We start from the raw sequence: 144,179 nt of genomic DNA, 5'->3' as shown, positions 1-144,179 counted from the left end.
GGTCCAGTTTGAAATTCAAAACACACCTTTTCTTTCCCATTTTCTGTGGCTTAGCAGAGTAGGTTCCCTTTACAGTATAGCTGCTGCTGTAAATAATTTCTGTTGCTCCCTGCTTCTGTAGAAGGTTATATCACTATTGTAGGGGACCTCCATTCTTTAGGGATATGAATCTCATTTTTGTAACCAAAGGTCTAACACTTAGATACAATCCTGAACACCCAAATCCTTCTGTAGCTCTCGACCTAGATTGGTATCTGCATCCTGGGTAAAAGGAGGTGCTTGTTTGAGACTTACTTAAGCCTCTGGGGAGGAGTCAAATTTAGGGCAACAGTTTTGCTCTGGGCAGCTCCCCACTTAACATGCTGTTCTCAAGTACCTACCCTTGGACATGAACTTAATTCCAGGTTCAGCCTTTTTTGAAGATATTATGATGTTGGCTTTAATCTCTCCAGCTTGGTACAGGCTGAAGGCCAGCAGTGGCTGGCTCAGGCTAATTCATCCTGCTTATTTAGGCAGCTGAGCACCCAATAGCTCACTGCATTGTAGCATCTACCTCCCCTTCGTGACGGTTGGCCCAAGTGTCTGGGACCCAGAAATTAAGATTCCTGAAGTATAAACATGATGGGGGTATTATGTCTGCTGAGTAATTTTAATAGCAGCAAACACAAAGAAATAATCAGATATGCAACTGAAGCAGAGAAATTAATTATTATCTTTTCGTTTACATCATTAGGCTTCATCCTTTGTAGCATCACAGGTCTCAACCTTCCCTATAATTCAAATGATTTGTAGATCTGTTATAGGTCACATGCTTATTTGCTCTTGTAATAGTTTATTTATTAACCATGTTTGCAACCTCTCACTCCTCTTGCCCATTAATTGTAGCTACAATTTGGGCAGCAGTATTGCTTCCATAATGGTGAATGACTCTTTCAGCGATGGCCGGTGGCACAGAGTCAAGGCTGCTCGGTAAGTGGCCACACTTCATCTCAGAGGTGTTTTGGAGACGCCCTGCCATTAAAGGTGCTGGCTGGGATGGGTTAGGAGTTGAACTGTTAGCAACTTGGCTGTTTCAGGACGATGTACGCAAAGATTATTGTATTAGAGGTTATCACAGAGGTACACTAAAACTACAAACAACTTTATTTCAAAAAACAGCCAAAACCACACGACAGAAACCAATGAGAATCAGGGGTAAACCAAAATCAGTCCACACTCCCATAACGTTTAACACATAACAGGTTCAAGGTGTCAGTCAGGGTATTGTTACTACACAGCAATACACACAAGAATGATGATCCAAAGTGTGCACACACACTCACAAAGAGGGAAACTCTCTCTCTCTCCCTCGTGGGTACCCAGAAGATATAATCGCTCACCCGGGGGGGCGGGGTGAGGGCTCACTCAAGGCTATATCCAGAAGAAATCACTCACCACAGGAGGTGACGGCACTCAATCCGGGAAGTTTCCTCAGGTGGCATCCCAACACGAGAGGAAAGGTCCCAAACACAGGCCCACTGCTCCAAGAAGACCACTCAAAGGGGGTCTCCGGCGGCGCCCCATTTATACCCTGGGTCGGATCTCAGCTGTGGTCGTAATTGCTCATGATCTGGAAGCTTCTCCGAGGCAAGGCGCCTCACTGGCTGTGGACCCTGTCTGGCGATCCAAGGGGTCCCGCCTCTCCTGCTCCCCCTGCCGAGGTGTGTACGTGCCTGGGGGCACGGCAGAGCACAAAAAGCGCGAAAATGAGGCGCGAAAATCCGGCGATCGCCATGCCAAAAGCCCCGATATTTAACGGGGGGGGGGGGGGTTGCGGAGCGTACCTGTGACAGAGGTGACAGTGCCAACTCTGAAACTTAGCACAGCTCAAGGCAGGCTGCCAAAGACACGCAGGGCTATTCTGAGGCTGTGACAGACATTCTATTAAACCCATACCATTTGGGTTGAGAGTCTTTTTCTTTAATGTGTGCATTTTGAAATTCCCTAGTGAAAATTTTGTGGGCTGGCACAAGCACTGGAGCACGGACAGTGTACGCCTACTTTTTCTATTTGGAGGAGGTGCAGATATCTTGCAGTGTATATATAACTCATATTTATAACTCATTACCTCATGGGAGGCAAGTGTGCCCAGCAGGGAAAGCATGCATCCCTGTCGTGGTTTAGCCCCAGTCGGCAACTAAGCCCCACCCAGCCGCTCGCTCACCCTTCCCCTCCCCAGTGGGATGGGGGAGAGAATCGGAAGAGCAAAAGTAAGAAAACTTGTGGGTTGAGATAAGGACAGTTTAATAATTGGAACAAAATAAAATAATAATAACAAATTGTAATGAAAAGGAAAACAACAAGAGAGAGGAACAAAACCCAGGAAAAACAAGTGATGTAACCGCTCACCACCCGCTGACCGACGCCCAGCCAGTCCCCGAGCAGCAATCGCTACCCCCTGGCCAACTCCCCCCAGTTTCTATACTGAGCACGACGCCATATGGTATGGAATAGCCCTTTGGGCAGTTTGGCTGTGCCCCCTCCCAGCTTCTTGTGCACCTGGCAGAGCAGGGGAAGCTGAAAAGTCCTTGACCAGTGTAAGCATTACTTAGCAGCAACTAAAACATCAGTGTGTTATCAACATTATTCTCATCCTAAATCCAAAGCACAGCACTATACCAGCTACTAGGAAGAAAATTAACTCTATCCCAGCCAAAACCAGGACAGTATCCACCCCTTATTCTCTACCATCTACGTCATGCACAGGTCCTACCCTTTCCAACACATTCCAATTAAGCACCACCGCTTTTCCTGTCTCTTGATATATTCACACAGATATCATTCCCTTGGTCTATGGGCCATCCCTCTAAAATGTCTGTTGGGTTCGTTTAGTCCATGACTTTGGGCTCCATCTGTCATAACAGTCCTTCAGGGCAGGAGAGATGGTGTGTGGTGTTGGATTGTTGCATGCTGAAGCCAGTTCTGGTTCCATCACTGCTGCACTTTGCTTGGTTTCATCAAAGCTCATTCTTCATTAATCTGGGCGATTCTCACTGAAATACCATTGATATGGCATATAGCAACCATACAAGTGATGACATACAGTATTATAAAGCAATTAACATCATACCATTCAGTTCATTGGCTATTCTCACCCAAAATCAAATCCCCTTGAGGTACACAGCGGACTTCCCCATCCTTTCGCATCACCCACCACGTGCACCCAGGTCCTTGAGCAAAAGCAATCCCACGAATGGGTTTGCCTTTGCCTGAGGCAGGAGTAACCCAGACTGTCTTCCCCAGCATGTTTTTTATGTCCACTACAGGGACCTTTTCCCCTTCTACAGTATGTAAAAGTTTGGATTGGGCAGGGCCAGCTCGATTGGCAGATCCCCTAGTGGTGACTAACCAGGTGGCCTTTGCTAAATGTGTATCCCAATGTTTGAATGTCCCAGCACCCATTGCTCGCAGTGTAGTCTTTAACAGTCCATTGTATCGTTCGATTTTCCCGGAGGCTGGTGCATGGTAGGGGATGTGATATACCCACTCAATGCCGTGCTCTTTGGCCCAGGTGTCTATGAGGTTGTTTCGGAAATGAGTCCCGTTGTCTGACTCAATTCTCTCTGGGGTGCCATGTCGCCATAGGACTTGCTTTTCAAGGCCCAGGACAGTGTTCCGGGCGGTGGCATGGGGCACAGGATACGTTTCCAGCAATCTGGTGGTTGCTTCCACTATTGTAAGCACATGGCACTTGCCTTGGTGGGGTTGTGGGAGTGTGATAGAATCGATCTGCCAGGCCTCCCCATATTGATATTTCAGCCATCGCCCTCCATACCACAGAGGCTTTAACCGCTTGGCTTGTTTAATTGCAGCGCATGTTTCACATTCCTGGATAACCTGTGCAATAGTGTCCATGCTCAAGCCCACCCCTCGATCGCGAGCCCATCTATATGTTGCATCTCTTCCTTGATGGCCTGAGGTGTCATGGGCCCACCAAGCTATAAATAATTCACCCTTCTGTTGCCAGTCCAGATCCACCTGAGCCACTTCAATCTGAGCAGCCTGACCCACCTGCTGGTTGTTTTTGATGTTCCTCAGTGGCCCAACTCTTGGGTACGTGAGCATCTACGTGACGTACTTTTACAACCAGGTTCTCTACCCGGGCAGCAATATCTTGCCACAATGCGGCAGCCCAGAGGGGTTTGCCTCTGCGCTGCCAGTTGCTCTGCTTCCATTGCTGCAACCACCCCCACAGGGCATTGGCCACCATCCATGAGTCAGTAGAGAGATAGAGCACTGGCCACTTTTCTCGTTCAGCAATGTCTAAAGCCAACAGGATGGCCTTTACTTCTGCAAACTGGCTCGATTCCCCTTCTCCTTCAGCAGTTTCTACCACTTGTCATATAGGACTCCATACAGCAGCTTTCCATCTCCCATGCTTTCCTACAATACGACAGGACCCATCAGTGAACAGGGCCTATTGCTTCTCATTTTCTGGTAGTTTATTGTACAGTGGGGCCTCCTCAGCACGCGTCACCTCCTCCTCTGGCGATATTCCGAAATCTTTGCCTTCTGGCCAGTCTATGATTATTTGCAAGATTCCTGGGGGACTGGGGTTTCCTATTCGAGCCCGTTGTGTGATCAGTGCGACCCACTTACTCCACGTAGCACCAGTTGCATGATGTGTAGAGGGGACCCTCCCTTTGAACATCCAGCCCAGCACCGGCAGCCGGGGTGCCAGCAGGAGCTGTGCTTCAGTACCAACCACTTCCAAAGCAGCTCGAACCCCTTCATATGCTGCCAATATCTCTTTCTCAGGTGGAGTATAGGGGGCCTTGGATCCTCTGTATCCCTGACTCCAAAACCCTAGGGGTCGACCTCGAGTCTCCCCTGGTGCTTTCTGCCAGAGGCTCCAGGTAGGGCCATTCTCCCCAGCTGCCGTGTAGAGCACATTCTTTACATCTTGCCCTGCCCGGACTGGCCCAAGGGCTACTGCATGGACTATCTCCCGTTTAATTTGTTCAAAGGCTTGTCATTGCTCAGGGCCCCATTTGAAATCATTCTTCTTCCGGGTCACTTGGTAGAGAGGGCTTACGATCAGACTGTAATTTGGGATATGCATTCTCCAAAAACCCACAGCACCCAAGAAAGCTTGTGTTTCCTTTTTGCTAGTTGGTGGAGACATGGCTGCTGTTTTGTTGATCACATGCATTGGGATCTGACGACGTCCATCTTGCCATTGTATTCGTAAAAACTGGATCTCCTGTGCAGGTCCCTTGACCTTACTTTGTTTTATGGCAAAACCGGCTTTCAGGAGGATCTGCACTATTTTCTTCCCTTTCTCAAAAACTTATTCTGCTGTATTGCCCCACACGATGATGTCATCAATGTATTGCAGATGTTCTGGAGCTTCACCCTGTTCCAGTGCAGTCTGGATCAGTCCATGGCAAATGGTAGGGCTGTGTTTCCACCCCTGGGGCAGACGATTCCAAGTGTACTGGATGCCCCTCCAAGTGAAAGCAAACTGTGGCCTGCACTCTGCTGCCAAAGGGATTGAGAAAAATGCATTAGCGATATCAATTGTGGCATAGCATTTGGCTGCCTTTGACTCCAGTTCGTATTGAAGTTCCAGCATGTCCGGCACGGCAGCACTCAGTGGTGGCATGACTTCATCCAGGCCACGATAGCCTACTGTTGGTCTCCACTCTGCATTAGATTTTTGCACTGGCCATATGGGACTGTTGAAGGGTGATCGAGTCTTACTGATCACTCCTTGGCTCTCCAGTCGACGAATCAGCTTATGGATGGGAATCAGGGAGTCTCGGTTGGTGCGATATTGCCTCCGGTGCACCGTTGTGGTAGCGATTGGCACCTGTTGTTCTTCAACCCTCAGCAACCCCACAACAGAAGGGTCCTCTGAGAGACTGGGCAGGGTGGACAGCTGTTTAATTTCCTCCGTCTCCAAGGCAGCTATACCAAAAGCCCACCGGTACCCTTTTGGGTCCTTGAAATACCCTCTCCTGAGGTAGTCTGTGCCAAGGATGCACGGAGCCTCTGGGCCAGGCACAATGGGGGGCTTTTGCCACTCATTCCCAGTTAGGCTCACTTTGGCCTCCAATACAGTCAGCTGTTGGGATCCCCCTGTCACTCCAGAAATACAGATGGGTTCTGCCCCTGTATAGCTTGATGGCATTAGGGTGCACTGTGCACCGGTGTCTGCTAGAGCCTTATACTCCTGTGGGTCTGATGTGCCAGGCCATCGAATCCACACAGTCCAGTAAACCCGCTTGTCCCTTTCCTCCACCTGGCTGGAGGCAGGGCCCCTCTAGTCCTGGTCACAGTATTCGTTACCCACTTCTTGTACATACGAGTCAGGAGCTCCTTCATTAAAATCAGGAGTAAGATCAGCCCTTTTACTCTGTCTGGGGAACTGTCCACCGGAAACTGGAGCAGCAATTTTCCTGGAAGAACCTCCTTGTGTGATTGTTTTTCCTTGCAACTCACATACCCGTGCCTCTAGGGTTGAGGTAGGTTTTCCATCCCACTTCCTCGTGTCCTCTCCATGGTCACGCAGGTAAAACCATAGGGTGCCCTGTGATGTGCACCCTCTATATCCTCTCTCTTGAACAGAGGAACGCTGACTCCTAATACCTGAGATACTGGTCCATACAGGTGGGGAGTAGGACCTATCCTCTTCGAGTTGCTGGACCTCCCGGGGCAGTTTCTCCACAGCCGAGACAAGGGAGGAAGAGACTTTCTTCGTATTCCCCGAGTTGGCTAGCCGCTTCATCCACTGTTGGTCCCTCTCCATCTTTCCAGGTCAGTACTGCCAATGAGTTGGCATATAACGCTGGTGCACTCCATACAAACTTCCGCCACATGGGTCGTGTGCACTGGACTTCATCTGGATCTTTGGGTAACTGCTTGTTTTCCACGTCACCATAAATCACCTCCAGCACAGCTAATTCCCTCAGGTACTGGATACCTCTCTCCATGGTGGTCCATTTCCCGGGGCGATATACAACATCTTCCTTGAAGGGATATCTTTCCTTCACACCTGACAGGAGTCGCCTCCAGAGGCTGAGGGCTGGTTCCCCTTTTCCAATAGCTTTGTCAATGCCCCCTTCCCTAGAAAGGGATCCCAGCTGTTTGGCTTCCTTACCCTCTAATTCCAGGCTACTGGCCCCACTATCCCAGCACTGGAGCAGCCAGGTGACAATGTGCTTGCCTGGACGATGGCTGAAATCTGTTTGCATATCTTGCAGCTCACTCAGGGATAGGGATCGGGTGGTTTCCGTCTCGTCCATGTGTTCTTCCTCTTCCTCTCCTTGTGATGGCCCTGCTTTTTCATCCTCCCTTTCTAAACGAGCTGACTTTCGCTTCCAAGATTTCTTCTTGTGTATAGGGGCGACTGATACTGACATGGGTTGGTTCCCTGGTTGAACCGCATTATCTGTTGCAGGGGGGGCTGGAGTGACCACAGTGCCTGTCACAGGGGGGGCTGGAGTGACTGCGGTGCTTGTTGCAGGCAGGGCTGGAGTAGCCATGGTGTCTGTCGTTTTGTCACCAGATCCAGAGACCTTCTCTTCCCCTTGAGGGTTCTGAATAGTGATGAACAGGGCTCGGTAGGCATGGGCCAGACCCCAGCACATTGCAGTGATTTGTGTCTCCCTAGAATTGGCAGGGTGACAGCATATGTTTTCCAAATATTCTACTAATTTTTTAGGATTCTGCCCTTGTTCAGGGATGAAGTTCCAAAACACTGGAGGTGCCCACCGTCCTAGGCATTTGCCCATGCTACCCCACACACCCTTCCACTCATAACTATCTGGCCTTGGGGCAGATCTCTGGATGATATTCTTAAATTGCTTACTAATCTTGGACAAAATCGAAACATCATTCCCAAGCAATACCAATAGATGTATCTTAACTACCCAAGGATGTTCAAGATACTGAAAAGTTATTGTAATGAAGGAGGAACATCATAGAAGAAGGTAGCGAAGGTGCCATTCTGTATTTCCTCCATAAAAAAAACCTCTCAGAGGAAGAAGTATAATTGCTAATTGTCTCCATGAGGTGGTACCCAATGTACAGTAATGGCTTCAGTACAAAACTTAGATACCAAATTAAGCTCAAGGCCAGTGTTTTAATAACAAATATCGCAGGCAAAACATCACTAATCCCTGCAGAGCACAGCCAACTGCAAAAACCAACACCGATCTTTAACATGTGCAGCAAATAATGAGCATGGTGCAGAGCAGATAAACCAATATCGAGAACAGGTGAATCAATATCATGGCCTGAAACTGTTAACAGATATAAATTCCTTAATATGCTCTGGTTAATCTGTTATTATCTCAAACCCTTCATGCCCCACATTGGGTGCCAAAAAGGACTGTCATGGTTTCACCCCGGCTGGCAATTAAGTACCACACAGCCGCTTGCTCACCCTCCCCACTCCCAGAGGGATGTAAGAAAAAAAGAAAGAAAAAAGTAAGAAAACTCATGGCTTGAGATAAGAACAGTTTAATAATTTGAAATAATAATAATAATAATAATAATAATAATAATAATAATAATAATAATAATAATATTGTAATGAGAAGGAAAACAACAAGAGAGAGAGAGGAGCAAAACCCAGGAAAGAACAAGTGATACAACCACTCACCACCCACCGACTGACGCCCAGCCAGTCCCCGAGCAGCAATCGCTACCCCCCGGCCAACTCCCCCCAGTTTCTATACTGGGCATGACGCCATATGGTATGGAATAGCCCTTTGGGCAGTTGGAGTCAGCTGTCCTGGCTGTGCCCCCTCCCCGCTTCTTGTGCACCTGGCAGGGCATGGGAAGCTGAAAAGTCCTTGACCAGTGTAAACACCGCTTAGCAACAGCCAAAACATCAGCGTGTTATCAACATTATTCTCATCCTAAATCCAAAGCACTGCACTATACCAGCTACTAGGAAGAAAATTAACTCTATCCCAGCTGAAACCAGGACACAGTCTCTCTACTTACAGCCTTCATGTCATGGGCCTAATGTATTGTTCCACCATAAATGTTAGTGCAGGAAAATAGGAAGTATTGGGAAAACATTGTAAATTTTATTTTTATCCCTGTTTCCACATTCTGTGAATCTCTGTGAGGTTCAAGCCACCCTCCTGCCAAAGCTTATGCCTTAATGACCTTTTGTTCTTAGTCTAAGAAACTCCTCCCTGGCTCCTAATAAAGCACCATGTGCAGAGCACGTGTTGGGACCTCTTGCACCTACGAAGTGAGGCAGGGAGGCCTCACAGGCAACCATTTTCTCCTTTCATGTATGTGTCTTTGCACAGAGTGGCTGCTGCTGCTCAGGGCTCACCTCTGGGGTGCAGAGTCGGGGCAGGCTATCTCTGCGGAGGACATACAGCATGCCCCTAATCACTTTAGGTCTATTGAAAGCAACTGAGACTACGCTAAAGGCTGTATGACAGAGGCTGCAAAGCCTCTTGGCATGTGCATTCGACATGCTGTAGTGCTGCCTTGGAGAGTGAGTTTTGCTCAGACCTCACCGGCATCCCACACACAGCATCTCCCATTTCTCTAGGGACAGCCCCTGGTACAGCTGTGGTGTACAGCTGCTGGGACGGCAGCACACATTGCAACCAGACCTGGAGCTGGCATACTGCTGCCCATGGAGAGAACTTTGGCAAAATAACTCAGATGTGTGATATAAATCACTGAACATCCCTGATACAGAGCTTCGGTAGGCTACGAGCACTGGCCTGAACAGATCTTCTTTTGAGTGAACGTCCTACACTTTGCTGCTGATCTCTCATAACTGAGACTGCTGCATTAATAAAAGCCAGTTTTATAAATTCCTTAAAATAGCTGACTTCATTCTATTTTTTTTTAACAACTAATCCCTTCAACCCACAGCTAATCCCATCTATATAAATTTCAAGCTTTTCAGGGCATGGATGCTTGCTTTCTTTGTGCAACGCAGAGGCTGGCTGGGCTTTAAGAGCTCACTGTAACACAAATATGCAATAATTGGTGTAGTCTGGTAGCCAACAGCAGCAATATGAAATTTAGCTTAAAGTGCCAAGACTGAGAATTTTAGATAGTGACAAATGCTTGTTTTCATCCGTAGTGAAATCAGGAAAGCTGCCTAATGTGTCTAAAACCACCACAGGCGGTCCACAGCCTGCAGCCTGCCAGCATCGTTGGAAGATTGCAAAAGATGTGTTACGCTCGGCCAGACATTCCTCGCCAGGTCTGACACTTTCTGCACCGTACAGTCTCTAACCGCGGCGGATGGCAGTAGAGCGTGAAAGCAGCCCTTCTTCCCCGTCACATCCTGCACTGGCACTACAGCCCTGCTGCTCTTGTCTTCAGCAGAAGAAGGTGCCCGTGCCATGCAGCAGCCCTTGCCCTTGCTCTAGCACTCTGATTTCCTCTATGGATCTTGATGGGCATTTATCTCTGCTTGCTCTTCTGTTTGCTCTTCACTTGCTGCACTAAATTTGACCCTAGAACACCAAGTAAATTTTAGCAGTACCCTTGATGCATGCAGGATCTTTGCAGCTGGAAGGGAATAGGGCCAGTAAGGAGATCTAAGACTAAACATCTTCACTCTCTGCTCATCACGATTTGCTTCACATTCTGCTCACGATTGGCACAAAAGCTCTCATGACAAGCGGGAGTGAGCTCTGAATTGCAGGGCAGCCTGAAATAGCACCTACCCCTACAAAGCACTCAGCTGGCTGCCTGGCCCTGCTGCTTTGTGAATACAGCTCTACAGCCACCTGTCTGCACTTGGCAGGTGCTCTGGATGCAGTTTAAAATATCAACAGGAAGAGGTTTAAGGAAGTACTGTATAACCCCAGAAAATATTCTGGCTTATTGACAGAAGCTTGCCAGGCTTAATGGAAATCCAGCATCCAGCTTGCTAGAGCAGACACAGACACAAAATGAAAGAGCAGTTTTCACATCATTTGCAGTACTTACTGTTTAGGCAGTAACTTCCACACTCTGCAGTGAGTCAGCACAAAACAAAACAAGAACATTCTGGTTTTATTTTTCTATAGCATAAGTCTCCCTTCCAATGACTGTCCAGTTTCATGCCCACCTTTCTGCAAATGCGCGATTCCCATTTCCCTTTTGCATAGGCAACTATAATCACCTATGAAGGTAGCACTCTTTTATTAGTGTTTTGCCCAAGTATTTATATTTGCCTGCTCAAAACACACAAAGATGCAGACAGGTAGGACCAGCACCAAACCCCTCTGCTAGTCCTAGTTTTCAAATCCCAGTGACTCACCATGGTTTCCTCAGGGATCAGCTCTAACCAGGGGAAAGCAACAGTTCGCTGTTCTACTCCATCTTACAATTAAGTACAAAAATACCTTTAACACTCCCCACAGCTTGGACAGCAGATATAAAACCCAGCAATGCCAGCAGAAACTCTATTGAATCCTCAGCCAATGATCCATTACAGTATCAATCAATATCTCACACATTTCATACCAGTATCATTTAAGTTGAGTGTTATAAGTGGCATGTATAATTTCGGAGAATAAGGCACAGTCCCTCACAAGCACTTTGTTTTTTCAGGGTGTGGGGTTACAGCAGCCCACCAGCAAGCAGGATGGAGACTGCACCTTCAGCCTCTCACATACCCTCCTGAGTGCACTAACCAAAACCCTGTTCTGAAGTAGGAGTGGATACACATGTGCATCCTGCCTTAGCTGTGTTTACATCCTACTGAAGAAACACAGGTAATGATTATTTTGAGAAATCTGCTCCAGGTTCATCAGGGCTGTCCTGGACTAAGGTTCAGGAGGCAGGACCTCCATGCTTTCTGCACATCCATCAGCAAAAACGTGGATTTTTGGTGGCAGCTGAGGCTGCACAAGCGCAGGGGAGTTGAGAGGAACCTGAACAGCAACCACAGGCAGCAGGAAGAGAAGACAGATGACTTGTGCTTTTGGACACTCTTAAAAATGAATTAAGGTTGGATTCACAAAGGAAGCAACGCCCAGGATCCAGTCTAAGTCAAAGGCGCAAGGCGCTTCAGACTGTTTGTGAAAGTTTGGATGCCCATTCAGGTTGCGACAGGGAGGAGAGCGGCAGCATGCCAGCCGAGCAGCAGCACTGCCGGTGCCCACGAGGCAGGTGCAGCAGCGGGCAGCTTGGCACACTGCTCTCAGGGCATAGCACAGGTCAGAAGTAGATGAGTGGTGAGGAGCTGTGGCCCGAGCAATGCACAAGAGCTCATTGAATGGGCATACAGTCACACTCCCAAGCTGCAAAGCATTCACTTGCCTTGACTCCCCTGGAGACCTCAGTATTGCTGCAAATACCATCTTGAAGTCAGGAGCTTAGCACTCTGCACATACCTAGAAAGCTAAAATTGCAATTCTCCCTCCTCCCCACACAGAAGTCGGGATAAATGATGTTGCTCCAGCTATTAGACCACAATAACATAAATGAAGGACTTTCTTGCATAGTTTTTTAATAAAATGTTTTTGTTCTAAGATATTGTCTTTTTTGGAAGAAAAGGCCAATCTATTCATCACGATTTAACCAAAACACTATTTTGAACTTTGAAGATTGTGCCTGTGAGAAATGAAGGAGTGGGTGAAGACAATAATGTCAGCCAGCTCTTTTGAACTGAGTTCGTTGTTACACTACAAAACCTCCTTGGGAATTTTTCAAGACCAAGCCTGACAGAAGGGAAACATCTCTATCTAGTGGAATAACACAAAGTGCATTTTTTTAAACATTTTTCATGCAAGCTGAACACTTTCCTGAATCTAAGGTTTGAACTATTACAGTGGCTTTGAGGAAAGAAGAATAATGCGCATCTGGGCAGGTTTTCCTCCTTGGTGGTCTCCATTGCCGTACCAAGGCAGGGTTTGTGCAGATGGCGAAATTACCATCAGAGTATTCAATGTCTAAAAAAGGACCAGACCTTTCTGCATATGAGAACAGCGTTTGTTGTTAGCACTAGAGAGGATAAAATTAAAAGGGTTATCAATCCTCATGCTTCAGGATGTAACATAATCACTGTCTGGAGGATGTTGGCAGGAATTTCCCCCTTGTATAGCACAGCAAAATTAGGGAGGTGTGTGAAGTGTTCAGTGTTGGCCACCACAAGCAACCAGATACCAGGCTGCTATCTATGGATCATAGCTCTGTGCTGGGATAACAGTTACGATGTTCCTAAATAACAAAACGAATTCTTCCCTGGGTATGTGGAATGTGCACAGATGCAAAGGGAGCTCTGGCCTCCAGGGTTTCTAGTTCAAGGGATGTGTACAACAGCAGTTGTAGGTGCTAAATCTCTCTTATTTTTGTGATCGACTCCGGATCTCTGGATTGAAATGCAGCCATTGTTACCTTTTTGGCAATGTTGTCCATCGAAGCCCAGGGGACAGTCACATTCGTAGCTGTCCTTCTTGGGAACACAGGTGCCTCCATTTGCACATGGTAAGCTCACACAGGGGTGGGCAGCATTCGCTAGGTTGACTCCAAAAGTGAACTCATGTTTCACATCGATTGTCCAGTCATTCAAGATAATCTATGTGTTAAAAGAAAAAAAAAATGAAAGAAAGAAAGGGAGGAAAATGTATACTAAAACCTTCCAAATTTTCAGTATTGCACTGTTAGGCAGAAGACTTCTCTAAAAGACTTTAGAGAAAGGTAAGCCTCAAAACTTGGCCAAAACCCTATTTCTTGTGATGAGTGTTTTCCAGTCACAGAGGTCCAACTCATTCTGTTGCTCACCCTGACTCGTTGGAGATTAATTTCTTTTGTGTTTTGTGACACAGCCTTAGGCAACCCCCATATGCAGAGAAGCTGTGTAGGATTTACCAGTCACGTCTGAACACAGGCACAATGCTTTGTAGCTGAGCCATGAGCTAGGACTGTAAAATTAGATGAGCACTGCTGAGGAAAAGTGTTTCTGAGATCAGGAAACCCCCCAGGAGACGAATGTTGACAACAGAAATACTAAGCAGAACAGCTTGTTTTTCTCATTTTCTATTGCTTTCTAGTATCTCATCTTGCCTGAAAGAAGCTAGAGTTAAGATGAATGAGAAACATAATTAAAGACTTCACAAAACTGTTTGTATATAAACTGAAGAGAATTGTTAAATGTTGGGATTTTTCCAATGTGTCAACAACATATGTTCTCCAATATAAACTGACATTTGTATAATCTCAGCTGATATCTTGGCAGAGAGATTACATGTGGGTACAGCTTCTGATCTCAGCTACATCAAAATAAGAAGTCCATTTTCACAAATAAATAGATTTTAAGGCCAGAAGTGAGAATGGTAATAGTTACTCTGGCTCCTGCATAACTCAGACGATGCACCTTAGGGAGTCCTACTGGGAGAAGGGGTTGCATCAAGCATATATACTCTGTTCCAAACAGCACTAAACAACTCCTACAGCAGAAAAACACCCAGTCCTGTCATAAAGATGGACCAGTGAAGACTCCACTACCTTTTCAGCTTCTTTTCAACTTCTAGCTACGTTGTTCCAGAGGTTAACAAGCCCCCAATCTTAAAAATGTCTATCTTATTTCTGGGCTTAAACTATCTTCAGCTTCCAGCCATTGTTTCTCATCATGCCTTTTTCTGCATCATTTCAGAGCCAGCTACTCAAAGAAATCTCATCCTCATGTAGAAATTAGCAGACCACAATAAAGTCACTTCTTAACCTTATCTGAGTAAACTAAATAGATTGAGATCTTAGGTCTTTCTACACATGGCAAGTTTTCCAGTATTGGTGATGTTTGTAGCTTTATTTCTATACAATTCTCCAAAATCCTGCTATGCGTGAATACGACAGTCAACTAATAGTCTCCCAGTGCCCAAAAGGCAGGCAATGCTATTCCTTGACATCCTATTCAGGCCTCTGAGAACGCAAATCCACCTTCTTAACTACATCACAGAAGTAAGAGCTCACACTCAGCATTTCCCAATCCTTATCAATGCCTTTGTACTCTAGGGTACAACCCCTCACTTTGTAAGTGTGACCTATGTTTATTGCTCCAAGGCTCCCTATCTTGCTCTCCAAAATGCACAGTATTTAGTCAAGCCCACCTTTCCAAAGATGTTTGTGTGACTGACCTGTTACCATCACTATTACACACTCCCCCAGTTTTCTTGTACTTCAGGTTTTCTGCTGACAAAGATACTGAAAAATGTTGGACCAAGTGATGAAACCATTTACACTGAATTGCAATTACCTTTCTGTCCTTGACCAATTATTAAGCAATGAACTACTAGTTTTTTTATTTGTTAATTAAATTTGATGCAATAATTTACTTATTTTAAACTCTGAGGATTCAGGGCTAACCTTTCAGCTTTATCCAAATTATTTTAAGTATGCCTAGGGAGTGCAAATGTTAGTTCAGTTTGAACTTTCTTTTGATTACTTATTAGGACTTACTATGAATTTACATATTTATTTTCCAGAAGAGAACTGCACCCATCCACAGCTGACCATACCAGAACATCATCCCTAAAGTCTGCCAACAATGAAAAAGATCTCCATTCATGTGTCCCATATAAAAGCATAAGAGGGGAAGGCAGTGAGGTGAGCAACTGATGTGTAGTATAAGAATATGCTAGCTGGACTGGGATCCACTTTAATTTGCACCTTCTTTTTCGCTCATTACTGTATTGGTTACATCACACATTTAGCTGCCTCGTGCATACATTGAAGTATTTGAGCATTTCTTCTGTTAATTTATTTATATATGATGCTAAAGGGCACACTGAGGACTCTAATCTTGACATAGCTTTATGCATCATTCTGAATTTGATCCCGTATGGCTTTTGCTTACTTATTAGTAGAGTATGGAAATTAATAGGGAGACTGGCAGTGGTAATACTTACTGGCTATTAAAGTTAGAATGACTTTTCACTGTGAAATATGTGTTTAAGCACTTTGTGGTGGGCTTCTGAGGTGAAATCTTGGATTATTTTGAATATTGCCAGTGCTATAAGGGCAGGTTTTCACCTAAAGTGTCCACTGGACAGGATATATGATGAGATGAAAATAAATGCCTCCAGCGTGTTACTCTGGGTGCATACCATCTGGATGCTCCCACTGAAGGGCCTGAGGATCCCAGAATTCTTCTTCACAGCATCATGACTAGGGATTCCACCAATAAATATTTCAGAGCTGCACTTAATCTGTGTGAAAGTCCCCTGCAAGAAACACAGGAATAACATTTTATTAGAGTAGCTGGAACCATGCTTGTATCTTCAGATTAGCCTACATTAGATGATATAGCTTACTTTAATGCCTCATTACTTCTGTTAATTGCATTTCTTTGTACAATTCTCTCAAGAAAGCCACCATAGGACACTCTCTACTGACTGTGCTTTATCATAATCAGAGCTAGCTGAGAAATTTCAAGTATTTCAAAATGGGAATACTGAAGGAAGAAAGAAAGGACACTGACTCATTGTGATTTCTGACTGTACACCTAGCTCTACTTGCAATGACTTGAGGTACATTGACGTAAATCTAGAACCAGAATGAGGTTCATAAAGTTAAAATCAGAGCAAAGTCCATGGAACAGAGACTCATTTAATGTTCCCAGCACCTAAAAAGATAATCCATAGCAAATAACAGGGCTAAATGAAAGAAACATTGAGTTTGCATTAGTTACCAGAAGCAGTTGCTCAGGATACCTGATAGGACTAGTCAGGGTCCTGGAGTGAACTGAAAGACGTTTAACAGCTAAGGACAGGATAACTGTGTAATTCCAGTCCTGCAGAAGCTCCTGTGATTTCTTTGTTGGCAGCTCCAAGACAACCTCCTTCTGCAGCACTTAGAGAAAAAAAAATGGGAGTCTTCATCTTGACCCATCTATCTAAAGAAGTCTCAACTGCTCTGTTTGAATGTTTCCTACTGAATCTGTTTCTTGACAGACAACTGGAATTTCAATTTATTTACATTTTTCAAGACAAGTCTAAGCTTTAAATAGTTTCCCAGTTTGCAGAAAAAAATGCAGATTCTTCTGCTAACAGAATCTGGAGTCTGGTTTTCTGGCCAGACTTTCCATTAGGAAAGAATAAAAGACATTTTCTAAGCAGTTCTAGCCTCAGGTTCTTGGAATAAAAAAGTACCTCCGTGTACGCATTTGAGTGCTTAGAGTGAATACCCTGCTTGGATTCTTGCAAGCAAAATTTCACCTTATTAAAAACTTGACTCACTATGACCTCTTGGTGAGGGAAGAATAAAATGCAAGTCATCAACTGTCTAAGTATTCCAGCCCTTACTCTGTCCTGAAAAATACTTTTGCAAGGAGAAGACAAAGAAACAATTCTCTTTTGGCCTACCTTTCCAGTACAATATTCAGACAGAGGTAAAAACAGGACTTTGTGCACATATTTTTCGATTTCATCCTCCAGATGATGTATTTCATAGTGCATATGTTGTTCAGTGGACTTAGCCACAACCACGAAGTACCAGGAAAAGAACCTCAAGAACATGTATGAACTGAACACAAAAATGTGAGTCCAGTTTGATGGCAAGAGCAGGTAAGGTTGTATTTCAGCTGCCTTTACAAGGATCCCTGTCCTCAGAGGGAAGACTTCATGTGCAAATTTCCAGTTTTGGCCTTAAGAAAATGTTGCCCTAACATGTATACTTTCTTGAGCTTATAAGAGCTTTGAGAGCAGCCTGTGTAGTTTACCATGCAATCATTTTGTAATCTAACAGCTGTATTCATGACAAGCTATGCCATATGCTCACCTCTGCCATCCCTTCCACTGGCTTTTGGTTGTCCACTTGTAGGATACCATTCTTCGCTGTGCGAGACACTCGCAGCTCATGCCATTGACCCAGAGTGACAGGTTCTTCACTCCTGTTTTAAGGGGAAGAAAATTTTCAAGTATTTTACGCTTTTGCCTTTCTGATATTTTCAAATATTGTTGTGATGTTAAAAAGTCAAGTCCTCTGGGATGGTTTTCTAAATAAAAATAAAAATAAGTCACTGTGTTTCTTTCCTTATAAGGAAGTAACATAATTTCTGAGCCCCATCAGCAAAGGAAAATGAGACCATGTTCCTACAGCAAATAACAAGCACTCTACTTTTATTTATAAATGAAACATTTCTATAATCAGCATGCATTTCATCTACCTCTGAACTAATTTTTCTGCTCAGTCATTTATAATGCATAAAGACAATTTTTTGTCTCAGCTATACATCCTGATTTCACAATGACATAAGCCTGGAGATAAAGCTTCCCACTTAATGGTCGGTTTAGTCCCACATTCTTCATCCTCTTTTAAAACAGAACTACTTTGTGTTGGTTTTATCATCTCTATTTATGCAGCCTGTTACAGTGACATCTATACACACGCGCGCGTGCGTGTGCAGCCCAACTGCTGTACATTAAGGGGAGGTAACTAAAATATGATCCTAATGATGTGATGAGATTCTGGCTAGGAACAATAATCCCCAGTTGTGCAAAGTATTCACCAGTCTCAAAGGAAGCATTTTAAAACAGTTCTTACAATCTTTACTAGTTCAGCATTAATATGAATAGCAGCCTGTATAAAGGGCAAAACCACATTCCCCTTTACAAGTTCTGCAGAACTTTGTATCTTGTTTTCAAATGTCATTTTACTACACTGGTTAAAGCATTTTATGTCTAAACGTTATCTTGCAGCCTTTCCTCCAGGAGCAATGAAAACTTGTGTTTGATTCACTGGTCAAGCTGGAAAAATCAGAAACCATGTTATGTAGGACACCTGAAGACTTTCTAGCTTTCAATCAAAAAATGCAAAATTCTTTTGGGTGAAATAATGTTTTGTATTTTCAGGCTACTTACTTACTTACATTTTAAAATGAACAAAGATACACTTCAAACTGAAATAATTGAAAAAATTGTGATTTGAAATAGTGATTCAATAGTGATTCAAATGTTTATTAAAAAGGTATATCATTTTGAAAGTGTGAAAATAACAATTTCATTTTTTTCTTTTTTGCTGAACAATCAACAAGGACTTTGAAATCTTTTTGTTGTATCTATTTTGCTCCTCCAAATTTTCTCAAAGCCCATTTTCATCTATTTGCACAATACTGGCAGTATTACTTTCACACTTGGTTCAGAAAACCTCCATAAAAAAATATCACTGAGCAATGGTGCGAGTTGCACAAATTATCTAGAAAAAGGAGCTGAACAGGACATGGGGCTGAGTGCTCACACGAGGAGGTGGATTCACTTGTGTGGTCCACAAGGAAGTGACTGAGGACAGCAGCTGAGCTTGGGTTAATTACACCGCAATATCATCAATGGGAAAGTTCAATACAACCTTCAGAGTTACACGGTTAGTGCCTGAGCTGAGCAGGTAACCACCCTGCCTGAAGCTTGAGTGTATGCCTGGGTCTGGATAAAGTCATTAAAAGAGTAATGCGGGGCAGGAGGGTGGTAATAGATGGCAGTCAGCTGGAGATGGTGAGACTACATAATGGCAATAATCAATTGGATGTAAGAGGAATCAGGATTCATGGGTTTTGGATTACATATATGGGCTCAAAAGGATTGCACTGTGTATCGGTATTGTGCCTCCTAGAACATTAACTTGCTAAAAAAGACTGAAGTGATGAAACCACTGTGAAAACTGATGCTGTGCAGGCAACCAGAAGCTTTGCATTTCCACATCTGAGAGCCTGGCCTTGCAATCTGCATAATATTCATTGAACACAAGTATTTGTAAGTAATTGTTTAACAACATCTTTGGGGTTTTGGGCTATTCTGGCAACTTTCAATGAAGCTTGCCGGTCTCATGAGTCTCCCCCATTACCCAGCTATCTCACCACACTCTTTTTCCCCAATGCACGTGACCCAGGTGCTAGCTGGCATCCTGCTCACTCTTCTGCTTTCCAATAGAAAGGGGCAGTTTCCACTCCCAGGCACATGTGTGTGGCTCTTGCCCCATTTTACAAGCCTACATCTTGGTTAAACTTTAGTCCAAGATGTTTTGAATTGCTACAGTATTCTTGGGGGGAAAAAAATTATGTCTACTTTAATGTCTTATGGTTGCCAGTAATAGGAATTAAGACAGCTGTAATCAGAAAAAGATTGAAGGCTGTTGTAAAAAGGGCCATTTTGGGTTGGAGCAAAGGTCTCTGACATTAGCTATTTCTGCTGCTTTTCAGCAAGAGAAAAGAACAGGGCAAGTATGGAGTGATTCTTCCCTTGATATATCCTCCCAGCTTCTGGCAACTTGTCATTTAGCAATTTCCTGAGCCAGAGGCTGCATCCATACAATCGTGTTTGCTCTCCCTCAATGAAGCTTTCTTCAAACTTGTCCAATGTGGTTTTTTGAACCTATTTATAGTTATGGCATCTGTAACATGCTGTGACAATTAGTTTCCACAACTTATTTATGTGCTGTCTGAAAAAAAAAAGTCTTATTTTCCTTGTTCGCTATTTTTTGGTTTGCAGTTTCACTGGGCTCCTTCTAATTCTTCTATATTGAAAAAATACAAAATAATAATTCCTTATTTATCTCCATGTCATTCACAATTTAAAAACTTTTATCATACTTCCACCAAACTCCCTTCTTTTCCAGGTTGAAGCGTCCTGCTGTATTTGTGGAAGCTGTTTCTTTCCCTCCCCTGGATATCAACACTACTCTTCTTTTTTAATTTTGCTAATTTCTTCTGAAATGAAGTGACCATAATGGTACCAACTTTTCAAGACAGGGTGCATTGTGGATTTTTGCAGAGGTATTGTTCTTCATTCTATTCCTAATAATTCTCTGCATTGTACTTGCATTTTTGTATTTGTCTCTAAGCAGTTAGCTGTTGCTTTCACAGAACTATCCATGATGACTCCAGGATCTTTCTCTATCTGATAACACTAACTGTATTGCCACAGCTGTGCATTGTTAGAGTTGTGCATTATTTTGCATTTGCTCCCTTGAAATTTCATCTCTCATTTTGTCATCTGAATGTGTTTGTTTGCTTGGGTCCTCATTCAGTGGAAAATCAGTATATTTCTCGTAATCACAGTATAGCCAAAATTCCTGATGTCCATCCACAGGAAACATATGGTATGCAAGAAAATATATGGTATGCAAGACTTGCAGGCAGTGTACATATTTTGCATAAGCTTTATATAGATTATTTCTAAATATTAGGTCAGCCTGGTCAAACTGGCAGCCTCCTGGACCGCATCCAAGGTACTGAGTGCCTCTGTTTGGCCCATTGCCTTTTCATAAGAACCCAGGGAACAGCTGCCCAGGGACTGGACACTCAGTTAGTTACTGTCGTGGTTTAGCCCCAGCCGGGAACTAAGCACCACCCAGCCGCTTGCTCACTCCCCCCTGGTGGGATGGGGGAGAGAATCAGAAGAGCAAAAGTAAGAAAATTTGAGGGTTGAGATAAAAACAGTTTAATAGGTAAAGCAAAAGCCGTGCACACAAGCAAAGCAAAGCAAGGAATTCCTTCACCCCTTCCCATGGGCAGGCAGGGGTTCAGCCATCTCCAGGAAAGCAGGGCTCCATCACGCGTAACGGTTACTTGGGAAGACAAATGCCATCACTCCAAATGTCCCCCCTTCCTTCTTCTTCCCCAGCTTTATATACTGAGCATGACGCCATATGGTATGGAATAGCCCTTTGGGCAGTTTGGATCAGCTGTCCTGGCTGTGTCCCCTCCCAGCTTCTTCTGCACCTGGCAGAGCAGGGGAAGCTGAAAAGTCCTTGACCAGTGCAGCAACAACTAAAACTTCTCTGTATTATCAACACTGTTTCCAGCACAAATCCAAAACATAGCCCCATACCAGCCACTATAAAGAAAATTAACTCTATCCCAGCTGAAACCAGGACAGTTACACACACAAAGAGAGATAAGCCCTTTTTGAGGCATCTCATTGCTCCTATCCTAGATATTTATTTTAGGATGAGATGAATCATTCTCAGAAGGTCAGTCTTTCTCTGTCTGGAAGCCTGGGTGACTTGTTTAACCCATACATTTATCTTTTAGACTGCTGAAGTTACGTAAATTGGATATTAGCCTCAGATCTCCAAAACCCCAGCACTATGAGAAAAGAGTGTATCTTCCTGTGGCACCTCCAGCCCAGTACTTGCTGCCTGGAACTGGAGACCAGGGAGGAGGATGCTCACAGAAGTGCCAATATTGTGCAGTCCTGTGGCTAGAAAGTATATGTATAAAATATTTATAGATCCTCTAGCTGTGGCACAATGTCATGGAGGCGAGAAGGGAATTTCTGCAATACCATACAGAAATAAAAGTAACATCTGCAATACGATGGTGGCATGACATGGTAATGCTGATAACAATGCTTTGAAACATAAACTTATGTAGGAAGAAAACCCTGTCCCCTTGAAAACAATTATAGTGTTTCTGTGCTTCCTTAGAAGAAGTAGGCACTAGAGACTGATGGGCTCCCATACCTCATTATAGGCTATTACTCTTTCATAGAATCATAGAAACAAAGAATCATAGAATCGTATAGGTTGGAAAAGACCTTTAAGATCATCAAGTCCAACTGTTAACCTAGCACTGCCAAGTCCACCACTACACCATGTCCCTAAGGACCACATCTACATATCTTTCAAATACCTTCAGGGATGGTGACTCAACCACTTCCCTGGGCAGCCTGTTCCAAGGCTTGACAACCCTTTCAGTGAAAAAATTTTTCCTAATATCCAGTCTAAACCTCCCCTGGTGCAACTTGAGGTCGTTTCCTCTCGTCCTATCACTTCTTACTTGGGAGAAGAGACCGACACCCACCTTGCTAAAACCTCCTTTCAGGTAGTTGTAGAGAGCAATAAGGTCTCCCCTCAGCCTCCTTTTCTCCAAACTAAACAACCCCAGTTCCCTCAGCCGCTCCTCATCAGACTTGTGCTCTAGACCCTTCCCCAGCTTTGTTGCTGCTCTTTGGACGCACTCCAGCACCTCAATGTCTCTCTTGTAGTGAGGAGCCCAACACTGAACACAGTAGTCGAGGTGCGGCCTCACCAGTGCCGAGTACAAAGGGACGATCACTTCCCTAGTCCTGCTGGCCACACTATTTCTGATACAAGCCAGGATGCCATTGGCCTTCTTGGCCACCTGGGCACACTGCTGGCTCATATTCAGGCAGCTGTCAACCAATACCCCCAGGTCCTTCTCTGCCTGGCAGCTTTCCAGCCACTCTTCCCCAAGCCTGTAGCGTTGCATAGGGTTGCTGTGGCCCAAGTGCAGGACCTTGCACTTAGCCTTGTTGAACCTCATACAATTGGCCCCAGCCCATGGATCCAGCCTGTCCAGGTCCCTCTGCAGAGCCTCCCTACCCTCAAGCAGATCAACACTCCCACACAGCTTGGTGTCATCTGCAAACTTACTGAGGGTGCACTCGATCCCCTCGTCCAGATCATTGATAAAAATATTAAACAGAACTATTAAACCCCAATACTGAGTGAGCCCTGGGGAACACCACTTGTGACTGGCCGCCAACTGGAGTAAACTCCATTCACCACAACTCTTTGGCCCGGCCAGCCAGCCAGTTCTTTACCCAGCAAAGAGTACAACCATCCAAGCCACGAGCAGCCAGTTTCTCCAGGAGAATGCTGTGGGAAACCGTGTCAAAGGCTTTACTGAAGTCTAGATAGACAACATCCACAGCCTTCCCCTCATCCACTAGGCGGGTCACCTTGTCATAGAAGGAGATCAGGTTGGTCAAGCAGGACCTGCCTTTCCTAAACGCAATGCTGACTGGGCCTGATCAACTGGTTGTCCTGTATGTGCCGTGTGATGGCACTCAAGATGATCTGCTCCATAACCTTCCCCGGCACTGAGGTCAGGCTGACAGGCCTGTCGTTCCCTGGGTCCTCCTTCCGGCCCTTCTTGTAGATAGGCGTCACATTTGCTAACCTCCAGTCAGCTGGGCCCTCCCCGGTTAGCCAGGACTGCTGATAAAGGATTGAAAGTGGCTTGGTGAGCACCTCCACCAGCTCCCTCAGTACCCTTGGGTGGATCCCATAGACTTGTGAGTGTCTAAGTGGTGTAGCAGGTCGCTAACCATTTCCCCTTGGATTATGGGGGCTTCATTCTGCTCCCTGTCTCTGTCTTCCAACTCGGGGGGCTGGGTACCCCGAGAACAATTGGTCTTACCGTTAAAGACTGAGGCAAAGGCGGCATTAAGTACCTCAGCCTTTTCCTCATCCTTTGTCACTATGTTTCCCCCCACATCCAATAAAGGCTGGAGATTCTCCTTAGCCCTCCTTTTGTTGTTAAGGTATTTATAGAAACATTTTTTATTATCTTTTATGGCAGTAGCCAGATGAAGTTGTAGTTGGGCTTTGGCCCTTCTAATTTTCTCCCTGCATAACCTCGCAAATCTCTCTGTTCAGCCATGCTGGTCTTCTTCCCCACTGGCTTGGCTTTCGGCACGTAGGGATGGCCTGCTCCTGCGCCTTTCAGATTTCCTTCTTGAAGAATGTCCACGTCTCTCGTGGATCAGCACTGTGGCATCGTTGGAAAGGAAACACAAGAAACACTGTATACCTGATAAGAACCATTCCTGAGCCACAGTCGAATCTGAACTCCACGTAACCAGCCACCATGTTAATGGAGAGGAAGTCCTTGCTGTCTGTGTCGTAGCTGTACAAAAGGACACCAGTCTCTAAATCTGGACGAAAGGTCATCTCAAACTCCATGAAGGAAAGGTAATTCTGTGGTTCCAAGGGCCAGGGTGTGGTAGCAAATGACCTTAAGGACTCGTTGAACTGAGGTATGGCCAAGGTGAGTGCTGGAAATTCAGAATACACAAGCAGGTCACTTGAGGCTCAAAGGTAAGAGAGTGACTCCTACCAAACAGTGTCAGTTCCCTTTGTTAGGTACTTAAAGCTAACATTAAGAAAAACAACCTAGAAATTTTGTCTTCCAAATTAAAAATATTGTTTATCCTAGCCAACACTGCTTCCCTCCTTAGTCCTTTCCTTTTCCAGGGATGTATTTGTATTACAAAGCTTTGTGCTCCTTTTCTTTAGTGATTCACCGCAATGATTTAAAAGTAGCAAGCATGCACACAATAAGTGGCGGCATGAAAAGCTATGTTCTGCAGCACAGAAAATAATGCGGTATGTATTTGACTATTTGTATCTCTGCGATTTCAGCAGGAAATTGATATTGGGTCCTTTACATTTTAGAATATACAACTGACACTGGTTTTAGGAGAAAAGTGGGGATTTTTTAGAGTTAATGTGCAGCTGTGGAGTGGTACAATATTTTAACTTCTGAAAAGTAAGTTTGAGATGCTTAATTATAGCTAGTTTAAATAAGCAAAGAGGTTTGAGAATAGCTGATTATGTAGGAGCTGGATGTAGCTCCAAAGTGAATGGTGGGGGAGGATTTCACTATGTGATTTTAAAAAGATGAAGTAACAAGTACTCTCTTCTGTTGGTTTAATAGTGCAAGACCTCCTTGGATATCACTATGTGGAAAACACACTGAACACTAAATAACATATACAAAGAAATATAAGCAGCCCAGCATCCTCTCACCTTCTTCGCAATGATGACCTTTAAATCCAAGGGGGCAAAGGCAAATGTATGAATCTGCTTTGCTCACAGTACAGGTACCACTGTTGATGCAGGACGCCTCATCACAGATGCCACTGCTACACTCACCTAAACACAGAGCCACAACGTTGATTTATCAGAGAAGTTTGTCAAAGATTTATTTGGCTGTTGATCATTGCTACTACCAAATACAATTTGCTCTCCTACCTAGATTCTTTCCCAATTTGTCAAACCGTGTGCAGTTCACACAAAGTAGCTTGATTTTCAGCACTGGCTTTGTACCAGACCAGGAAGGGACCTTAAAAATAGCAGAAATTAGCCCTCACTAACAAACCATGACAGTTGTAGCTTTCAATCATTCCCCAGATTACTTTTCTTCTGCTCTTGTTCCTATCTTTATTTTCTCATAAGTGTTAATTGAAATCTCTCCGTATTGTTTAGAAGCACTGTGACGTTTAATTTCAATTACCTTAAGTGCTTCTTTGTTCACTGTAAATTCATGCCATGGTAAGCACGGAAGGTGTTAATCATCATCAGCTAATCTTATTAACTAAAACAATGCTGTCAGCCCTCTTGTCTGCACTAAAAGTGATCCATATCATCAGCATATGGGCTTTTAAAGAAGCATTTCTACTATGCTGCCACATCAACTAAAATAACAAGGACATGATTTCTTCTTGCTGGAATTAAGCTGAAATTGTTGTAGACTAAATTATGTACTTATTTACTTCTTAAAACTGGTATCTATAAAGTCAGATTATTCAATGGGCAAATGTACATCTGATGAATTGCTTGTTGATGTTTACTTTCTCCTTTATTTTAGATAGTTTATGATTAAATAATTCCCCCCTCATTGATAGTAATGAACTGATCTTATACATTAAGAAAGCCCAAATAAGACATCTGTGGTGTACAAGTGTAAGCACGTCATTTGGAGGGGCAAAGTGTTTATGACAAACTAAGAATTGCACATGTATTTTGAGGCACACTGAAATATCACCTCCAAGATGACACAGGTGTAGTGAGGCAACTCTGACAAACAACATTGAAGAACAGTTTTGTTATCTGAGGTGACTGAGAGAAGTCTTGCAAAACTACTTCAAGAAGGGGATATGTCTTCTTTGTTTTGTTTAAATACAGCACTCTGATTGTAAAGAGTTTCCAGACCAAGACTCTACAAATCTTCAGTAAGGCACTGGAGTTAGTACAGCACCAGCTTTACAGTTTGATTTCCCATCCCATAGTCAGAAAGAAAAGCGCAAAGAAGTATCTTGTGTAGATGGCTGATGTGCTGGTTCATCCCAATCACTCTGCCGTCCAAAGTGGAAAATAACCTTTTCTCACCGAGTCAGGACAGAGGCAGTAATAATTCTTGGGTCATCTGGTACAACTCCCTGCCAGACCAGACTTGTCTCATATTGCACATCTACAAATTTCCTGCCAGGCCCATTTTTCATTGTAGAGAGAGAAGGCCCAGGTACAGTGTTCATAACGCAAGGCTCCAGGGCTAACCCAAGGAGCATAAGCAAAATATACAAGTCCTCCGGAAGGAAACAAATTCTCCTTCTACGTGGAAGGAGACAATTACCCCTTCAAATGGCTGCCCCACACCCAGCCGTGGGAGCATGGGTGCTTGCAATGCTTATTTAGCCATCTTTTCCCCTTCCGGGCTGCATTGTAATGGCCATGGTGAATTGGAGCAGGATGGGAATGGGGATCTTGTCACTGTGTTTTTCATGTAACTGTACTCCACTTCAGTGGAATTTAAATGACAGTTTTTACGGGGTTTAAACGAAACCCTTCATATACAAATCCTATTTTCAAGTTTATTTCAAAACAGAGAACATTTTAAAACAACAATTTGAACCTTTCTTCAAGGTCCTCTCCAGCCCTACTGCCTAAGTTCTCCATGATTACAAAGAGGTATCTAGTCTCTGAGATCCCTCACATACTCATCACTTATCATGACGGTGACAGAAATGAGTAGCACTAGCTCTGTTTTATAGACAAGGAAACTGATCCAAGACATGAGGGTAAACAAGGATCTAGATGTATTGAGTTTGAGACACAAACATAAAACTAAGACAACACTCATCTTTACTTCATCTGCTGCACTATTAGTCAATGCTGGCAGTATTTTCAAACAGATCAAAATTAAGCAAAGTCTTTGAGAAACAGAGAAGAAGAAGGAAGATAACAATAATGGGACAAGTCGCAGGCTCACTGTTTTGAGGGAACTGGAGCAGTCTTGGTATTTAAGGACAGGCTGCTCTCACAATGTCTCAGTGACTTACCACAGCCTTCAGGCCAGCACAGGTGGCTACACCAAAAAGGCAAACCACAGGTCTGATGGCTGCATCTGCTTCAGCGCAGTGGCAGATGAGGAAGGAGGGAAGCTGCAGTGGGAGTACAGGGTCCTGCTGTGCCTGCTCCGAACCACGAGTGCTGCCTCCCCTGTCAGTCCCTCAACTCATGGTCCAGTGGGACTTCTACTGCAGCCAGCAGAGAAGGAGCAGGGGCAGGATGGACCCCTCTCCTCCCCACCCGCAATTCTGCAGTCCATGTACCACAGCACCCTTGATTTATACACTGTGCCAATAGGAAACAAACAAAAGACTGGCTAGCAAAAGCCATCCCTAAACCCTAGTAGACTTCACTTGCAATTTATTTATTTTAAGCTTAACTTATTCTGTTTGCAGAATAAGTAAGAATAAGGCATTCTGTTTGCAAGTCTCTCCTGGTACAGTTTCATATAACTGTGTGCAGCCACATCAGGACAGTAAGGCTCTATCACTCAGTTTTGAGTCACACATGGCAGAACCCAGCATTTATTTTCACTGATGTTGATTGCTAATGCATTAGTATGTGGAGCATTCATGGATGGGAATGAAGCTAGCTGCAAACCAAAAGTCAACAGAGACTAGGGCTCGGAGAACTTCAGCAGGGCTTTCATCTATCTATATAAATTCCATAGATTCTCATTCTATCCTGAAATTACTCTCTGATTCCAAAGCCTTATTCTTTTCAGCAACTGTTTCTTGGGCCACTCTGTTACCCCCCCCATATTGCACAGAAGTTTGGTCATGGTATCTAGAGAATACAGAGTGGTTGTTAGGAAGTTTCTAATTAATCACTTCCTTCTTGGGATGCCAAATGCACAGCTATAGAAGAGAAGAAAGATGACTTTGTGGCTGAAGCATGGCATGGAGAGTTCAGTGATATGGGATCTATTTCCTGCCTTTACCACTTGCTTTCTGACTTGGGTGTACTCTTACTCTTAAACTGTTTAGACTGGGAGGTCATTAAAGCAAGGATTTTGTTGCCTTATCTTTTTTTTGAGTGCCCATTACATGGATGAAATAGAGATGAATAAATATGTATAGAAGACAGGACTAGTTAATTAACTTCCCTACTTCTCCATCTTTTAATCTGTGAAGGGGAGATAATGTTATAATATCACTTCATAAAGCTGTTGAAATAATTTATTCCATGGTATTTTCAAAGCATACTGGAAATGAAAACAATGGATGGTCGGCAGGAAAGCCTATTTGCCTCAGCATTAATGGGGTTTCATGGGGAAAAGCCCTTTGTAATGGCCACAGCACTGCTGTGGGTCTGAAAGATCCCTGCATTGCTTTGGACAAGTGGAATGATGCCTTTAGGCAAAACACATTTTGTTGTGTCCGTAGTGTTTTAAATACAAACACAGTGTGCATACTATTGATTTCTGATGATATGACTGTGTCAGTCAGGAGCATGAAGAGGCATCCTGAGAGATGTTGGCAAAAATACTGGTGCAGATGTAATTATATCAGCAACACTGAGTTTCCTGTTTGCTCATGAGAACTGGTTTTAATATTGTGCTGCATAACTGCATCCACAAGGTGTTTTGGTATACTACAGTGATGTTTACTTGCACAGTGTGATAAAACCCTCCTACTACAGACCCAACAAAAGCAATGTGCAAAGGCACAGATAAGTACCATGCCAAAAATAGAGACCACACCTTCCATCTCTCAAACCTGGACCATTGCTCAATTTTTTCAACAGGCAAAAAATGTAACCCCTGGTTTATCACTGATTAAAGACCCCATACCACTACACTTACCGACATCAGCACAACTGAGAGCTTTCCATAATGGCCAGGGTCTCATATCAATTATCTTTCCGTTGATGCCGAGTGACTGAACGCAGCCCTGAAACCCACGGTTGGTGCCTGTGGCTCTGACCAGCCAGTACATGCTGGGGGCACCGCCAACATAGAAGGGAGTTCAGAACATAATTTTACTATATTGGCCCTAAAGGGAAAACAGAGCACAACATGATGTAGAACAGACATAACACAGGATAACTAATTAAGCCACACTGTGTATAATCAATTTTTTTCTCCATGAAGAATTGTCTCAGGGGATATGTAGTTTGCTCATTGGTAATTCCTTTTCATTAGTCATTCCTCCGCTCAGTCTATAATTTTAAATGTTACTTTTTGCACCTGCATCCATCATGATAACATGGACTATTTAATGCAAAATAAAAAGATTAAAAATCACCATGTTCTGAGGAGGGATTGTGATCTGTCTTTTGCTGCAATTTCTTCCTTTACTTTTGCCAAAATTGTTTGTCTTCTATACTTCAAGCCCTGCTCGACACAGACCAATGGGATATTGCCTTTTGGAGAGAACCCAGCAAGTGCTTAGTGTTGAATAATAATAAAATGACAAAACACAACAGTAAAAAACAAGACAAGGCATAAACTGATACAACTACAACTTCAGTGGGGTTCTGCTCACTTTGCCAGCACTAAATTTACTCCCCATCTTTTTAAATTTTTACCTTAATCTGTATATAGAAATGTACACATACAAGTTTACTAACACTGCTATAGTGCACAGAAAGGAACAAAAAAAGCCCAAACAGAACTTTTTGGATCTCTGAATCAAACTCCATGCTATTGTGGGCAATGGAGTCATAATTCCTTTCATAAATTGATCAAAATATATGTCTTTTGCCTCTTATTCAAAAGCTGTTTCAAAACGTCACTGCCCTTTAGAAGAAAACATTCAAAATTCGCACATTCATTCATGGCCAGTTTTTACCAATATGTCCTTCTGCCAGCGATGACCTTTAGCCCAAAAGCTTTCTGGATTTTTCACCCCTGCCCTGCCTCCATGGTATTTATAACAATAAATCATATCCCCATAGCCTATATTTTGCCAGGCTAAATAAGCCAAGGTTATTTAGTCTACGGGTGTTCACTGCACAGTGCACTGCAGAAACACATCAAATGGATCTCAGTTTCAGCAGGGAAAAATAATTCAGGTGTAGCCTATGGCTAAATAGAGTTCAGATGTCCACAGGGCTTCAGGTTTAATTTTTAAGTCACCTCAGCCATTATCCCACAGGTGGGCATATGCCAGGGCTGTGGGCATACAGCTTTCCAGCCTGCCTCCAATTGCTTGCCATCTCCTGTCACCTTTGATGCTCCTACTCCCCTTGGTTTGTCAAGCTCCACTTCTCTTGTGGGCACTCTCTAAACTGTTCAAGTCAAAATGAACCACATAAGAAAAGACTACCACTCTGCTGACACTAATCCAGGTCATTCTAACTAGGAAGGGCTGAGGAAGACTGACTGGAGCAACAATACTATGGTAGCAGCAAGTTCTGGTGGAGAGCAGCACCTGGAGCAATTAACTTTTTTTCTGGTGTAGATGCAGCTAGAAAAATGTGTGTCCACTGTCAAACTCTTCTTGTAATAGACTCTGTGGACGATAACCCTCCTACTAGCCCTTTGTTGCACCTTTACTTCTTCGACTTCATCTTTCCTGGCTATGGGTGATCATAGCTATCTGTAGCCAGATGCAGTCTTACTGAAGTGCTGCACAATGGCATTAGTCTTCACTGGACATATCTCTCCTAATTCACATTTGCCCTTTGCGTGTCCTCATAGCATTAGTAACACATAGCGACACGTGACAGTCATTGAAATCCTTTCCTCTGTCATTTCTAGCTGATGAGAACTCAATGCTCAGCATTTTTTTCCCTTCAGTGCCTGCACGTGAAAGTGTGAAGTAATTATACAATCATAGAATCATAGAATGGTTTGGGTTGGAAGCGACCTTAAAGATCATCTAGTTCCAACTCCCCTGCCATGGGCAGGGACACCTTCCACTAGATCAGGTTGCTCAAAGCCCCATCCAACCTGGCCTTGAACACTTCCAGGGATGGGGCATCCACAACATCTCTGGGAAACCTGTTCCCATGTCTCACCACCCTCATAGTGAAGAATTTCTTCCTTATATCTAATGTAAATCTACCTTCTTCCAGTTTAAAGCCATTACCGCTTGTCCTATCACTACATGCCCTTGTAAAAAGTCCCTCTTCAGCTTTCTTATAAGCCCCCTTTAAATATTGAAAGGCCACTATAAGGTCTCCCTGGAGCCTTCTCTTCTCCAGGCTGAACAACCCCAATTCTCTCAGTCTTTCTTCATAGGAGAGGTGCTCCAGCCCTCTGATTGTCTTCGTGGCCCTCCTCTGGACTCAATCCAACAGCTCCATGTCCTTCTTATGTTGGGGACCCCAGACCTGAATGCAGTACCCAGCTGGGGTCTCACCAGAGCAGAGTAGAGGGGGAGAATCCCCTCCCTCGACCTGCTGGTCGCACTTCTTTTGATGCAGCCCAGGATACAGTTGGCCTTCTGGGCTGCAAGCACACAGCATTTATGCTGACAGGCTTCATCCCATTCCTATTACTCAGGTCCTCGAGATTTTTTTCCTTTCAGTGCCTATACATGAAAGTGTAAAGTAATAAGATGTCTGAAGCCACTTTTTTCAGGGCTAGGGATGGCATGCTAATAGTGGTTATCAAAGGGAAGAGGAAAGACATCTGAAACAATTTGCAACTGTCTTTTTTTTCAGTGCCTTAATTTCACTTCTGTTTTCTGGCCTGGTGACAGATGACAGCAAGTCAAGACATCTTCCTCTACTATATTTTATTGTGGCGGCCTCATATGAAATTGTTGATGTTAACATAAGTCAGGGTAGAATGTCTATCTCTGTTACTGTGCTTAAATCTATGTCCATGGTATACATGTAATTACACTTCTGTATACAAACCTTGTATGGCTATATGCATATTCTACATAAATATACACACATATACACATATGCATCTAATTTTTCTGTCTGAGGAAGAAAAGCAGCTCTCTAAGACTTGAAAAAGCAAGCAGTCAGGGACAGCAGCTGTAAAATCTGGTAAACTTCTAACAGCAGCCTGTATCTGAGATTAGTGAAATGTAGCAGAAGGACAGCAGAGCAAGGATGGAGGACAACAGAGAAACTGTGATGGGATTCAGCACTAGGATATTTATCTATGTGATTTCTAGACTATGTATGTGGAAGAGTAATCTGTACACTGATCCTGGTTCACTAAATGCCCCAACACTGATAAATAAAAATGTACCTTTTAAATCTGATCAGACTTCTGTTGACAAGAAAAAATGTCATCATAATCTTGAGAGAGCCCAAGGTCGAGCTATGGGTGCAGGATTACCTACCTGAGATTTTCCTGTGACTGGAGCATCATTGTCCATCCTGAGCCAGCCATTCATCTTGTCTCTGAACAACGTGACGCTGTGCCAGTTCCCCAGCTTGATTTTGTTTTCACTCGTTATGACTGCAACTCCAGTGCCACAGTTGAACCTGGGAGCATGAGACAGAGAGGGCAGGGTGACAATCTTACATTAACCAAATAACAAAAAGTCGCTTTTAGACTCCGAATATTCCTTTTGCTCCTGGGAAGCTCTCTGTTTCACACCGCATATTAACAGGCCACAGGAAAATTAGACAGCAGGTCTACATATGATCTGTTCTAAGTTTCAAACTTCATTATCTGTCTTTCTCCCATGGAGAAGATTTTGCATCCTCTGGCCATACCAAGTGCATTGCAAAGCTTGCCAACAGCTGAAACTGTTTCAAGATGCAGGGTATTACAATCTGAGTTCCTGCTATCACAGTAATTTCTCTTGGGAATTCTTCTAGCTCCCTGGTGAAAGGCAGCACTACATTAATAACTCTGCAATTCTATATGAAACTCAGTACTGATTGACAAGCAGACCTCCACAAGAGACTTTATGGAGCTGAATGTGCACAAAACATGCCATTTTTCTTTGACTGCTGTTCAGTGCAGGAGGTGAACAGAAACAGAACTAAGGCACATCACCCACTTTATTTTTCCCCACTTTCAAAGGACTCACCCTCCCAAATATGGAGATCCTGGAGATACTCTTTCACATGCTTCATATCTATGGGATTGCAAGAAACCCCCTCCATCTTCGTTTAAAAAACCTGCAACTCCCATCTAAACAAGGGATATGGATGAAGTTCTAAGCCCCTTGCTGGCTTTAAATCCTTTATTTTGCTATGTTATCTGCAGGTCCTTTTGCTGTGAAGCAAAAACATTGACTATGCACAGCTTGATATGGCATAAGCTGAGCAAATGCAGTGGCTCACTAGCATTTCTGATAACATAGCAATGAGGCCCAGACTAATGCCTTGAAGAAAACTGTTTATTTTGCCTTTACACCAAGGTCTGAGTAAAAAGAGTTCAACAGGGCACATGTCCATGCACTAAACAAGGATGAGAGAACAAAATATTGAAGAACTGTTAAATGAAGTAATACTATCTATTTTGTGCACTGCATGGGGCAGAAGTGAAAGACACGACAGATATTCATCACATATAGCAAGTCCCAGGAGGCAGCAATGGCCCCTTCTCTTTACATCAGATTTAGGGTGGCGGTGAGCCTAGTAGAAATCCATGTTTTACCTGAACTGGATGCTACGTTGGATGATTGCTAGTGACATAAAATCACCACGACCATGTTAATTTTCTCCACAGTATAGCAGCAAACCATCTTCTGATTCAGCCTGCAATCACAGCATCAACATGAAAAATCAAAGTCTAAGCCTCACAGTGACAGATAAATGCCAGCAGCACACTGGGGCACTTTTCTCCAGAAAAGGGACAACAGTTTTCAGATGGAGTTTTTAACTTACAAAATCAGCAACTGGTTGATCAATTTTGAATCCTGCATTTGAAGAACCTAGACAAACATTGCCTTAATGCTTAAATGGTTTAAGAACATCTCTTCTACTTACAGTGTGATACTATCAGACTTAAAAACAAGCCTGAAGGCATTAAAAACTGTCAGACATGTCCCATATGAGACCTCTGAGCACAAAGTCTAGCAAGGATGTCCTAGCAAGCCTGTTAAGTGTAGACACATCAGACTTACTGCACATGAATACACACACTCTGCTTCACATGTTCAGTGATCCTGACACTTTTCAAACTGAACAATCTGCTGGCAAGATTTCTCCATATGTGCATAGCAGCTGACACAGTGGCTTTTCGCAGCCATCCTGCATTTTAAGCTGACGAATTGCCAGAGGAGTGTCAGATCACCACGTGAGGCAACAGATTGCTGCTGCTCTAGTGACAGTCTCGTACCTAGGCTATGAGGCTGGCGGGTCTGCCTTATGTGGGAGCAGGGGTGCATCTGAGAGCTCACCTATGACACCTGCTCGGCCACCCTCCCTACAGGCAGCCCTACCAGCTCTGTCCGTAATACACACACAGCATTAACACAAGCCAGTGTGGGATGTACCCCACCACTTCAGACCTGTAGTTTAAGTAGTCCAGTATCTTGCATGTATTAGTAGCCAGTGTCCCAAACTTCAGAGGTGGAAAATAATGCCTACTTAGATCCTGCAGGACAGGAAAGGAACTCTGGATATAGGGCAGTATTTTGCTCAGTACAACAAGAAGATCACAGTTTCTTATATGTAAAGATACTGCATGCCACTTACAAACTGTAATTCACAAAAAGTCCAGGTGTACTTCAGCCTGTAGCTCATTCACATGGCTATAACCCTGCCAATGTACATTGCCGTTAGTCTGCAATGCCAGTATTACTAGTTGCAGGGATTCTCTCATGTGCTGCCTATCAATAATGGATGCAAACATTTTAGCTCAGTTTACCAACTTCATTTGCATTAATTTGAAGGTGAAGCCAGATCTTTAGAGATGAAGATTATGTATAGGTTCACTAGAACTACATTATAAGCTATACTGAAGCTAAGTTACTGTTCCATTGTCCACAGCATCAGAATAAGTGAATAAAATTTAAAGCTCCTATGTGAGTTTGGAATTGTTTAAACTTACCCTGAATTCAAGGGTAATTTGAAATGTCTGATAGGAGTTTTTCAGTGGTTCAAAGGTGATGTATGAGTAGCCAGAGAACTGAGGATACTGGATAATAATATCTGAAAAGCAAAGACAGAAACATGTTGTTTAGCAGTTTTCTCCCATATAAAAATTGATATACACATTTAGCACTAGATAACATCAGGTGAAAATGCAAGACAGAGTTCCTCCAGAGACAACCATTAGTCAGCAGCAGTCAACAATCAGTTAACCTATTGCCTTGTCCTCCCACCACCTTTCAAAACTAATTCTTTTATTCCCAAGGATCTGGTAAACTTGGAAAGAAACAGGATACTGAGGGCCAAATACTGCTCAACAGTTTAATTGCTGGCTTTGGTGGAACTTTCTCCAGATTTTCATCCTTGTTACAGAAGACAGAACCCATCTACTTTATATTTATCTCCTTTTAAGAATTCATATAACACAGAGACAACAAAGTAATTTTCTGTTTTGCAGGATTATAAAAACATATGTGGGAAATGTGCACTGGGCCAGACTCCACACTGCATTAGTCACTGCTGCTCCATAGCTGCTGCGTCCGGCATCCGCAGAATCCTTGGATGGCTCATAAGAGCCCAGCAGCTCCCAGTGCTTCCCTCTAGTCAGCTCAGGGCAGAAGGTAAAGGGAGTGATGGGGAGAAGAGGGTCCTTGCAGGCATCTCTCCACCCCTGGCTGCAACAGTGGTCCTTCATATTGCTCTTGTCAGCTGGAATTATCAATCCACACCCTTTACTGTCTTATGTTAGAGGGCCATCCCAGCTCCAGCATAGAAAAAAAAACCAACAGGGAGATGTCTTACTGCTACCTTTGCAGCTCATTTTCCTAAGAGGCACTGAGGACAGACCCAGTTTCAGGCCTGAATTCTTATTTTTGCAGTGGATCTAAGTCTAATGAGGAAGGAAGGATGAGGAGTCCTATTCCTCTTTGTTATTTGAATACTGAGTGGATTTTTCTTGCGTATTTGGATCTGGATACAGTTCTCTCAGCTTTTTTGTTAGCAAGGCAAACAAATAAAATACATTTTCAACTGAGGTGAAGAGAACCGGTGGTATAAACCTGAATGTGACCACAGCTGACAGCAATTAACTCATGCCCTGATCACAAGCAGAACTGACTGGACCAGAGCGCCATGTAGCTGTTGATTGTAAAGAAGTCTGTTTTCATTCAGATTAATATACTATTTAACAATATTGGCTGCTGGGGAGAAATTCAGTACAAGGGAATATTGGTACATGATGCTACTGCTTACCAAGGAATAAAACACTCCCTTGTGAAAAATGGTGGTTTTGGACTGACATTAACAAACCAGCTTTACAAGTTGTATACAGTTATCTCAGTTCAAATAAATCCTCGACTCTTCATACTTGATCAAGGCCAAAAATCACATCTGCAGCTGTTCCATGTGGCTGAGTCACAACAGATTATTTTCAGAATGAGCTCTCTACTCCAGCACTGGGAGGAGAAGATCAAACACCCCCAGTGTATGTATCTCTGATGCACAACACTGTGCATCACAAATGTCTAACACGAGCCTGCAGAAGAAACACGTGTCCCTGATGCTCTGCTGTGCGGCAGGGTCTTGGCAGATCAGATCAGCATGCAGAGGGATGGATCAGCTCTTTCTTAGCTGGTGGGACAGCACCACTACAAGCAATGGGACACTTTCTTTGCACGAGCTCTGGCATTCATCTGACCCCTTGGTCAACAAACCAGCAGAAAAATAACTCCAGAGAAAAAAAAGTGAACTGTTTCTGGCCTAGTAAGCGAGCTGGACTGGCTCACCAGGTGATCAGCTCAATGTCAGACCCGGCAAAAGGGCAAGGTTAGGCCCACAGAGGGAGAGGACAGGAAGGCAGCCAGGGAAGGAGAAGTAGGACGGCCTCCTTCAGCTCAGCGAGCTCTTGCCCTGGCTCAGCTGCCCTGCAGAGAGGCGAGAGGATGTGTGGTAAGGCCTGACTGGGACAACCACACCTCCTCACATTGACCTGGGCTTCAGGGCATGTTTTCTGAACTGGGGAGGGGGTTTTGTTCATAACCAAAGCCCAAGTGGCGGCTCAGGCCTGCCTTGCCCCAGGCTGCCTGATGTGAAAGCTGGGGCTACCGCTCCAGCACTTCTGCCCCACGGACCATGGGGAAAGCTTCCTCCAGAGATGGTTTTACAATGGGGGCTCTGTCTCGCTTCCCTGCTGCAGGATCAGCATCATCTGATGGACCATGCCAGAAATGTGGGTGGTTCAGGGCTTCAGCTGCAGGCAAAAGGCAAGGGTCAAATGGGGGTCGAATGTCCCTGCTGGAAGCTGTGGATGCCACGGCTGGACCCTGTCAGGCCTGGGTGCCTACCAATATACCTGTCACCTTCACCCTCCCACTCCTAGGTGGGGGAAGGAGTATTAACCTCCCCTGTGCACATCTACACAGGGTCTGCATTCAGCTTTATTAAAGAATAACTTCCTCAAACCTGGTTGAGGAAAGAGAAGCAAAGGGACTGGTGTCTGAACTGGGAGTGGAAGCCACTGCTGTCCTTAGGGATCCGTTAAGCCCAGCCTGCTATTCCTGAAATGCACTTTGGTTGGTTTACCACAAAGCTGCTCCTTGCCCCAGGCTAACAGAAGCCAGCAGCAGAGCAGCAACACGCTCCCAGCTGGCCTGCAGCAGACTGGTGCTCCCCAAGGTGGCTGTCACTGTGCAGAGGCCACAGACGGCCTGCTGATGCCGGAGGGATGCCTTGTCTAGGGCCATTGAGGAAGTGCAGTCCCACAGACTTGTGGGCATGTGGAAACCTACCTTCCGCGCATGTCTCTCCTCCTTTTCCCAAGTTGCAGTGGCAGCGCGAGCCACCCTGGTCATAGTCATTGACACAAAAGCTGTCTGCAGAACAGATGGTCTCATCGCAGGAGAGATCAAAGAGGCGCGTTGCAGAAGATGTGCCGCCCGTCCTCATTGCCCTAGCTGTAGTCGCCCTTGCTGTGGTTGAAGGCTGTGTGGTGGTGGGAGTGAAAGTAGTGGGTTCAGAAGTGGTTGTAAGGACCCATGATAGGAGCCTGGAACTAGACCCTGGCGTGACCTTAGTTTCGACCAGAAATTTTCTGTTGCCTCCTTTGATAGCAGGAAGCAGTCTGAGCTGAAAGGAAATAAAGAATCATAAATTTAGTAAAACCTAAAATGCTACATGGAAATGAAACTAATACCTTCCAAGATACAGATCTGAGGTAACAAATTCATCCTCACTGAAGAAAAAGAAACAACCACATTATTATATCTGAGCATATAAAATCAGATGTTAAACTTCCTGACAAGATCAGACACTTTAAAGTATTGAGACTATAAAGAAAACAGAAATGCCAAAGTGGAATCTTGAAATTTACCTCTTCTATGTAAATGTCATAGTCTGAGTCATCGATATCAAATCCATCATCATCACCAGTCACTGTGTCTGTGATATACCGATGCCCATAGCTTCCACTTCCTAACTCTTCAGAGCCTAAAAAGACACAACTGGCATATTCAGTTCATATATTTTTTTCTCTTTACACACAGCAACTCAGATCTTACCACCCCTGATTCACCACACTGAAATCTGAAGTGGTGTTAATGTTCATTCTGTACAGACAATGCAAGTGTCAGCCTGAAGATGGGAGATGTTGTCCAAGTGATACATATGCAACTTAAATGAAACTAAGTGAAGACCTTCATTTAGTCACTTACTGTGTTTCCTTAACAAAGCAGGAAAAGCTCAGTTCTCCCATTGCAAACTGACTTTTATCTATCATTCTTCCAGGAGAGTGGCTCTGAATTTTTTTCAGCATGGACTGCATTGTAATAGCTGTATTGTTTTTAGATGAAACTTTTCCCTTTTATAAATATACAGTCCCACATCTGCCCTACTGGTGACCAAATAACTGGAACAGCAAAAGAGATGCATCTAGGTAGGGCTTTTCTGGCACGCTCTGCTTAGGCCTTTACTTACTTCCACTGGCTCCAATGCTCCTGAAATTAACATCCTATGTATTTTTAAGCTTTTTTTTAAAATGCAATTTAGCATCTGGAAAAAAGGAACATGCACAAACATCATGTACTTTTCATGTGCATAATCTGCCTCTGCCTCTCCCTGGAGCGCTGAACTGCGCTGTGAAGGACTCCGGGCTGGGAATGGACAGTTTAAACAGTAAGATGATCCTTGTGGAAAATATCTGTGTTTTTCTGCACTTTACACAGCAAATTCTGCTTAAACAATGGTTTATGCTTTTTAGCTACTAAAATTTACCAAAAGTCATGAGGAAAGATAATAAGGGTGTCCTGGTTTCAGCTGAGATTGAGTTAATTTTCTTTAGAGTGGCTGGTATGGGGCTATGTTTTGGATTTGTGCTGAAAACAGTGTTGATAATACAGAGATGTTTTAGTTGTTGCTGCACTAGCCAAGGACTTTTCAGCTTCTCATGCTCTGCCAGGTGCAGAAGCTGGGAGGGGACACAGCCAGGACAGTTGATCCAAACTGACCAAAGAGGTATTCCATACCACATGACATCATGCTCAGTATATAAAGCTGGGGAAGAAGAAGGAAGGGGGGACATTTGGAGTGATGGCGTTTGTCTTCCCAAGTAACCATTACGCATGATGGAGCCCTGCTTTCCTGGAGATGGCTGAACCCCTGCCTGCCCATGGGAAGTAGTGAAGGAATTCCTTGCTTTGCTTTGCTTGCGTGCGCGGCTTTTGCTTTCCCTATTAAACTGTCTTTATCTCAACCCTCGAGTTTTCTTACTTTTGCTCTTCCGATTCTCTCCCCCATCCCACCAGGGGGGAGTGAGCGAGCGGCTGCGTGGTGCTTAGTTGCTGGCTGGGGCTAAACCACGACAGTCCTTTTTGGCGCCCAACGTGGGGCTCGAAGGGTTTGAGATAATGACGGATTTGATTGGAATGTGCTAGATAAAATTTATAGCTGTTATTGCTGTTAAGCTATTAATCGGCAGGCTTCTGTGCTTGCCATAGGGCTTGCCTGCCTTACTGTATGTTAGTCTAGGGCTTGTTAGTGGCTGCTTTTTGCTTTCACTGCTTGCCGTGCTGCTGTACTGCTGATCATCTCACTGTGCTGTGCCTGGGAACATTTTGATAAGAGCAATGGCCTTGCGCCTGGGCTGGCAGATGGCCAGGACATCACTGCTGTTTCTGTGCTGCTGTACTGGACAGGCTGGAACTCCGGTGTGAACTCGAGTCAAAGGGACTGTGACCTGTGGATGAATCCACGTGGGAGCAGGACACCCCAGAGCGTCTGTGCCCATGGATTAGCCCATGCCAGAGCAGGTATATCTTGAAACGTCTGTGGCCATGGTTATGTCTGTGCCACAGCAGGTATCCCTCTGAAGGGATTGTGGCCCAAGGATAAGTCTACGCTGGATAAGGTGCACCTCGAAGCATCTGTGGCTGTGGATGAAGTCCATGCTGCAGCAGGTACACCTTGAAGCATCTGTGGCTGTGCATGAGGCCATGTTGGAGCAAGTTTACTTCTGAAGGTACTACATTCTGTGGATAAGTCCAAGCTGGAGCAGGGGCAAGGGGAGGAGTTCATTGCAATGTTAAACCTGATGGTCTGGTCCAAAGGGACCAGGGGTGGAGATTGTAATGGAAATACCTTTAAATTGTTGTATCCCGGGATTTGAGTTGCATTTTGTGGGAATTACTATAGCAGGAACCCCTTGTTGCTAGCCAGGCTAGGAGCAAGGGGAGGAGTTCGTTGCAATGTTAAACCCTATATCCTGGTCCAAAGGGACCAGGGGTGGAGATTGTAATGGATCTACCTTTAAATTATTGTAACCCATGATTTGAGTTGCATGTTATAGGAATTACTACAGCCGGAACCACCTGAACCAATGGAGGAGAAGCCTTACAAGAAGCAGTGCAAGTGCAGCAGTGACCTGACCTGAGCTGGCTTTGGTGCCCAATAACTCCAAGAAACACACCACCTCTCCTGTCCTGAGTAACAACCATAAGAGATGAAGCCCAAAGTCATGGACTAAATGAACTCAGTGGACATTTTGTGGACATTTATGGACATTTTACTAATATTTTGTAGGGGTGGTCCATAGACTAAGGGGATGATATGTGTGTATTATATCAAAGGATGGGAAGGGTGATGGTGGGTAATGAGAATGTATTGGATAGTGTGAGACCTGAGCATGACGTAAATGGTATGGAATAAGGGGTGGATACTGTCCTGGTTTCAGCTGAGATTGAGTTAATTTTCTTTAGAGTGGCTGGTATGGGGCTATGTTTTGGATTTGTGCTGAAAACAGTGTTGATAATACAGAGATGTTTTAGTTGTTGCTGCACTAGCCAAGGACTTTTCAGCTTCCCCTGCTCTGCCAGGTGCACAAGAAGCTGGGAGGGGGCACAGCCAGGATAGTTGATCCAAACTGACCAAAGAGGTATTCCATACCACATGACATCATGCTCAGTATATAAAGCTGGGGAAGAAGAAGGAAGGGGGGACATTTGGAGTGATGGCGTTTGTCTTCCCAAGTAACCATTACGCATGATGGAGCCCTGCTTTCCTGGAGATGGCTGAACACCTGCCTGCCCATGGGAAGTAGTGAAGGAATTCCTTGCTTTGCTTTGCTTGCGTGCGCGGCTTTTGCTTTCCCTATTAAACTGTCTTTATCTCAACCCTCGAGTTTTCTTACTTTTGCTCTTCCGATTCTCTCCCCCATCCCACCAGGGGGGAGTGAGCGAGCGGCTGCGTGGTGCTTAGTTGCTGGCTGGGGCTAAACCACGTCAAAGGGTAACTTCATCACTACCGTTTCTTGTCATTTCAGCAAGGTTAAGAATATAACACATTTGGTAACCAGTGAAACAGCAGACTTCATACATTTGCATTTTCCATAAAATATTCTGTGGTCACTTAAAAACAGCATAGGTAATCCTTGCTTTACTAAGTCTCTGTATGGGCTGACCATGTGTGCTTGTTTATTTTAGCAGCCACAAGCTGCCCATAGCTGCCCATTTAGCTGCCCATATTTTCTTGTGAGTTAGCAGGTCCTTCACATTGCAACACGCAGAGACACAAAGTCTTGCTGGGCAGTGGCTGTCTGAAGAAAGGAGACCTGACAAGCCAGAAAACGCCAGCTAACCACTTGATGGTAGTGAGAGCTTCACTACCACCACTGAACAACCTGATGGAGCCAGGAAAAGCTAACAAAGCTCAGCAGACTTTCAGAGAAAGCAGTGCAGGCATGGTGCTATTGCGCTGTTTGAGCCAGTCTAACTGGGGTCAGCCATCTCCCACCTCGGTGGAGAATAAAGGAAAAGTATCTCACTGACCTGATTCAGGCAGGAGAGCACTTGTTTAAATCTTTTTGTACTCTCTCTTCCTTTGCCGTGACTGCAACCCAGAAAACCTGGCAGACAGTTCTGAAATCAAGCACATGTGTACCAGATACAAACGCATGCCCTGGCTAGCTAATTGGCCACCCACCATACACTCTGTGGGAGTTACTTATCAACAGGCTTTACATGTTACATCAGCATACAGAAAAATCAGAGGCAAATGAGTAGAGGTAATGAGGCATACACATTTGCAACCAAAACAACATGCTAGCCCAGGAGAGAATGTGTATAAACCTTTCCACTCTAACATGTATACCTAATCATCTGTAAATAATACAATTTCACTGTATATTAAACCAGTATTCAGCATAAGAGTTCTAGCAACTGAGGTAAGCAGAGAACTCATAGCTTTATGATTGTTAATGAGATGAGGCCAACTGGACAAACTGCATCCAGATTATTTCTGCTGGTGGCTGTGAATGCACAGGCAAAGGATTACTACTGGAGAAACAGACTACACATTTATGAACTGGTCCCAATGCTGCATTCATTATGGAAAACAATAGGTATTATCAAAGTGTGGGCAAAACCTCTTACTCCTAGTATTCACTTGAATAATCACTCAGGTTAATCACCACCACAGGATAATTTTACTCCAGGTAGCAAGGTAGGAAGGTCGGCCACTTCTCTTCCATCCATCACTGCATCAGAATCTTCTTCTTTGGCAAAAGTGATTTTATAAGACATGCATTTCTACAAAAGAATATACAAAACCCCAAACATAAACATTATAAATGTGACTTGCAGTTTAACGGAAATTATATGAATGAAGCAGAGCCCGGCACTAACTCAGCTCCCAGCAGATGCAGCAATTTTCAGCTCACTGGAATACTCTTGTTTTTAAGTCAGGTCTGTAATATTACTTATTGCCTTTATACTATGTGTCTGAAACTATTTCAGAACTAATTCAGTTCTTCTAACAGATGAAACTATAATTTACCTAAGAGTAACAGAAGCAATAAAACTAAGTGGGGAAAAAGAAAGGAAAAAAATCACACATTACTGATCAATCATATGTCAGGGAAAACAATAATCTAATCTGTATTCAAACAAACTGTGATACACAAACTCCATTTTCTAATTTAGAGGTCACAACCTACAAAATAAACGTCTGTTGTAGTCCAAATTCTGGCACATTTCTTCTATTCTCAAGCAAACTTTCTATTGGCTTAATGGGATTTAGGTTCAGTAAGAATGGCAGGAATGAAGCAACACAGAGAATGAAGTATCTTCACATTAACACGTAGGAAAACTCTCTTCTAACTATGCCTGAATTTATACAGGTGAGTACACACAGAAATGATGAGACCATCTAACAGCCCACTGGCTTCTCAATCGCCTTGCTCTGCCTTACATTTGGTGTTTGCTCACTGGATGTGACACGTTACCCACATGTGACATGATGCAACAAAACTGCAAAATAACAGAAAGCAGAGAAGCTAATACAACTTTTTGTAGAGAAACCCCCATGTGAGCCCATCTCTTAAGAGCACTGTGTAGCTTTGGTGGAGAGCTCATCCCATAATGGGTGGCAAATCAGGGACAATTAAGCAAAGTGGTACTCTGCAAATACCAAAATAATGACTACAGAGATTATAAGTGTGCTACGTTTCATTAAATCAGTGTTCCAGTGTACAAGGAGATGAAGCCTGTTTAAGACCCTCTACCAGGTCCTATAATCCTGTTTTATAATTAATTGAAAACCTGTGGGGGGCCATGAACTTTAGACAGCTTCTTTCCAAATAATCAGGGATTAAGTTACACCAAAGAAATATTTCTCAAAACAAACAGAAATTCACACAAACTTTTGTTTTGATGATTAGGTGACAGCATACTGATCAGGAGACACAGAAGAGCATAGGATCCTGGTAGACCACCGGGCACTGCAACGCAGGCAGATTGAATGGAAATGTTAACAGACTGATCGCCTTCATGCAGAAGACTTCACAGGTCTAAGTCCAAAATACATTGGGGCATTTTTATCTGAGTTTTATTCTTGTCAGTGACTCACAGTAAGGCACTGCATATTGCTTGGCCTGTCTCTTGCTTTTTGTCCCTGTCTGTATAACGGGGACAATAAATACAAATGCTGCCTTTGTAAAGCCTTTGGAGACCTGTGGGGAACAGTTCTGTGGAAAATGTTCGCCATTTGCTATCTCCAAGACACATCACCATCATTTACATCAAGGTTTGGGCCCGAGGGACTGCCCTTTTCCTGTGCCTGAGCCTTAGCAGACACATTCAAGCACCGTGCAGAATATTTAAGCACCTGTGCCAATGCCTTCCTCAGTATGAGCCAGAGCATATGGATACTCCCATTTGTGAGAAGTCAGGCGGTGACTGCCAGGCCCAGAGGAAGGGATGTACCTGGATTAAGCAGCCACTTCTGTCATGTTTTCTGTGGAGACAAGCAGGAGGGTATTTTTAACAGAAGATGCTTCCTCTGTTGGTCTGACAAAGCCCAAGGCTGGTGACCTTCCAGGCACAGTGCAAACCCCATCTGTTTCCCCAGGAGATGAAGGGTATTTAAGTGATGCAGGTGATGACACTTTGTTTGATTCTTTAGGACAGTTTATTTTGTTGTTCCTAAACTTGATAAGTGAAATCTTTTGTTTTCAAGTAAATTGTCCATGACACGTTGAAAGATTTGATGTAGCAAAAAACCAACAGCCATATAAGTGAAATACCTGCAACCTGCATCTGTAATTAAGAAAGGCAACAAAAATCGATTTATTACGTCATTTCCCTCTAGAAAAAAAAAATGAAATGAAATCACAAATAAATGAGAACCCTTGGGGAAACTTGCCCTCTCTTTCCTCCCTGAAAATGGAGCAATGTAACATAAACCAAGCATACATTTTTTACTAGGTAAGGGGGTAACTGCTTATAATCAAGGCCACATGTTCTACTTGCACAGACCTTGGGAGGTCTGTCACATCAAGTGATACGGTCAGCAACCCTTCAGAGGAACATTTTAGCAAAGACAATGGTTTCCTATGCAGACCAGAAACAATGCACAGTCAAGTGTACTGCAAATCCAGCCACCCTTGAAACCAGTGAGAGAATTACTCATGAGAATGAAATAAACCTCAGCAGAAAAAATCCCCAAGTAGCATGGACTCAGTGTCTGCAGGACTCATCTCTGTCTCAGCCTGCCTAGAAGAGCTGCGAGAGACTCGACGCAATGCAACACGGACCCTGAAGGTCCTGCATTTGAGGTAATGCTGGGAATTTGCTCTTCAGTTAAAATAAGCATCAGAAAGCCACTAATTATTTCAAAACAAGCATAAAAATCCAGGATATACAAGCATAAAGCTACAAATTTTAAAAATCCAAACACACTAAGGATCTTAGTGCCAGCACTATGTGGACTAAGTGTAATGCAAAGGAGCCAGACATTGTATGGACTTCTGCCAGCCTCCTAAGGTATTTCAGGTATTTCTGAGGAATAAAGAGGCGCTCAGAAAATAGCATCAAATATTTGTGGCATGTTTAATTGTTTACATGGGAGGAGGAACCATGGAATAATGAAGGTAGTAATTCCTATGATGTGCACCCCAAAGAGCAAAGATGCTTCAGTTTCAGACATGCCAACTGTCTGACACCTTTCCAGCAATGATAGGTGACTAAGAGGTATCTGCTGGCACTTTGAGAGATTCAGACATCTGGTGCCATCTGAGACGCATTATGGTACCTGAGACATCCCCAGAGAACTGTCAGGTGTCTGGGAGACGCATGAGAGGCACATGTCCTCCTGCACTGACAGCTGAAAACCACAGGACCTAGGGGACCTCAAATCCACCAAATGTCTATACCTGAGCAGCTGAAGTGAATGATTAACTGGGCCAAAGAAGGTAACCATTGGCTTTCTGGCTACTAGAAGGGGGAAGGTACCTGCAGATACATAATGTGAACTAGGAGTGAGTTTTACTTGGTTGCCCTTGAACTTAGCAAGCTTTTTTTGTCACATTAAACTTTTCAATGGTTTAAATCACTCTTCAAGTTTTTTTAGTGTTTTTGGGGAAAAATAAATTTCAGGCTATGCACTGCTTTTAATCAAGAACATTTTTTCACAACAAAAGTTTAGCTTTTCTACTAATGCACGATGTACTTCTGTATCTGGTTAACATTAAACCAGTTTCTTACACAGACATCATAACTAAAGCCAAGTGAGAGCTGCTATACTCGGTTATGCTCCTGCTTCCAGAAAGCCACAGAACTTATTTCTAAAGGCATGCATCCTTTGCTGCCTTTAACAGCACTCCTTGCTCTGCAAAACGATGGTTGTTATGAAGACAGGTATCCACGAGATAACACAGGCTTTCATGGATAGCGGCTATATGTAGGTTTTAAGCCTATCTGCAAAATCGACCCTGGAAACTAAGAGCAGACTGCCAAAGGAACCACATTTGCCAAAGAACCCAGAGTTTGCTAAAGTAGCCCTAAGTACAAGCAACCTGGTGCGGGGCTGGAGCACATCACTGACATGAAGTGGCTCCAGGCTGCGGGAGCTCTGCCCACTCATGAGGGTCTCCCCCAAGCACTGCCAGCCCCTTGGTGCAGGGAAACCAACCTCTCAGCCACAGCGGCACCCACGTGCCTACCACGGACCGGCAGAGCTTTTGAGCCTATTCAGAGAGCAGTGCAACATGCATAATACATTAACTTTTCAGATCTGATTCAGACACAGAGTCAAGCTCATGCCCGGTATGAACCTCTCCAGATATCAGTGTTTATATACACCAGGTGTGAATTTGATTCCAAGCTCTACTGACAAAAATCCATGTTTTAGAGCCATCTTGACAGGTCTCTGCAGAACAGGCAGTTTCCAATTTTTCAAAATTGCAAAGGCAAAGTGCCTTTCCTAGAGTACTGCAGTATGAAGCAGTATGAAGACTACTCCACCCTTATTAACAGAGCTAACCACTTTATCTTTTCTGACCAAAGAATGCAGACACTCACATCCAAAGATAAACAGTATACCAAAGAGCACACAAGCGTGCCTGAGGCAGCAGGAGCTGACCCTTGAGGATCCAGGGGCCAAGGAACCCCAGAGCACACTGCACCTTCATGGTTTTCACAAACATTTGCTTCAGAAGTTAAACTTAGAGTTCAGCAGCCATACCAAACTTAATGCAAACTGTTCAAAGGATTCAATTTATGACAGAGGGGAAAAAAGGATGAAAACTGCCATAAAAGAGTCAATGAAAACAAGGGATTTCAAGATAGGGAGGTAATTTAGAAATAAATCCTCAGTGGGTTAAATTGGTGGATCATTAAGGATGTGCCCCACATTTCTGTGCATACAAATTCTGCTGCTCATTTTCTACCAGTTAGTGAAAGATGATTTGCAATTGAGTGCACAGGTGAGAAAAAAAAAGTCAGTCTTGCTGCTCTTTTTTATAGTTCATTAATCTGCTAAAATTATATCCGGTCATTTTCTTGCGTGGTGTTCTATCTCCTATAAATGCCTTCAAAACTGGAACTTAAAAATACTGAAACCTTTTAAACGCAATAAAAAGTTTGGCACATTAAGGATATAGCTCAGTTAGTCCACATTCCCCACCAGCCTTCACTCTGCTTCCTGCATTGACTCTGCTTTGTGACACTAGGTTTTTTGCTGTGTGAGACACACGATTTGTACGATTCCCAACATGCTCTGTGTCGGCTTGGTTGGGATTCTCACATACAGCTATGACTTTGGGGGTGATGAGGAGCAACAGCAACTCAAAGTCAGCCCACAGAGACACTAGCACAGGATTATATCCCGAGGAAGGCCATCAGGAGAGGTATGCAGGACCTATGCCTTATTGCAATGTGCATGGCCTACATTGCTGCACAAATGCTGCACTTTTACAAAGTCAAGTGGAGGTATATAACCTGCAGTTCCCAATCCCATATTTGGCTGTATAAAGCAATACTTCACAAAAGAGGGAAAGGCTCTGATTTATTTCTAGGAGCTTGCACTCTAATGCCACTAAGTCCCTTCAAACATATACAAGCATTAGAAGGATGAGAATCACAGAATCATAGAATAATTTAGGTTGGAAAAGACCTTTAAGATCATCAAGTCCAACCGTTAAACTAACACTGCCAAATCCACCATTACACCATGTCCCTAAGCACCACATCTACACGGCTTTTAAATACCTCCAGGGATGGTGACTCAACCACTTCCCTGGGCAGCCTGTTCCAAGGCTGGACAACCCTTTCCATGAAGAAATTTTCCCTAATATCCAGTCTAAACCTCCCCTGGTGCAACTTGAGGTCGTTTCCTCTCGTCCTATCACTTGTTACCTGGGAGAAGAGACCAACCCCCACCTCTCTACAACCTCCTTTCAGGTAGTTGTAGAGAGCAATAAGGTCTCCCCTCAGCCTCCTTTTCTCCAGGCTAAACAACCCCAGTTCCCTCAGCCGCTCCTCATCAGACTTGTGCTCTAGACCCTTCCCCAGCTTCGTTGCTGCTCTTTGGACGCGCTCCAGCCCCTCAATGTCTCTCTTGTAGTGAGGAGCCCAACACTGAACACAGTAGTCGAGGTGCGGCCTCACCAGTGCCGAGTACAAAGGGACAATCACTTCCCTAGTCCTGCTGGCCACACTATTTCTGATACAAGCCAGGATGCTATTGGCCTTCTTGGCCACCTGGGCACACTGCTGGCTCATATTCAGGCGGCTGTCAACCAACACGCCCAGGTCCTTCTCTGCCTGGCAGCTTTCCAGCCACTCTTCCCCAAGCCTGTAGCATTGCATGGGGTTGTTGTGACCCAAGTGCAGGACCCAGCACTTGGCCTTGTTGAACCTCATACAATTGACCTCGGCCCATCGATCCAGCCTGTCCAGGTCCCTCTGCAGAGCCTTCCTACCCTCAAGCAGATCAACACTCCCACACAGCTTGGTGTCATCTGCAAACTTACTGAGGGTGCACTCGATCCCCTCGTCCAGATCATTGATAAAAATATTAAACAGAACTATTAAACCCCAATACTGAGTGAGCCCTGGGGAACACCACTTGTGACTGGCCGCCAACTGGAGTAAACTCCATTCACCACAACTCTTTGGCCCGGCCAGCCAGCCAGTTCTTTACCCAGCAAAGAGTACAACCATCCAAGCCATGAGCAGCCAGTTTCTCCAGGAGAATGCTGTGGGAAACCGTGTCAAAGGCTTTACTGAAGTCTAGATAGACAACATCCACAGCCTTCCCCTCATCCACTAAGTGGGTCACCTTGTCATAGAAGGAGATCAGGTTAGTCAAGCAGGACCTGCCTTTCCTGAACCCAATGCTGACTGGGCCTGATCAACTGGTTGTCCTGTATGTGCCGTGTGATGGCACTCAAGATGATCTGCTCCATAACCTTCCCCGGCACTGAGGTCAGGCTGACAGGCCTGTCGTTCCCCGGGTCCTCCTTCCGGCCCTTCTTGTAGATAGGCGTCACATTTGCTAACCTCCAGTCAGCTGGGCCCTCCCCGGTTAGCCAGGACTGCTGATAAAGGATTGAAAGTGGCTTGGTGAGCACCTCCACCAGCTCCCTCAGTACCCTTGGGTGGATCCCATAGACTTGTGTGTGTCTAAGTGGTGTAGCAGGTCGCTAACCATTTCCCCTTGGATTATGGGGGCTTCATTCTGCTCCCTGTCTCTGTCTTCCAACTCGGGGGGCTGGGTACCCCGAGAACAATTGGTCTTACCGTTAAAGACTGAGGCAAAGGCGGCATTAAGTACCTCAGCCTTTTCCTCATCCTTTGTCACTATGTTTCCCCCCACATCCAATAAAGGCTGGAGATTCTCCTTAGCCCTCCTTTTGTTGTTAAGGTATTTATAGAAACATTTTTTATTATCTTTTATGGCAGTAGCCAGATGAAGTTGTAGTTGGGCTTTGGCCCTTCTAATTTTCTCCCTGCATAACCTCGCTACACCTTTGTAGTCCTCCTGAGTTGCCTGCCCCTTCTTCCAAAGGGCATAAACTCTCCTTTTTTTCCTGAGTTCCAGCAAATCTCTCTGTTCAGCCAGGCTGGTCTTCTTCCCCACTGGCTTGGCTTTCGGCACATAGGGACGGCCTGCTCCTGCGCCTTTAACATTTCCTTCTAAAAGAATGTCCAGCCTTCCTGGACTCCTTTGCCCTTCAGGTCTGCCTCCCAAGGGACTCTGTCAACCAGGCCCCTAAATAGGACAATGTCTGCCCTCCAGAAATCCAAGGTAGCAGTTCTGCTAAACACATTCCTTAATTTTCCAAGAATCAAAACCTATCATTTCATGATTGCCGTGCCCAAGATGGCCTCCAACCATCTCATCACCCACGAGTCCTTCTTTGTTCGCAAACAAGAGTTCCAGCGGGGTGCCTTCCCAATCGAAACACTCCCTAACATACAGGGCTACCCCACCACCTCTCCTGCCTCGCCTATCCCTCCTGAAGAGTTTATAGCCATCCATCGCCGCACTCCAGTTGTGTGAGTCATCCCACCACGTTTCCGTGATTGTAATTATATCATAGTTTTCCAGCTGCACAATGGCTTCCAACTCCTCTTGTTTGTTGCCTGTGTTTCATGCATTGGTGTCGATGCACTTCAGTTGGGCTATTGATCCTGCCACCTTTTTTGGGGGGAGAAGCCCTAATTCCTATGTGACTGTTCTCAGGTGCTTCTGTGGTTTCTAATGCATCAACAAAATCTAACATTTGATTTCCCAGGCAATTAGGTTAATCTACCCACATTGGAAAATCTGGATCCAAAGTCTTCTCCCCAGAAATGACCAAAAAAACAGAACAATAATGCAGAGAACCTGGCCTATGTATGTGGATTTTACAACAGAATTCCCATGTCTGCTGTTGGACAATGCCTGGTTAAATCCTGATTCATACTGGAAGCCAGCTGCCAAGAAATGCTTGCTTTAAGTGCCGTTATAATCTATCTGAAATCAGGAAAACCATTCACATGGCAGTTTGGTCTCAACACAAATGTAGGAAAACTAGAAATGCTTAAGTTCATATGCAGAGGGACATCAGAAAGGGGAGGGCTACTTCAAATACTTTGAGAGAGTATTCTGATGCTTTCACATTATTTCTACTCTCTCTAGAAGTGGTCTACTCTTATCAAAGAGAGAATGGAATGAGAAGGTAATCAAATACAAATAAAATAAAAATGTTAAAGTCTAGGCCACCCAAAATATTCAGTTGAAGCCTATGAATGTAAAATAGGGACAGAAATGACTTTCAGAGAAAATTATTCCAGTGTCCTTTTCTAAGATGTCCTTGTGATATTTATTACAGGAAATAACCTCCAAGTGCTCCCTGAATCTACTAATGTTTACATAGGACTAGCTGCAAATGTCTCCAACAGTCTTCCAATAAAAATTATAGCACAAGGCAGGCATTTTGCATTTGTTTATTTGCAGCTAGAAGGAAATGCCAAAGTTAATGTATGTTTTCTTTTATCAGTCAATACAAGATTTATTGATCACTGAGGTTTCATTTCTTTGTGCCAGCAGGGCAAATGCACTGGTAAAGCAATAGCTCCCAGCTGCTTGGCTCCTGTGTTGAATGGCAGACAGGATACGAATATTTCATTGTCTCGCTAAAAATAAAAATAAAATCAGGCAAATGCACAAGATGCAATGACAGCTAAACAGACCATCTTAAGTCACCCTCCACCACCATTTCCTGGTAGACAGGAGGGCATTTATTTTGGCTACCTTTTCATTGTTTCCCTTCTCTGAGATTTTGATGCCTAGGCCAAAATGAAAATATATAGTGTTTTCCAAATGAAAGCTGTTAACATCGCTTCTTTCCACGTGCTTGGTTAGTAGTGTTTTCAGTTTTCCTGTACACATCTTTTTTGGCTCTAATTCCAGTCCAAGGAATTCCTGCTAGCTCAAGAGCTGCCTCACAGTCTCTTTGCAACAGACCCTGCAGATGTCTGTGCCTGAATGGAAACACACATCTCTGCGAAAGGGACCCAAAGGAGGTATTGCTCTCTACAAAGATTTAGGAGATACACAAACCGTAGGCTAGCCTTTGACTTCACTGACTGTCTCTTGCAAGACTTCCTTCTACAGAAGTGAATAATAAAGGAAATGCCTGCAAACATGTAAGTATCTGCAGCTGAAGGAGAGGGAAAGAGGGAGATTTATCACTTGACCTTTGCTACTTCTCCAGAACATTCCCTGCATGAGCAGATCAGTACAAGATGAAAAAATGGCAAACAGATGGGGAGAGGAACACAATAAACTCAGCTGGTGACTACGTTCAGGGCCAGCCAGCTCCTGTGTTTCCTAAGCTGGGAACATTTTGTTGAAAACTGTCTCTATGGTCCTTCTGTATCAAAAGTCAGTTTGTGTCAACTTTTACACTGGAAGGGCTTATTTTGATGCCACTTTTCCCATCTTTCTGCAGAGGTACGTTCCCTGGACTGGCACAGGTGTCTCTGTCCCCGGCCGAGACCTCGCAGGGCTGCTCCAGAAGACATATCTGTGCATGTGGAAATCAGACAACTTCCATGGGCATTTCTGCTCTTGAAGTTACAGCTGTGCACCTCCAATGTAGAAAGGCCATGCAGTAAGAATCTGGCCAGTGACAAAGAGTGTTTTTAAGATAATAAACATTTGGGTAAAGTCAATAGGACTGGACAGATATAAACCGAGGGCAGAATTCTGCCCCAAACATACCCAAAACATTTGGATTAGGGCTTTCTGTTGTAATCTGGGGACTGATTCAACTTAAGAAAGGAAATCTTTCTGATGTGGAGAACAGCAATTTTATATTCACTTGAACTTCCTTTTAAAATCACCTGGAAATGATTTAACAGAGTGAAGCACCTGCTAACAATCCATTCCAGGTTTTTTGATTGTTCCTTTGTGCCGTGTTTGTACTCATCTCCAGTAGCAAATTCAGCTCTACAAAATATTTTTAAATATATTCCTACAAATAATAAATATGTTGACAAGTACAATGCATTCTTATTCACTATGGAAAATACTCAATGCAGAAAATAATGCACTATAGGATATTATTTTTAGTAATTATTATTATTTAGCTTTATTGGGACACTTTCTACAAAATATATCAACCAATATGCCAGTTCAACTCTGAGGAAAGGAAAAGTAGACTATTTTCTGACCTCATTCTTTTTTAAAATATTACTCTAATGCTGTCTAACATTGTTAAGAATTTCCTCCCTAATTTCTACATCTTCCACTCCTCTTTCTTCATTAAGAACCTTTTTAAGGATTTAACCCTCACAAATAGTGGGGTAAATGTTGAGGCAGATGTATCTGTTTCATGCATTAATCAGGAAAGCAGTATTAAAGGTATTTTTGCTGGGCATTAGGAGGCGTCTCCCTGGTCAGATCTGTTGTTTCAGGTTCTTTGCAAACAAAAACAAATATGACTGCCCTGGTTCAGTGCAGTGCCAGGGACAGCTAGTTCAACACAGAATGGATTCAGGGATACACCTTTTTTTTAGGGAGAAGGCTTCAAACTAATCAAGAAAGCTTCCCACAACACTATGCTGAATCTGCTCCATCCTAACATCTGTATACTGATAAATGTCCCCGGTTTTATCAGCAGAACCCACCTAGTTCATTGCAGCAGAAGTTTCATGTCACTACCGATATATCGAAAAATTTCCCCTGTATGTCAAGATTAATACTGAAAGCTGTTGAGTCCATCTACATACCAAGGAGATGAAAATAAAGTGACCTACTCCTTTTAAGGGGTACGCTGCTGAAACACAGGTGGTTCTGGAGAAGCTAGCTGACTATAAAAATTTGGATAAGTTAGTCTCCAAGTTTAGAAGATTGGGTAGGCATTCAACAGATCAAAAATTTGAGTATTTGGAGTATTTGTGTGAAAATATCCAAAACATTTTTGAGAATTAATTTTTTATAGTACCTTTAGGAAAAACACCCAAACTAGTATGTTTAAGTCCAGGGTCTCGCTTTAGGGGCTTTCATAAGAATGCCGTTTGTCATAAAATATTTCTCATCATAAAGCAACAGACTATTAACACTGAGCCTACAATTTTCCACAGATTCCATTAGCTATTTTGGGTTTAACACATTCTTTTACACTTTCCCTATGAACAGTGCAGTGAGCAGTGAGACCTACATTCGCCCTCCTGATTTTCAGCACTTAGCTAATTTGGGATTGTGGTCTCCTTAGCGTCCTCATATAGTCGACAGCAGAGCAGAGCCTGAGTTAGCCCAGCCCGTCGTACATCTGAAACCGCCTGCAGCCCTCCACTGCCTACAGCAAACCAAAAGGTCCCAAGACAAACCCATGCAAGTGCCTAAATAAAGGCCCAAATTCAGACTCCGAGCAGAAACAGACTGCAGGTTAGCTCTGGTTCTGATTAGATTCTAGTATGCAAAACCGATTAATGTATTGAATTTTCATGAAGTTTTAATCCCCAATATCACAGTTGAGCAAATGAAAAGAGTGTTTTTCCCTCATCTCAGTCTCCTAGCAGGGTTTTTCCAGGGTTAAAGTAATAAAGTTAGTTCTAATGGGACTGAAATAATTTAAACAATGTCACAGTTTTTAGAGGTTTGTGCTGCACTCAAGAGAAATTACAGATTTGCATAAGAAAGTCATTAATTTTGCAAAAGCACAGGATAATATTGTATTTCTTTAACATAAGAGGACTTAATTCTAAATTTACTTGCACTGTATTGTTTTGGTTTTACATTGGTTTAATTTAACAGCTTTAACTCATGTTAATAAATTTTATAGTAATTAAAACTATATGCAGCAAAAGACAATGAAACTTAAAGTTAAATCTTTACCTCTAACTGCCATTAGGGCTCATTGAACTTTCTCCAAATATATAATCAAGCTTCCAAGTCTAAGAGAGCATAATCCCAAAATTAACAAATACACATCAAGCTTAGCTTTAAACCTCAAACTAAACAGTGTAATCAAAACATTGTGCTGTTAGCAAATTCTTTCCCAAAGTCTAAAAACAACAAAACACTGAAATTTCAATTACTCGCATCTTTTGACTTAAACAGTGAAGGCAGCTTTCCACTCTCTGGCTGAACAAAAACATTCAAGGGTGCACTTTCAGTGTGTCAGATGGAGATGATGGTGCCCACTCCTTCCATTAGCAGGTCCCTGGTGCTATGAAGAGGTGTACATAAACCTGCAGGCTCCACTTTCCAGCAAAAGCTCAGAGGCAACAGAAGTGCGGTCAATCAGAACCCCCAAAAATCCCTTCTCCATCCACCAAGCAAATGAGAGAGAAGAGATGGGGAGAAGAGAGAAAGGCTCAGATAATGATTGTGTTTGAAAAATAGATATTGGAGAAATTTCACGGTAATGCTACAGAAGAGTTTACATGATGGCCATAACGTATCTCCAGCCCTCATGTCCTGCCTCCCAGTGCAATCAACACTGGATGGCTTCCCACTAAATATGGGGCATTCTGATTCAAGCACAAAGTGCAACCTAAGTTCACAAGCAGGCTTTCAGCTTGGGAATTCTTTTCATTATATCAATATCTTCTAGACTGTAACCATACCTCGAGTACTGAAAACCAATAGTTCTTTCTGTCTGTTTTAACAACAATTCTTTTTTCAAAATGAATGTGTTTTTCTGAAGAACAATTCTTTGACCTTTACAGCTCAGAGTAGTTAAAGAAGCAATTCTCTCTTCTTATCCATGAACCTCAACTAAAACCTGTCATCAAGTGTTCACTCAAAGGATTAAACTTCCAAAGGCTGAATTTTGCATTCACTGTAAGGGTAAACATAGGGGCAAGCACATTAAAATAAACAGCTTTGTATGCAGATATTAGCTTACACAAGTATGAACAGTCAGGTATGAATACTTGTTTGTGCATGCAGATACAACCACCTCCTCCTGACCCTTCATACGTGTCTCATAAAAGCAACTTGATTGGCAGCTTTTCAAAGTTCAGTTCTATTACTGCACATTTTAGAGACTTCATCATAAAGGAAGAAAAAAAAAAGCCACCAACACCCCACCTCCCACAAAAAAATGTAAACAGAAAGGCCAACATTTCATGTAGACTTGATTACCATCAGGGTAACAAACCAAGTCTGACTCCTGCAAGCTCAAGACCCAAAAGACTTCTGTCAGGCAAAACTGCCCAACGTACTGAGTTTGCAACCCCCGGATTATTTCCTATAGCAGCCCAGGGTACTCCTGCTCAGGGGAACTGCTCTGCCACACACTCTTTCCTCAGCATGGTTCGACAGCGTTTGATGACAGGGGAAACTTAAAACTTCATTCACCCAGGCCTTTATTAGAGGGAATAGATCAAATGAGACCTTATTTTCTTCATCTTTCTAATCAGAAGGTACAACTTATTGGTGTTTTATATCAAATTAGATTATTTCTGGTTTTGTCTTTAAATTTTCATGGTAATTCAACACATCGAGAGGAAAACTAAGTGTACTATACACAGTAGGTAAATAAATCATGAGAAGAATCTATATGCAGTTTAATAATGCAGTTTAGGAAAAAAACCTGTAGTGCACAAACACTGACATTCGAACTCCACTGGCAAACTTGCCTGATAAACTCTACCATGTAGAACTGGATGGGAGAACTTCCTTCACTGACTCCAGATTTCCAGGATAACGCAACTTCTGAATCAGAAACTACCATGATCTGGGGCTGATAGGGCGGTGCAGGGGGCATGCACTTATCTAAACCAGAAGAAATGCAAAGGAACAGCATCAGAGAACCAGGTGGACTAATACACACAAAAACCCAACACCCACAGACTTGGGAATCAAATTTAGAGGCTTCTCCCCATACCTGTTGCCCCTCTAAAACCCCATGCTTGTGGAAAAATAATAATAAAATATTATGATACTGCATGTGACAGAGATTTAGGTGTGAGTGACTTGCTGTGTTACAGATGTGTATACACACACACACACATATATGTGTGTGCGCGTGTGTGTATATACACATATACTCTAGTGTAAAAAGAAAGCTTACCTTAAATGGTCTAGCAGGTATTTATTAAAGGTTTATAAGGCACCCCAAACATCAGGTGGCCGCTATCCTTTTAAAACATTAATGATGTTTCTGACCATTTTGCTGTTACAGCTACATCCTGCCCTCTGATCACCAACAGCTTTAGGCAAATTGAGGCTTTAACACACTCTGTATTTATCTGTGAAATGCCTGGATAGACTCTGCCCTGCCAGTTTTGCAACAGAAAGCCATGTATGCAGCATTACCTTGGGATAAGGTTGTCACATCTCTGGGCATGCTGGGTTGTCCTTTCCCTGCCCAGCCATATGCTCCAACGCTAACACGGTGTGGAGTGCCTGGCTTTAGATCACCGATAACAACCTCCTACCAGAGTCAAGAGAAGACAAGACAAAAACATTGTGAAAGCTCTTCCATGTAACTGAGAACGGTGCTGTGAGCTGGGCCGCCGGGATCTTACATGGCATTTTCCATGTAACCTCCTAGGAGGATTTTCCCCAGCCCAGCTCAGAAGCAATAAACACAAACAGCACCATGTGTTTCCTCTCAAGCTGCAGCTTTACCCTGGGGAAATCCACAGGGATGACCTAGACCCATTTCTCAGCATAACTCACAAGGTTGCAGATCGTTTGCATTCGCTGTCAGGCTTTTTTGCTGGTGAAGTCAAAGTCACATACTATTCCTTCCCTTGAGCCAATTGCTGGTATTCATAATAAGTTTGGTGCATTTGTTTTGTTTTGTTTTGTTTTGTTTTGTTTTGTTTTTAAATCCAGAGACCATAGAATGAAGCAACTTGCAGCAGTGTGAATGAACTGATGATCTTTAATTTCTCACAGAGCAGAGACCAATCCCATTGCCTCTCACAATTTTCCTAGCCTACTGGCCTCTTCATGCTATCAGCCTTGACCTGAAGCAAGCATTTCTCTTATTTGTCCTTCTGCTATAAACACAGAAAGATTAACCCACAGCCAGCTACTGTAAGGGAGGCGATGCTAACCTCCACGTGAAGAGCTTGTGCTGCTGAATACTGTTCAGAGGAGCCTGCTCAAATCTCCCAGAAATTAGCAAATCTCACCAAAAAATGACATTTTATCACTGGCTGGTGCACATAGCATTGATCAGCTTCAGACATTTAGATCTGGTCTTTAATGGAGCATGTGTACGTGTGTATAGAAATTCAGAATTCTTTATCTGTAGCCTATCTGTAGATAAATGCAAAACCCAGATTTCTGAATTTTGACAGCATATGCAAGTAAACAGAAATACCAGGTTCTACACCACAGACTGTTTTGGTGTGAAAAAAATGCACTTAAAAAAAACCCTTTTACAGAGATTTTTCTTCTGTTTCTCATTCTGATATTAAAAACATTATTCACAGTGCATGTGAAAATGCAGAGATCTCCTTTCTCTTCACACTGGAACAGTCATTAAATCTGCATTTCCAGTTGCAGTAAAATAGTAAACAATCCCCAAATTTTATTACCTGCTAAATTTCCTTATGATGGTCTTTTGGACTAACTCTCCCTCTCTATTCTTTGGGGAACTTATGTTATTATTACAACATTGTTTGGCTACACCCTGCCATCTGTCATTTCTCTAGCTGTGGTTTTGGAGCTCCATCACTGATTTCCCATTAACATGGGCCACCTGACCATTATCCTGTTTTTCCATCATTCACGCTTGATCTGTTTGAATGATTTGGATTCATCTGAGAGCGATGATAACAATGCTGGAAAAGTAACTGCCCAGAGAGAGGCAGCAAGAACACTCAAACCAAAAGATTTATCTGGGTCTTTCAGTCTTGTAGCTGAAGTGACTGAGATCTTTCAAAATGTGATCTGAAAAGCCAGTTGCTGAAAACCCAGCACCTCCTCCCAATGACAATACTGATGATCCTGCTCCTGCCATTCCATCCTCCATGCCATACTTACTCTCCATCTGTATTTAAACTGTGTGTATTTTTTCCTGATGGCATCCCTCTTTATTACATTAATTATTGTGAGAAAAAAATCCTTCATTATGTGTCTTATTGCTTTCACACTATTCAGGAACTTGGTCTCTGCAGAGAGTGGGATATTGATGTATTTGCCTCATAGTACTACCTCCAGACTCAAGCCTACAATAAACTAAACAGAACAAATCTCATTGACTGCAAGGCCAATCAAGATCAAAGTCCTAATAACTACTTGGGTATTTAAGTTCAACATGTATACCCTCAAAACCTCAGCAAGGTGCTCTCTTGCCTTACACACGCTGAAGTGCCTACCTGCCCCTTTCTTCTGGCAATGTCCTCTCCATGAACGCAGCTGTTTTGACATATAGTGGGTATCTTTGAAATCAAGTATCTTGTAATCTAGGATCCAGACATTAGTGAATGAGTAAAGATTTAGGACATTATCAAGCTACCCTGACCTGTGGCAATCTCAGAGAATACCCACCTCACACCAGGACACTTTCAAATGAGATTCTGGAGAAGAAACACATTTCCTTGTACCCCAATGTCCAGGAGCCTGGGAGTACACATTTCATCTTTTCTTTTTCTTGTATTTAGAAGAATGGTCTTAAACCCAAGTTTTCTGCATCCCAGAAGAGACACAGTTGGCCTCACAGATAAGGAACTTAGGTGATATGTGGAAGAGTCAGCTCCCCATCATTTTTGTATCCTTTCTCTCCACTCTTTCCAGATTGCCTCTATATTTTGAAGCAAGATACCCCAAACTGGACATTACATTGTCGATGAGGCTTTACTAGGCACCAACCTCACTTTCTTGTCTTACATAATACTCTTGCTAAAACCCTGCAAAATGACATTTGGTATTTTCATTACAATCTCACATTCTTGAATGGGGTGAAGCAATGTGATGCATTTTCTGTGGTAGTCAGGTATACATAGGAACTGTATATCCCTCCCTGCCCTGCCACACAGCTTGCCCTCCCTCCAAGTGTGTTGAAACTGTTTGTGAGGCTGCACAGTAAGCTGCCTTACAGAAACCTGGATTACAAATTATTTTCCAAAGAAAACCTGTTTTCTGTTTTGTTTTGTTCTAATCCAAAAAACCATCAAACCCTGGATTACACTGCAGCAGCAGAAACTGAGCTGGGTTTAATGACACTTGATCCCCTGACAACTCCTTCCCTGCACTACTGCTCTCAGCCAGTCACTCCCCATTTTGTACCACTGTGTTTGGTGATCTGATAGGGAGCATTATTGCTCTCCAAGGCCCTCTGCCTGACCTAAAACCTCCCACCTTTAAAGCCTGCTAATTTTTCTTGCTTTTTTCTTTTTTTCAATATTTGTCCTCAACTTCATGAATATCATGCCCAGTAGAACAACTGCCTTATTAAATTGTACTGCATCTGCACTTCTTCTGGCTGCTCTCACTTACATGTTCTCTATTATAAGATGACATAATACAGCTAAAATACATTATCCACTTTGCTAATGCACAGGCACATGCGTGCATGCGCACACACACAGAAACAGGCAATCCAGTTCAGCTCTTGCTATGAGAGTCTCGCACAGCCCAGAGAAGCTTCTGAGAAAGCAGTAGGGTCATACCCAGCACCAGCAGAGGAGACTTAGTGACAGAAACACAAATTATGCAGACTTAATCACAAAACTATTGCAGATTTCTATTGAGTTTCGTATGAATATAACAGAAAGCATTCAGGCAAGAACACCACTTCCTGAGGATTAATGACAGCTGGGAGCTGATTAATCCCAGCCAGTCATACTTCTCCACAAGCACCCCTCAGAAGTGTTATTTTTATCAAGCAGAAAAAAAGGGCCCAGCGTGGAACCTCAACTCTGAAATGCTATAATCCAGACTCAGCTCAGCTGGGATTGAACCAGATAGTCCTGGTTCAAGTGCATCCTGAGGTCTCATCCAGACATCAGCCTCCTACAGTCCGATCAAACTTCCTTTAATTCAGACAGTGAAAGCTGTGCGAGATCCTCTGACTTTGTGGGATTTCTCCATTTCTAGAACAGATCTCAGAAAAAAAAGTTTGCAAGAGGTTGTTGATGTTAGGGATTTTGGTTAAACACTGAAATCGCTGCTCTTATCCTACCCAAACCCAAGCACCTCCTGCTTGCTTCCTCCCTCACAATAAGCCTGTTTACTGCTCATAGGAAGCAGACTGGACCGAGTGCAGGATTGGAAATAATTAATCTGAATAATTCACCAACTGCAAAGCTATTAAGAGGGCTGGTATTTCTTTCAAACCTGTTTTATACTAGTTGTTAGCCTCCCACTCCTTCCTCCCGGGTGTTGCATTGTTGGCCTCTTCCTGTGTTCCTCCTCCTCGGCTCTTGCTGGACTGGCTCAGATTTTTTCCTCTCCGTCTCCTCTCCTGCTACCGGACTGCTTTGTTCTTCCCTGTCACTGTGTGCCTGACTACCCAGCTGTCCCTGTCCCCTGTAAGTCCTCACTGCTGGAATATAGCTCCTTTTTTACACAAATTTACTCCAGCAAAACAAGACATCCATAAATACTTTTGATGACTGATTGATAGAAACCTTTATCCATTGCTAAAAAGGGAGCCACTATACCTACACATCTTCCTTCTTTACCTCTGGATTTTGAGCTTTAGCTACTATTTGTCGCATTTTGACTACAAAAGATCCTGTGTAAGTGCTAAGTAGAATCAACATTTGAGATCAACAGGGAGACTCTTTTGTGTGTGAAACTGTGGAAAGACCAGGTCAGGAACATTCAATTTCATTTTAAATCACATCTGTGACCAAGTTTCATGTGAACCAATACTTACAAAAATTGCTTGTCCTTCAAGTTGACCCTGGGAAAAAGCGAAATAGGACTTCTTAATGAAGTAACATACAAAAAAGTGATGGCAAAACCACATAAATAAAAGGTCAGGGAACTAAAACAAGGCAAATTCTGCAGCATATAGTAGTCTATGTGGCTGTTATTCATCTGTGTGAGTACTCGGATACAGACTCTATTCTCCCAGTGAGTAAGAATTACTGTTGTCAGGATTAAGATTAAAAAAACAACGTGCTGTTTGGTCTTTGTTTGCACTACTAGCAAGAATGTTTTTTTGGGGAAAAAAAGCAAGTGAGGAATACAGAGATAAACATCAGAAGGGAGAAAATAATGCATAAAGAAATAATATATCATGGCAAAAATATTATTTCATTCACCATGATCCCAGAAACCTGCAGGAGTCAGAACCGAGATCCAGAGTGACGGAAAACTGCAGGAAGTCTGATCATCCCTCTCACTCATGCATCTCACACGGAAGGTTTCTGAGCACTGCCCAGCAGGGATCAGAAAATATCAGTGAATGCGTATCCCTGAACATCAGGTGGTGAGGCTGGAGGAAGAGGGGTGAGGAAATGAAGGAGAATGAAGATGAGTAGAAGAGAAAGGACAAAAAAAATTGAATTGTGAAGAAGAATCACCAAATAACAATTGCAAAAGCCTGCAATGCCCTTCTGTGTGCACACATAAGCCTTTGATTCCTGTGCTGGTAACGTTGCTGTCTCATGGACAGACTGCCCTTTGCAGAGCGTGGTATGAAAGTGCTCCCCTCACAGCACCCAACCTGCAACACTCCTGCGCTCTCTGCCCGAGCAGAGGCTGGAAAATCTCTGTTTCTGCCTTGCTGAACTCAAAAAGCAGCTTCTGCACACTGAGGAAGCACTGGCGTGTTTCGAGAATACCCTTTAAAAGCAGACAGTATTAAAAACATCCAGAAGCACGGAGGAATTGCTTTCATCTCGGCACTAATCACTAAGCAGTACAGGGGAAGAGGATGGGTGGTGTTCATTCGTGAATGGGAAAGGAAGGGGAAATTGCACAGAAAAAGGGAAGGAGGACAGAGAAGGGGAGAGTGAAATAAAGCAAAGTAAAAAAGCAAAGTAAAAACAGAAGTAAAGGAAAGGGGAAAAATAGGAAGCAATGAGAAAAAGTAGTGCTTTTAAGAACAAAAAAACCCAGAAGCTGAGGAAATCTTCTAGGAGATGGACTTGCACAACTGCAACTAAAGCAGCACTATTAAACTTTAAATTCCGTACTTCAGGAGGCCACAGTCTCACACAGAGACAGAAACACACTGAAAACCCTGTGTCTCCTTTAACTCATGCACTTACCTGTGTCAGACACTGCAATACACATACACTGACATTGAGACTCTAACTGTGCATCGAGTTGTGCAATTCCCCTTCCATGTGTAGAAGTGCACAGTAAGTCCCTCACTGAAAATGCACATTCAAAATTAAAAGTTCTATTTTGGTAGATGCCAGAGGTCAGTGCTAGAAAGACACAAGCAAGTCCCAATAGTTTTACATGATAAATTAGTCAGACAGTGAGGAGCAAAAGTGTATCACACTGACTGGATTACAGAAAAACATTGTGATTTCCTTTTGCTCAATACCCAGAGCAGATCTGGGGCTTGGATTCTCGGCATAGTTCACAAACCAGCAGCAGGTAGATAGTTGCAAGTTCCCACTTGCAAGCTCCTCTCCAGTGCTCTGACTGTTGATGAAAAGAAATACTCACCATGCTAAGCATATCCAAACTCAGGGGAACATCGTGTGAGAGCTGTTTAACTGCTTTGTCATCTTCAACCTCTGAGTAAAAGACCTTGGGAAGAAGATATAGTCAAGCCAGTTAAAGCAATAACGCAATGCTTCAGAATGACTTAAAAACAACTGCATTGTTATGTTGTGGACAGCATTTGAGCCTATGATCCCCTACATTTTCAAATGCATGAAAAGCTAATGCCCTTTAACATTCCCTTCATATTTGCTAGAAATTTTCAGTATGACCAAAGGACACCATCTTACAGTATATACGCTAAACTGATGTGAAACACAGCCTAGCTTTCAGGGCAGACTTGAACTGACAACTTTAATTGTGCATCATTTGGCCATGGTCAGCTTGGACAGATGAAGATTTGTGGGACTGGTCTGCACAAGTTAGGCATTTTACTTCATATAAGGAAGATATTGACATTATGTGACTATGTCATTATAAAAATTGCTGTATCATAAATGTCTCTCTTTACGTCTGTTGCCGCATACAGGAGACTAATGAGCCAGGGAGAATCTGATTTCCTGTGCACAAAGACACTGAGATGCCCGAGGGTCAAAAGCTAACATGAAGTGAAGACGGTTTGGGTATACCACTCTCAACGCTGTTTGTCATTGGTTTTACCATCAAGCCACAATGAGCTCAAGGCTTAAAAATAAACTGGGGCTTGGATGCTTGATGTACTGCATGAACAGTGAAAACTACTTATGATTTGTGACTATAAAGTATTGCAACTGTTTGAAAAATATTATGACCTATAGAAAAGTCGCTTAAACGAGAAGAATTTGCAAGCAGTCAGTGTCCCTTTTCTGGAGTGGATACCAGAACTGTAAGCAATACTCCAGTATTCCCTTCGCCAATGCCACACACAGTCCTACCCACTGCACCTCTGTTTTCACACAGAAGAATAGACCCAACTACACACAGAGCCCGGCTGAGACAAGTTCTGGCCACAGCAAGTGCTTCTCAGTGTCTTAGACTACAAGCACTTTCATAACAATAGAAACAACCCTGCAGCTGGGCTGTATTAGTGTCATTTATAAGACCATGGGATGAAGGGGCATGTGTACCAGAAATACCTATTTCAGGGAATTTTCTCACTCTTTTAGTGTACATTAATAATAAAGTAGTCAGAAGTTTTCTGCTTCCCACCTTTTTACATAAAACTGAAATTTGGATTATTTTTTTCTGGAAATTTCAAATCCTTCCACAGAAAATGCTAACAAAAACAACTGCTATTTGTTTTTTGCTAAAGGGGAAACCAACCAATCCTAGTTCATATCCCACATCTTTGATGCTAATTCCCTGCTGACTAACTTCCTTTTTGGCACTTGAGTTTCATTGCCATGGAATACCTGTTAAAGCAATACCTAATAAACATGAATAAATGGCAGATTAGTGCTCACTGGTTTTCTGCTTGCACACTAAAACACAGTATTCAGTTTAGGCTAGCCACTCTGTTTTGCCCAACAGGCAGAAGGGAATCTGGGGGAAGTCTAGAGGGGGTCAGAGCCTCCCCTACAAAATTGCTGGGCAAAACAGGAAAATCACCCGACTTCTTTAAGGGAAATGTGCCACAGAGGTAGGAGGGAATAAAAAAAGTCTCTTTTGATACTTAAGGCTGTGGCTGGGCTCCCGGGGATGCTATGCAGTACAGTATCTATCAGGGGAAGAGACACCATGAAACTCTCCTTCCGCTGTACCTGCTGCCACTCAGGGAAGGTTTAGAGGTGTAGTTTGGAAAAGCTGTTCCTGCTAAAGCAATCCTCAGGTTGGAAGTACAAGTCAAAGGATCTGAACAGCGCTGAAAACACCATGGACCTCCTTTCACTTGCACAGTGTAATATCAACCTGCTCTGCTCTACTGTTTTATCAGTTGCAGAGAGCACCGAGATCCTTGCATGAAAACCACAACAGAAAAGCAATCTATATCCACTACAAGTCCTTGGCATCCAACCCAAGTTCCCATCATAGCTTGCTTCTAAAACATGAACTGCTTGTTTCTTAAAGTTACAGTTCAATCCATTCAAGTCCACTGTCCCCTGAACACTTTCTGGGCAATGGTACTATTTGTTATGAGAGCAGGCTCTCCTGCTTGCTTCGCCATGCTGTGTGTGTACTCTGAGGCCATGTAGGGCTAATTCTCTACTAGCAGCATAGAGGATCACTTACCGTATATCCTGTGATGGTGCTCGCATGCTGCTTTGGCATCTTCCATTGCACGCTGAATGCTGTGCAGTTCAGTGAATCCAGCAGTATATCGAGAGGAGGCCCCAGCCTATCTGCTCAAAGCAAAATGACATTGTATAAGAAGCCATAGGACAGAAAACCTCTCCTTTAGCCAGCTGGCAGGTATGCCTTTGAAGAATAATAGATGTGTGCTGCCCTCGTTACAAACTGTCAAACATAGCCCACTACTCAGATTTGACTTGGGTGCACCGTTTCCCTCTCCACCTCTGCCCTCCAAGGCAGTGGTGGGATACCAGGAGAGAAAGGGCGAAGGGGGACATCCCCTGTCTCAGTTGGAAGGAGCTGTTGATCAGCTCAGGACACCTCGTGGACACCTTCAGCCTCCCCCTCAACCCCCCCCAGGCTTCACATCCAACAGCAACACTTGGGTGCAAGGAAAGCCAAACCAAAACCAAAACATGCCTCCTCCTCAGCCCTTTGCTGCTTTGGCACAGGCCAAGAAACCTCCTTCACGGGCCACCAAGAAGTCTCCTGATCACCACCAACCTGCGCAACCTCAATTCCTTCATGACAGCTATGGATGGGAAGGGCAATGATTTAAGTAAGACGCAAAGTTTAGCCCGATGAGATGAGCACGAAGGACCCTTCAGTTCCTGCCTGCCCCTCTCTGGATGCAGGTTACAGTGATGGGATCTCATCTCGCCATTGTACTCCCAAACCAACCTTTCAGTGCTGCCACGATCAACCCTGTCTCTCATCAGCTGCAGTGGGAGGAGGGTATTTTTATATGGCTATATTGGTCTCACAGTACCTATCCATCTCCTTCTCTTCCCATAGTACAGGTTGGCATTTCAGTACAATGGCTAATTTGACTACTGGAAATAAAATGATGGCGGGAAAAGAAAACCTGAGATCCACATCTCTAGTACTCTGCACTTACTGTCTGAGAAAGGGGCAGGCGGAGGAGCATGTCTGCTCTGTAACCCAAGCAAGATTTTAAATACAAATTCTCCAAACCACCATCGTTCATGCTCTTGAAACCAAACCCACGTAACAAACAACTGTAACAGAGAACTGATTCAAACATTTTAACAGCAACTTCAAATTTTTCAAGGCAACAGTTTTCCTATATTTACTTTTTTGCATGCTTTTACTTATGAAAATTGTAAGTAAAGGCTAAGAAAACCCTTTTTTTCCCCCCTTTTTTCCACTAGCTCTGACAAAATATGAAGCAAAAACAAGCTACTGTAAAGGTCATTTATAGATGTAAAGCCAGCCTACATCAGATTTACTTGTCACTTCCACCAATGTATTTGATTTGAAGCTAAATACAAAACTTAACAGCGTACAAACTCTGCACAGTATCAACCAGCATCAATACCCGAGTAGTTAAAAAAAGAGCAGAACTGATATTCTCGTCCTTTTCAAACTGACCCTGCATTTTTCCACCACCAGGAAACTTTTTGGTTTATGTTTCTTAATTTGAGTGAGCAAATGTGACCAGGCGGGGTCCACACCTCTCAGTTAACACTGATGATTCTTTGTTTTCCTGTCCCTTTTATTTATTTTTCTTCAACATTAAAAGAAATCCTGGACAGTGCTAGGTGCAATCATGAAAGGATAAGTATATAAACGAGGTTTAAGAGGCCGTAACTTCTCTCACCATTCGGTCCTTATGCCTGAAGCTTCAGCCATTCTTACCTAAAAAAATTCCCAGTAGATTGTCTCCTGGGCAAGGCTGCAAAAGGACTGCATGCAATGGGCTCCTCGCCAAGAACTTTATAATTTTTTTTCCTTTTATTGTTGAAACAATACAGCAGGGGATAAAAAAAACAATACATCTTCAGAAAAAGGGACTAGCCATTGTACTCTAGAGGTTTGTATTTCCTACACACCCCAAGGATCTTGCTTATCAGTTCAACTTGAAAGAAATTCTGAAAACTAATGCACTATTACAACATCCCCGAGTAGATCTTGTAGCCATAACAGCACATTGCTACACTTATACATTAAGGAGGGAAAACATACTTAGGGCTCTACCTGCATGAATTGTTCTCATTCACTGCAATGATCTAGACTGAATTAATGGAAGCAGTCAAAAGAATTACAGTCCGCACTAACAGGCTCTTACTCTGTTAACACAAGCAACCAGACAGATTCCCAGTTTCCCTCCCAGCCTGTCGCATTTCCCAGACAGTAAAACAGGGAGCTGCAATCCCCTCCCAGCCACTTTCCAGGACACCATTGTTGCGTTAAGAGTTACTGTCGCATACAAATAGGAGTCTGAGGAGTGGCTGGAGGGGGGAAACCCTCCCGTTGAGTCACGAGGTTCAGACAGGACCCCCTTGCTTTCTAAACTCCTTCTCAGAGAGGAGTCTAGGTGCGGCTAGGTCCAGTCTTAGTCTCAGACTTGGTCAACGGTTTATTGTCTAAGCACTGTGTGTATAGCCACTTATCAGAACCAGAGCCCTCTCAGGGCTTTCGCTAAGGCGACAGCATTAATTTACAACGTTATAAGTCCGGTCGTGTCCAGCATACTGAACTTCACGATTACGGATTCACTAATAACGCACTTACACCCCCGGTCTAGTCGTGTTGCATGAACTATCATGGCCACACTTAAAGAGCCTGGTCGTGTTCAATGAGAACTACCACGGCTAGATCAATGAAGAGTGCAGTTTATTAGAGCAACAGGCACACAGGTTCTTTGGATTACCGGTGATAAATTCACTGTCTGCAAAGCACATGCAAATACCAAGAATACGAGTAACACGGCCGGACACAAATGCGTTAAAAGATAATAAAGCGACTCTATAGAGATTTCTAAGTTTCCCAGGGAGGCACTTGGTATAACCAAGTGTTCGACTCTTACCCAAAGGCGTCCCGATGCAGGGGAAGAGAGGCTCAGCCCGTCGACTGATCCCAAACGTCAGAGTGGTACGCGATGGTGTCTTCCCTAACATTCTCTCTCTCTTAAGCCATTTTATACTATCTTTCACCTTTCGGGTGGAGCTTGAGTGACTCTAGTCATACATACCTTTGTTCAGGATTGGTGTAAAGTTTTCTCGCTTTGCTTTTAAAGGTATAAGCTAGGAAAATTCAGTGCGCAAAGCTCAGTGAGGGGTGGTCGCACCTTGGAGGCGGGTAGCTTTTGGGATGGAGGTGTGTTTTGGTATTATAATGATGTTATAATGAGCAAAGTTCACCAAAAGGACAGCATTTTGTCAAAAACGTGACAGGTTGTTGGCCCGGGGTAGTAAATATGCAGCTTAAAGGTTCCATGACACCTTTAAGTTCCCATATAATCGCAGAGCCTGGCCGCGGCATCTCCACACCACTCCACCCTCCGAGCAGCGCCTCTTAGAGTCAGCACACCAAGTTCCCCTGGCGTTACCAACATCTAAGGTTGCAGGCCTAGGGAACTTCCATGGAATGGATTCCTTGCGTGTCAGCTGCATTCCACCTGGGGAGCTTCTTCAATGCTGTGCCTTACCTAAAAGTGTGAATATAAGTTCTAATTTCTAAGTCACCTCAGCAATTATCCCACAACCATCAGCACCTCCCTTCCCCTAGCTCCCAGAGAAGGGGCACGGAGGAGCTGAGCATGTCCAAAACGGCTCCTCCTGTAAACAAATAACCACTCAGTGATTCAGGCAATGCAGCTGAGCAACCTGTAGGCTTTTAAACTTGTTCCTGAGATGCTAGAAACTACACAGGACCCAAAGACGGGGACATCCACTCATTTTAACTGCCTGTACAGTACATGGCACAGGTTCAGCCTCCCAGGAAAGTCTCCCAGGGAAGTGCCCGGGGATGGTTTGGAGGACAGCACAGCTCACAGGCCATGTCTGTAAGTCAGTATGGACATCTTTGGGAAGGAAAGGAGTTCAGCCATATGGATGAGAGCCAAACCATGCCATGCTACTTGCTCTCTGGGCCCTCACCCATTTTCTTTATTAGCATAGACTGTCTCTCATGGATCCCTGCTTTGTTCAGGGGCTCTGAGCACAGCAGAGAGTACTACCTCTCATGCTCGCCTCCTGCCCTGTGTTCAGAAGCAGTAGCTGGACCATACACCACCAAGTACCACCCACTACTGAAAGGAGAGGAAGGGAAGAGCGGCCAGGGCTGAGGTATCACTGTCTTAGAAACAACAGCTCTACTTAGGCAGCATTTTATGTTCAGAAAACACCTTTCCAATCTTCACAATACCCTGTGAGGTAGATTAGTATTAGAGCTGCAACAGTACTAAAGGAAAAAAAAATACCCCCCTAAACATTCACTCTAACATATTCGTGCCTTCCTTGTATTACTTTTCTGGGGAGGCTCTATGAGACAAGTTTGCTGGGAGACATAGTTGCTGAAATAACAAATTTTACCCAACAATGACAAATACTCGTTTAAGGAAGGCTTCAAATTCATATTCTGAATGCACTATAGGCCAATAAAATTATTTACAGAAAGTATTTGGTGAATAATTTGGAACAACAAATAAATTTGAAAAAAAATGCAATCCATTTGCAGACTATCTGCAAACAGAGAGGCAACATCTGTTTAATAAGGAGCCACACCATTAATTATTCACACAGCCCTACTAAACACTACTATCTCCAGTTTGCAGATGATGAAAGAGACACAGAGCGCCAAACACTGACCTCAGTTACACTGGCCTATTGATTGTCACTGGAGGAGTAAGTCCTAACTCACGCCAGGGAAAATGAGAGCAAGGAGCCAGAGAGGTCTTTATTTCCATCCTCCTTGTTTAATTCTCCCTAAAAGTCAGGGAATTTCCCTAATGCAACAAAGACAGTGGCAGGAGGCGTACCATCAGCACCTAGCACTGTCTTCGCAAGCAGCCTCGGCCAATGCTCTGTGGTCAAACAACGGTTTGGGGAGTGTGTAGGATCTGCTCACCACACCACTGCATCCTGCCCTCCCTGTGACAAAACCACGCGACAAGCAGGCACGTGGCACTCACCCTGCCGGGGACCGCGCTGCCTCCTGATTAAACCGGGAACCAAGAGGAAAAGGAAAACCTAAGCGAGCCCTGCCCTGCGAAAAAAAGTTATTTCTTGGGAACAATAGAGGGCAAGGCAGAGAGGAGCATCTCATGCGGTGTGGCTGTCCCCACAGTCCTCCACTGTCACCGCTCCTGACCTTGCAGCTTATTGATGTGCATCTGGGGATTCAGAGTCACTTCTGGTTGACAGAGTCCGAATTTCACACAACCTGGCAGAAAGTAAAAAATGTCCATTTTTGGACTGAACTTTCCCTTTGCAACCACGACAAAGGGACTGCGCGATCTGACACAAGCAATGTTTATGCCACTGAGATGCAGGAGATGTCATGGCTTTGGAACAGTCATGCTGCAGCATTATATCAAAGTGGTTTGTCAGCTGATCACAACTGTTGCAATACATATCGCTACTTTACTAACATTATTTTGAGATAAATGTGTGCTTGAGGTATTTTGCAAGATTTTACAGAACATCATGTATTAAGCACACTAGAAATGGATATTAAAACTGGTCTAAAAATTTATGTCTTTGGTCACGCTTACATTATAAAAAAAAAAAAAATAGTTTTGAAGGGTAAAACTCTTTGGGTATTTGTAGTTCCTCCTACAATTCATGTCAGAAATATCTCTCTTCTCAAAATCCAGCATGAAATCTGTTAATCCGGTAGCACCATGCACCGTGCAAAACCACAATGGAGCCTACTCCCCTCTGCAGCCCGCTGGATGGGAACCTGCAAACAAGGGAGGTGCAATATATCTATTACTTGTATATGCTCTGAAGATCTGCCTCAGTGATGATCCCACCTGCGAATGTCCTCTGAGTTGGATCCTGTGAATACCTAGGAAGGCATGGAGACTAGCTCTGATCATAAAGAACAAGGAAACAATTTATATAAACATAAAATTAAACACATTCTGTACAAATACAGTCGTTCTCCTTTCTGGCCTGTCAGGCACAGAAAGTTTGATATTGTCCAAAATGCTTTGATGAAACTGGTAATGGAAGCAATTACTTTGGTCCCACATAAAGAAGCCATTAATCAAGGGGAGCACTCATGTGGGCTTGGACCCACGTGATGTTTTTCTGAGGCAGTATACAGCATCTGTTATCTTCTCCAGGTACATTTGAGGTGACAGTCATCAGAGTATTTATAGCCCAAGGAAGAGGAATGAAGGAGGCAAAGCTCAGAACTTAAGCTACAGTGCAACACAGCAAATCCCATTAAAAATGAACAGGCACAATGTCAGTGGCGACTTTGTCATGGTTTTTCCTGCTTTGCCTTGGCCCTGCAGATTGCAGAAGAGAAGGGCAGAGGTGGGAAGCTCCGTTTCCCACCCTGCACTCCTCCCCAGAGCAAGGCTCTGCTCCTGGGAAGGCTCCAACTCTGCAGAGAAGGGAGGGAGAAAGGAGGTTTTCCCCAGAGGGGAGCTCTGCACAGTGCATAGTGACCCATCCTTCCAGGTGTGAGAAGGAAAAGCAGAAACAGATTTTTTAAATAATTTTTTTAAGAGATAGATACAGAAAAAAAATTCTAGCTGTGGACGGTTATGCACTGGAACCACTTTTGGGGAATTCCTGGTGCTGAAGGTTATTAAAAGCAGGGTAGACTATTATCTCTGAGCAAAGGTCTAGTTTATACTTGTCCTGCCTTTGTCAAGAGGAACAGACAGGGCAATCTCTGGATAACTCTTACAGGCTTGTGTCTTTGATAATTACGGATCAGAGGCCAGTCTGACTAACACAAGTGCATAAACTGTACCTGCATCTGAGATACTTGGTGAAATATTTCTCCTAATGGAAATGCTTTTCATTTCCAGTATAAATGTAGTATAGATGCCTTTAAAAAGCCCCACCAAGACACTCCAGCTGCATAACTTCAGACTTGGATCAGACCTGCCTCATCCCTGCAGATGTGTCCAGTGGCTGGAGGGCTGCAGCTGGCCCTGCCTGCTGCCACGGCCCTGCCTGCCCTGCCACTGCCTGCCTTCTCATTGGCTACTTCACCAGTTTTCAAATAACTTAAAAAAAAAGTCTCTGGGAGGTTTAACATAAGTGTTAGAAAGTAGCTGAAAACAAGCAACAGCATGTTAGCATGTCTGTGCAATAGACTTTAATAATCAGTAGGATGGGCTGGATAAGAATCAGAATGCCAAGCACATCCCCTCGTATCCCCTCCGACCCCATCTCCCTCCATGAGTTTCTATATTGGGACTACACTAGGATACTGGGTCTATCACTAGGATACTCCCTAGCCTGGTACGGCCCTCGGACTATTACCCTTTACTGCTCTTCCATGTGGGGGGGCGATGAAGCTGCAACACAAAGTCCTAGGGCAATCAAAAGAGACTTCGGGGCCTTGGGACGGCTAGTAAGGGACTCTGGAGCACAGGTTATTTTCTCCTCTCTCCTTCCAGTTGTGGGCAGTGACACTAGAAGGAACAGAGGCACCCAATCTATCAACTCATGGCTCCGTGGCTGGTGTCATTGCCACGGATTTGGGTTTTTTGACAACGGGATGGCCTACACAGCACCAGGTTTGCTGGCGTCTGATGGGATTCATCTTTCTCAAAGGGGAAAGAGAATCTTTGCTCAGGCACTTGCGGGGCTCATTGACAGAGCTTTAAACTAGACTTGAAGGGGAAGGGGAGTAATATCAGGCTTCCCAAGGGAAGCTGAGGGACGACGTGCCACGGTTAGAGGGAGCGGGTGCCAGCGAGGGCACTCGGCCTGTGTCTCTGAGATGTGCAGGGTACGCTGGGGCACAGCCGAAGTTGAACAGAGTTGAGCTAGGGGATACTGAGGCAATAGGAGCCAAGAGGGAAATGCCAGTGAAACGCCTCAAAGCACATAAGGGATGTTCTTCTATGAAGGAGACATGGACGACAGCCCAGCTGAAGTGCCTCTACACCAATGCACGCAGCATGGGCAACAAGCAGGAGGAGCTGGAAGCCATTGTACATCAGGAAAACTATGATATGGTTGCCATCACGGAAACATGGTGGGATGACTCGCACAACTGGAGTGCGGCGATGGATGGCTATAAACTCTTCAGGAGGGATAGGCGAGGCAGGAGAGGTGGTGGGGTAGCCCTATACGTCAGGGAGTGTCTGGATAGTTTAGAGCTTAATGATGGTGATGATAGGGTGGAGTGTCTATGGGTAAGGATCAGGGGGAAGGCCAACAAGGCAGATATTGTGGTGGGAGTCTGTTACAGACCACCCAACCAGGATGAGGAGGCAGACGAGCTATTCTATAAGCAGCTGGGAGAAGCCTCACGATTGCTAGCCCTTGTTCTTGTGGGGGACTTCAACCTACCGGATGTCTGCTGGAAATACAATACAGCAGAGAGGAAACAGTCTAGGAGGTTCCCGGAGTGTGTGGCAGATAACTTCCTGAGACAGCTGGTGAGGGAGCCACCTAGGGAAGGTGCCCCGCTGGACCTCTTGTTCACAAACAGAGAAGGACTTGTGAGCCATGTGATGGTTGGAGGCCATCTTGGGCAGAGTGATCACGAAATGATAGAGTTTTTGATTCTTGGAGAAGTGAGGAGGGGGGGCAGCAGAACTGCCACCTTAGACTTCCGGAGGGCAGACTTTGGCCTGTTTAGGAGACTGGTCGACAGAGTCCCCTGGGAGGCAGCCCTAAAGGGCAAAGGAGTCCAGGAAGGCTGGACATTCTTCAAGGAGGAAGTCCTAAAGGCACAAGAGCAGGCTGTGCCCAGGTGTCAAAAGACGAGCCGGCGGGGAAGAAGACTGGCCTGGCTGAATAGAGAGCTCTGGCTCGAACTCAGGAAAAAGAGGAGAGTCTATGACCTCTGGAAGAAGGGGCAGGCAAGTCAAGAGGACTATAAAGGTGTAGCGAGGTTGTGCAGGGAGAAAATTAGAAGGGCCAAAGCCGAGCTAGAGCTCAATCTGGCTACTGCTGTAAAAGACAACAAAAAATACTTATTCAAATACATTAGCAGCAAAAGGAGAGCTAAGGAGAATCTCCAGCCTCTATTAGACGGGGGAGGGAACACAGTGACCAAGGAAGAGGAAAAGGCTGAGGTACTTAATGCCTTCTTTGCCTCAGTCTTTAATAGCAGGGCCAATTGTTCTCTGGGTACCCAGCCCCTGGAGTTGGAAGACAGGGACAGGGACCAGAATGGAGCCCCCATAATCCAGGGGGAAATGGTTAGTGACCTGCTGCACCACTTAGACATTCACAAGTCTATGGGGCCTGATGAGATCCACCTGAGAGTACTGAAGGAACTGGCAGAAGTGCTCACCAAGCCCCTTTCCATCATTTACCAGCAGTCCTGGCTAACTGGGGAGGTCCCAGTTGACTGGAGAGTAGCAAATGAGACGTCCATCTACAAGAAGGGCCAGAAGGAGGACCCGGGGAACTACAGGCCTGTCCGCCTGACCTCGGTACCGGGAAAGCTGATAGAGCAGATCATCTTGAGTGCCATCACATGGCATGTAGAGGATAACCAAGGGATCAAGCCCAGCCAGCATGGGTTCAGGAAAGGCAGGTCCTGCTTGACCAACCTGATCTCCTTCTATGACAAGGTGACCCGCCTAGTGGATGAGGGAAAGGCTGTGGATGTTGTCTATCTAGACTTCAGTAAAGCCTTTGACACGGTTTCCCACAGCATTCTCCTGGAGAAACTGGCTGCTCATGGCTTGGACGGGTGTACTCTTTGCTGGGTAAAGAACTGGCTGGATGGCCGGGCCCAAAGAGTGGTGGTGAATGGAGTTTACTCCAGCTGGTGGCCGGTCACAAGTGGTGTCCCCCAGGGCTCTGTGTTGGGGCCAGTTCTGTTTAATATCTTTATCAATGATCTGGACAAAGGGATCGAGTGCACCCTCAGTCAGTTTGCAGATGACACCAAGCTGTGTGGGAGTGTTGATCTGCTTGAGGGTAGGGAGGCTCTGCAGAGGGACCTGGACAGGCTGGATCGATGGGCTGGGGCCAATTGTATGAGATTCAACAAGGCTCAGTGCTGGGTCCTGCACTTGGGCCACAGCAACCCCATGCAACGCTACAGGCTTGGGGAAGAGTGGCTGGAAAGCTGCCCAGCAGAGAAGGACCTGGGGGTATTGGTTGACAGCTGCCTGAATATGAGCCAGCAGTGTGTCCAGGTGGCCAAGAAGGCCAATGGCATCCTGGCTTGTATCAGAAATAGTGTGGCCAGCAGGACTAGGGAAGTGATCGTCCCTTTGTACTCGGCACTGGTGAGGCCGCACCTCGACTACTGTGTTCAGTGTTGGGCCCCTCACTACAAGAGAGACATTGAGGGGCTGGAGCGCGTCCAAAGAGCAGCAACGAAGCTGGTGAAGGGTCTAGAGCACAAGTCTGATGAGGAGCGGCTGAGGGAACTGGGGTTGCTTAGCCTGGAGAAAAGGAGGCTGAGGGGAGACCTTATTGCTCTCTACAACTACCTGAAAGGAGGTTGTAGAGAGGTGGGGGTTGGTCTCTTCTCCCAGGTAACAAGTGATAGGACGAGAGGAAACGACCTCAAGTTGCACCAGGGGAGGTTTAGACTGGATATTAGGGAAAATTTCTTCATGGAAAGGGTTGTCCAGCCTTGGAACAGGCTGCCCAGGGAAGTGGTTGAGTCACCATCCCTGGAGGTATTTAAAAGCCGTGTAGATGTGGTGCTTAGGGACATGGTGTAGTGGTGGACTTGTCAGTGCTAGGTTAACGGTTGGACTTGATGATCTTAAAGGTCTTTTCCAACCTATACGATTCTGTGATTCTGTGATACACCAGGAACAACAATCAATTAAAAAGCCACTCAGCTGATGAGCAACAGCAGCAAGCAGCAGCAGCTTTATAGCCAGGCACCCCAGCGGGTTTGCACATGCTGCCCGGGTGAGACAGACCGGGTGAGCCACAGAGAAAACTCTGCACCCAAGAAAAACTGTGTCATGCAGAGGTGTAGTTTCATCCTACCAATGAGCAAAAGCAGCAGCTCACTGCCAGTGGCAAGGGCAAGGTCTCACACCTTCTTCTGCCCTGCTACCTCCCCACTCCTCCATCCCTCTCCCTTCACATATTTACCTCCACCTTCCTACCCTAGGGCTTCTCCCTCCCCTTTTACACTGACTCGGGTGCCATGTAAGGGAATTCAACCCACTTCCACTAGGAAAAAAAAAGGCTGTTCTCTTTTTCTCTTGTGGGTTATGCATCTGAGGTGTTAGGAAGCACGAACATCAGAGAAGCTCCACAAAACATGGCATTTCAAACAGTACTGGAAGCAGAAACAGGAAAGCATTAACGAAGTTGATCACACAGTGCTTAAAGTTCATAACTGAGTCTTAGGCATTGTTGGTGAAAATAAACTCTACTAAGTAGGCTATTACTGTTCTGAAATGAAATGATAAAAAGAAGGATAAAAGTCAGCCTGCTACATTTTCTGAGCATTTATAACATGGGTAAAATACATAAGAGAAGCACATATAAAAGACTTTGTATTTATTATCAAAAATACAGCTTCATTATATATATAATATATAGAGAGAGAAATAAAAAGGCCAGTTAAACTATAAAAATGTCAAATAAATAACTTGACATTTTCTTTTCCCATCAATCAATATCACTTAAGGGTATATTTTTCAGGTGTTCGCTATCCAAAGCTTATTATCTTCAATGGGAACCATGGCAAAATTGCTCATACTACTTGAAAAATGATGTTTCTTAATCTCTTTGCTTTATCTACTACAAATTTCTCTCTTGCTGATACACAATACAAAACTGAACTCTTGAAGAAATAGTTTATTTGGTATAAGAAACAAAATTCAAGGGGAGCTTCTGGAAAAGTGGTCAGATAGAAAAACCTGACAATCACATATGGACACACAAAGATTAAAGTATGAAGAGGACAAAGCTGACCATGTGACAAGCAACAAATGTGTAGGGTGAGGACAGGACACGCAGCATCTTGGGTTCCCACAATTCCACAACTCCCCTGAGTAATTGTTTTGAAGCTCATTAGTGGTGGACACAAACGATCTGGTCATGCCCCAGAGAGTACCACACAAATAAACGTGCGGGTTGGTTATCCCCAAGATTTCGGCACAGCTACACCAGCTGTGCTCGTACGGCTACACCACCTCAAACAGTAGTGACGTCCCACCAAACATCTTTGTATTGATCACAACTAAAGCAAACACTCACTTTATTTGTAGAAAGTAGAGCAGTTAGTCCAGCTGGTGTTTTCAGGCCATGACAGGATGGAGTACAGCTCAAAGGAAGCTAGACGCCAGAGCTGAAATACACAGTTTCAAAAGATACTTGTGACACTCTGCAAAATCACAGAGAGGATGAGGTTGGAAGGCACCTCTGGAGACCACCTAGTCCAAACTCCTGCTCAGAGCAGGCTCAACTACAGCAGGTTGCTCAAGACTTTGCCCTGTTGGGTTTTGAATATCCCTAAGGATGGAGTCTCCACAACCTCTCCAGGCAAGTGCTCAGTCACCCTCACTGTAAAAACAGTTTTATCTTACGTTTAAATGGGATTTCCTGTGTTTCTGTTTGTGCCTATTGCCTCCAGTCCTGTCACAGGGCAGCACTGAGAAAAGGCTGCCTCCATCTTCATTACTGCCCCCATCAGATATCTATATACATTGATAAGATCCCCCCGAGTCTTTTACTCTCCAGGCTGAACTGTTCCTCTCAGCCCCTCCTTGTCCCCGAGATGCTCCAGTCCTTTAATTATCTTTGTGACCCCTTGCTGTACTCGCTCCAGTATGTCCATGACTCTCTTCTACTGGGCAGCCCAGAACTGGACCAAATCCTCCAGATAAGTCTCACCACTGCTCAGTAGAGAGGAAGGATCACCTCCCTTGACCTGCTGGCAACACTCCTAATGCAGCCCAGGATGCTGCTGGCCTTTCTGTTGCAAGGGTACATACACCGGGGCTCCCACTGCACCGTGATCCTAACCTGACTAGAGAAACCAGCTCGCTTGCAACTGTGATTTTATTAAAGGCTACTGAATGCCAGGTCAGGGAGGAAATCTGGCATCTTCTCAAGGAGCAGGAAATTCTTCTCCAACTCAGTTCATCCATAAGAAACAGGATAATTTCACTACCTTCTGCAGTCAGCAAGTCTCTCAATTCACCAGCAGTATCAGTAAAAGCCACAGAGGAAATTCTTTGTCTCTATTAAGTGACAGAAATAGATGTGTTTTTTAAACCTGAGTCCCCGCACTAACGTAGTGTGGGACACGGCTGTGTATCCAAAGAGCCAGTAACAAGCAGTGCGATGTGAAAGCTGGGAGAATGACTGGGAGGGACGAAACCTTCTTTGCTACAAGAGAAATATATCTCAGTGTAAGTAGAGACCAACTACGTAAGGGAACAAATAGCGAATGACCCAGGCACAGTTATGATGTCCACAAAGTCAATATCTAACACTCCCTAATTCTCTCAAAGCGTTCCCTGCTCCTCTGGCACGTTGGCTTCTGCAGCTTGCAGAGTCCAATCCTTTGGTACCAACCCTTACCAGGGCTGCCTCCCTATGCAAGCCATGCCCTTCTCTTGGCATCAGCTGGTTAAAAGGCTCTTTCTTTTCCCCTTTCTGCCCATTTTAGGTGCTGTCAAGTCCTTTTTCCAACAGTGACTTTCTTTCCCTCATATTCTGCAGGTTTCTTCTTTCATCCTCGCCATGATCACTATATCTTACAACTCCACAGAAGTAAATGGCTCGAACGCTCTCATCTCAGCCTACTAAGTCCATATATGGAGAGTGCTGCAGTTCTTGACTGTATAGTTCACCATACCATAGCGCTGCCATTACAACTGTTCAATTAAGATGAAAACAGTAGCAACCCCCACACAACGGGTTCATATGGGAACAGGAATGCCATGAAATGGGAACGGGAATTAAAAATGCCAGCAGGATGTTGGTGTCTGTGTGCATGGCTGGAGTACCAGCTGCAATGCCACCATCTTTGTAAATAGTCATCTTCATAAAAAGCCTGCTTATTTTTAGAAACATGTTGTCTTTTCCTGTGATTATCTAGAAAGCAGAATACGAAACAGAGCTGAAACATTTTTGTTCCAAGTAACAAATTCTGGCTTCTGCTGCCTCTAATAAAACCACAAAAGTTTTGGTCCTAGACACTTACTTTCCATTTGCAGTTTGACAGGTTTTGTTCATGTTTTTTCCTAAAATGATCTTCTAGTTTAAATTTCTCATGCATGAAAGAATTTAACTTGAGTGAAATTCTCTATAATCTTTATGCTTAGGATTTTTTCACAAGATTTTTGAGCTCAGCAACACAAAGCCAGTCTTGGTTTAAAACTTTATATGTGCAATAATGCCTCTAAAACATCAGAAGAATCGTAATGATTTCTGTATTTGAAAACAGCATGTTCAACATTCACAAGATGCTCATTTCCCTTCATTTTAGAAAGACAATTCAAATTGCAAGTTCCAAATGTACACAGGTGTTGATATTTGACCTTACCATCATTTTCACAGGTGCCAGCAATTTCAAATGACTTTAAAAATCAAGAGAGGTGTGAAGAATAATTTGGCTTGGGATTCTTACAGCCTCGGATATCTTTCTGTGTGAGTTACACCAGTCTGACTATCCTCTGAGGACACAGTGAAAGTCAGAACTGCTCGGTGTCCCCTTCACAGAACAACTGCCCTTAACACAACTGTTATCTGCACTGTTATTTAAAAAGTGTTTATTAACAATAAGGTAAATTGAAAGACACCCCATCACCACTTGGTGATACACACAGAAAGCCAGGTGCAGAATATGTTAGCACCTGCACATGGTTTATCTCTTCTAGGTCTAAAAATTATCCAGGATAACTTTTGCCAATGCTTGAATGAAAGATCTTTTTAAGAAAACAAAGCCGGTGTATTTTGACTATCCAATTACACGGCCAGCAAGTCACTAACAGAAGAAACAGTTTCTCCCACGGCCCCATAGCTGTCCTCTTCCTTTTGGATAAAAGGCTCCCTGGGTCAATATTGTGTGGATTTCTCTTTCATTGGAGGCCAAAATCCTGAGGAGCTTTCCTCATGAGTAGTCGTTACTCCTGGGTGTAGTTACACTGCGCTCGGTAGAAGAACTGGTGTGAACTCAGTGTATTTCACACTATACACCTCTCACCTGGAGAGTTTTATGGATCACCACACACCGTATCATTAGCTAGGTTTGAGTTAGTTACCTAGTTTCGACTGAGCTTTCCCCCTAAGCCTCCAATTTTCAGTGGCTTATGACCTCCTGAAAGAGTTACTTTCAAAGACGAATTCGTCTGTGCTTGTTCTCAGCTCAGAAACTCTGAAAAGTCAGAAAAAATAATGTTCATCTTTTGGATGTTTGGTTTGGATGTTCACATTAAGGAATTGTGGGGGGTTTGTTTTATATGAAAGAACTAATTTGGTTTTCATGTGTAAGCATCTTTACTAAAAATAAAAAATAAAAGTAAATCAAATCTTGCCTATTCTTACCCAAAAGTATTTCCTTTCAGTTGGAATTAATTGTGAAGAACAGGTTTTGGGTTTTGTTGGGGGTTTTTTTGTTTGTTTGGTTTTTTTTCAGATAGATCATTTGTTTGCAGATAAAAACAATAGGAAATTTGATTCAAGATCACATAGCTAACATAGTCTCCCATGTGCCTGTGGTTTAGAAAGTCCTTTATTACATGATCACAGACCACTGCAGCACATTCACCAATAAATATGGCACTAAATTGTACACTCTTTAATATATGAAATAATATAAAGTCTGCAAAGACCTCTTCATGGTAATTTACTCAGATTACAGGCATCTTTGATATATTTTAATAACTTTTTAATATCAGAAAAACTTTCTATAACCATTTATTTTAGTGTTTCACTTCATGTGTGGCAGAAAAGCTGTGAAAAGGTCCTATCAGTCCTGTTTTGAGTCTCCATCATGAAGCAACAATGCTAGTCACTTATTTTTTTTTAATTTTTATTTTCAGTAAGACCACATTAAAGGGATATAAGCAGAATTAGGCATAGGGTTGAGTCCCAATATAAGTTTGATCTGAGGAATGGGAACTCCCAAGTATACTCCCAGCTAATTGATGTGTTCATGGGGCACTGAAGAGAACTCAACCACTGAAATTTTCTGTTTTAAGACAACAGAGTACTCTCCTGCTCCTCAGGATGCCTTTTGGGTGACCGATACTCAGAATCCCTGCCATTAAGTTTAAGAATGTGAATCTGAACGTTGGATGTGCTTGCTCATAATGAACTATGCACAGTATACTGTGTGCCCTGTCTAGTCCAGTGTCACTGTGTATCTTCCAGAGAAAAAAAAGGGTTTTTTTCTGCAAGGCATGCTTGAAGATATGGAGGCATTCACCTACATATTATTACTAAGGTAATGCCTAGCAGCCTTGACTAAAATTGGGGTACAGCTGTGCTGAGCACTGTACAGAAGTCCTATTACTGTCAAATATGGCATGGTTGGAAAATGATAAAAGCACAAAACCACTCTAACCCCATTTTGAAAACTGAAAATCTGGCCTGGGAAGGACTGGCAAACTCTCAAAGCAAGTCTCTGACAGCCTCAGGACAGAAGGATTTCCCAAGGCTCACTCTAGTGCCTTAACTCCAAAACAACCCCTCTTCTCTAAAGCATCACTGGGAATCCCAATGTCCGATACAGGTATAATTTCACCAATTTTTAAACATTTCTTGGCTAATTTTACCTTTTTGAACACTGGTGGAAGTCTGCATAGTAGTTTTAAAGCAGGCATTGGCAAAATGGTGCCCAAGAAAAACATTACCGAAAGTTTCCTTTTACAGAGGAAGATAGTGATTTCAGGATGGAAAGGATGGAACACGTTTTGCTGTGAATAAGACTAACTAAAATCAGAAAACATACTTCAAAATGAGTGATTAACAGTGACATACCAAGTAACATGCTCAAGTGAAATAATTTAGTGCATTCCCATCGCTGCCCCGGAGGATATTAGGGGAATGCTTGTATCTATGCGAGATGGTGATGGGATTGATCAGCGTTAGCAGGGTTTACCAGAGTACAGGCCCCAGAGTTACGACGGCAAGTCCAATCAAAATGAAAATGTCACACAACATTGTGAAACAACTTACACCCAAATGCGATAAACAACAACAAATACATATATAATTAGTGCTTGGTTGATTTTATTGGTGTTAAAGACATCGACCAGTGTAGTCTGATAGCACGCATTTTGGCCTATGTCTGAAACAATAAAAGAATGATATTAATCTTCCCCCAAATAAATTATTCACATCTTCTCTATTAGTTGTAGCTTCACAGATATGCACCGTCTCCGCCAGCTCTGCAGCCCTCGCGTTAGGAATCATTCAGCTTCGGACTCATTCCTTTTCTCAGACACTTCAAATTCAGCAGCAGGTCAACTCATCCTTGCACACTTTACATGTGGGATTTATTATGACAGTGAATTACAACTTATTCTGTTGTTGTTCCAAAAAATTTGTAATATTTAAAAAACTAAAATAAGCACCTTCTTTGCCAAAGACTGCTACATTTTCCCTATCTGTAGACCTGATTTTCAAGGTAGTTTGACCTATTTTGATACCTAAATAGGGCTAGACTTTCCAAAGTGTTCCATATCCAGCAGCTCTTACTATAGCCAGATTTTCTAAAGAATTCAAGTATCACAGTGCCAAGTTCTTTGGAAAAAAAAGTCATTTACTGTAGTGCTGACCATGGAGCTGGGCTCTTTCGACAATCTGGCCCTGATATTGAGTGTTACACTCTTGTAAAGTCTTCAGACTTTAACCAGTCTGATTCCTCCAGCATTTACACAAGAAATCAGTTATGTCTACCATTATGGACATCTGGGAAATAGATACGATTCAAGCCAAATTCTTTGTTTATATTAGTTGGCAAGCATAATGTATAAAATAAGGATTCCTAAGCATCAAATATGTTTTATTTTCTCCATGCAGACCAATTCAACAGTTTTAATATTTTACAGGGTGTTGTAACTTTACACTCTGATACTAAAAAAGTAACAATGCAATATAGTGCAACAAGCTCGTGCCATGAACATCCATGGGAAATGAGCTAAGTGGTTGGCTCTTTCCTCTATAATCCTCCAAAATCATAGAACCATTAAAATTCAATATTATTGTGTTTATATTAGTAGTAGTATTACACATTGGGGGCTAGGTTTAGGCTTTCCAGCCTTCAACCATTGGACTGAAACTTGAAACAGAAGCGGCAAAAATCTGTGTCTTTGCAGAAGGCAAAAGCAAGAAAACAATTTGAAAGCAGCAGCATGAGTGCCAACTTCTGGGGGTACAAGATTTAGAGAATCCCAGCCTAATCTGTTCCCAACTATGCTATCCACCACATGGTGTCTAAGGATTTGTTTTAAGCCCTTCCCAAAGTGTCTGTCATCCCATTTCCTTGTCTCCAGTGAATGTATCATGTAACTGTAAATAAATGTTCAAATAAGTTTAGCAGTCATCAGGATGTTTCGAATTTGAGCATGACAGCTTTTTTTCCTGAAGTTTAATTTAACAAGTTGCATTTGAAGCCATTTTACTATATATTTTATTTTTAACTTTGCAGACAGATTTCTCACTCTGCTGCTTTCTTGGGATTACAAAATTGATCTTTGTAAACTGAGCTTGAAAAACTTGGAAAAACGGTGATGCATTTGACTATCTTTTTTCTTTTGACCCACAGGACCTCCCGGTCAGCTCCCATTATTGAAGATGAACTGGTTTTATCACTTCTCTCTCAATAGAACCTTTTGCTTTCACCTCAGTTACAATTCCTGTACGAGTCCCACTTCTATTGCTATTAAAAGGGCAAAGTGAAAGGAAAAAAAATCTTAAAGAACTTTTTACTATCTTATCTCTTCTTCACCCACTACTTTTGGATGTGTGAGTAAATGATAGTTCCTTTTCACTCTTAACTGCCCAGCATGTGATATGCTGCAGAACAAGGCAGAGATGTGAGCTACCTGGAACTATACCTGTTCTCAGTGTTTTGACAGCAACATTTCACAGTAGGGACCCAGCCGCAGGATTCTTGGAAGCCTGCAATTCCAACAGCCCTTGGCAGAATGCAGATGGGATTTAAATTATATACTGCTGCACACAAACTCTCTGAGGGATTTCCCTCTTCAAATCTTGCTACAAGTGGATTTTCAAATGTTTGCACAGATTTTGAAAAAATTGTTCCCATATAAAACTGGCAACTTCTTATACAGCAAAGAAATAGAAAAGGAATGATTGAACCCGAAATAACATGCTATAAAAAAATGAACATAAAATGTGTAGCTAACAAAACTAACGTACACACAATGTTATCAAATTAATTCACAGTACTACAAATAATTTGTTTCCAAGTTTTAAACTGTTTTAATTCAATGCCTAGGAATACATTTCCACTAGGTCTGTCATTCTGCTGTGATTAGGGGAAACAAGTATGCCAGAGGAACCTTTAAAAGACATTTACACATTTCCATTCCCAACTGCACATATCTAATCCTTTAAAACAAGCCACTAATCATCTCACTCACAACTACTGTCTATCGAATTTCCTCAAGTACTTAATAGTAGCTATTATGATAACCAAGGATCATGGGACTAGATCCCTAAGAGACAAGGTCAGACCAGTAAAATTAGCCATCTGTCCAGTAAGGGCTTTAAGCTCAGGCTGTATTTAAGTATTAAGTTTCCAACTGTACACTCTTTTTATTTTTCTCACAAGAGCAAGAGAATGCATAATACTGATTCTAAAAAACAGCAATACAAATCTTTTAACACTGTGGAATATATACAGAAAGGGTCTGATCCTGCAAACACTTTGTGAGCTGAGGCAGAATTTACTAAACTTGTTATATTTTCCATTGATCTAACACCAGTGAAGTTAGTGATAAAAATTGATGTTGGCCTCAAAGACTCCATGAAATTCTCAGTGTTTGAAACTGTCCTGGGTGTCAATATTTTCTCTTAGCACCACAATTTTTAAGTTATGCAGAATGTCAAACTTCACCATGCACTATGTCCCATCTCACCATTTACATTTTACCTTACTGTTTCATAAGCTGCTCAGAGTCCAGGTTTTTAACTTTCAGTCACTAAGGACCATGACGTGCAAAACCCCACCAACAGCAGTGGGAATTCTCCCGCAGGTCACCACTAATGTTCAGCCAGACAGAAGCAGGACCTTGAAGCACCCCACGTAACACTTGGTACAGAATAACTAAAGTTTTTAAATTAAATTATTGCTTCCCTAGCCATTTTCTTTCACATTTACTACCCTATGTCTTACATTATTCACTACCATACAAATAAATGTCACAGCCAAAGCACAGCCTTGCTGACAGAAAACCTCTGACTGGCACAGAGGTTCACCTGGCTCCTAACTCTGCCCACGCAGCACCACAGGTTAGGCGCTCCAGGGAAAAACGGATAAAAATTTTGCCAATTCGTTCCGCAGTGGCAGCAGTCGGGTCCCGGTCTGTAACTTGAGTGAACCCACCGGCAACAGGTGCAAAACGCCAGAGAAAACGGATCGTGCACTGATCCTGCAACTTCACCGCTTCCAATGGCACATTCCCTGACATTGCCTGGGCATCCTCTCCCACCTGCGGGTGGGAGGACAAAGCAGGGGCTTGCATGGAAGGGCGGGGAGCGGCGCTCGCCCGCCGGGCACCCCGGCCGCCCCCGCTGTGGGCTCGGTCCGTCCTGAGCTCACGGATGAGTTCATTTCACACGACAGCGCCACGACCTGACCCCAAGCGCCAGCAGCCGCCCAAGGAGCGGCCGGCACCGGGCACTGCCCCGCCAGCGCTGCCCGGCCGGCGGAGCTCCCGCCCGGCCCTGCTGGCGTCTCCCCCCCCGAGGCAAACGCCAGTTTTAAAGGGACGCGAAACTTTGCTTGGTGCAAGCGCGGCACTGAAAGGACATCTCCCCACCCTGGGAACAGCCCGCGCACCCGCCGGGCACCGCCGCCCGCCCTACCTTGCCGGTGGGGGATGCTCTTCTGCGGCGGCGCCGCCGCGCACCCGATGCACGAAGCCAGGAGCAGCAGCGAGGCGAGGTACAGGCAGAGGCAGCGGCAGCGGCAGCGGCGGCGGCAGCGGCGGTAGCAGAGGCCCAGCACCTCCATGTGCGCCGCGTTCCCCCGCCGCCGCCCGAGCGGGGGAGGTGGGGGCCGGTGGCCGCGGGCGAGGGGCGCCGCCGCCGCCGCTGTCCCCTCTGGGCGGCAGCCGGGCGGGGAGCGGGGCTGGGGCCGGCGCGGAGCGGCGGGGTTTTTACCCGCGCCGGGCAGGGACTGGAAGGGAAGGGGGGAGGAGACTGGGTCCGGCCCTTTGATGGGATTACCGCCGCCCGTGGGGCAGCCGCGGCGGCGCTGGGTACAGCTCGGCACCTCCCCCGCGGGGCGCCGCCGCCACCGCTCCGCAGCTCCCAGCCCCGACCCGGCCCTGGTCGAGGGGTCGGGGCGTTCCCTGCCGGGTGGTCCCCGTGCCGGCGGTGCCTCCTCGGCAGGCCGGCCCTGCCCGCGGCCTCTCCGCCGAGGCACCCTCGGCCCCCAGGGTTGTCCCTGCCCTGCGGGGGAGACACTCGGGGAGCCCCCCGGGCACCTTGGGGCCGTGTGTCACCCCTTCCTCAGCAAGGACCCCTCAGGGCGCAGCCCGACCTCCCCCAGCCCAGTCCAGCCCTGCCCTCTGCCTGCGCCTGCAGGGTGCTGGGATGTCCTCGGCCCTTTCCTGTCCTGCGGGACTCCAACTCGGCTTCTCCTCTCCCCAGGAGGCATCGGCATTGACACTTGGGTTCACGGTTTCTTCTTTTTTTCCCTGGTTTCCCTGGGAGGGACGGGGCCGGAGCGGTAGCCAAGTCCTGGGGCGAAGGCAAAGCTAGGGAGAGGATTCGGTGAGGAAGTTGTTGCTGAGTTAAGAGGATAAATTAAGTTTAATCCCCCAGATGGAGGCTGAGACCTATCCAGCCACTCAGACTAATATAGAAACCCCTGTGGAGATTAGAAGGGATGGGGAGGGGTGGGGGAGGAAGACAAGGGGAAGTCGTGAAGTTCAAGGATCCCACAAAAAACCAGGGATGAGCAAGAAGAAGCCTAAAGCATCCTTTCAGAGCAATATAACGTTAGTGGGACAAAAGACCAAATCCGTTTAGTGCAGTATCCTGTCTTTGAAATTTAACAGACAGAGGAAGGTACAAGAAACTTCGCATTAGGCAGATGTGGGATTATCTGCCCTCTGCTTTAGGTCTCATCCTAATCTCGGTTAGTTAGAGATCAGTTTAAACCCTGAAACATCAGAGTTGCTATGTCTTGTGGGTTTGTGTGGGCTGTTTTGGAAATGAGCTCCATTTGTTTGTTTTGCTGTTCACCTTGATAACTTTGAGTGGGTTTGATGTCCATATAAATTATGTATGTTTATACAGTCCCTTTTTGAATTTTATTAAATTTGTAACACTGATGATACTCTCTTCAATGAGTTCCAGGCTCTAATTTTATGATATGTGGGGAGAAAACAGGAGGAAATCAGAAGAAAAGCTATGTCTCTGTGGGAACAATGCTGAGACAGGAAAATAAAGAAAGTTGTACTCTTTCGGGGTACAAGAGGAGAGAAGGAAATGGTCATGAAGTCCTTTTGGACAGAAGATCAGAGGAAGGGAGTTGGAGCCCATATCCTGTAAAAGCACTGCAAGTACCTCAGGAAGAAGTCAGAGGGGGAAGTCAAAGTCCTCACAGGAGATGGTGGAGAGGACAGCCCTTGCGTCCCTCAGGGACAAGGCAAGGAGACAGAAACCTGGTCCCCTTAGAAAGGGCAGCATGCAAGTTTCGGAGTGATCCCCACTGGGAGAGCATGCTCGAGGCTGCAGGAATTACAGATGAGGAATAGTTCTGTTAGCATATTTGAGATGCCAGTGGTGTCTCTCTCACACCCTTCTCTGGCTCTGCAAAGGCAGGCTGATGAATTGCAGTACATGTGGGAGAATGCAGGGCCCATGGCAGGAATTCCCGGCAGAGTCAGGGACTGCAGTGCATTGTGAAACTGCAATTCAGAAGGCAGAGAATGAACTCTGTACTCCACATTTGCCCACAAGTCACGTGGGACTGTTCACTTGTTGGTGAGGAGTCAGATCACGGATCACAGCAAAGGGTGGAGAAAAGTTAAGTCTGTCCTTTATATATTGTCCAAGCAACTGTTTGTTATTTGTACAGCGTGCTGTCATCAACTACATTACAGCTTCTGCTTTTCTTCTTCCTTGATCTCCTTCCTTCCTTCTTTCACTCCTCTATCTCTATGTCTTCTTACCTCTGACTTTCTTTTCTGGCAGCACTCATATTGGCCACTGCTGTAGTTTGTCTTCTCTCTCACATACGCCTATCTACCAAAAGTAGTCTGTGATTAAGTAGGAGTTGAACATATTGAGGCCAAATTAATTGGATCACAAAAATTCATACCTCTGAGTTTCAGGCTGTTGTCAGATTCAGACAGATTTTGTAATTTTAACTACAGTTTTGGAAGATTATCTCTGCAGCCATGCAAGCTGGAAACTTGCCTTCTACTAGGATGGAGTGAGATATTCAGTTCTGGGTGCATGAACAGGTGCTCTTCTTGAAAATCCTACCAACAAAGGTAATCCACTGCAAGCCTATTGAATTCCCTCTAAATAACAGAACGAATCCCAGTGGCTTTCTCACTGGTAAGGTTTTTACACTCTCCTCATTGGCATAGTCCCCAGCTGTCTTCCAGTAGCATACTGATTAACATGAATAACACTTGGCACACATTTGTTATTGCAACCTCCCTCCAGAGGGAGAAGCATTTTAATGGAGTATCTAGAATTAAAACCTAGAATTAGGTTTAAAAGATAAAAGTATGCCTTGCTGTTCATTGATCTGAGAGAAGGCAAGATGAGTGAAGTGTACCACGTACTTCTGACAGTGCTGAGTTTTGGGAGGGATTCATTTGCCAGTCTCAGACCGGCTTTGAGATACATCATCCTCTCACAGACAAAAAAATGACCTTTATCATGGAGGACTCTGTTGTGCCAGAGGAGCACGGTTGTCAGAAATCATAGAATCATATAATATCTCAAATTGAAAGAGACCCATAAGGATCATTGAGTCCAACTCCCTGCTCCTCACAGGACTACCTAAAACTAAACCATATGACTAAGAGTGTCATCCAGACGCTCCTTGAACTCTGACAGGCTTGGTGCCGTGACCACTTCCCTGGGGAGACTGTTCCAGTGACCAACCACCCTCAGTGAAGAACCTTTTCCTAATGCCCAATCTGAACTTCCCCTGACGCAGCTTCATTCCATTTCCTCGTGTCCTATCTCTGGTCACCAGAGAGAGGAGATCAGCACCTCCCCCTCCACTGCCCCCCTTGAGGAAGTTGTAGACTGCCATGAGGTCACCCTGTCACGGATGGAGTGAGAGTGCACTTCACTCGTAAGAGAGAAGCAAAACTATACTTTATTGATATAGAATAGGGAGTTAACAAAGTTCAATGCGACAGTGTTTTAACAAGATTCGATGGCGAGGCACACTTGATTATTTACTGCAGAGAGGACAGGGTCAGACAAAACTGTCAGGGAGACCCTCCCGTTGAGTCATGAGGTTCAGAAAGGACCCCCTTACTTTCTAAACTCCTTCTCAGAGAGGAGTCTAGGTGTGGCTGGATCCAATTCTAGTCCCAGACTTGGTCAACAGTTTATGTCTAAAGGATTATATGTGCGCAATCAATCCTTTATATCACTTAGCTAAGATTTCCAAGTTTAGCATGCTATTAGTCACTTACCGAGGATCTGTTGTGGCAAGGAATCTCTCAGCCTCGAGGAGTAACCTTGAGAGGCGTCCCTGCTCAAGGGGAGATCCTGGCGTGCAGCCCGCTGCCGTGCAGGTGAGCTCAACGGGCCCTGGGGCTGTCCACTATTTAAGGAGTAAGATGATTGACTTATGGTCATATTTGCATATCAGCAAGACGTTTAGATCCCTGCTTCAGGCAGCCCTTGGCTACTTTGTTGCCATCCGTCCTCAAGGTCCAGCATAAGCTGGATGCAGCTATCAGGATGACTCCCACTGATGGTTACTGCTTGCGCGGGGAGGGGGGGAGCACACCGCCACACACCCCTCAGCCTTCTCTTCTCCAAGCTGAACAAACCAAGTGACCTCAGCCGCTCCTCTCAAGCCTTGCCCTCGAGGCCTTTCACCATTTTGGTCGCCCTCCTCTGGACACACTCTAATTGATGTCCTTCTTATATTGAGGCACCCAAAACTGCACACAGTACTCGAGGTGGGGCCGCACCAGTGCAGTGCAGAGTGGGACAATCACCTCCCTCGACTGGCTAGCTATGCTGTGCTCCATGCACCCCAGGACACGGTTGGCCCTTTTGGCTGCCAGGGCACACTGTTGACTCCTATTCAACTTGCCATCAACCCAAACCCCCAGATCTCTTTCCGTGGGGCTGCTCTCCAGCCTCTCATCCTCCAGTTTGTACGTATAACCAGGATTACCCCATCCCAGGTGGAGAATCCTGCACTTGCTCTTGTTAAATTTCATACGGTTGGTGATTGCCCAGCTCTCTAGTCTATCCAGATCTCTCTGTAAGGCCTCTCTACCCTCGAGGGAGTCCACAGCTCCTCCTAGTTTAGTATCATTGGCAAACTTACTTAATGTACATTCGACTCCTGCGTCCAGACCATTTATAAAAACATTAAAGAGCACTGGCCCTAAAATTGAGCCCTGCTGGCCACCAGCAGGTGACTGGCCACCAGCCTGATGTAACCCCATTTACTATAACTCTTTGAGCCTGACCCGTCAGCCAATTGTTCACCCATCATATTATGGACTTGTCTAGCTGTGTGCTGGTGTATTGGGTTTGTGTGGCAAGGTTTTGGTAGCTGGCGGAGGGGGCTACAGGGGTGGCTTCTGTGAGAAGCTGCTAGAAGCTTCCCCTATGTCTGATAGAGCCGCTGGCCAAGGCTGAGCAAATCAGCGATGGTGGTAGTGCCTCTGTGATGATAACATATTTAAGAAGAAGGGGAAAAAAACAGCAGTGGAGAGGAGTGAGAATATGTGGGAGAACCAACTCTGCAGACACCAAGGTCAGTGAAGAAGGAGGGGGAGGAGGTGCTCCAGGCGCTGGAGCAGAGATTCCCCTGCAGCCCGTGGTGAAGACCATGGTGAGGCAGGCTGTCCCCCTGCAGCCCATGGAGGTCCATGGTGGAGCAGATATCCACCTGCAGCCCATGGAGGACGCCACGCCAGAGCAGGTGGATGCACCCGAAGGAGGCTGTGACCCCATGGAGAGTCCACGCTGGAGCAGGCTCCTGGCAGGATCTGTGACCCCATGGTGTTGCGGATGGAGTGAGAGTGCACTTCACTCGTTAGAGAGAAGTAAAAAATATAGTTTATTGATACAGAATAGGGAGTTAACAAAGTTCAATGCGACAGTGTTTTAACAAGATTCGATGGCGAGGCACACTTGATTATTTACTGCAGAGAGGACAGGGTCAGACAAAACTGTCAGGGAGACCCTCCCGTTGGGTCAGGAGGTTCGGAAGGATCCCCTTGCTTTCTAAACTCCTTCTCAGAGAGGAGTCTAGGTGTGGCTAGATCCAGTCCTAGTCCCAGACTTGGTCAACGGTTTATATCTAAAGGATTATATGTGTGTGCAATCAATCCTTTATATCACTTAGCTAAGATTTCAAAGTTTAGCATGCTATTAGTCACTTACCGAGGATCTGTTGCGGCAAGGAATCTCTCCACCTTGAGGAGTAACCTTGAGAGGCGTCCCTGCTCGAGGGGAGATCCTGGCATGCAGCCCACTGCCGTGCAGGAGAGCTCAACGGGCTCTTGGGCTGCTCACTATTTATGGGGGATAAGATGATTGACCCATAGTCATATTTGCATGCCGACCACAGGTTTTAGTTTCTTCGGTGGGCACATTGCACAATAGCCCTAGGCTATCGTGTTGTTATCTGTCTCCTGAATTCACTTTGAGCTGATGCAGCCATCGTGACCAGATGCATCCATTACAATCACCGCTGGTGGTTATCACCTGAGCAGGGTTACAGGAGATAAAGGTCGGGGGCAGGGGAAGCACACCGTTACATATGGAGAGAGGAGCCCACACTGGAGCAGGTTTGCTGGCAGGACTTGTGACCCTGTGGGGGACCCATGCTGGAGTAGTTTGTGAAGAACTGCAGCCCATGGGAAGGACTCACGTTGGAGAACTTCGTGGAGAACTGTCTCCTGTGGGAGGGACCCCACGTTGGAGCAGGAGAAGAGTGTGAGGAGTCCTCCCCCTGAGGAGGAAGGAGCGGCAGAGACAATATGTGATGAACTGACCACAACCCCCATTCCCTGTCCCCCTGCACCGCTCGGGGATAGGAGGTAGAGAAATGGGGAGTGAAGTTGAGCCTGGGAAGAAGGGAGGGGTGGGGGGAAGGTGTTTTAAGATTTGGATTTATTTTTCATTATCCTATTCTGATTTGATTGGTAATAAATTAAATTCATTTCCCTGAGTTGAGTCTGTTTTGCCCGTGATGGTAAAATTGCTGAGTGATCTCCCTGTCCTTATCTTGACCCATGAGCCTTTCTTTATATTTTCTATTCCCTGTCCAGTTGAGGAGAGGGAGTGATAGAGTGGCTTTGGTGGGGACCTGGTGTCCAGCCAGGGTCAACCCACCACAGCTGGACAGTTTATCCAGAAGGATACTGTGAGAGACAGTATCAAAAGCTTTGCTAAAATCCAAAACCCCCACATCTACTGGATTCCCTTGGTCAACTAGATGGGTGACCTTGTCATAAAAGGAAATTAAGTTGGTTAAACAGGACTTTCCCCTCGTGAACCCGTGCTGGCTATGACCAATGAGTGCATTGTCTCTCAAGTGTTTTTCAGTAACTCCCAGAATAACCTTCTCCATAATTTTGCCAGGCGCTGAAGTGAGACTGACAGGCCTGTAATTACCAGGGGCTTCCTTCTTACCCTTCTTGAAAATTGGGACAACATTTGCCAGCTCCCAGTCGACTGGGACCTCTCCAGACTCCCAAGACCGTTGAAAAATAATGGAGAGAGGTCCTGCGATGGCATCAGCCAGCTCTTTCAGTACCCTGGGATGAATCCCATCGGGCCCCATAGACTTATGCGCATCCAGCTGGAGCAGCAAGTCTCGAACAAGTTCAGAGTCGGCTGGGAGTTTATCACAGAATTATGGAATCATAGAATGTTTTGGGTTGGAAGGGACCTTTACAGGTCATCTAGTCCAACCCCCCTGCAATGAGCAGGGACATCTTCAACTACATCAGGTTGCTCAGAGCCCCATCCAACCTGACCTTGAATGTTTCCAGGGATGGAACCTCCATTACCTCTCTGGGCAACCTGTTCCAGTGTTTCACCACCCTCATGGTAAAAAATGTCTCCCTTATGTCCAATCTAAATCTATCCTCTTTTAGTTTAAAACCATTACCCCTTGTCCTATCACTACAGGCCCTGCTAAAAAGTCTGTCCCCATCTTTCTTATAAGCCCCCTTTAAGTATTGAAAGGCCACAATGAGGTCTCCCAACAGTCTTCTCTTCTCCAGGCTGAACAACCCCAACTCTCTCAGCCTGTCCTTGTAGGAGAGGTGCTCCAGCCCTCGGATCATTTTTGTGGCCCTCCTCTGGACCCGTTCCAACAGGTCCATGTCTGTCTTGTACTGAGGACTCCAGAGCTGGATGCAGTACTCCAGGTGGGGTCTCACCAGAGCGGAGCAGAGGGGCAGAATCACCAGAATCACCTCCCTCGACCTGCTGGCCACGCTTCTTTTTACACAGCCCAGGATATGGTTGGCTTTGTGGGCTGTGAGCGCACATTGCCGGCTCACGTCCAGCTTTTCATCCACCAGTACCCCCAAGTCCTTCTCTGCAGGGCTGCTCTCAATCCCTTCATCCCCCAGCCTGTATTGATACCAGGGGTTGTCCTGACCCAGGTGCAGGACCTTGCACTTGGCCTTGTTGAACCTCATGAAGTTCACATGGGCCCACTTCTCCAGCTTGTCCAAGTCCCTCTGGATGGCGTCCCTGTCCCTCAGGCATGTCAACCGCACCACTCAGCTTGGTGTCATCTCCAAATCTGCTGAGGGTGCACTTGATCCCACTGTCTATGTCGTCGATGAAGATATTAAACAGTACTGGTCCCAATACAGACCCCTGAGGGACACCACTCATCACCGATCTCCATCCGGACATTGAGCTGTTGACCACTACTCTCTGGATGCGACCATCCAGCCGATTCCTCATCCACCGAACAGTCTACCCATCAAATCCATATCTCTCCAACTTAGAGAGAAGGATGTTGTGGGGGACCGTGTCAAAGGCCTTACAGAAGTTCAGATAGACGACATCTGTAGCTCTTCCCTTCTCCACTGATGCAGTCACTCCATCATAGAAGGCCACTAGGTTGGTCAGGCAGGACTTGCCCTTGGTGAAGCCATGCTGGCTGTCTCAAATCACCTCCCTGTCCTCCATGTGCTCTAGCATAGCTTCTAGGAGGCTCTGTTCCATGATCTTCCCAGGCACAGAGGTGAGGCTGACAGGTCGGTAGTTCCCAGGGTCCTCCTTTCTACCCTTTTTAAAAATGGGTGCAATGTTTCCCTTCTTCCAGTCACCGGGGACTTCACCTGACTGCCATGACTTTTCGAATATCATGGAGAGTGGCTTGGCAACTACATCAGCCAATTCCCTCAGGACTCTGGGATGCATCTTGTTAGGCCCCATAGACTTATGTATGTTCAGGTTGCTCAGGTGGTCTCGAACCTGATCTTCTCTTACAGTGGGAGGGACTTTGGTCCCTCAGTCCCTGCCTTGTGGTCCATCCACTTGAGAGGTGTGGGAAGACAGGTTGCCAGTGAAGCCTGAGGCAAAAATGTTGTTGAGTACCTCAGCTTTCTCCTCGTCTGTTGTTGCCAGTTTATCATCCCCCCAGTCATGGTCTTCCAACACAGGGCTCCAGGGGTCCCAGGGCCCATCATTGGTGTTGAAGACAGAGGCGAAGAAGGCATTAAACGTTTCCAGTTTGTCTATGTCCCTATTTGTGAGGTGACCAACCTCGTCAAGCAACAGCCCAGTATTATCTGTGATTCTCCTTTTGCTTTTAACATATTTTAAAAAGCCCTTTTTGTTGTCCTTCACGGTACTGGCCAGCTTGAACTCTAATCAAGCTTTGGCCGCACGAATTTTCTCCCTACAGTGGTGAACAGCATCACTATAGTCCTCCCGTGTCGCCTGTCCTTGTTTCCAATGTCCATACACTTTCCTTTTCTGCCTAAGTTCAAGAAGAAGATCCCTGCTCAGCCAAGCCAGCCTTTTGCCCTGCTTGCTCGACTTCCGACACTTTGGAATTGCCTGCTCCTGCACTCTTAAGAGATGGCTCTTAAAAAGTGACCAGCATTCCTGGACCCCAATACCTTCAAAAGCAGATTCCCAGGGGACCTTACTAACTAGCTCCTTCAGCAGCCCGAAGTCTGCTCTCCCCCTATTCAGGGTCAAAGTTTTGCTGGCAGTTTTTCTCCTATCGCCAACGATTTGAAACTCAACTACTTCGTGGTCACTGTGACCAAGACAGCCGCCAATCACCACTTTGCCCACGAGTCCCTTTCTGTTTACAAACAACAAATCTAGGAGGGCACCTTTCCTAGTCAGCTCCCTTAGTACCTGCACCAAGAAGTTATCTTCAACGTGCTTCAGGAATTTCCTGGACCTGTTTGTGTCCGCTGTATGATATTCCCAGGTGATGTCTGGGAAGTTAAAGTCACCCATGAGGACAAGGGCAGCTGATCTAGAGATATCCCTTAATTCCTTGTAGAATCATTCTTTGGTGTCGTCGTCCTGGCTGGGTGGTCGATAGTAGACTCCCACAACAACATCTGCTTTATTTGCTTTCCCCTTCATCCTTACCCAGAGGCTCTCAACCGTGTTGTCGCCAACTGTAAGCGCCATACAATCCAACCCCTCCCTTATATACAGCGCCACCCCCCCGCCTCGCCTGCCCTGCCTATCCCTCCTGAAGAGCCTATAACCGTCCATCATGGCACCCCAGTCACAGGACTCATCCCACCAGGTTTCGCTTATGCCAATGATGTCGTAGCTCTGGGACTGGGCCAAAGCTTCTAGCTCCTCTTGTTTATTCCTCATGCTGCATGCATTAGTATAGAGACATTTCAAATGTGCTCCAGTGTACTCAGCACATCGTGGAACAGACTGAAGGACCTCGCTAGCACACCGTCCCTCAAACATTGGCATGCCGTCCCATGGCTTATCACTAGCGAGCTTGGTTTTATCCCTTTCCCTCATTCAAATCTAGTTTAAAGCTCTTTCAGTGAACCCTGCTAACTCCTGCACAAAGATCCTTTTCCCCCTTTGAGACAGGTGTACCCCATCTGTCGCTAGCAGGCCTGATGTCATGTGGACTGACCCGTGATCGAAAAACCCAAAATTCTGCCAGTGACACCAGTCTCGGAGCCAGGTATTGATCAGCTGGGTCTTCCTGTTCCTTCCAACATCATTCCCTGCAACTGGAAGGATAGGGGAGAACGCTACTTGTGCTCCTGATCCTTTAACCAGTCGTCCCAAGGGCCTGAAGTCTCTTTTGATCGCCCTTGGACTTCTTATTGCAACTTCATCGCTGCCTACCTGAAAAAGCAATAATGGATAATAATCTGAGGGCCATACCAGGGTAGGAAGTTTTCTCATAACATCTTTAACCCGGGCCCCAGGGAGGCAGCAGACTTCCCTAAGAAGTGGGTCCAGTCTGCATATTGGACCTTCTGTTCCCCTCAGAAGAGAGTCTCCTATGACAATGACCCATCTTTTTTTCTTAATGGAAGTGGTTTTGATGCAGGGCATAGGCCAACTTAACCTTGGCGACACCTCCAACCTAGATGGACCACCATTCTCAACATTGTTTGGTTCCACTTGCAGAGCCTGTTGCAAATCTTTAGTCATCTTTGCCACCCTTTGAAATATCTTTTTTTTAGTTCTGCTATGTCCTCTCAGCATCAGGAATTCTGAACTGAAAACAGTGGTCAGGATACACTCACACCATGAATTTCTGTAGTAGCATAATGGTATTTCCTTTTTTGCTTATTTTTTCTTTCCTAGTAACTCTTACTATACTATGCTTAACTGCCTCTGCAAAGTGAGCTGACATTTCCACAGAAATATGTTATGAATCTCCTTCCTGGGAGATAATAACTAGTGCTGAATCCATCACTATGCCTGTTTTTTTCTCCAAATGCATCGTTTCATGTTTGGCAGCACTGGATTTCATTAGGTATTGTATCCTCCAGCCTACCAACAGCATGAGGTCTTTCTGCAAGGCAAGTAATCCCTCATAGCTGTTTCTTGGGTTTACTGCCCTGAGTAATTTATTATCACATGCAAAATTTGTCATCCCCTTCTCACTCCCTTTTTCTACATCATTTATGAATATGTCAAATAGTACAGGTCCTAGGACAGATCCCCAGAGGACTAAAAAACCTGACTTTTATTCCTACCCTTTATTTCTACCTGTAAGCAGTTATTAATCCATGAAGAACCTTTAATCTCATTCTGCCATAGATTAGGAGGTTTTTGGGCACTTCTATGAGAAACCTTGGCAGAAGTTTTCTGGAGATGAGCATGTGCTCACATAACCAAGAACTTTTTCAGAGTTCCAACACATTCCCGAGGTGCTATTTTCTTCTTGTAAAGTCATACCCCTCCTTCTCCACTATGGCATGTAAATCCATGTCTCTACCAGACCTAATTTTTTAACCCAGCTTCTACCAACTTTTTCAATAAGATTTATTAAGACTCACTAGTCTGTTGTTCCTTGGTTCCTGCGCTGTGCTGCTAACATGCTTCCCAAATGCCAGATGCACATATCCCATGAAGTGTTGTTAATTACCGATCTCTCAAGCACATGCAAGCATAAGCTTCATCTTCATCATGCTAAAACGAGTTTGACATGAACATGAGAAACATAATGAAGATGAAAAAGTCCTGCCTTTACAGTATCATTCTAGTGAACAAGGAATAACATGAAGACCATTTTGCATTGCTGCCATGGAGCCTGGACTGAGCTCCCCTGCGCTCTCTGTTCTGTCATGCTCTTTTGTATCATTCCCTAATCCCTGGTGGTTGCCCCAGGCAAGAGCAAACCCACCTTTGGGGGACATAACAATCCAAGAACAGGGGGCCAATGACAACTGGCTTCTACAGCCCTGAGACTAAGCTACATTTAAGATGGGTATTCCTGTCTGAATACATATTTGATCAAAGTAATCTCTGGTCCCTTTAAGGCCCCACATCCCTCATCTCTTAGAAATAACTTGCCATTAAATCAATGACCACCGGGAACAATCCCAGCTCAGGACAGGAGCCTTTCCCCTGATTTCAATGAGCTCATAAAACATATGTCAGGTTAAACACAGGTAAATGAGAGCAAGGTAAAATGAGGGAGACCTGTTTCCATTCTTGACCTTGCACAATTTTCCTTTCAGTCTTGTATATCCCAGGTCTCCTCTCCCATTTCTCCTGCCCCTAAATCTCTCTTCAAACACAGTTCTCTTAGAACTGGCTCAAACTTCACTTTTGCAAAATTTCTCTAGTTCTCCAGGGTAACATATGTGTTGGGATGCTCGCCTGTCTTCATGAAACAACTAATAATTAGGGATAGCACCCTTAACTTTGTGTATATTGTTAAGTCAAGTGAATGCAGGCAAGTAATTTATTTCTTCCTTATTTGAACAGTGTCCTGCAAAGACCTCCCCCCCTCTTAAAAATATAGTGCATGAAACAGGAGAGCTTACCTCATTTTTAATTATCACTGCACTACCGAGGTTTGCTAATAAACACTGATGTGTTAAGATTAAGCAAGAGCACAGCCTGAAAGATCAGCTTTGTATCATGCTTTGAAGCTTAACAACGTCTGGCTTTGATGGACTGCCAGAGAAATTCTGGGACAGAGGCTGCCCTGCCTCCAGTTGTGAAAAATATTAATTTACAGACAGCTAGCAGCAGCAGAAGAGAATAAAGCATGTTACATCTGCTTTCTTGCCACCAGTCACAAAAAAAAATTGGCTGAGAGATGTATTCAAGTAGTTAACGGAGCACTGCTTGTAATGAGAAGAGACATAAAAGGGTTTTTTAATGCTAGAAGTTAGCCACGCTACTGCTAGCGAAGGGGAATTCAGAACATGCCCTCATAGATCAAATCTTTGCTATGTTGTTTATGAGCAGCAATTTGAGATCAAGATTGGATTTGCAGAAGTATGTGAATTGTAAACAGTTTGCAGAAATGGCAACCAAGATTCCAGCATGCTTACTGTAGGCCTGGAGAGGTTTGTGAGGCATTATTGTTCCTCAAACTTAATTACCAGGTACAGTTAAATCCTAGGCCAGATTTTTATCTTACATCATGCAAGGAAAGCTGAATTTGATCTTTTGAAGGCATGTCAGTTGCTGGGAATATCACATACATGGTCAGCATCAGATATGCCCACTTATGCTATTTCAACACTGCTAAAGGAATCCCTCTAATATTTTATGTTCAACCCTGAGATTAATTCAAATAAATAACTATGGTGAGGTCCTTGCTTAGAGTCCTGTGCAGAGGGCACTTCTAGCTAGTAAAGCTTCAGCAAGAATGGAAAATATGAGCTCTCTCATAATGCTTTGGAAGAAACAGAAATGGTTTTATGCACTAAGATATGAAAACTTGTAAACTCCCAAAGTTTATGATTTGGAGAAGCAACAAGGCCTGTACAATATGATCTGTACAATATGATCACTTTAATCACAGCAAGTGCAGGAGTTCAGACTTGCAGTTCATTGAAAGATGCTAAGGAAAGCAGGCCTGTTGCCAGTGGGTTTAAGTTGTAAGTGAGAGGTTCCACATATCAGAAAAGGCTGAAAACCCCCATGTTAATGTATTACCAGACAAAGCAGCCCAGAGGCAAAAATTCAGATCGAGGTCAACATTTCCAGTGTTCAGTATCTCAAGTTTTGGCTCAACACAAACTTGCAGCAATTTCTAAAGCTATGAACTGCCTAAGAAATTCAAATCAGCATTCAGAATTTGGGTTGCACTGAGTACAGCTTTGACCAGAGGCTCTCTCACAACTTCCCCTCTCTGTAAAAATCTACACAAGTGTGCTATCACAAGAATATTCAGTCAATAAATGGGGATTTGTAAGTTTAAAATAGCGTCAGATGAAATAGTAGGCTAGCATCATGTAAACGTTTTTGCACTTTAAATTCTGATGGCAGGCATTTGGCCGTTAATGCGGCCAACATTTTTTCAAGCCATTTATATAACGCAGGATAAGTATTGGACTTAACAAAGAAATGGAAAATTAGTTTGACAACCGAAAATTGTTACTCCAAAGAAGCAAAATGAGACGTGTAAGCAGCTTTGCACCCACGCAGGTTTATAACACTGCGTGACCAATACCATCGCAAGGTCCGCAGCACTCAACTAAGCGAACAGAAGCAGTTCGAGATCGGGCTTCTCGTTTGCATGCCGCGTTTGCAGGGACATGCCGGAGCTGCGAGCCCCGGGCGCCGGGGCAGGGGCGGGGGTCGGGCGGTGCGGTGGCCGCCAGAGGGTGCCGCTGGCCCGCGGTCGCCTCCTGGGCTTGCTCGGTCCTTTCCTGGCCCCGTCTAATCTCAGTCTTCCCGCTTTTTTTTTCCCCAAACCCCCTTTCCCGAGCATTTTTCCTTAAAAGGGAGGATCTATTTGTGCTGGTTTCAAATGCTAGAGACGTTCCCTCGAAAGACAGAAGGCTACATGAGGTGGGAGAAGCCATATAAAAAAGGCAATATGAGAAAAGTAGAAAGGTAGACCCTGAAATAAAACAGCCAAAAAGAGCAACAAGTCCGAGGACACATCCAGAACAGGGGTGGAGGGGTGAACAAGCACGACAACAGTTTAGCCTACAGTGCTGTTTTCTCGAGTCTCATTAGAAATAGAGACAAAAACTAGGAGAAAAATCTGAGCAGGAGTATTATTACAGAATTCTTGCAGATGTTAACTGTTAGGATGCCTGTTTTCAGCTACTCATAAAAACTTTACCCTTTGTTCTCATTTTTCTTACATTCGTTAGGATAAATTTTTCCTAAGAATCTGATGAATTGCTGCCGACTATTAGACGGGAGCACTTTCCAGATATTTTACGTGAGGCTGAATAATTTCAAGATGGTTTGGGGTTTGACTTCTTATGGTTGAGATTCTCATATTACCGACATGGGCTTTATTTTCATTATAATTTGTTTGAAATGAATGGAATTGTTCCAAATTAAAATGAGTTTGTTCAGAAAGAAAATCAGGTCTTTAGACTAGAAAAATAGAGTTAAAAGTTTTTAGCAGGATTTTGTGTATTCTATTCTGTTCTGCTTATGGAGCAGTCAGTCTGGGTCATAGAATTATGCCCTCCATGGTCCAATGTTTTTTAAATGTTATGCTAATATATAACCCTTGCAATTCTCAGGAAAAGACACTGAGGATCAGAGCTGAGTAATGCAATGATGTCTTTGGAAGTTCTTAAGAGTTTTTCCCCACAAGTGAACTTAAAAATTAGTTATCAAAGGTGTTAATTGCCCTATTTACTTCAACAGGCTGAGTCTGAAATCTGCTGTGAACACTTGACTTAATGAACTAATTTCAGTGCTGGCTGTTTTAGAAGAAATAGTCAGCAACTGCACTTACCTCATACTGCCTGAAGTGCCAGAACCACTACCTGCCAAAATGTCTCCAGCTTCACCTCTCTGTCTTTAATGCTCTAGTTACTTGCTTCTAATACAAAAATACCTGGGCTTACTACTACTATCAATCAGACCAGTCTGGTGAAACATTGTGGAGAACCTACCTTAGACGTAGTATTTCCACCAGGGATAGAGCTGAGCAAAGTATGAAGGATTATGCTTAATTTGAAAGCCTGCATGTAATCTCACAGTAGTTTATCATACAATTATGAATTAATTCTATGATGCTATGAATTAGGTGCTTCCTAAACCTGTTTCTAATTTAAAAGCTCTGGACTTCTTACCTTTTTGCATAGATTGAAGTTGTAATAAAGACTGAAAGGACTGTAAAAGCACAGTCCTAAATATATCAGGAATGCCAATAATGCAGTAGGTAATTCCTTCAGTTAATACTGGCTTTCACAAATATTTGTGGTACCCATGCAGCTGAAGTCTCTTTGAACAGAGAACAGAAGAAACACCGGATACAGCCTTTGCATGCATTGTCTTTCTCAGCCACACTGCCCACTCCAGTCAGTCTCATTTTTTTCAAATACCAATTAACAGCTGTGAGAAATGCTGCTTCTTACCCAGAGACCGATGTCTGTATAACAGCAATACTATCTTGGCAATCTAGTCTGCAGCATAAATATCATGGTGTTTGAGCCCTTGGGGCCTGTGGAGTTTACAACTATGCTGTCAAGATCTCTTCGTTGGGATAGTCCTTGAAGTCCTGCCAAGACGTAGGGAACTTTGGTGCCTTTATGTGCTCCCAAACACAGCTCTGGCTCCAGGAGTCGACACTCTCATCATGCTGAGTGATGGTGTGAATCTCAACCCGCAAGCTGAGATTCCAGCAGGGAGTGTGACAGTGCATGCTTGCATGATGATGCCAGAGAAGCAGGTGACACTGGCAGATAGCTGCAAGGAATATAACTGGGTGGCTTCTTGTTACATATCCTCAGAACTTCACAGGATGGAATTAGAGAGAGAGGAACAGTTATAAAATGAGGTTACAAAATCCAGATGTCCTGATCAATTTGAGACAGTTGTAAGGTACCTAACACTGCATGCACAGGCAAGAAGAGCATTCAGCATTGGGTCAGGATCTGTTTGCATCATATTTTGACTAATCCAAGGATTAATCACATTGCAAGTCAATGAGCTGTTATGCTCTTCCAGGCACTCCAGAGACTGCCTAGAGAGAAAAGAAGGGGTTGGTATGTCAAAATGGTGACACAAAAAGGCGCAGAGCAAGTATGTTTTCCTTGTAATAAAAAACTACACAGGACCAAAGTATTTCAACACAGCTTGAAAAGAAAAACAAGAGTTAAAAGGGCAAAGTTTGCCTCGGCCACATCCCAAAAAATCAGGAGAGTTGCATCAGTTCTGAATTTGGCCCTCTGCATATACAATAAATGGAAAGGAAGAGCAGCAGTTTGGCGTCTGAAGCACTTTGCTTTTGGTAGTTCTCAGAATCCCCAAAGCCTTCAAAACTGACACAACTCTTGCAATACATGGCATCACTAACAGGTTTCTGTGCATTACCTGCATTTCTGCTGCTGTTAAGCCATGAATAGATAGAATAGATATGAATAAATAGCAGCATGCCTGCTTTTCACCTGGGCCAGAATTTAAATGGAGGTCCAAACAGAGCATTTAAATGCCAGTGTTCATTCTGCTGACAGCTGGGGCTGATTTTGTAGTTATTCTCAAGCTCTACTACCTACCACAAATAAATGAGCTAAAATCTTTTAGCTTAACCATGGAAGCTCTGCTGAATGTCATGTGGTTCTGCCACAGTCTTGGTTTTTAGACTATTTATCCAAGGGTAGCATTTAACCCTGTGACAATCTTTGCAGATGCCTGTGTCGGCACCAACAACCAGCCGTGCAGTCCTAGAATGGTGAGGGAGGCTGCTAGACCACTCACTGCTTCTGAAAAGCTTTTCTCTTGTGGTTCACCACTGATACAAGGCACAGTATCCAGATGAGGCAAAAGTCAACAGCAGAAACCATATCTGAGAGATATCATAATGGACATATTGTTCCTTTCCCTGTGCTGACCTTCAGGAACAAATGCATTTAGATAAGTGTTCGTTTGAAACAGTTTTTGCAGTAAACAAGGCTGTTAAGTGTCACCGATCTCTTTTAAGACTATGAAATAAATCCATGTTCAGGGTCAGTTCTGCAATTTACTCAATATCCTTAACCTCTGATAGAGAAAGACTGTGATAATGAAACATTTTTGACAGGATTGTCCAGACTTTTTAATGTTCAGTACTGGAAGGTGCTGAGCATCCTTCTGTTCACTGAAAGTACCAAAAATTCACATCATTTACAGGTTCAGAGCCAACATGCTGTGTTCCCTGATAAGATTAATTTTGAGCTCAATTCTGCAAGGTATTGTCTATTTACTGGAAACATATAGTTATAATAAAGAGTTGATGGTATTCAGTAGCCTGCCAGAGATTCTTGGTCCCTTGTAAAATTGAGCTCTTATGAAAAGCACTTTAAGTGCTGTCTCTGTAAAAATGGAATCAAGCAAAGCTGAATTGACCTGTCAAAGTGGTTCCTCCATAAAGCATCATGGAAAATGATTCAGTTAAGTTAAACCTGTGAACTGAAATCTGTATTGTACTGCTCAAGGATAATGAAAGTTATACCAGGGTTGTGTACAGACACCTCTTAAACTCCATTTAAAACTTTAAAAGGACCAGTTTGTGTCTTATCACACAGTTCCTAATGAAACAAACAGTCACATACTGTCAGACTCAAGATGGAGAGAAACATAGTTAGAGGTTCCCTGCAAAGGAAAAGCAGGTTGGTACTACAACATCCTGTACTTGTAACATTTCAGTTGATGTTCATAGTAAATGCATGTAGGCTGATTGCTAAACATCAGCTTTTCCCAGTGACCATCACTCGATGGGTTACATTTATAGAATTCAAATTGAAAGAGTGTCCCCAGCACTCTGAGAGACGGAAGGATGAGTTTACAAGTTGACAGCTTTAGCTAAACCCAGATCTTCTGTGAAGTTGAGTGAACAGAAGATTTGGCCTCACAAAAATCCCTGGCCATGTGGTCCTGGAGGTACAGTGGCAATGCCCACACTGAAGAGCTGCCATGCTACCAGGCAGCACTGCCTCTTCCTGCTGTCACTTGCTCTTGGGCTACCTCTATGTCTGCCCAGCGCAGCCTCGGAGCTTGGGTACATCCCAGCCGCCAGCTTTGCTTTTACATCTGCAGTCAATAGAAGATTGCACTGTGCTGAAATACATGGAACAGAGCTCCTTCCTGCAGGAAAGATGTATTTAATTTATTTCCTTACATCTTTAAAGAATTTTATATGGAAAATATTTTCAGGTTTGGTTTTCTTAAAGATGTTGGCAGAGCAATCTGTGCTGGCCCTGAAATTCCTTTTATTTCCTCTTCAGGGTATATGTATTTATTAGCACATTAAAAGCATTTCCTTAGGTTTCTTCATCACTTCCAGCTTGTATTCTGCTGTGTTGTGCTAAGTGAAGCATACTGAATACAAATATTTTTAGAGAGGGAAGGCAAAACCAGCAGCCCATTTCCTAGCACAGTATCACTCACGTTTGAGCAGTTTACGGTCTCAGGTAGCTGTCACCAGCAATCTGCTGTGTGGATCATAATCTTGGGCAGACAACTGCTACTGACACTGTTCACTGTATGGTGTGGTGACTCCATCCCAATGGCAGTGGGTAAATGATACTGCCACCCACAACCACCTGTTCTGCCCACGTGGCAGCCTGCTACCGAAGTGGCCTGTAGAGAGATGGCAGCCACCTCCAAACACAGGACAATGTGCCCTCTGGAACTGGGGCATGTCTCTGTTGTTATGCAGTCAGACATGCCAGTCTGGGTCTCAGTTCAGACATCCAGTCTATAATGCAACCCAGACCACTAAAAACGTGTGTGCCACAAGCTCAGAAATGCAGATGAACAAATTCTCTGCAGCAATGCCTGCAAGGCTGAAGGAGCCATGGCTAATCTCCATTCAGGGTCCTACTTAGGTCTTGTAAATCCTGATTTTCTTCCAAGCTGTCCCAGGGCTTCAGAGGCTGCTTTATAAAACATTGTTCAGAATTGCTATGCTCTTGCCTGCCAGGGCAGAGTAAAGCTGTGGTGGGGAGACACCACTGAGCAAGGTGAAGCTGTACCACAGGCACTGCAGCTCCCTGCCTTAAGATCTTTCAGATATGCTTCTGCCAAGAGAACTGGAAAAGCTATTTCCTTAGAGACATGTGAGTACTGTGACAGTCTCACCACATCATTCCAGATGTTCCCAAACGTAGGGCAAACTTGTTCCCAACATTAGGGCATGACCCAGAAATGTGTTATTACTTGGCTTTGTGCCTGCTACCATTGGATGCACTTCTGAACCTAAGTGGAAAATTCACATTATTAAGGATATATTCCCATAAAAGAAGTTTGCAGGTTTCTCTTTATTTAGGACTTATATTTTAGAAAAGCGAATACTGCAAGATAGTGATTAATTTTTTTTGTCCAGCTTCATTCATCCTATATCATACTTTGCACTGCTATATTGGAAGGGAAAGGAATATGAAACTATATGAGCTTCCAAAATGAGCAGGTTTTGCCTTCAGATACTTCAGGCTGCGATGCTACCATTCCGAGAGACAAGCACGCAGGTTTTCTAGTGCTGGCCATAGATGAGATGTGGATAGGGAGCGGAAAGCTGAAGGTGTATGAGAAAGCAGAGAGGAGGGGTTGAGGACATCAGGAAGTTACCTCTGATGATTACTGAAACTGCGCTGTACTCACTGGAGGGAAGCAAAGTATTTTGGGACGTCTTTTATTCAGCAACTGTTCCTAAAGTTTCAAATGCTATCCCTAGCCAAAAATCTCTTTTCATGGCTGAACCTCTGTAAGATGGTATTAACCAGGGAGGATCACATTACTGGAATTACAGTGGCTGACATTACTTCCTCTGTGCAGGTGTGCAAGGTGCTCCTTTGAACCTGTCCAACCCAGCTTGGTCTGAACCTCAGCTCTCTGGGACACTGCCTTTCCTTAAGAGCTGGAGCAATCCTGAAATTTAACCTTTCCTAAGAGTGGGTTAGGACTAGGAGATTTTCTGGACTAGGAATTTGATTCTGAAAACAGCCAAGCAGCTATAGAGTCTGGGATCTTTGGGCCATACCAGCTATTACTGGACACCACAGAGGAATGGTCAGCTGATGGATGGGTAGGAGTTTGCTTTAGGGTGCTGTGACAGGGAACAGTTACTTTTTTCTTACCAAGAAAAAATATCAGCCCTAGTGCAACCCTGCAGTTGCCATCACAAGGAAATTCCTTTGCTTTCAAAGCCAGATGATGTTTGGCACTTTCAGAGTGGAGTTGTTCTCCGTAACATCTGCTCACTGAGCACATTTCCATGGACAGCTAATACAGAGCAGGAATGCAACATAAATCACACACTACCTCAATACGCAGTATCTTCCCTGCCTAGACCAGCCCTCTGCTGAAATGGATGCCTTGCTGCAGTCAACCTCAGCAGTTAGCTTATGTTAGAAAAGGTGATCAGGTCAGGAAAAAAACTGGGCCAACTACAAAGCTGGTGAGAGCAGCCTGGTCCTTGGTTAAAGACAGGTCTAGACAGGGATGTACGCTTAGAATGCAAGTTTAATCCTTATTAAATAATTAAAAAATATATATACAACTATGGACTGCATTATTTCAGAGAAAAACAGGTACCATATCCACAGTATTAAAAAAATCCCCAAAACTCCATTCATTTCAGTGAGAAGATGAGGCTCTGACTCATTTTGTGCATCCAAAAATAAATATAAATCAAGCCTTTTGATTATCTAGTTCTGAATTATTACTATGTATTGCCTACTGTGTGTAGTCTTACTGTGGTACGACATTTAACTGTCATTTCTTAGAAGATGAAAAAAACCCCTCCTAATCCAATTTTCCTCCTAATTCAATTCAGAAATTTGCATTCATTTCCCAGAATTATTCTATCTTTGAGCTTTAGGAGACGAAAAAGTGTTCGAACTTTGGAAATTCCTTGCATCATTAGTTTTAGCAGATGCACAATACAGTAATCATCACGAGTGCTGAAACACTCATGTAGCTGGAATTTTATTAAAAAATGGAAAGATACAGATGGACTAATCCCTGAAAAGTGCACATGCATCACCACAAATGACTTTTTATTCTTAGGCTGTGGTGCCCAACAGAACAAATGTGTGGGTATTAATGATTTCCCCTGCAGTGTGCTCCACTAGGTCATCATCCCAGCACAGTGTTTATTCTGGTTGAATAAAATAAAATGCTCTGGGCAAGTAACATCAAAGAATCTACAAGGCTGGTAGTTGGGGCTTTTTTCCATTCTAAAATGCACCCAAAGGATCATTACTATCTGCACACATGCTTGTGTGGGATAGCCCCTGAATGGTAAAGTTGATGCACAGGCACTGAATCATAGAATCATAGAATATCTCAAGTTGGAAGGGACCAATAAGGATCATCAAGTCCAACTCCCAATGAATGAATGCTTAGATCTCTTATAGAACTGCTGCTGTGATTTTCAGACATGCCTCCTGACTCTTTGTAAGATATACAGCAGGTATCAGTTGTACTTATATCCTTGCTGTACTGATATACAGCAGGATATCAGGTCTGTGAAAAGTGGAAACATGAGTTAAACAGAGGTGCTGACTTTTTGTCTGACATAATGGATGACACAAGCAGCTAGATCACTAAGTGAATAAACAGCTTTTTATTTTCCCTGCAGCTATGTGAGCTCTGGTTATTTCTGACACACCTGCAAAGCCTCTGTGGAGCTTAAAATAAGTGTCTCACAGATAAAGTTTGACTTACTTAAACACACTTCTGCATGTTGGATCTGATTTTGAAAGAGATGGGCCAACAGTGCTATTAGAGAGACATGCCAAAGAACTGTAAGCTTGAATATGTACCAGTTAACATCAAATCCCTTGTTCATTGGGGAAAGTGCATGTGTGCACTCCTCATAAAAAAGCATGGCTGCATATTAAAGCAGACAAAACCCACATATAGCTTCCTTTGCTCTCTATTTCTGAGAATATTTGGATTAAAAGAGAGAATCTGTTTTACCCTGTTGCCTATTCCACAAATAAAATCATCATCACTTGCATGAAGACAAGTTATAAAGCAGCAGTTTCATTGCTCATTAAGAGCCTCTGGAAGATACTGGTACCATAACCTATGGATAAGATGCTGCTTTTGCCCAGAGCCATCAGCCTGCACGGTGCACTACTCTCCAGCACAGTTCCTGGTCCAAGCAAGGGCAGTGGTTTGACCCCAGCTGGGGAACAGTTGTTTCTTCTCCTTCACTAGAGGTTAGTTTGAAGGAGTAAACAGAGCCAAAAACAGCTGAGCTACTCAGGTTGGACCGCCTGTTCCTGAGTATGCCAGAGAACATACTAGAGGGGCCTTTTTTCTAAGGAATGATTATCACCCCAATATATCAAAAAAGATTTGGTGCCAAATTTTCCACCTCCCCAGTCATAAGGGAAAAATTTCCTTTGGATTTGCTTATTACAAAGAGACCAATTATTTTTGCTTGTAGTAAAGGGCAGAAGCACCTTCACACATGTATTATTCAGTTCCAGTTCTTTTACCATCCAGAGAGAAGCGGGCTGTTTAATGAGGTGACAGTTAACTAAACTTTGTTTACCCAATAAAGCCTGTGGGAAGCAGTTTGAGAGGCAAGAGGATTTAGGCTCATACAGGCTCAGGTGCAAATGCTGCTGATGCTAACTCTCCTCTCATCAGATAAAGATGTCAGCCAGGAATTTCAAATGTGTAGTTTCTCCATTTTCAAATTCATACCCTGGAGAATAAGCTATGGGTATTGTCAGGACCTGGAGCGATGCGGGGGGGGGGTGGGGGTGTAAGCCTAGAAGTGGTGTTAGCTGCACTGGGCAGCCTACGACTTGGTCCTCTGCTCACCCTTAAAACTGTAACCAGTATGTGTAATAAATGTCAGGTCCCCAAGTTTCACCTAGTGCCAGTGAAGCCAGTGATGTCATTACAGACCAAGTGTCCTGCCTAAGAGTACTTAGTGTGGCTTTATTTTAAAAAAATAAAAAAAATTTACAAACTGTCTCTTATCTTCTCTTTTAAATACAGCCTGGCAATGACCTATCTCCATGGGAGGCAGGCAGCGCTGCCTGGAAGACAAAACTGGTTGTGGCTGAAGCTGAACAAGGAAAGAGCCGTTTGAGCCAACTGCAATATTCATTCCCCAACACTTCTACCTCTCTTCCAACGTGTCTGTTATTAAGAACTTGGTATTTTCATAACAGCTGTATAATGAGCAGCGGGTGTTTCTGTGGCGACATATTGAGAGCTCAAAGATTAATGTGTCATTTTACTATTTACATTCTGATATCTCTACGCTGATAAATGCTTGGCAATCTTACCATCCCATTAGTAATATTAAATACTGTAAACCTGGAGTTTTGGGAGATATAAACCATTTTAAAATTGAATGTGACCAATAAAATGCCCTCTGGGCAGTTTTCCAATGCAAGCACTCTCCAAGCTCACTATCAAAATATGGCATAGAAAAGAGCTACTAGATATTTCTTTCATAATCAAGGGTAAGAGATGTGAGCTTTTGGGATAGTCCTTTATGAAGAAGCATGGAGATGAACATGCAGATATTTCTGATTTCAAATAATATTACAACATGAATCAGTAAAATTTGGAGGAGTTTCTTTTAGATTTTTCCATCAATGTTGGACTGATTCTTTGGCAGATGGAAGCCTCTCTGTTATATCACTCCATTCTGACAAACTCTGCTCTTCTCATCCATAAAAGATGGCATTGTTTTCTTCAAAGAAAACTCAGCATAAAGTCCAATGAGCACTGAAAAGAGCTGAATAGGGCCTGGGTGGGGGTATCTCTTTGACACAGAAGCCCTTCTTTTACCAGTACAAGGCTGAGATGAGTTAGTCACCAGCCTGATGAAGTCAATCCCTGTTCCAGTACACTTTCTCCAAGGTCATCCAATGAGTCAATGAGCAAACTGGGCTGAGAGCACAGGAGTCGCATCCTACAAGAGCAATAGTTCTACTATATTTACCCAGGGTCTTGTGATTCTTAAAGCTTTTTTTATGGTGAACATTGGCAGGCAGCCCAAAACAGGCATTATTTGAGAGTTCATACAAAATAAGGTATGTAGCAGGTCAGCATCAGTAGACAGGGAGCAGAGGGGTGGGAGCGCTGCAGAGGGCTTTGGGAAGGGCACAGAAATTCATCCAAAACTCACAATGAACTTTAACATTTAAACATTTGCTGAAGGGAGAAAGGAAAAAAAAAAGGATTCAATCCCCAAATGAATGGGACTAGAACCTGACCCCAGGAAAGGTCATTAAAGCACAGAGGCACTTTTCCACTCTGTTTGGTTTAGACACTAGAATGCAATCAGGATGCTTGGCAGCTCTAAGCTTCTACAAGCACCTTAGTAGCATTACATTTAGATGTATATATTCTGCTGCCTTATGTCTCAGCCATAACAGGATCTTTTCTCTGCCCTGAATAAACAAAGACTGATCTTTTCCCACATCATTTCTATTTCAGTAGAAATACAGAGGTCTGGTTATTGGTCTTGACTTCAGTAAGCTGCTTTCCTCTATATATGGGCTGAGGCACACAAAATGCTGAACTGCTTCTGGACACAATCTGAGCCTTGGACTCAAGATGACACAAGCAGAAGCAGATTTGCTCAGACCTGCTTCGTAGGGGGACTTCCAAGGAAACTTCAAAGAGAAGAGCAAGTGTTTTGAAGCATCCCACAGAGAACCCTGTAAAGCACTGACCACTGCCAGCACCCATGAGGTCTGATGGTGAGAGTGAAGATGATGGGCATGGAAGTGAGATGGAGATGGTTAGCAACTCAGCTGCACTTAGCAAGTTTAAGTAGCCAATACTTATCTTCTCCCCCCACTTACCTTCCTTAATAGTCATGCAGGGTCTTTACTTGAAGGTACAGTAGAGTTTGTTGCACTAAACCCTCAACAAATACAGTTTAAGAAATACCACTGATGGGAATCAGAAAACAAGATGCAACAAGAAATCTTCCACACAGGCTCTAAGGCCATGTAAAGAAAATGTACAAGTTTGTATATTGTCACAGAATATTAAAAGAAGAAAAAGGATCACAGCAATGTGAGCATAGTAAACATAGCTTCAATCCAAAAGTATCCTCAGAAGAGCTGCTGGTCTGGAAAATCATTACTATAAAACAGGAGGCCATGTGGACACTAACATGTGGGTCCTGACTCACCTGTGTCCCCAGATGAATGTCTACATTTGGAGCTTCTGGACATTTAGATCTAGTTAAATATCAAGGTTTTGCTGATTCCTCAAACCCACAAGATTCTAGGTGACCAGACATCCTCATGTCCAAATGTCACTCTTCAGGAAGGTGTCTTTGCAGAGGCTTGTGGGAAAGGGTGTGGGGTGAGAAGCAGAGCTGCTTACTCTTCTGCTCCACATATCCTTTCTCTAGGACACTCTACCACCCTCTGAAGACAACCTCTGGGTTTCACCTATTCAGGCAGCACAGTACCCTGACTTGGCATCTGCTGTTGCCATTCAATAACTGTTTCCTCTCTTATGTCCATAAGTCATTGTTAAATGAGGACACGAACAAGGTGACTTCCTATTTCTGTCCTCCTTCATGACCCATGAACATGAATTGCTTTGATGGCTGATTCAGCCCTTTTCCAGAAATAGGTGTCCCCAGTGCTGGCCTCTCCCAGTCTCTTCCTGCCTTCTTTTAGAGCAGGACTGTGAAGGCCATGCTAGTGCTGGCACTACACAGGGAAGAGGTTGTGGAAAGTGGGTGATCTCACTGCACACAGGAAGAGGACACACAAGGAGGTTTCTTACCTTACTCCTCCCTCCTGAGGACAAGAGTGCCCAGGAGCCAGGTGAGCTTAGTCACAAGCCAGGCTCAGCCTGCTCTGCAAAACCATCTAGTGGCAGAATATATTCGATTAAAAACTGTGCAACACACACTTAGCTGCCCACAAGTTGTCTGGGACTCATGAAGCCCCAAAGCTGGGTTTCAAAACCTGTTCTCACAGCTTGAAAGTAATGCTCTTAAACCTAGGGACAGTGTAAAATGGGGACTGATTAGCAGAACTTTGCCGCTGATTTTGGAATGTAATTGCCTTGTATCAGTAGAGGTTAATTTCAGTTAAATAGATCATAGCGATATCCTTTGAGACTGGGTAAGCTGATCTAAGATGAAGCTTCTAGTTCAGTGATTTAAAATTAGAGCAATGCTCTCCCTCCTTCAGGCCCCCCAGCATCATTCTTGCTACCACATGCTAACCCCGCTGCAATTTGATGCTGTACTCGACCAAGAATTGCTATGCTCAAGTGGGAGGCAATGAGAGCATAAGCACCACTGCTACAAAAGTCAAACAGGATTTGTTTTATTGCCCCCAGGATGAACAAACATGAGGGTCCATTTCTGTGGCACCGTGATGGCCCTGTGCACGTCGCCTATGTACCACCATTTCTTTGTAGACAGGGATGCGCCCTCTCTTGAGGAAAAGGAGAATTCCCCAGAGTGAAATGTAACACTTGTGAGGGGCTCCTTACCATCTAGAAGATAGGAATGGGCAGACAGGCACCAAAGGGCTGATAGAGGATAAGCACCCCTTCATTAAAACCAGATAGCTAAAGAAAGGGAGGAGAAATCCAAACAGTACACTCAACTATCTATCACCAATTATTAATAACCCAGCTGGTTGAAAAGCAACTCTTGCTCAGACTTGTGGCAAGAGAAGGACAGCTCTGGTACCCTTCTTCTCCACCACATCAAAACCCACATCCTCTGCTCCTCAGGGTTTGCTCACCCCTGCCTGGCGAGGTGAATAGCGAATGGCAAAATAGCAATGTGATCTGTGATCTGGCCCTGTGGGCTCATCCCTTAAAACCCAAAAATTGAGTTTCAGCCAGGATAGAACAGGACTCCTGGGCAGAATTTGGGTGGTTCCTCATTGGGACAAAAAGCCTTCTTTTTTTAAACATAGGAGCTCAGCGTCCTGTAGTTATGTATGCAGACACTGTACAGCAGAGCTGTATCCAAATGCTTCCCAGGTATATTAGACCAATATAACATAGATTCCACTGGCTTTTATGGCCCCTTTCCATTTCCTGCTGTCTTGTTATATGACAGGTCTTAAACTTTCCATCAGCTCTAAGCCACATTTTAATCCAGAGCAAACAGCTCCAGTGCACCAAAGGTAAAAAGGCAGTGAGAGACCATGTCACACACACAGCTAGGACAGGAATCAACAAACTGTCACTCACATACCACTCATATGGAGTCAATCTCTGGGTTAACACATATCCAAAAAGCCCATCCAGCTTTTAAAATGATCAATAGTAGCCCATTTTCAATGATCACAGCTAGTAGCCCACTAGCAATCCTAGATAAATCACTTCTCTTCTCCCCTTTCCCTACCTAGAACTTGTAAACCACAAGCACTTGTTTTTATGCTCTGCATCATTTTTAAGGATGTAACTTTAACTTTCTCTATACTGATTTAATTCTGGCTCCTCAAAACTACTATTAATTTTTCTCTGCTCCACTAGTGTTTTCCTCTTTGTCCAACTTTCTTCCCTAACTCCCTTTAAAATGCTCATTTTCAGATGCTTTCCTGTCACCTGGTCTCACTTAAAACTTTACTAAGTTCATCTTGAAGTCCCTTGACTCAATTCTACTCCCATGGAGATCTGAGCAGGGAGATATATGCACTGCAGTCAGTAGAACAATATAAAACTGTTTCAAGAGAAGAGCCAGATGGAGAGAGACACATGAAGCCTGGGCATATGAGGACACACTTACAGGATTGACCCTGAGGGGTTTCAAAAGAGTTAATGTTGTCACCGGATTGAAAACTCTGTTTTATGCTAGTAGCACATAAAGCTTTTCACTCTTCTCTGTGGTCACCTGCAACTTATCAGTAAGTATTTACCATGCATTTTTCACATAAGTGACCTTCATACTCTCAGTTCAGCATGCACAGTAGTGCCTTGTGCTGCAAGATGTATCTGTTGTTTAATAAAACTGTTGTTAGCAGCAATCTGAGAAATGTGTGATCATGTCCTTTGCTTGTGGATGCTTTGTTCTGTAGAGGCTAAAGGGGATACACGTAGGATGACTGGTAAACTTTCCCCACAACTTATGTCAGAAAAGTTTAATCTGTGGTCTTAATTTTTTCCTTATAATACTTTGGTTTTACTACTCCCTTCAGCTACAAATCAAAGTACCTGCTCCGACCAAGAGGAAATTTGGCCCTTCCAGCCCTATGTCATTCTAATCCCAAATGGAAGAGTTTCACAAGAGGAAGCAGCCATAAATCTGTGCATCATATCTAAAATGACATAACTCATAGTGGAGCTGGGCATTTCTCTTGCACCTTCAAAGCAGTCAGAGGAAAAAGGTTTTACTTTCTTCAAACTGTATCAGCTGAAAAGCAGGTGCTGCTGAAGGTGTCTTTGATGGGTGTCACATTGAGAATGAAAGGCAGGCTGGCCACAGGTATGGGTCATCAGCAGCACCAGATGCATGAACTATCAGCTACACATAGCCCTGGGGTGTAGATTGGGTCCACTTTATTTGGACAGCTTCCCCTAGGACTAGCACTCAGAGAAGCCATTTAGCATTTGCAGAGCAGCCCAGCAGGGCACTGTGGGGCAGAACCAAGTGCCTGCTGATCATCCTGAGAAAAGCCTGCAATGTGACACTCCTGCCCCACACGGCCTGGAGGAGCAACTTTCCCTGACACCAGGGTCACATCTGCCTAAGGTGAACCCCAGTCAAAGCATGGAGCTGTGCCAACCTCAATAGAATGTTTGTTGTGTACTGTCACTTCCCAGCAGGACCTTAGTGGTGTGCAGCTGTACTGCTGTTCCTCTCTCCTAGCTATGGGTGTACAAGCCATTAGGAGGACAAGAGAGATTGTCCAAAGCCCCAGCGTTTACCCAGCAGTCCTCTGGGAGAGAGAAGGAGACACAACTCTCTGCTCTCCTCTCCTTGTCCTGTTTTTGGGTACTGGAGGACTCTGACCACAGCTTATTGTGATGGAGGTGTTTGAATTCAAAGCATGAATATTTCAGAGCCTGTCTTCCCCCAGTAACATCTATGATGGCTCTTTATCAAGTGTTGCACTTCAACGCATAACTAAACATGCTAAAATCCATGTGTACTGGTTTTGGCTGGGATAGAGTTAATTTTCTTCATAGTAGCTTGTATGGGGCTATGTTTTGGATTTGTGATGAAAATAGTATTGAGAACACACTGATGTTTTAGTTACTGCTGAGCAGTGCTTACACAGTGTCAAGGCCTTTTCTGCTCACATTGCCCTGCCAGTGACTAGGTTGGGGGGGCACAAGAAGCTGGGAGGGGACACAGCTGGGACAGCTGAGCCCAACTGACCAAAGGGATATTCCAGACCATATGGCGTCATGCTCAGCAATAAAACTGGGGTGTGGAAGTTGGCGGGGGGGCCGCTGCTTGGGGACTGGCTGGGCATCAGTCAGTTGGTGGTGAGCAATTATTTTCTTTTGCATCGCTTGTTTTTCTTGGGTTTTATTTTCCTCTCTCTTTGTTGCTTTTTTCCTTACAATTTTTTTTAAATTTCTTTTTAGTTATTAAACTGTCTTTATCTCAACCCACGAGTTTTTCTCACTGTTACTCTTCTGATTCTCCCCTGCATCCCACTGGGGGCGAGTGAGTGAGCGGCCGTGTGGTGCTTAGTTGCTGGCCGGGGTTAAACCACGACACCATGAGGCAACAGATCACACATTTCTGAGATGTTCAAAGGGAAAACAGGATGTCCACTCACTTGAAATAGGCAGTCCAAGCACATGCATAAGAGAAGGGATGAGGACATTAAAGCGTTAACACACACCAGTTAAGATACTATTTTTGGACTGCCCTCTGTGAAGAGACAGCAGATTTTCCCAGCATGTCAGTGACCTTCTCTCGTCCACATGTATCTAAGTGCACTCATGAGAGTTATCACTGGAGCCTTTAAAAAGCCCATATACCCAAACATTACATGGAAGATGGGACACTAAAAGGACGGGGTGAAGAATTTTGTTAACTGATTCATCACTAACACCATTTTGGCATGTATTAGTGACACAAGATAATAAAATTTGCACAGCACTGTTTTATATCAGAAGAATTTACAGTATGGGAAAGCTGCCATGAGAACAGCCCTGAAGAGTCCTGCTCATAAGAGTGGTGCCCACAGGTGCGGTGCAGGAGTCCAGCCCCAGCCCAGCAGCCTGCCCAGGCTCACCATAGGCAGGGTGATGGCTGCCTCCTGCCTCTGCCGGGCATAGGCAGTGTCCCGTGAGTTACAAATGAGGTGCTGCTTCTGAGGAACAGGCTGGGATCAACCGCTGGGTTAATAATTTAACAACTAATGTAATTTTCCAAGTACTATCAGACACGAATGATTTTCAGTCATTACCCAAATTCGATGGTTCGAGTTGAAAAAGTCCTGGGTCCCATCACAGCAAAGAGCGATGACTTACATCAGCTCTCCATGGAGCAGGGACAATTGATGTGAGTTTACCACAGGCTGACATTTTCAAAGGTGTCTACGCTATTTCAGAGAATAATGTATGAGAAACCTGGCCCCAGTTAGTCTGTATTTCCAGAGATCATCATTCAAGCTCAGTTTAGCAGGTTTCAAATTCTGTTTCTACAGGATTTAAGCAGTATCATGCAACAACCCCTCTTGAATGCAAATAGCCCTTTAAAAGATTTGAAGATTTACTTGTTTATAGAAAAACAATTATTCTATTACAAAATTCTGCATACTGAGTAAATCACCATCGTGTCCTGGTTTCAGCTGGGATAGAGTTAATTTTCTTCCTAGTAGCTGGTATAGTGCTGTGTTTTGGATTTAGTATGAGAATAATGTTGATAACACACTGATGTTTTAGTTGTTGCTAAGTAATGCTTACACTGGTCAAGGACTTTTCAGTTCCCCATGCTCTGCCGAGCTCCTGACTCGTATGTACAAGAAGTGGGTAACGAATACTATGACCAGGACTAGAGGGGCCCTGCCTCCAGCCAGGTGGAGGAAAGGGACAAGCGGGTTTACTGGACTGTGTGGATTCGATGGCCTGGCACATCAGACCCACAGGAGTAGAAGGCTCTAGTGGACACCGGTGCACAGTGCACCCTAATGCCATCAAGCTATACAGGGGCAGAACCCATCTGTATTTCTGGAGTGACAGGGGGATCCCAACAGCTGACTGTATTGGAGGCCAAAGTGAGCCTAACAGGGAATGAGTGGCAAAAGCCCCCCATTGTGCCTGGCCCAGAGGCTCTGTGCATCCTTGGCACAGACTACCTCAGGAGAGGGTATTTCAAGGACCCAAAAGGGTACCGGTGGGCTTTTGGTATAGCTGCCTTGGAGACGGAGGAAATTAAACAGCTGTCTACCTTGCCCGGTCTCTCAGAGGACCCTTCTGTTGTGGGGTAGCTGAGGGTTGAAGAAAAACAGGTGCCAATTGCTACCACAGCAGTGCAACGGAGGCAGTATCGTACCAATGGAGACTCCCTGATTCCCATCCATAAGCTGATTCGTCGACTGGAGAGCCAAGGAGTGATCAGCAAGACTTATTCCAAGCCAAATGTTCCAAGCGATCAGAAAGACATGTTCCAAGCCATACCAGCCAAATGCTATGCCACAATTGATATCGCTAATGCGTTCTTCTCAATCCCTTTGGCAGCAGAGTGCAGGCCACAGTTTGCTTTCACTTGGAGGGGCGTTCAGTACACCTGGAATTGACTGCCCCAGGGGTGGAAACACAGCCCTACCATTTGCCATGGACTGATCCAGACTGCACTGGAACAGGGTGAAGCTCCAGAACATCTGCAATACATTGATGACATTATCGTGTGGGGCAATACAGCAGAAGAAGTTTTTGAGAAAGGGAAGAAAATAGTCCAAAGCCTCCTGAAAGCCAGTTTTGCCATAAAACAAAGTAAGGTCAAGGGACCTGCACAGGAGATCCAGTTTTTAGGAATACAATGGCAAGATGGACGTCACCAGATCCCAATGGATGCAATTAACAAAACAGCAGCCATGTCTCCACCAACTAGCAAAGAGGAAACACAAGCTTTCTTAGGCGTTGTGGGTTTTTGGAGAATGCATATCCCAAATTACAGTCTGATCGTAAGCCCTCTCTACCAAGTGACCCGGAAGAAGAATGATTTCAAATGGGGCCCTGAGCATCAACAAGCCTTTGAACAAATTAAACGGGAGATAGTTCATGCAGTAGCCCTTGGGCCAGTCCGGGCAGGGCAAGATGTAAAGAATGTGCTCTACACGGCAGCTGGGGAGAATGGCCCTACCTGGAGCCTCTGGCAGAAAGCACCAGGGGAGACTCAAGGTCGACCCCTAGGGTTTTGGAGTTGGGGATACAGAGAATCTGAGGCCTGCTATACTCCACCTGAGAAAGAGATATTGGCAGCATATGAAGGGGTTCGAGCTGCTTTGGAAGTGGTTGGTACTGAAGCACAGCTCCTGCTGGCACCCCGGCTGCCGGTGCTGGGCTGGATGTTCAAAGGGAGGGTCCCCTCTACACATCATGCAACTGATGCTACGTGGAGTAAGTGGGTCGCACTGATCACACAACGGGCTCGAACAGGAAACCCCAATCGCCCAGGAATCTTGGAAGTAATTATGGACTGGCCAGAAGGCAAAGATTTCGGAATATCGCCAGAGGAGGAGGTGACGCATGCTGAGGAGGCCCCACTGTACAATAAACTGCCAGAAAATGAGAAGCAATAGGCCCTGTTCACTGATGGGTCCTGTCGTATTGTAGGAAAACATCGGAGGTGGAAAGCTGCTGTATGGAGTCCTATACGACAAGTGGTAGAAACTGCTGAAGGAGAAGGGGATTCGAGCCAGTTTGCAGAAGCAAAGGCAGCCAGTTGGCTTTAGACATTGCTGAACGAGAAAAGTGGCCAGTGCTCTATCTCTCTACTGACTCATGGATGGTGGCCAATGCCCTGTGGGGGTGGTTGCAGCAATGGAAGCAGAGCAACTGGCAGCGCAGAGGCAAACCCCTCTGGGCTGCCGCATTGTGGCAAGATATTGCTGCCCGGGTAGAGAACCTGGTTGTAAAAGTACGTCACGTAGATGCTCACGTACCCAAGAGTTGGGCCACTGAGGAACATCAAAAACAACCAGCAGGTGGGTCAGGCTGCTCAGATTGAAGTGGCTCAGGTGGATCTGGACTGGCAACAGAAGGGTGAATTATTTATAGCTTGGTGGGCCCATGACACCTCAGGCCATCAAGGAAGAGATGCAACATATAGATGGGCTCATGATCGAGGGGTGGGCTTGAGCATGGACACTATTGCACAGGTTATCCAGGAATGTGAAACATGCGCTGCAATTAAACAAGCCAAGCGGTTAAAGCCTCTGTGGTATGGAGGGCGATGGCTGAAATATAAATATGGGGAGGCCTGGCAGATCGATTCTATCACACTCCCACAACCCCACCAAGGCAAGCGCCATGTGCTTACAATGGTGGAAGCAACCACCGGATGGCTGGAAACATATCCTGTGCCCCATGCCACCGCCCGGAACACTGTCCTGGGCCTTGAAAAGCAAGTCCTGTGGCGACATGGCACCCCAGAGAGAATTGAGTCAGACAACGGGACTCATTTCCGAAACAACCTCATAGACACCTGGGCCAAAGAGCACGGCATTGAGTGGGTATATCACATCCCCTACCATGCACCAGCCTCCGGGAAAATCGAACGATACAATGGACTGTTAAAGACTACACTGCGAGCAATGGGTGCTGGGACATTCAAACACTGGGATACACATTTAGCAAAGGCCACCTGGTTAGTCACCACTAGGGGATCTGCCAATCGAGCTGGCCCTGCCCAATCCAAACTTTTACGCACTGTAGAATGGGATAAGGTCCCTGTAGTGCACATAAAAAACATGCTGGGGAAGACAGTCTGGGTTACTCCTGCCTCAGGCAAAGGCAAGCCCATTCGTGGGATTGCTTTTGCTCAAGGACCTGGGTGCACGTGGTGGGTGATGCGAAAGGATGGGGAAGTCCGCTGTGTACCTCAAGGGGATTTGATTTTGGGTGAGAATAGCCAATGAACTGAATGGTATGATGTTAATTGCTATATAATACTGTATGTCATCACTTGTATGGTTGCTATATGCCATATCAATGGTATTTCAGTAAGAATCACCCAGATTAATGAAGAATGAGCTTTGATGAAACCAAGCAAAGTGCAGCAGTGATGGAACCAGAACTGGCTTCAGCATGCAACAATCCAACACCACACACCATCTCTCCTGCCCTGAAGGACTGTTATGACAGATGGAGCCCAAAGTCATGGACTAAATGAACTCAATGGACATTTTAGAGGGATGGCCCGTAGACCAAGGGAATGATATCTGTGTGTATATATCAAAAGACAGGGAAAGTGGTGGTGATTAGTTGGAATGTGTTGGAAAGGGTAGGATCTGGGCATGATGTAGATGGTAGAGAATAAGGGGTGGATACTGTCCTGGTTTCGGCTGGGATAGAGTTCATTTTCTTCCTAGTAGCTGGTATAGTACTGTGTTTTGGATATTAGGATGAGAATAATGTTGATAACACGCTGATGTTTTTATTGTTGCTAAGTAGTGCTTACACTAATCTAGGACTTTTCAGCTTCCCCTGCTCTGCTGGGTGCACAAGATGCTGTGAGGGGGCACAGCCAGGACAGTTGATCCAAACTGCCCAAAGGGCTATTCCATACCATATGGCGTCATGTGCAGTATAGAAACTGGAGGGAGTTGGCCGGGGGGCAGCGATCGCTTCTCGGGGACTGGCTGGGCATCGGTCGGCGGGTGGTGAGCGGTTGTATCACTTGTTTTTCCTGGATTTTGTTCCTCTCTCACTCTCTTGTTGTTTTCCTTTTCATTACAATTTATTATTATTATTACTTTGTTCCATTTATTAAACTGTTCTTATCTCAACCCACGAGTTTTCTTACTTTTGCTCTTCCAGTTTTCTCCCCCATCCCACCGGGGAGGGGGAGGGGGAGCGAGTGGCTGTGTGGTACTTAATTGCCGACTGGGATAAACCACAATAGTGATTCATTTTGCTGTTTATAGGGATAAGGGATACAAAAGACTTACAGCTGATCACACGCTTGGTGCTTCTCCTTCCCATCCCACGGTGGGTGGCAGCAGAGTCCCAGCAGATGGAGCAGAAGCAGCCTGAGTCACAGACGTTTATCTAGACAAGCAGATGTTGCAAAGGATGACTTCTCATGGGTTTTTTTGTCCAGTTAAAAAAAAAAAAAAAGGCTTTCTTGTAACTAAAACAAAAGAAGAGACAGAACCCATTGACAAATATATTCCTGTTAAGCGTCCTGTCCAAAAATGTTCATGTACTTGTAGCAGTATGCATAACAAAGTCTGATTTGTTTGATGCTGAGCATGAGTAGAGCCTGTAGAGGCCTGAAAGACATTGTACCTGCTGTGTAACAGCAAGTATCTGCCTTTAAACTACGTGCTGTTTGATGCAGCCTGCAAAGTATTCCGTCTTGAGAAGAAACATTAGAGATGTCAACGATAAAAGTTGTCTCAGTGGGGACAAATGATCAGCAGTAGCTAGAGATCAGATGGCTGCTATCAGATGTTAGGAAATTATTCCCAGGTCTTTTCATCACAGTACTGAGATTTTAATGAGAGTTCTTCCCAAGATATCCCTAACACAGAGCACCTGTTAGAGGGAAACCTTCATTAAAGTCAGTATCCATCAAAGCCAAAGTCTTTAAAATTCCACTTAGTGGAGCTAAAAGCACAGAGGTAACTGTTGTCTCACGTGTGCCTTCAGCGTTCATGCTCTAAAGGTTTTGGCCACTTAAACACTTTTGCTCCATTCTAAACGATACCTGACCTCACCCGCCTTGTGGGAAACACAGTGGCAACCTTCTGTGTTGTCACAAAGGGTGAGGCAAAGGCACTGTCATTTCATTCTAATTATTCTTCCAACCCAGGGACCTGACAGGCTGCTTTGATGTAAGCACTCGCAATATTCAGAGTTTCCATTGATTCCCTGTACTAAAAACTGACTTCAACAAGTAGGATGGAAGAGTCTCCCAAACATCTCTCCTGATTCCAAAACATGGTGGCACACCTGGGACTATGCAGGCACAAAGGAAAACTGGTGGCTCAGTGAACCACAGGGAGGTCCGTCAGGCCCTAAAACAGCTTTTATATGGAGCTGGCTCAAGTTTATCAATATTTTAACACATATTTTAGTGAATTTTTTCCATATGAATTGCATGCTCATTTTTTAACTAGACTGGGGTTTTTAATTCAAAATTGTCAATGGAATTTTCTTTTATTTTTCTGGATAACAGTTTCTAAAATCATATGAAAAGCACAATCTCCCCTGCCCCAAACTAGAGAAATTTCCTATTGTAACCCCTCCTTACTGGGGTGCACAATCAAAGTCAGAATTAGAAATCACATACTGTAAAAACACTCGAAAGATTAATAGAACTAGAAAGCATTAACTATCAAGCATTAGCAGTAATCCAAAGAGAAATATCATATGTCTTCATAAAAACCTATTTTTTCATTAAAAATCCATCAGAATACATTGGAGCTTGCACAGATTTGGGTCAATTACAATCCAATGGAGTAAGAAAGGACAAAAGAAATACGATCTGAATTCACTAAACTTCTGTCCTTCAATGTGGATGCCTAGTCTACACTAGTAGATTCATTCTTATCCCACGATCAAGCACATTTTATTCTTTTAAGTATAAAAAAATAATAAACTTATCAGCAAAAAGAAAAGGACCATAATTTGCTTGAAATTCTATAGGGCAACTCCCAATACCCAAGTATCTGGTGAACACAGTTTTACTTCAAATGGTGCATGTAGAGGTGACTTTGTGGAAATCATGCTGTCAGTGTGACCAGAGGGAAAAGGAGGTTTAAAATGATTTAATTCTGACTGTTCCTCTGGCTTTTGCAACCACAAGTCACAATAGAAATTTAACTCATTTATAAGGGTAAAAACTTTGAACTTTTTTTTGGTTTTTTTTAGACTCTCATATTAAAAGTTTTGTAGTGGAAGAAATAAAAAGCAACTTCCAGTCTGTTGCTTGACTATTTAGGACAGATGTGCTGCCAAAGTCCAGCATTCTTTTTTAACTGCTTACACATGTACCCCAGATGAGTTTATTGGTGAAACCTAAGTTTTATTCTTGGGGATATGGCTATAAATTAAAAATATAAAATAAAATGACAGCTTCCTCCTACTTTTGCATGTTAACTTAATCTACTAACTAGACTATTTTCCTTTTGAGCCTCTCTGTTTAAATTTGGACACATAGGCTAAAAGTCCAAAGCTGATGGAGATAAGGGAACATTAGGAAAGAGTTTCAGTTAAGACTCAGTCAAATTAGAGCAGAGATCAACTGATGATAAATTAGTTAACAAATGGATTTTTGGAAAACATATATATTATTAAGCTGTCTCCCAACTGCAGCATCCTTGGCACTTGACAATGTAAGGAATCTTGGGCTCTGTTCTTTCTGGAGCTGCCTCAACCTTGAGAACTTTCTGCTCAATCAAAAGAGGAGTAAAGTTTTTAAAAACTAAACAATGGTTAAAATTTATTCATAGTGCAGTTCCATTTACTTGTCTGAAGTTAGCCTAGTAATGAATTGTAACCATATATTTCACTTTGAGGATTTATTGAGTGAAACTGAAAAGGTGGCTTCAAAACAGTCTATCAGGTCAGGTAACATGGGAAAGACCACACAGTATTGGAAACTCAGCCATGGTCTCCTCAGCCTACTGTTTGCACATACCTAACAACATAAAAATATCTCCTCAAAACTAACTATGGGAGTTTAGCCAAAACAGCAGTTGTAGTTAACTCCCTGAACAATTTCTGCAGGAATAGTGAATTCTATGCTACTTCAAGTTTTTCAGCAGGGTCCTTCAGACAGGCATACCTGAGTTGAAACAGAAGTTGCATGTTTAAGACAAAAAGGGGTTGGTTAAATTCTGTGACTTGTGCTAAGCAGGAGTTCACATATGGTCATAATGAATTTATTAAAGATCATGGATCCATGATGTGCTATGATTTTTTAAGACACAAACAGTTCAGGAAAACCACTAGAGGCTGCCTTAATCTCTCCTATACCTTGTCCTCTGAATAGCTTAATCTAACTCCAGAACAAATCCTATCTATTTCATTGCCTTCTAAGTCTTTCAGGGACATATGAGAGCTCACAAGACACAAAAATTAAAATGAACTCAGAAAGAATCACGTAGGATTTTCACCAGGGTAGCAAGAGAACAAGGCACAGACTCTCCCATCATGAGGGAACCTGTCCTTCCTATGCCAGCCCCATGAACGATGGGTACATGCAGAGTTTTGGGGAAGAGGACTCAGAAGTTATACAACAATCTTGCACAGAGGCAGAATAAAATATTGGAGCTTTATTCTTCCAGAACAGTTACATGTGACCATTGAAATGTCAGCTACTTTTCTAAATCTAAACCATCTATGACATTTAAGTTAAAATAAAGTGTATTGACATCTATATCATGAAGTCACGATTAAACTTTAATGAGAGGCTTAAAATTTACCAGCAGAATGTATTTTTTGAATGGGTCACCCACATCAAAGATGCCATATTCCATCAGAGAGATAATATTTTAAAAATAACTTCCTAGATTCACATCCTTTCAACAGATAATTCAGGAAGGGAGGAAAATTATACAGGGTTCAGTCTTGACAAGGGCAGAGCGTTCTTCATTCTTGCGCTAATACTGGTGTTTGAAGAACAGATTAAATTGTGGAGGAGGACTGAGAAACAGAGGCCAGTGAGAAGAAAGAGAAAGCTTACTTTGAGTGAGGACACCTTTTAGATGTGCCAAAATTAATTGAGTGACTAATTAAGACAGTAATTCAAATTAGAACCAGCTGGTAGTTTAACATTCCTCAGACCCTTATTCAGCAAAATTTTTGAGTGTTTGCCTGGTTTTAGTTCCACCAAAGTCAATTAACAATCAAAGAGCAGTTAAGAAGTTTGAAACCTGAGAATAATTTCCCCTAGTATTTGGAGACTGCTAAATTAAAGATTTCTGGGGTTTTGGCCTGGTCTTACCTAGCTGGGCCCTGTGCAAAGGTTTTGTACAAAACCAAACCACCACTACATCTTGTATAGCCTATGTATAAACACAGCAGTGCAACACATGGGGAAAGGTTTTGCTTCTGTGAATCATCCTGCTCACATCTTGTTTCCAATGGTGACCAGCGCCACTGCTCGAGTGCAAGAAGTGCAAGAAATCCGTTCTACAGAGACTCAATCACAGGAAAAGCTTCTTCCTTATCCATTTAAGGACCAGCACTTCATTGACACCTGATACCTTATTTCCTTTTTAAAATTTCTATATAATCTCAACTAATAAAGTTGTTTCAGATTATGAAGTTTACTTTGCTTCTATAACAACTTGAGGAAGTGAGTTCCAGTGATTAACTATACATCCTGGACCAGGATCTTAAACTTCTGGCTTTGCCAAGCTGGCCACATCAGCATCAGTTCAGGACCCTTTTTTCACATCAGTACGATGATCTTCCTCCATAGATGCACTAAGTCCAGGAAGTGGAGAAGGCAAGCAGGTCTGCAAAACTCCCCTCCAAAAATCCCAGCATTAGTGCATAGTAGGAAGTCTCTTCCTCTAACAGAGTCCTTTACAAGAGCTTTCAAGTGAGTCATGAGTCCATTTTCTTTAACTGTTGCCAAGGGCAAAATGCATCACAGTCACAGAAAAACTGAAGTGGTTGTTGGCAATACCAATAAACTCCAGAAGCTTTAGCAGAAAGTTAAAACCTCTCATACTACTGCAGATGAATAATCTGCATTCTCTCCTGCTATCCCAGACCAGGTGGAGTCACCCCTTTCTTTGATGGCCTCTTCGGGTTTTATTTTGGGCTTCGGACCTCACGGAGAAGGATTTGTGGTGGTTTTCTAACACTGCTAACTTGCCAGAAATTTAGACACATCCTCATGTTATTTCAAGGAGTTCAGGCATATCCTAAGGAATGTATCCATTTGTGTACTGGAAAGGTTTCATTGCTGCTATTTTGGGGAGATATCTTGTATTTCCCACAAAGTTGGCTTTTCTGATACATTCACAAAACTGTTTTACATGGCTCCCCTGCTGCATTACAAATAAAGGTTTATTGATGAATCTTTTTGTTGTGCACAGGTTGCCATCATCTTGAAGTGTGAGATAATGGATGTAGTTTGTGGAATATTGTGTTATATATTCAGGAAATAAATCACACCCCAAGTTCCTTAATGTACATTTCACAGTGAGGCTTGTGTGTCTTATCTCTTCTTGTACAAACATAAGCAAGATCTGTAAATATTCTTAGCAAAAGGGGAAAAATGTTTGGCAGAGGTAAAATTCCTTCTTGGCTTGCTGAAAAGGTTTGCATGAATTGTCTGAGCAACAATCTGCAACCCAGCAAACACCTTGCTTTTCCATAAGATTAAACTCCTCAGGAGGATATTCTATTCTGAGAGCAGGGAGCAAGAAAGAAAATAACCTTGCAGTATCCTTTAAGCCTTATCCAAACAAGCGTCAGGATTTTTTTAAAGTGACTAATGACTGTAGGTGCCTTGAGACTCCATAAAGAGGTCTGATTTCCCGGGCTTAAGGTGTTGCCTGAAAATAGCAGCCTTGCTGCTGCCTCATGTTAGCCAATCTAATACGGAGGCACTCAAACTCACTAGATATTTTCCTTACATCAACTTCCAGTGCAACCTACAACCTTGGTGCTTCGGAGACTCCTCCATGTTTCATTGCCTTCCTAAGACCAAAACATCTCTCCTAGTTGTTTGCATCAAAATTGCTGTAATCCAATTTGTCAGATAGGAAAATTTTGGAAACTGTCAAGACTGAGAGCTTCTCTACTTCCAAATCCCAACTGGGAAGAGGAGAAAGTGAAGTGCTTTGCCCATTTAGATGTCAAAGATAACCTCCAAGCTGTAAAACAATCAAGTCATGTGTTATAGAGACCTCAGGCAGACAGACTAAAGCAAAAACAACCAAGGTGCTAATTTCAGCAATTGATCTCCAGGCCAGTGTTCACTTCAAAGGATACTCGTGATCATTTGAGTGTTAACATTTCCAAACAACTAGTATAAAAAGAAATATACTGTACTGGGTCAAATGACTTTTTAAAGGAGTGTAATTCATTCTGACTAATGTACCAGGGAACATATGTTAGAAATAAAACTCTGTGCAGCATATGAACTGTTACAATTAAAATAATGGAAGCCCACCCTCTAGGGTAAAAATTAATCTGCCTTTACCAATGATAAAAAACAGCAGTGCAGAATTTGGAACCAGAAAACTGATGTTCCTCCACTGCATTTTGAAAGGCACCCCCAGATCACCTTCAAGATTGGATCCGTTGCCCACAAAGATTTCTCTCCCCAGTGTGCCCATCCCCTTGTGCCTTGGAGTTTTGTTCACAAAAAGACTGTAGGTGACTTAGGACAGCACTGGGCATGGATAGTTTTACTGCAGATATTTCCAGATTGCTTGCAAGACCTACGAGGACAGGGGATGAGAGACATTCAGTGTTGTAACTGGAAACATTTATGGCGTAAAGCTGTCACCAAAATCGGGAATCAAACTCCTTAACACCAATGTAGCATTAAGAAGCAGGCATTCTTTATTACGGCACCGGATGCACGGGGGATCGTTCCACCTAGCGTGCATACCACAGGTTACATCAGCCGAAACTTATATTGCCCAGTTACATACATATGCATCAAATTTCCTGGAATGATCATGCATATTCATTCTATTTCCTGGAACTAATTATCATATTTGCGTGGTCATTACGCATGCGTCCTTGAGCTCCGAGGGGCTTCCGTGGGGATCTCTGGTGGTCCTTGGTGGTCGTACAGGTGTGTCCTTTAGTTGACCCCTTCTTCTGGACATGCGCAATCCCACCTTGCTCATGTAATTTACTCCCCTTCTTCATGGTGCATGGTCCCTGACAATGATTTGGCACCCTTAACACAAACCAATTATTCTAACTTCCCTCGATTCGTTGTCAAGATGGGCCGGGGCTGTACTGGGAACATAGCAGCATGTCCGTACTACTCCTTGTCCAATTGTCTTTGGGCATAGTAGCATATCCATAGCCATAGGTGTACAAACACAACATTAAAGTATTGTCTACCCCGCTCCTATCTCTATGTTGCTTAGTTACAAAAGAACGAACTAATCATTTTGGTTACATCTGGTTACATTTCCCCCCTTTGGAAGTTTTGAAATAATCATCTTTTCAATACTTCCACTCTTAATCTTTCATAACTCAACATAAGCAGGTGGCTTCTCTCCTGGCATTGGTGTACGATGCTTCATCACTGATTTAAAAATTGCTACAGAATTCCTAGACATTGTCTGTGTCAACATTTTCTTTATACATTGATAAACCAAACAAATCACCAAAACAACTATAATCAAAATGATTAGTGTCTGTAACAACTCAGTTATCCATCCTTTAAGAGGAAATCCAAAATGTCCCAAAATTTGGCCTAACCAATTTGTTTGCATTTCACTCCTTAAACCTTGAGTCTGCTGTGCCACCCTCTTCATGTCATCTATTTGTTCATTCAAAGCAGCTGTAACATTTGGGATGTGCACACAGCAATCTTGATTTCTGTAAATCCACAATCATTGCTTCAATTCCCCCATGTGTTTCTCTCTGTTTTTCCTCTGCTATTCTTATCATTATTTGTGGGGTAACTATGACTTGTCGGGTGGATGTTACCCACCATCCATCCTCATTTTCTACTGCTCTCAACTGTTCTGCCAATAATCTATCCAATTTACCATCATTTGGTTTCGGGGTTGGAAGTTTTACCTGTTTTACTGGTACCAGGGCAAGGATGCTTTGCTCCACTGCCTCTCTAGCAGTTTTATCAGCCAATCGGTTGCCCACATTTACCATGGTTTGTCCAAATGGATGTGCTTTACAATGCATTACCACTACTTCCTTGGGCTGCTGGATGTCCTGGAGGAGTTGGAGAATTTCTTCCTGAGCTGACAACAGTCCTCTTTCCTTCCAGATAGCTCCATGTGTGTGAACCTGCTTTCTGTGCTGATGTATTCACAGGGAGAGCTTCAGCTTTCATCACTTGGGTGGTGGTGACCACTGCATACCCCGCCATTCATTTTCCATCTCGGACAAAGCTGCTTCCATCTGTAAACAGCTCCAAATCAGGATTAGGCAACGGTTTGTCCTTCAGGTCCTGTGTGCTAGAATAATTGCAAACCTGTTCAATAGTTTGCAAACAATCCTGGTGTAAAGACTCACCCATTTCTGAGCTCAAAAACATTGCTGGGTTGGCTGCTGTTGTAGTTTTAAGTTCATATTTTAAGTTCATAAGTTCATAGTAGCATATCCATAGCCATAGGTGTACAAACACAGTATTAAAGCATTGTCTAACCTGCTCCTATCTCTATGTTGCTTAGTTACAAAAGAACAAACTAATAATTTTGGTTACATCTGGTTACAGATATGCTACCATGCCCAAAGACAATTGGACAAGGAGTAGTACGGACATGCTGCTATGTTCCCAGTACAGCCCCAGCCCATCTTGACAACGAGTCGAGGGTGGTTAGAATAATTGGTTTGTGTTTATTGATATTAGAATAAAAGAACACCTTTGGGATGTATTTTAAAACATTGGAAAGATCTGGGGGGTGATCCTTTGACTCAGAAACAATTAATTGAATATTGTAATCATTGGTGGCCAATGTATACTTTGGAAGGAGGGGAGAAATGGCCAGAAAATAGTACATTGCGATATGATACCATCTTGTAATTAATGTTATTTTGCAAAAGGGAAGGTAAATGAGATGAAATACCTTATGAGGCATTTATTTTTTTTTTTGCTTTGAGAAATCATCTGGAGTGGCAAAAACAGTGTGGGATTATCCAGTAAGATTTTATGGCACTGACTTTGAAAAAAAACAGGGAAGGAATAAGAGTTTAAGATGATGTTGCTCTGCCTGTAGCATTGGAAAAGGGAATGTCCCAAAGTGAGAGAAATGGATCCTTCGCTACAGGCAATTAAGTGACTCTGAATGACGAGGACTGAAGGAGACCAGGGGAGTCAACCTCAGCTGAACGCCTGGTTACATTAAAGCTGAGGAATGATGAAGTAGAATTTTTAGTTGATACAGGGGTAACATATTCGGTATTAAATATATGCAAAGGGGGGTTTAGTCATAAAACTATAAGTGTTGTTGGGGCAACAGGGCGGAAGGAAAATCGGCTGTTTTTACAACCTTTGAAATTCAAATTGGGAAAGCCATGGGTAACTCATCAATTTTTGTATATGCCAGAATGTCCATCATCTTTGTTAGGAAGAGATATATTGAGTAAATTGAATGCACAAAATAATTAAAAAAAAAAAAAAAAAGGGGGAGACTCACCTGTTAATACCTGAATCAAAAGCTGTGGAAGTGAGAATTTTTATGTTACAGAACACACCAAGACCGAAGGAAGAAATTCCTGCAGAAGTAGAGGATGCAGTAACACCCTTGGTATGGGCTAGTGGAATTCCAGGTCGGTCTAAATTGGCGGAACCAGTAAAGGTTGTTCTAAAATCTGGAACTAAACCGGTAAGACAAAAACAGTATCCTATCAAGTGGGAAGCTAGAAAGGGGTTGGAAGAATTAATAACTAAATGTTTGAATTATGCATTATTGATAGAGTGTGAATCAGAATATAACACCCCGATATTGCCAGTGAAAAAGCAGAATGGCAAGGAATATAGGTTAGCTCAAGATTTAAGAGGCGTAAATCAGATTGTTCAAGACATTCACCCAGTAGCAGCTAACCCGTATACCTTGCTGACATCCTTAAAAGAAAAACATGAGTGGTTTACTGTACTTGATCTCAAGGATGCTTTCTTCTGCATACCTCTAGACAAAGATAGCCAGGCATATTTGCCTTTGAATGGGAAAGCCCCACCACTGGATGCAAGACACAACTCACCTGGACGGTGCTACCTCAAGGGTTCAAAAATAGTCCTACAATATTTGGCAATCAGTTGGCAAAGGAATTGGAAGTGTGGAAAAAAGAAAATTCAGAAGGAATAATATTGCAGTATGTAGATGACATCTTGATAGCAGCAGAGACTCGGGAAGACTGTTTACAAGTGACCATCAGCTTGTTGAATTTTTGGGACAAGCAGGATACCGAGTATCAAAAAGCAAGGCCCAGATTGGGAAAGAGACTGTGATATATTGAGGCTTTGAAATTTTGCAAGGACAAAGAAGATTGGGAGCAGGCAGAAAGGAAGCCATTTGTCAAGTTCCAGAATCCAGAACTATATGGGAATTGCAGACATTTTTGGGTATGGTTGGGTGGTGTCGATTGTGGATCCTCAATTATGCAGCTTTGAAAGGATCCCAGGAGAATCACCTGTTGTGGACACCTGAGTGTCGGACAGCTTTTAAAAATCTGAGGAAGGCTTTGATGTCCACACCTGCGTTAGGACTCCCAGATTTAACAAAGCCTTTTGAATTGTTTGTACATGAGCGACAACATCTTGCTTTAGGTGTGTTGACTCAAAAATTAGGAACTTGGAAACAGGCCGTTGGGTACAACAGCAGTGAACCCAGCAATGTTTTTGAGCTCGGAAATGGGTGAGTCTTTACACCAGGATTGTTTGCAAACTATTGAACAGGTATATTCTAGCAGACAGGACCTGAAGGATGAACCATTGCCTAATCCTGATTTGGAGCTGTTTACGGATGGAAGCAGCTTTGTCCGAGATGGAAAATGAATGGCGGGGTATGCAGTGGTCACCACTACCCAAGTGATGAAAGCTGAAGCTCTCCCTGTGAATACATCAGCACAGAAAGCAGGTTCACACACATGGAGCTATCTGGAAGGAAAGAGGACTGTTGTCAGCTCAGGAAGAAATTCTCCAACTCCTCCAGGACATCCAGCAGCCCAAGGAAGTAGTGGTAATGCATTGTAAAGCACATCCATTTGGACAAACTGTGGTAAATGTGGGCAACCGATTGGCTGATAAAACTGCTAGAGAGGCAGTGAAGCAAAGCATCCTTGCCCTGGTACCAGTAAAACAGGTAAAACTTCCAACCCTGAAACCAAATGATGGTAAATTGGATAGATTATTGGCAGAACAGTTGAGAGTAGTAGAAAATGAAGTGGGTAACACCCACCCGACAAGTCATAGTTACCCCACAAATAATGATAAGAATAGCAGAGGAAAAACAGAGAGAAACACATGGGGGAATTGAAGCAATGATTGTGGATTTACAGAAATCAAGATTGCTGTGTGCACATCCCAAATGTTACAGCTGCTTTGAATGAACAAATAGATGACATGAAGAGGGTGGCACAGCAGACTCAAGGTTTAAGGAGTGAAATGCAAACAAATTGGTTAGGCCAAATTTTGGGACATTTTGGATTTCCTCTTAAAGGATGGATAACTGAGTTGTTACAGACACTAATCATTTTGATTATAGTTGTTTTGGTGATTTGTTTGGTTTATCAATGTATAAAGAAAATGTTGACACAGACAATGTCTAGGAATTCTGTAGCAATTTTTAAATCAGTGATGAAGCATCGTACACCAATGCCAGGAGAGAAGCCACCTGCTTATGTTGAGTTATGAAAGATTAAGAGTGGAAGTATTGAAAAGATGATTATTTCAAAACTTCCAAAGGGGGGAAATGTAACCAGATGTAACCAAAATGATTAGTTCGTTCTTTTGTAACTAAGCAACATAGAGATAGGAGCGGGGTAGACAATACTTTAATGTTGTGTTTGTACACCTATGGCTATGGATATGCTACCATGCCCAAAGACAATTGGACGAGGAGTAGTACGGACATGCTGCTATGTTCCCAGTACAGCCCAGCCCATCTTGACAACGAGTCGAGGGTGGTTAGAATAATTGGTTTGTGTTAAGGGTGCCAAATCATTGTTAGGGACCATGCACCTTGAAGAAGGGGAGCAAGTTACATGAGCAAGGTGGGATTGCGCACGTCCAGAAGAAGGGGTCAACTAAAGGACACACCTGTACGACCACCAAGGACCACCAGAGACCCCCACGGAAGCCCCTCGGAGCTCAAGGACGCATGCGTAATGACCACGCAAATATGATAATTAGTTCCAGGAAATAGAATGAATATGCATGGTCATTCCAGGAAATTTGATGCATATGTATGTAACTGGGCAATATAAGTTTTGGCTGATGTAACCTGTGGTATGCACGCTAGGTGGAACGATCCCCCGTGCATCCGGTGCCGTAATAAAGAATGCCTGCTTCTTAATGCTACATTGGTGTTAAGGAGTTTGATTCCCGATTTCAGTGACAGTTCTTGGTGGTCGTACAGGTGTGTCCTTTAGTTGACCCTTTCTTCTGGACATGCGCAATATCACCTTGCTTATGTAACTTGCTTCCCTTCTTCATGGTGCATGGTCCCTGACAATGATTTGGCACCCTTATTCCTATTCTAACACAAACCAATTATTCTAACCACCCTTGACTCTTTGTCAAGATGGGCTGGGCTGTACTGGGAACATAGCAGCATGTCCGTACTACTCCTTGTCCAATTGTCTTTGGGCATAGTAGCATATCCATAGCCATAGGTGTACAAACACAGTATTAAAGTATTGTCTACCCCGCTCCTATATCTGTGTTGGTTAGTTACAAAAGAACAAACTAATCACTTTGATTACATCTTGTTACATTCTGAAGCTGTTTCCACCCCGTATTGTTTTATGCTATGTTGCTGGAAGACTGGATCAAAATTGATCTAATTTAAAGCCAATATTTCACTATCAGGTTATTCCATGGTACACACAAGAAAGCAATCCATAAGGTAATATCTAAATCATCCACATTTTGCAACAGTTCAGTCAGTTATCTATTGTTTCTTCCTCTACCCATATATGCTCTGTGCCCTGCGGGCTGTGATTTCACAATACAACAGCCCACAATGTCCTAGCAGCTTATTCCCCACATCCTCTGCTGCTCCTCCCTGCTCATTTGTGTACCCACCAGAACAAGTTGGCTCATGTTTTGGGCAAAATTTCTTCAGCAAATAAGGCTTGAGCTGCAAATAGTTTGTAAAGTAATTGGAATTACATTTGTAAATACATAATTTAAAAGCTTACATTGTAGTGCTAGAATATGGATTGTGAAGGCTTTCTCCTACCCACTTAGACAACTTTGTATGTATCCATTCTCGGATGAATTCCAAAACATTACCATTGACTGTAATTTAATATGTGTTTTTGCAGTCATTTTAAAAAGGCAAGCCAACTTCTCATCCATTCACATGGGTTTTCACAAATAGCAGTCTCCCATTGATCCCTGAAACTAAATACACAAAGCAGGCTGAACTGAATTTCAGCTTTGATGTTGAATGAACTTAAACAAAATGGTTTATTGTTATTAATTTCTACTACTACATTTTTATTTGCATGTAAATCATTGTGATTCAATTTCATAATTACTGACTGTTCAAAGCTAAGGAAAGAAGTGATCTGAATTCCCTCCGTGTTCCCACCAATGCCTTTTGCCTGTGCCATGAAATCAGTAAGGGACAGGAGTGGCCATGGACTGCAAGCTCTCTGCTGCGCTCTCAGCAGTGTGTGGAGCTGCAGAAAGGGTGGTAACCAAACCTTTGGAGAAGCACTAGTTGGACTTCACGTTTGTAAATTCAACACTATAGTGAATTTCCTCTGGAGTGTCTGTAGTTGCATGTTCCTCTGAACAGAAGAATGTCTAAATTTAAAAAAAGATCTCTTTTCCTAGTCTAAAAATTAGGCTCCATTCATGGAGGTGATTGCTCTGGATTCTCCCAAAAATTGTGCTGCCATAGATACCTAATGGGTCACAGTGTGTTATCAAGTCATTTCTACAAACCTCTGTAAATGTGTAACTGAAGTCGGTCAATGCCACGAGCTGTAGAACAAACTCTTACTTCAACTGAGAGGGATTTTATGTTCATAGCTCACTGTAGAGGACAAGAGGGTTACAGTCTTGCATTTAGAAAAGGAGCCATATCTTTTCACCATGTAAGGGCAGTCCCAGCTCCAAAGTGAGGCATCAGGACATATGACAAAGAATATGGGAATGAGATCTGGTCAAAGAGGTATCAATGGACATTTTCACCAACTTCGTACTCAAAACCAGGAAAAAATACAATATCTTCCAGAATATACATTAAAGCAATGAGCCAACCAAGCTGTTTCTTTATCTTGATTTCTTACATTTTTTCATATTTATTGGGCATATTCAACTAACAGGAAAACTATTGAATTTGACAGTGGATCAAGAAATGTCATAAATACTCTTTTTTATGATTTTCATAATATTCACTGCAGTTGTCTGATGCTGCCAGACAGGATGATCCAATGCCTTACCCCAAGGAGGTTGCAGCAAGTATTGCCAGCATGCCTGCATGAGTATTCTCCAAGAGCATGAAGTGCTCTGTCCCTCCGTGTGCAAGATTGTCACGGAATCACTTGGTGACACCCAAGTACAAAAGGAAGGCTTTCTAATTATATCAGCTCTCAACCCCATACAACACAACCTTTTCTATAGTATCGTCTCTGTATCTTACTCAGCCTTGTACTTTCAGATGTCCATACATAAATTAATTGAAAACTAAATATCTTCAAATGGAGCCTATCATTCTTGAAAGACCTTCTTTGACAGACAAAAGATTGATTTCTAATCTGAATAAAAGTGAATGCTAGAGCATCTTTTGAGGGTTAGATTTGGTGTGGCTAAGCATCTCACAACCTTTGTTTTTCCCATGTGGTTGATTATCCCTGTGCCTAGCCTCAGTCACGAGCTAGACATCAACATCACCAATCCTGTTTATGGGTTTAGAGCAAGTACATTTATTACTATACAAGTTGGCAGGAAATGCAAAGGCATGGTGGGTGGAAACTGTGAGCCACAGAAACATACATGCTGCCAGCTCTGCCACCAAAGGAAAGCACTAAGGCCACAGCTCCTGTCTGAGCAGTGTCAAACCTGTGGAGGACAGCATAAACCTGGCTCTGCCTGAGGGTGAGAGTGATAGTGAAAGGAAGTCTTCAAGACAGAGCTGCTACAGAGCTGATCCGTTCACTCAGGCAACGATGTCAGCCAAAACCCAAAAAATCCTGTTAGATATGAGCTTGCTGTGATTAGATTAAATGTTCTCTTTCTTTCATTTCTTCGTCTACCTCTTTTATAAACATTTGTAACTGTGTTGCCTACACTGGATGCTGTAAATACTTCTCCTGGCAGTTTTCCCAAAGCTCTCCTTTAATTTAAACCAGGCTAAGGTAGCTGGGTAAGATCAAAGTGTTTTTCATCAAGACTATGGTGAATTAAAAAAACCTGAGTACTAGGAAACCGTATCAAGTATCCAGCTTCCCAACATGATACTTCAAGAGAGCCAAAGGGTAAAGGACCTGTCCTTACACAAGCTATATGAGCTAATTCAAGACTTGGCACTATGGGGAAGGAGAAGCAATCCTGTGACCATAGCCTTCTCTGGCATACAGCGAGGTGGCAGGAAGCAGTCCTGAGCACAAGGAGCCTCCAGGCAATACAGGAGATTTTTGTAAGGGAAAAGCATTTTTATTTTCCATGCTTGCACATGGCAGACAGCATTAGACAGCCTGACAGACCTGCCAAGGTTTCTAACACTTTCAGAAGTCATGCACACCTCTTTACTTACAAAACCAACCCTGGAAAATCTAAGTCCAGCTGGAGAAAACCTGGGAAAGTTTTGAGTGTGCAAAACCTGTGGTTTCACAGCCCAGCCAAAAATCAAGCCACTGTTGTGTCAGAGCAGCATGATACCTGTTTCAGTCCCACATTTTTTCTGCTAAGGTTTTCATATAGGGATTTCAAGTTCAAAAAAATAGCTGTTTGAACAGTTGTGTTTAATCTGTATGTTGGATTCATGTGGTCGGTTACTATCTTAGGGAGCTTCTGGTATCAAAGGCAGCAAAATCCTTTGACCACAGAGTTAGGTTTTGGTCCATCTACAGTTGGATTCCCAAGACACTATCACAACGCAAAGTTTGTTGTTACTTATAACCTTCATTTTGCCTTAAGAACCAATGGAGAATGAGGCTTTGTGCTAGGTGCCACACCAAGAGAACAGCAGACTGGCCCCACAGAAGGAGCTTATGGTCCAAACAGAGACTTAGTGGTGGGAAACACACAAGCCCTTGGACAGCACAACATAAACAAAACAGTAGTTCCTTCGCATTGGAGAAGGGGATTGGCCAGAAGGTTTAGCTGATGAAAGGGGAAAAGCTGCTGTAAAAAGAGGTAGGCAAAGGGATAAGAGTGGAGTGACACTGGGCTGAAGAAACTGAACAAAAGGGAACGGGAGGCTGGATGCAAGCAGGCGATCAGCATGGGGTAGCAGGAGTCCAGGCAAAACTCCTGAGAGTCCTCTGAATGCCAGAATTTCTGGGCTGGGGCTGGCTGCAGCCTCTGGCCAGCTCCTCTGCAAGTTTCCCTGAGGGCCACACAGGGGAGCCGGGAGGATAAGGCATCTGGACAGGGTCCTCCCCTGCACACTTCTGGGTTCAGAAGGTTGCTGGCAAGCTCTGTCTCCCTCCTTCCCCCCCGTGCAGCAGGCCCGGTTTTGGCTGCCTTCACAGCTGCAGCTGTTCCTACCAGCTGGAATCAACCGTCCTGGCCCTGTTCCAGCTCAAAAGCAATTACATTCTTGCAAGTGGATATTGCAACTTCCTGTCCTAAACAATCGCGTACTATTCCTCCACACTATTAACCAGCTGCTGCCTTCTACCCAGAGATGGCTGCAGGCACAGGGTGGGGCCCTGGAAGAAAGGTGGTGGTGTATCAAGTTAAGATCATTCCTGTGTAGGTTCGCCTGCAGTTTAGGAAGGTCAGGGAGTGCTTCTTGCCAGCCCTGCGTGCCTGCAGATAGCATTCAGCACTCCAGCACCATAAGGGTGATGAAGAATAGCATCATCTGGGCTAGACGCTACAGCAGGAGAGTGCTTTTTCTTGGCCCAAATCTTCCAGGTGAAATCTTCCCCTATGCCTAAACTTCATAAAATAAAGCATCTCCAAAAGCTGATGCAAGAACTCCCTTGCCAAGCATTTAAAACCAGAGCCTGGCCCATAACACCTGGAAAAGACTTTTGTAAAACAAAAAAGGTGCTGAAGGCATCCAGATGATTAAGTGGGATTACTGGTCCCAAACTAACATATGTAGTTTCCTGCAGTTACTCTTCTAAAAATATTCCCCTTAATCCATTATATTTGAGAAGTCGTGGCAGACTGGTGAAGTTCCTGGTGACTGGAAAAGAGGAAACATAACCCCCATTTTTAAAAAGGGAAAAAAGGAAGACCCGGGGAACTACAGGCCAGTCAGTCTCACCTCTGTGCCCAGCAAGATCATGGAGCAGAGCCTCCTGGAAACTATGCTAAGGCACATGGAAAACAGAGAAGTGATTGGTGACAGCCAACATGGCTTCACTAAGGGCAAATCATGCCTGACAAATTTGGTGGCCTTCTACGATGGGGTTACAGCATTGGTGGATAAGGGAAGAGCGACTGACGTCATCTACCTGGACTTGTGCAAAGCATTTGATACTGTCCCGCACAACATCCTTGTCTCTAAAATGGAGACACATGGATTTGACGGGTGGACCACTCGGTGGATAAGGAATTGGCTGGATGGTTGCACTCAAAGAGTTGCAGTCAACGGCTCGATGTCCGGGTGGAGACCAGTGACAAGTGGTGTCCCTCAGGGGTCAGTATTGGGACCGGCACTGTTTAACATCTTTGTCGGGGACATGGACAGTGGAACTGAGTGCACCCTCAGCAAGTTTGCGGATGACGCCAAGCTGAGTGGTGTGGTTGATACTCTAGAGGGAAGGGATGCCATCCAGAGGGACCTGGACAGGCTAGAGAGGTGGGCCCGTGCAAACCTCACGAAGTTCAGCAAGGCCAAGTGCAAGGTCCTGCACCTGGGTCGGGGCAATCCCAAACGTGGATACAGGCTGGGTGCTGAGTGGATTGAGGGCAGCCCTGTGGAGAAAGACTTGGGGGTATTGGTAGAGGAAAAACTGAATATGACCCAGCAATGTGCGCTCACAGCCCAGAAAGCCAATCGCATCCTGGGCTGCATCAAAAGAAGCGTGGCCAGCAGGTCGAGGGAGGTGATTCTCCCCCTCTGCTCCACTCTCGTGAGACCCCACCTGGAGTACTGTGTTCAGCTCTGGGGCCCCCAGCATGAGGCATGGACCTGCTCGAGTGGGTCCAGAGGAGGGCCACGAAGATGATCCGAGGGCTGGAGCACCTCCCCTGTGAGGACAGGCTGAGAGAGTTGGGGTTGTTCAGCCTGGAGAAGAGAAGGCTCTGGGGAGACCTTATAGCAGCCTTCCAGTACTTAAAGGGGGCCTACAGGAAAGATGGGGGAGGGACTCTTTATCAGGGAGTGTAGTGATAGGACGAGGGGTAACGGTTTTAAACTTAAAGAGGGTAGATTTAGATTAGTTATTAGGAAGAAATGCTTTATTGTGAGGGTGGTGAGACACTGCAACAGGTTGCCCAGAGAAGTTGTGGATGCCCCCTCCCTGGAAGTGTTCAAGGCCAGGTTGGACGGGGCTTTGAGCAACCTGGTCTAGTGGAAGGTGTCCCTGCCCACGGCAGGGGGGTTGGAACTAGATGATCTTTAAAGGTCCCTTCCAACCCAAACCATTCTATGATTGTATGATCTTTTAGCTTCTACATTGTGTGTACGTGAGAAAAAGAGCAGATACATATATGCTAGAGAAGAAGCATCATCTGCCCAAGCACAGCTCAAGGCATATTGTTCCCTTCTAACTCTGCTACTCACATAGCATGGATCTGAAGTAATCATAAGACTTTATATTTCTGTAACTTTTTCCACCTCCAAGTTCTTCAGAGGCATTGATTAGTTAAGCTCTCCCCCTCTATGAAGAATGTGCGCATACATCAATATGAGCACAGCACAGAGTAGCACAGAGAGAGGCAAAGTACCTTGAAAGACAGAGTAAACACACGGGGAAGCTGGGTACCAGGCTCCCAAGTAAGAGGCCACGACGGTGCTGTAAGAGGTCAGGAGCATTTTGGGGATAGTAATTCTCGCTCAGAGAGGCACCATCTCCTGTAACAAACAGTAGATTCACACCAACTAGTTAGGGCAGTTAAACCACTCATTTCATCTACGACTAACTGACTACACATTTGGGAAGGGGGGCTTTTAAATATTGCTGATATTTATTTCCTTAGTTCCTAGTGCCTAGACCTTGCTGTCTGTAATATTACTGGCACGGTGATGTGCCTGTGAATTACTTCTACCCCCATGTCAATGAGACAAAGCAGCAAAGCAAGTCACCCAGAGTTGCACTGAAAATCTGCTCAGGAGTAACTATTGTAGGTTTGTCACAGCTTGGGGAAGCACTCCATCATCTTGCCTTCATTCTTGTATCAGACTCTGCTTGCAAAATACTGATGAGCACTAGGACATTTCACAGTAACAATGTGTTTTGTCTTGGTGGAAATACCAAATATTCCATTAACAGAACTGCCCTTTAACATGACTAAAAAAGCCTGGTAGACATTTTCTGAAGAAATTGCAGTAACACCATTTCCCATGCACTTTAATAGCACAATATCAAGTGATATACTGACAAAAGAAGCATTTTGCAAAAAAAAAAAGGATTTTTTTTTCAACTCCCAGTCACATGGTCTTTCCACCTAGTGTTTTAGATTTGTGATAGGCTCTGTATTGGCCAACAGCCAGTCGGTCCTAAATATAGTGTAAAACTAAATATTTAAATGTAAGTCTGAACAGACAGATTTTTTTTTTAACACATTCCCTTCAAGTGCTACAAATTCTGCTGCAGATGCAGCTATAGATAGGTATTTCTCCTCCAAAGGAAGTATTATATCCCCCGGATTCCCAAGGTGATGCTACAGGAGAACAAATCCTAAAGTACTATTACGTATGGGTTTGAGTGCCATAATTTATAAAAATGTCTCAAAGTGTTGTACAGTATAGAAAAGCACACAGATAAATCATAGAAACATATACATTAGGTACAGTATATTTTCAGCATGTGCTGTCTGCCAGCTTATAACATATACACCTGCATAGGGGAGTGCTAGAAAGCAGTACATTCAACATGATTTATTAGCTATGGTATCACAAAACTGTCTGTATCTGCATGTAGCTCTTGAATACTCTGCTTTGCACAACCATACTACGTTACCTAGTTACCTCACCTGTGTGACACTACCTGGGCAAAGCCAGTAGAGTGAGAATGAAACAGGGCCACTGAAAAGAAACT

General features: G+C 43.9%; 2 protein-coding genes across 4 annotated transcripts; both read right to left on the bottom strand.

Moving 5' to 3' along the window:
• Window positions 1–24,516: 24,516 nt before the first annotated feature.
• On the bottom strand, window positions 24,517–38,928 carry LOC140651071 (pikachurin-like). Its single transcript, XM_072860129.1, has 7 exons — window positions 38,577–38,928; window positions 35,750–35,850; window positions 34,352–34,452; window positions 33,081–33,225; window positions 29,636–29,825; window positions 25,510–25,635; window positions 24,517–24,755 (listed from the first exon to the last, which is right to left on the bottom strand). The coding sequence occupies exons 1-3, from the start codon at window positions 38,731–38,733 to the stop codon at window positions 34,408–34,410; spliced, it is 303 nt and encodes a 100-aa protein (XP_072716230.1). The 5' UTR covers window positions 38,734–38,928; the 3' UTR covers window positions 24,517–24,755; window positions 25,510–25,635; window positions 29,636–29,825; window positions 33,081–33,225; window positions 34,352–34,407.
• A 4,858-nt stretch (window positions 38,929–43,786) lies between these two features.
• Window positions 43,787–88,141, bottom strand: LOC140651070 (pikachurin-like). Of its 3 annotated transcripts, XM_072860127.1 has the most exons (8): window positions 87,858–88,141; window positions 66,850–66,959; window positions 64,645–64,728; window positions 62,894–62,920; window positions 60,390–60,476; window positions 58,372–58,489; window positions 57,693–57,828; window positions 43,787–43,862 (listed from the first exon to the last, which is right to left on the bottom strand). In XM_072860127.1, the coding sequence occupies exons 1-8, from the start codon at window positions 88,003–88,005 to the stop codon at window positions 43,808–43,810; spliced, it is 765 nt and encodes a 254-aa protein (XP_072716228.1). In that variant the 5' UTR covers window positions 88,006–88,141; the 3' UTR covers window positions 43,787–43,807. The 3 variants fall into 3 exon arrangements, with proteins under 3 accessions (XP_072716228.1, XP_072716227.1, XP_072716229.1); XM_072860126.1 differs by lacking the exon at window positions 43,787–43,862 and having other exon boundaries at window positions 57,574–57,828; XM_072860128.1 differs by lacking the exons at window positions 43,787–43,862; window positions 60,390–60,476 and having other exon boundaries at window positions 57,574–57,828.
• Between the last annotated feature and the right edge of the window lie 56,038 nt (window positions 88,142–144,179).

The sequence above is a fragment of the Ciconia boyciana genome, chromosome 4, assembly GCF_034638445.1.
Source record: "Ciconia boyciana chromosome 4, ASM3463844v1, whole genome shotgun sequence".
NCBI lineage: Eukaryota > Metazoa > Chordata > Aves > Ciconiiformes > Ciconiidae > Ciconia > Ciconia boyciana.
Note: the sequence above shows the minus strand (reverse complement) of the source record. Positions and strands in the feature narration are given on the sequence as shown.

Bases quoted from the DNA above. Each gene is read 5' to 3' on its own strand.
- LOC140651071 (XM_072860129.1), bottom strand. From the start codon at position 38,733: ATGAGGACGGGCGGCACATCTTCTGCAACGCGCCTCTTTGATCTCTCC. The intron at 35,851-38,576 runs GTAGGTTTCCAC...TTTGCTTTTCAG, and splicing joins AGGAGAGACATGCGCGGAAG to ATATTATTATCCAGTATCCT. The intron at 34,453-35,749 runs GTAAGTTTAAAC...CTGTGATTGCAG, and splicing joins AAATTACCCTTGAATTCAGG to GCTGAATCAGAAGATGGTTT.
- LOC140651070 (XM_072860126.1), bottom strand. From the start codon at position 88,005: ATGGAGGTGCTGGGCCTCTGCTACCGCCGCTGCCGCCGCCGCTGCCGC. The intron at 66,960-87,857 runs GTAGGGCGGGCG...TGCTTTGAGCAG, and splicing joins GAGCATCCCCCACCGGCAAG to ATAGGCTGGGGCCTCCTCTC. The intron at 64,729-66,849 runs GTAAGTGATCCT...CTTCTTCCCAAG, and splicing joins GCACCATCACAGGATATACG to GTCTTTTACTCAGAGGTTGA.